Source organism: Dermacentor andersoni, chromosome 2, assembly GCF_023375885.2.
Source record: "Dermacentor andersoni chromosome 2, qqDerAnde1_hic_scaffold, whole genome shotgun sequence".
NCBI classification, from domain to species: domain Eukaryota; kingdom Metazoa; phylum Arthropoda; class Arachnida; order Ixodida; family Ixodidae; genus Dermacentor; species Dermacentor andersoni.
The window spans coordinates 193,951,390-194,081,171 of NC_092815.1; the positions used below are offsets into that span (position 1 = coordinate 193,951,390).

The following is a 129,782-nucleotide window of genomic DNA, read 5'->3' on the forward strand; positions in this document are numbered from 1 at the left end:
AGTGATGCAGCAAATGATGAATGTGTATGAGATAATTGTGTCGTGTCTAGAGATATGAGGCCTCAAAAGAGGCCAGCAACGTGTTGCTGGTGCCATCGCACACCCCTCTACCTACACCTTGCCATCCCTCTGTTTTTATTACAAATGCACTCAAATAGGCATGGTGAAATACACTGCATACAACTATATTGCATTTTGAAGCAGTAGATATTAAGCATGACTTTCTCTACATGTCATGGCCTATGTCGCCAGTACTGTCATCATGTTTATTTTGGGAGAAATCACAAAAAACTCGTGGGATGCTTTTTCCTGTCTTATTTCTTCACATTGTCTTGCATCTTTTAGACTGTAACGAACTGACTTTGCTGCCTGTTAGTGATTGAAAGTTGCAATGTACTAGGCAGGCAACAATGGCAAGCATTTACACGAATAGCTTTCGTTGGCTCTTATACACATTTTCGTGGTCGGAAATAGGACTTTCACTGCCAATACAAATGCACCAATGCAAAAGACGTATGTAATCAAGCAAGCAAGTTGCAGGACATGTTTTTTGTCGAACTCCAACTATTAGAGCCTTTTGAGATGCATGTGCTGTATACCTATGCTACCATTACAGATGTGCTGGTTATCGGCTTTTTTTATCTATGGAATTACTCAATGAAACAACAAGCGCTACCTAAATATCCTTACTGCAACAAATATGCACCATCAAGTACACCATTCTTTTGATAAAGCAAATAGCTTTCATGAAGCATTCAGCTAATTGCTTACATTGATAATAATTGTCGATGGCCTCTGCACTACTTTTTACTGATCAATATGTGCGGAGAAATTCATGCTTGTGAAATTCTAGTGAATCCAAAACAATGATAAGTGCAAAATATTCTTTTAATTTTGTTGCAATATAAACCTGGGCCACTGTATTAGGCCGGGTAACTGACATGACTTTAAGACCCGTGCTCTAAATGAATGGGACACTGATACACGTGTTCTCCAGTGTGGTTCTTTTATTTTATGTCATTGTTTTATTGAAATCCTTATACATTTGAGATAGCCCTATGAGAGAGGTTTAAGTACACCCAAAAATATCAAGGCTGCAAGCTCATAAACAAAATTAAGGTGCTCTGCATGATATATCTTGTTAATGAGACTCGCTGATTTTGTGTGTGTGCCCATGTTTCATACTGCATATCACAATTTAAATGCCAATCACAAGGAAAATGAAGATGCTTTAAAAGAATCCACTGCAACCAGTACACAGTGTGCCAATATGAATGGGAACACCCAATTTTCATTTCCGTAATTTTCCGTGTGTGTGCTCGTGATTAGCAAAAGTTGCATGAGTGGGATTTTTGAACAGGTGAACAGCATGCCAAATACAGTAGTGAGTGAGGTTCTGACTTTCACAGTTTCAAGAATCATTGCTTCAATGCAGATGAAGCATTCCCTTTCATATTGGCAGAGTGCGTACATTAAAGGCAATGCATACACATTCCTTAAAAATTGCAAAAAACAAATGCTATGAGAAAAAAAAAAGAATGACAACACTGCATTACCTACATAAATCTGCACCGTAGAGAACATTTAAAAAGAAAGTATGCAGTTGCAAAATCTTGCCTTACATCGAATTTACAGTTCAGCCATTTGGAAGCTGTTCTTGAGCAAATTTAAATATGTAACCTGAAACAACAACTAGGCAGTATATTGCACATCATTTGGCTGGCTTTGTTCATACATGTTGAAATATAAAATAATGCACAGCCTTTGTCAAAAGCAATGAAGCCACTATGGACATCACCACAGTCAACTGTGAGATAGTTAGTAGAGCTCCCATTGCGTACACACTGCTTTAAAGTTTGGGGAAGACAGGTGAATCTTCACGCTCACCCTCCAGAGCTTCCCATCACGAGCTGTTTCATGCGCACAGCATGATGCAGCTACGATTCAGCAACAATGACACTCACAGTGGCTTCATTTCTTTTGACAAAGACTGTACGTGACCACATCAATGCAGGCAGCATATTTGTAGGGGTATTTGATTAGGAGATGGGACAAGCTGAACACAAACGCTTAAAAAATCTCGGCCTTAAATTCTGTATGCCAAATATTTTTCAACTTCTAAGGAGAAACACAGGAGTGGAAAGGTGGCTAAAGAAACCTTGACCTTTTCTCTTAACTTGGCTAGGCAGCCTGTGAGGAAACAAGAAGCAAAGAGTCATCATAGTCGCTAGTTGGCTTACAACAGCACCTGAAGTGGCTAGTGGACTACATGCAGGGCTGTTATTCTTGGCAGGTGCCTACAATTAGCCATACTAACCTAGTATGTCGGCAAAAATTCAACATTTGGAGTTATTCACTATGAAGTTCTTGAACTGAGTAGTACTCCGATTTAAAACAAAGGTATTCAATCTGAATTTAAAGTTTCAGATAACTTTATTTAAAGCCTTAATCGTTTAAAGTCTTAATTGGACATCTGTATGAATTGTTTCATACACATTCAAGCATAAACTCTAAAACAATGTGCTGTACACAATGTCAAAGCAGTCACTATACACACATTTGCCCTAACTAGGTATTTTTGGATGCGTAATAGATCAGAGCACTCTTAAAGTCTTACAGATTGCAGCATATCTCTAGAAGGCTGAAATGTTGACAGCTAGTGTTTCTGGACTAAAACACCCTTTTTTTGGCAATGTTTGTGCAGAGAATACAAACACCTCATATTCACATCTCCTTGCTTCGGCGAACTCCTCTTATCAAAAAACAATAATAAAATTAAAATAGCCCGCACATGCCATTAAAGTAACAGACTGTGTCAAGCCACCTTCCTTCAAAAAACAAGGACAGCTTTTGAACATGGGGTTCTGAGTGTGCAGTGAAGTCAATTATGTATGTCATATTAAACACTGAGCAATAGCAGCATTCTGAAGGAAGCCGAGACAAAAGCAACGAAGAGGGCCTCCACACAGTGATGATTATGCTTCTATCACCGAGTCCCACCAGGTAGTGACTGGCCCCACTACAACTGAATGATATGATATGTTAGGTGTAGGAAAAAGGAACACAAAAGGAACACAAAAGGAACACAAAAGTGAGAGAAAGCCAGACGCTGTGACATTGTCTACCATCATGCAATGAACACTTCTAGCATGGACACCCTACATTGGTGTAAACAGTTTTTGCCATCCACCAATATTGTAACAAGGACCTAGGTAAGAAGCCAGGCTGCTCAATCAAAAACGAACTTGTCTAACTCCCTATCAGCACTGAAACCTAAGGCCGTCACGAGACTGCAAGAGTCACTGCACCAACAGCTTTCTGCTGTTGGTACAGAAACAACCGACCAACAGCTAGCTTCACCTGGCTAGCTCAACCAACAGTTGAGCTAGCCAGGTGAAGAGTGGGAAACTAAATCAGTCAGGAGATTGAAACAGCAGAACCTGGAAAATAATGTTTGCTAAAGGAGTTATGTGGGAATAGAAAAAGAAAAGATGATAGAGAAAGGCTTGTGATTGCAATTATTTAAATATATGTAAATATAGCTCATTTGCTTATAAGGCACATAAGTGGTTAGACCCACGAACACAAGGTGAGCTTCTAGGGAAAGTGGTTGCAAGTGATGCAATACGAGAAATCTTGTGTGCAACTGTAGAACACAATCTGCAAGGTCAAGTGAGCAATGTGAGACAAGGCTATGGCCAACATTCCACATTGAAAGCCAAGCGAGACAGACGATCACAGCAAGATGTAGACTTGAAGTGAACAGTGGTCGAACAAGGGCAGTCGTCGGAGCTTGCACAAGGGGACTTGTCGAAGACAAGACAAGCCCCAACAAAGACAAGACAAGCCTTCAAAAACGTTGCCTCCAGTGACAGCCCTTGTTTGAACATCGCTTATCATTCCACGGTGAAGTATCACAGAGGAGATGCACAGTCAGAACAGCTCCGAACTGATGCCCCTTCCGCAACAAAACTTAGCCTCAGGCTTGTTTATGCCATACAGCTGTGGTTGCTCAAGCGCTACACTCTTCAATGTTCCTGCACTTAATGCCCAGCCACATACTCCCTAAAGAGAAGGCAGTGCTGCCCATGATATGTTTCAGTTTTCGCAACATTCCTTGGCAGTTCCATCAGCAAGGAGCTGCTTTGGAAACACCCTTGTACTCCTTTGAGCACCGAGTTTCGCATCACATTAACAGAGGTGAATATAGCGCTACAACTCTTAAACAACTGCAGGAGCCAGGGGTAATATTAAAACATTTTGAATTGTTTGGGATGGATTCATTAAAAAAAAAAAGCACACCACAGTTTGTGTTATCGTTCATTGCAGTTCGACCTACTGAATGTTAGCCTTACAGCACTCCTTCAGAGCTGTTAAGTGTTGTATATTCGCAACTAGGAATTCATTCTGTCACCTAATTCACAGTGCATAAATAAATCTTAACCACCCCAAGTATGCATGCTTCCAAAACTAAGTTATATCCTGGCCGCAACATGCCCCATGGGAAATTAAGTGTTTTACGTTCTAAACCATCTTTATTGTTTATAATGCATTGAAAACGTATGAATGATAAAAATTAGGGATTAGATGAGATTAATGGTTGCTGTACAAAGAATTTGCAGTGATAAGACAGCTTCAAGAAAGTTGTTTGAAGTCCATATCAATTATTGCCTATCTTTTCATGCTTGCTTGGGTGCCACTCTGGCAGTGATACTACCACACTAGCACCACATTTTCCTGTAATATTCCTAGGATGAAACCCTGTGCCTTTCATCGCCATATTTAATCAATTCTAACACGCACTTTTTTAACAGAAAGATGAAGTACTAAAAAGTGACGTAGATGTTAGAGTTGAATACAGAACTGAAACTACAATACTGACAATCTGTGATCATTGGCGTTAACAATTTTCATTGTCCAATCCACTCTATACGTCGCTGCATCTATGGGACCTGCAGTAGCTTAGAGCCCCCTTTGTATGTTAGGCTGTGATGGTGCAAAGCATTGAAGAAATGTGGTACTATCTCAAATGCCATTGTTAGTACAGAAGGTGGTATGCCCTGGGCTGTGCTGATGATAGTGATAAGAAGGCTTCCGACAGCAAGAGTGAGTGATGCCTGGTTCGCTGTAGCTCAGATGCAATAAATTTTCTTTTTAAATGTAAGGACGTTACTCTCTCTTTTACGATGCAAATAAGGTTAGTGCACAATAGAGAGTGTTGCACTTATAACTTCGTGTGGTGCGAAAATCTGGGTACGTCACATTTGAGGGCAGTGCACTTCCTCATACCTGGATGTGAAAAGCTAGCAGGCATCACAATCGAGGGCATCACAATCACAATTGAAATTGCTGAAAGTGTCTAATAATGAAAAATTACAACTCACTCGCCACTGAGAGGCATTAGTGATGCACAGTGGTCACTTCACTTTAAAGGGCCCGTCACCAGGTCTGGCCATTTTAAGCTTACACGCACAGAGCATATGATGCACGCAAACGTTTGTCATGGTTACCAGCACACGAGACATGAATCCGGACCGACACACCAAACACATTTATAATGTATCACACCGATAAGTCCCCATCAAATCTGCATACATCCGCAACAATGGTTACACCGAGTTTGACCTCTCTCCTTCCCGCTAATATCGTTCCCGAGTTCTTAAATCATTTCACAAGCTCTCACAACATCCTAATAAGTTATGTGCGGTGTGGCGCTTACATGTCTGAGTCGGTGTAGTTCTGTCACATTGCTCGGTGGACTACTGGCATCTCTGCTGAGGGTTGTGTCCGTAGAATAGGCCTGGCTTGTCGAGCATTGTCATCGGTGAGGGCGAGGTTGTCCCCATAGCATAGGACGGGGCCATTGTCCTCGGACCAAGCCTTTCCTGGCAACCACAGTGCACAGCCACAGGCGTGGAGGATCAAACCCGACTGGTGCAGAGCCACCGGTGTCCTCCTCCTGCACAACTTTTCAATCTCGACGTTCTTGGTTCAGCGCCTTCTTTGCTCAGTGTTCTAGCCGACTTCTTCCTTCTTCTCCTCTAGCGGTGTTCTGCCATTTCCCCCCTCGCTCCTTCCAGGCCATGTCAGCCTTCTTCCTCTTCCTTCTTCTCTCTTTTCTTTTTCTTCTTCTACTTCAGCTCATGACAACAATCGTGTTTGCAAAGAATTACATTGCTACACGCTGCGGAAAGGTCTGAAATTTCAATCCGAACATCGTTTTCCCTTTCTCTCGCAGCGACCGCACTCCAAGCCGGATAATGATGTCATCGTGTCTGCAGTGTGACGTCGCTCGTAGTGACATGTAACTTCGATAATTATTCAAGGTAACATTTGTTATTTGAGTGATCTGCTGCTTGAATTGACAAATTGAAATTTAGAGAAATAATAAAACACACAAATGGAATGTCTGCGTGTTCTTTGTTTTACTTTGCACCGAAGTAAGAGAGATGTACTTCCGCTTCATCTGCTTGTTCTCATGGTCGTGCAGTCACGTGCGAAGGTACCAAAACTATGCCATTTTCTACCGTGTTCCAGCGTGTGATCATGCTCTGCGATCTGCTTGTTCTGCCTCAGTATTCATGTAGAACTGAATTATACCACTAGTCATGTGTCCTCATGCACAGCGTCCAAAATAATGTGCTGCGCGAAACCAGACAATCAAAACAGCTCGTGCGCAGCACCGAAAAAAAATGAAGGCGGGGCCCGTGACGTATGCGTCACGCGATCCTCAAGGTCTGGTATGGGAAAACACAGGGAAGGAATTTCGCTTGCAGAGGCTAGACGGGATGAGTGCAGAGAGTGTCTCGCTTGTAGTGGAGTTTGCCTCCTGAACTCATGTGTTCGTGGCATTGAAATATTTCTATCTCGGCTATTAATGAGCCGATTCGAAATTTTTTTTTCTGCAGAACGCTCCCTAGAGGACATGTAACAACTTTCAGTGTATAACCAAAATTTGCTACGGGGCCTGGTGAGGGGCCCTTTAAGTGTGGCGTGCTGTCTTATGTCAAGGTGGTGTGTCACGTTAAGTAACACTTGAGAGCAAGGGTGGGGCAAGTCCCCTTCCTCGAGCACTCTTTTCGTGAATACTCTCAACATCAACACAGCAGTAAGACAAGACAGCACGCATACTACTGAGCACATATGATGACATCTGAGGAGCATATTGGAGGACAACGACAATGGCAATCGCTGTTGACATACCAGCGATGTGCTGCACCCGAACGAATGCAAGTGCCACAGTAAGTCTCCAAGTGCAGCATACATACACGTACAGCAAGTGTCTTTCCCATGTGCGGTGATCATCCTAAGGAGGCTTCCAAAATGCAACCTTGAGAATGTATTGGTGTTAAAAGTAGCATTTCACAGCTTTTTTTTTTCTCCCCTTGAGTTAGTTCATGGCTGTTGGCAGGAAGCATAGCAATGCATTGTCCATATCACTGTAGTTGCAAGTTGCAGCAACTGAACTTGGGCTGTGACAATAACAGTGGTTATTTCTGTGCCCCAGGTTAAAAGATAAATAGAAATGGCAACACAACTTTGAGTATATGCATGTCAAAGTCTTGCTTTTCTGAAAGGTAAAAGCATTGTTCCCTCACAACAGAAAGAGGAGACCAGCAACACTAATATTGCACAGAATACTGTAAGAGGCACGCTGTGGCCGTGTGGTCCTTGTGGCAAGCCACCAAGTGTGGTCCAGGAAGAAGCAGCAACGTTGGTCAGCTGTTATCTGGGGCATCCACATCCAGGCTATTGACTGAACGCAAGCTCTCAGAATCGGCTGAAAGAACAATGAAACAGTGATGGGCAGGAATCACATGAACAATGCAATGAAGCGACACGGTGGGCAGTGCACTGGATCGTGCTATAACATCATGCAAATGTCAATACAAGCGGAATGCATTTGAAGTTAGGCCGTAACCTTCGACAACGTGCCACCATTTTCAGCAGTCAAATATTGCAAAACCGTCAGAAACACCTCGTGTGCCCTAATGACTTAAGGCTTTAAGCTAAACTCCACGAACACCTAACATCATTTCACATCAAGAAAAAATTGAACAGCTAATTCAACAAGTTGTTTCATTTTGATTTCTAGCCATGAATAGTACATTCGTACAGAAAAAAAGGCATATGAATAAAAAATTAATTAGTATAGTGTATAAAATTTTATTAATAGGTTTTCTGACCTATCCACATCCGAAAAGTCGCTCCAGCATAGCAAAAATGCTACAGTGGGCTTTGCATTGATTTCCTGTGCTTAAAATCAGGTTTTTGAGGTACCAAACCTGGCATACCAAAATTTATATGTTGGGCTTTGTTTTCAATAGATTAAGCGCTAAAAGTGACGGCACACAAGAAGAAATACAAACAGGACAAGGCGCTACTTGCAACTGTTTATTGAAATGACAGGTGGCTGATTATATAGCCATGAGGAGAGGGGAACGAAAAAAGGAGGGACACTAAATATGTGAATGCGCACGTGCGAGAACACTGAAGATAAAGGGAATCACGCTTAATCTAAATCTAAAACTTATCTAAAAACATACTTTCATTCGAGTATATATTCAAAGACGGGGTACTGATACAGTTGTCCCCTCTTTTCTTAATCTCGTTGGCCTCCAACAATTTCTGCGCAACAGAATCTTTACTTTTATACATGATTGTCGTATCATGAAGCCTCGCTTCACATGAAATATGAAAGTATGTTTTCACATGAAAAATGAAAGTATGTTTTTAGATAAGTTTTAGATTTAGATTAAGCGTGATTCCCTTTATCTTCAGTGTTCTCGCACGTGCGCATTCACATATTTAGTGTCCCTCCTTTTTTCGTTCCCCTCTCCTCATGGCTACATAATCAGCCACCTGTCATTTCAATAAACAGTTGCAAGTAGCGCCTTGTCCTGTCTGTATTTCTTCTTGTGTGCCATCACTTTTGGCGCTTAATCTATTGAAAGCTATGCACCAACTAGCCCCACAACGTGTTTTATTGGGCTTTGTGAAGGTAAGAATAGTGCAAAAACAACACGGATGAGAAGGACAGGCCAGGTGCTAACACAAATATTTAAGTTTGGTTGATGGACATCTGAAAATCTTTTTTGACCTGTTCTTTACCATAAACCATAAACCAACTGGTGCTGTAGCACGTGTTGGACTGAAGACTTTCTGGACACAATGGACAGCCATTGTATATGCATCTGGAACATATGCTGGCTAAATATCCCAGCACCTTCTAAACTACAGAGCTTGTCCATGTGCCAATTCTATTCGAATGCTACTCCTCTTTATGCTTTGCCAGTGGCCAGAGCAGAACTCCACCCCCATTATCACCAGGATCAGCCAGCCATGGGCAGTGGACAATAAGGAGGGAAAAGAACCAATTGAACGGAACACTTACATTATACCTATCCTGGTTTCCTTGACCAGGGAAAAATAGTGAACGCAGACAGATGGAATGCATTGCAGGTTCAATGTCTAGGTTAGATTCCAAGCCTAGTTTAATTTTGTCTTCCCACAGAAAGCCGCTGCTTTATTTTGCTTCGTTTGTGATACTCGCAGGGCAAACACATGTTACAGAGGGGAGCTATCATGTACAAAAAGAATGTTAAGAATAAAGCATATTCTGTCACTAATACTGTCGCTAATAATCCAGTGTTTGTCAGGAGTACATACAGCAAACAAAACTGTACTTGTGCAACACAAAATTTTACAAAATATGAACTAATATGACCTGAAATTTGTTATGATCTATGATCTTGGATTGTTGCTGTCAGTTCAAAAAGGCAATTTTAATGTTTAAATGCATGCACTATGTACAAATTGCAGGACTTAAGTGGTTGTGCACATCGAAATGCAAACATACAAACATGGTTCCAATGACATGAAATATATGGTTGTAAAAACTGCGTGACTGCGCAGGTAAAGGAAAACAGCATTATATTCTGGAAAAACGTTCTGATGGATCATTTCACATTGAGAAGCGAGGAGATTTCTAATATGAACATTATAAATTATCCTTTAGAAATGGCCCTAAGCTATCCTAATTATCCTAAGCTATCCAGGGAAAAAGAAGAGTAGGGAGAATTGCGGCACTCACCCTCAGCTCTGTGACGAAGATTCTTGGACTGGAAGAGGCGCTCCAGCTCGCTCTGCTCTTCCCGGCTACTGGAAGAGCTGCTAGCCAGGGAGTCCAGCGAGTCGCACAGACGCACCCCTCGGGAGTTCTTCCGACCCTTAATCTCACCCTGCATGGCGGGTATGCACGACTCAAGTACAGATCTTCCACAACACTTAGTCTCATGCTTCAGTGCACCTTGGAAAGTTTCAATGTTATCTTTGTGCAATAAAATTGATCGAACCTTCCCCGACAGTTTCAAACACTCCTTATTGGTAGGCGGCCACTGGGTGCTCAGATGGAGGGTGTGGAGGTTGCGCTGTTATCTACTAGTGCTGTGCTTTCCTGTGTTCTTGCAGCTCTGCATTTGTCTTAGCTGCAATGCCCTCACCACAGCCTCTAGTCGGCCTGCCAACAGGTAGCCTTCGTGCTAGTGCATCATTCACAGCCCTATGCTGTACACTAGTATTGTTATGTTATTGTGCATCCACACTTCACTGCCGAATATATGATAGTGGCATGCAGTTGCCGTGCTGCATAATGCACAGCATATTATAAAATTAAAAGAAAGACAACAAAAGCCCAACACCAAGACGTCGCAAAGATGCAAGCTGTGAAAACGTGCACTGACGCACCCTCTCGCCAAAACAGGCTTCCACGGGAGAGTGCGGGGCTGTACGTTTCTGAAAAGGTCCATTCATACATTAGGAATACCTTTTTCAAGTTAACGATAAGAAACTTGAAGCTTTCCTTGGTCATCCTTTTTGCAATGAATCGTGACACATTTTAATAGTTCCTGGGATGCTCATGCTAAGTATTTTTATTATTATAAACCCTGATGAATTGGCTATTACAAGCAACTCCCATTCACGTTATTGCGAAGAGGCATTGAAAGTCTGCTTGTCTCATGCAAACTTTGTATTCAATAGGGGCACATTGTTATGCCATCATCATCAGCAGCAGCCTTTCTCTTTGTCTCCTGCAGGATGAAGGTCTCTCCCAGTTATCTCCAATTACCCTGTCTCATGCTAGCCGATTATGCCTGCAAATTTCCTAATTTGAATACCCACCCAATTTTCTGTTGTCCTTGACTGCACTTCCCTTCCCTTAGCATCCATTCTATAACTTTGATGAACCCCTCATTATCTGCCCAGCTTCATTTTTTGAGTGCAGTTCTTAGGCGGCCATTCCTGGGTGGAGTGTCGGTGTTTCTCGGCATAACTGCACGAACACACTCGTGCCACTGCTCATGCATTCGTCATCTTCTTCCACAGCTGTCTCCAATGCCACTCATCGTGCCAGCGTTCGCATGCTGCCTCTCCCTCTGCAAAGGCGCTGAAAGCACTGGCCCACTGCCAGTTGGTGTGGTGATTTCAGTCTCAAATCCTTTGCCTCAATATATCGCAAAATGAAAATACGTATACAGCTGCACTCAAATTTCGCATTAGAGAGTATCGTAATCGTTGGACATTTTTTTTCCCCTCTTTATGTAAACTAGAATATCAGCTACCCTCGTTTGCTCTCTTGTCTATACCACTCTCTCCCTGTCTATTAAAGTTTAGGCACTGCTATGTGCAGAAAATTAAACAAGCATGCCTGGACTGTACAGTTTATAAGTTTGAGTAATAGTTCTGTGGAAACCCGCAAGGTGGAGAGAAGTAATTAATAAAGGGAAAATGAGACATCCACCCAAACGTAGCTAAGTGCTACAAAGGAAACCCATACGGGTTCCTCGAAGGAAAAGCTTCGCAGTTGAAGAAAAAGTCAAACTCTTGCTTTTGCTTCTGACTTGTTGATAAATTCGACTTCAACTGCCATCTGCTAGCCACCTGGTTAGCTCAGATGGTAGAGCGGCTGCCCCGGAAAAGCGGTGGTCCCGGGTTCGAGTCCCCGACCACGACAAATTTTTCTTCAACTGCAAAGCTTTTCTTTTGCGGAACCCGTATGGGTTTCCTTTGTAGCACTTACCTACGTTTTGGTGGATGTCTCATTTTCCCTTTATTAGCTTATAAGTTATCAGGAATATACGACTCAACAGACACAGTATGCCTTAAAGGACAACTGTTGTACTGCGGCTATTAGAGTTTGTCGGTATGACATCACAGAATATCAGAACACAGGGACGCTAGGACAGACATATGAAAAACATGACCCACAAGCACCATCCTTTAACTGTCAGTCTTTCACCAAAAAAAAAAAAAGGCGGCAGCATCTAATCTGTTTAGAAAGAATGCCTACACAAAATTGACCAAGCTGTACTTGAGAGCACAGCTCACGCCTTTCAAAGCTACGAAATCTGTCACTTCGAAAACTAGTTCAAAGTTTGGCAAATGAACCCTTTCAATGTCAGGTTTTTTTTGTAGGTGATGTACAACCAGATTTTTTTTTTCTTGGATATTGTAAAACAAACACAATTTATTTTTGGTTAGGCAGGAAAGATAAATATAACACTGATAATGGCAAAGGCACTCTTGGTATGGTCCCCACATTCCTATTCATTATCTCTCACCTATTTTTGTTTTGACGCACACACTTCCACGTAATGCCGCCATGTCAGGGTCAAAATTTGAGGCGGTCGAAGTTGTCTCTTCCTCAAATGACAAGCTGTAATTTTCCGAGACCAAGCTTGGCTCGCATTTACAGTTGAAAGAGCCACCACTCCAATCAACAGTTGATGGTCCCGAACTAGCAGTAGTCTCAAAGCAATCATGCGGCCACACTCAAGAGAGGAGCGCTTTCATTTATTGGAACTTGACCAGACAAAGCAAAGAGATCAACAAATGAAACAGAGAGCAAGAGGAAAGAGATATGATAGAGCGCAAAGCAATCCTAGAGAAAGCACACTGATGAAAGGAGCACCCTCGTTGCTGGAAAGGAAGCATGCCGTAGCAAAGACAGAGCGAGAGAAAAAAAGCAGCCTTGTCTAAACGTACGACAGATAGTTGAAACATGCAAGAGTGGTGGCCTTTGCGCTGTGACGTGAATATTTGAATGGAAAATCGCTGCCATCTGTGGATGTGTGCACCCGCGAAGCACGACCTTGGCCGTGAAGGGGCACATTCCACAGCGTGCTAACACAAACTGAAAATGTGCTTCTATAAATATATGACACGTGGCGGAACTACCTTGGAGCTAACCAGCTTCGTGTTACTGTGCACATCCGAGTGGAGAAAGTGGAGAACATGCACTTACATCAGTGACATGGCGGGACAGAAAGCGGAAACGTACCAGTACATCAGTGACACTGAAAGGATTAAACATTCATGGCATCTTGGGCTGGTCATTTCAAAGTGCTCGAGACTGCCCTAACAGGCAGCGTTGTCTTCGACTGGTCGAAAGAAAGCACACACCTTGTGTTTGACTATTCTTTTTTTCGATTGCTCTCCTCCCTCGTCAAGCATTCTCAGGTGTTGAGCCATGCCGCTGAAGCAATTGTCGAGATTGAGAGCATTTTCTGCCACGTCGTCACAACACAGCATTGCTGCAGTTGGCGATGGTTCCCCGTAACCATGACATTGATGTAGGCCACTGCATGCTGGCATCTCAGCAAACACTTGTCCCACCGGCACATCCACCGTCTTTCTTATGTGGTGCCGGGAGCTTGGGATAGGTGAAGTCACACGTTTGCTGTAATCACATGGTTTTGCCTCTGGGATTTCCTTCTCCAAGAGCAAGTCACAAGTTCGGAATGCCTGCTTGTCCTCTGCCTCTAAATTTGAGGAATGGCGGATTTACCCAACTCTGTGATGGAGGATGCTGGCGTCCACTCGAAGATATCATTAACAAAAAGAGAACATACTAAAAGTAGATGTTTCGAGGCAAATATGAGTCCATTATCATATTGCTTCATGTCTACTGCAGTATAAAGGCCCTTGCCCAGCGATCTTCAATTAACGCTTCCTTGTGTCGTGTAACTTCATACTATGCCTTCAAACTCCCTAACCTCATCGTACCCCCTGTTTTTGTCTCCGACTACATTTCTCTTCTGTTTGTTACATGTGCATTACATGACCTGCTCAACTCCACTTGTGCCTGGATTCCTGTATTCACAGGGACAGACTTGACATTCCAATTTCAGGATCCACACAAGTTCCCTATACAGTATCTTGTGTTCTCGTCTGTTTATTTTTTATTGCGAAGCAATACTACTTTAGGTCGCACTTCAGCACGTTCCGTGGCGAGGCGGTGGTAGGCACCATTGACCTTTAGCGTGACCTCTCTGCGTGACGTCACACCACGTGACCTAGAGTGACGTCACACCAGCTGTGTAAAAACGGGGCTCCATCTCACGCCGTCGCGAGGCGAGGCGGTAGCCACCAACGGCGGCCTAACTCCCGCTCCTCTCACCAGGGGTGCTACGGTCGGTGTGACACCACACCAGCTGTGTAAAAACGGGGTCCCATCTCACGCCATCGCGAAGCGAGGCGGTAGCCACCAACCGCCTCGCAATCCTCGCACTATTGCTTTGCAATCACCAGGCTTAACCAAGCTAAGCCACGGCCGTTTTTTCTATTTTTGGCAAGAGCTTGCTTTAGTTTGGCATGTATCCCTCTCACTAGACAGGTTAAACACTATAACACTTCAAAGTTTATGACACAGAATGGTCACATTAACTGCTCAGAATTGTGAGAAACAAGACACACAATGTTCTGAGGGCCGAGGGTGTAGACAGATTTGCCAAGGCATACGGCTGTGAAATCTCCCGTGAAGTGGTAACGAGGCCCCCCCCCCCCCCATGGCCGCCAATGCGGGGAAAAAAAGACAGTTCTTGTTACAGATGGACCCACAGCTACTTTGTGACTGTTGCTATGAGCTTGATATCTGATGTCCTGTCACTCACACAACATCTTTCGCACAGCTGTAGAATCATGCAAATGAACGAAGCTATCTCGAATGAAACGTTACAGGCAGCATGTTTTTGTACATTCTTGCAATAGCAAGTTATACTCAGTGGTTGTACTGGATAGTGTCATCTTGTCTGAAGCCTCTCGTGCATTCATGTGTATTCATGCAAAGAAGAAGAAGAAGATGAAGCAAAAAAAAAGAAGACACAAGAGTTGGCATCCAAATCTTGGAGGCAACAGCCTTCGCTCATCAAGTGCATGCTAGATGGCGCCACAATACTGCACTGGAGCAAGTACAGAGCCTTTACCAAGGCAGAATTTCAGAATTTCAGAACACAGGCCCTGGTTGTAGCTCTGAACAACATATCACGGAACTATCAGAGTGCACCAATCACAGTGCAATACGTGAGCTGTAACCATGAGACTCCAAGACTACACGCAGTTTATCTTGCAACACTGAGCTACCTCCTTGCTTCAGGAATATGCACCTGCCTCACGAAAGCATGTTCAGCAGTATAATCCACACTAATGTGATTGAGCAGTGCCGCTCACCAGTATGCTGAGGACTTCATTGACGGCTGGCTCCGAAGAGGACCTCTCTTCCAGCTCCTGATTGGTGAGCAACAATGCCAGTGTGAACAGCATGTAATAAACATGACAAAATTAACAATGTGACATGGAACAAGTTTTCTCATGGACGTCAAGATATATATGTAGCACCGAATGCTCAGACAAAGAAAGCACAAAGTACTGAAATAGTGCATTATCCAAAACAAATGCACTAACATGCTTATTTCAATGTCAGTTATTGCAATGCACATCCTAAACAAAAAAAAATAGAAAACAGTAAATCCTGCTTAATTTGTTCTCTTACCACTGTTTCAATGTTGCATTAGGAAGAATGCCACCATGCACATGTCATGAATGCACATGTCATGTGCAAAGGAGATTTGCATATCATATATTAATCAAAGCAACAAGGACTGCAGGCACGGAGCTGTATGTGTGCACACACTCTTCAAGGATAATTACTCGGTCACAACCATTAAACAAACAAATAAACTTGTAGGCTACAAGCAACAGCACAGGTGATAAGAAACACATTTTGGTAACTGACAAAAGAGACTTCCTTTCACAGTTGCTTGTTCACAGCTGTATTTCAGAAAACGCAGATCAGTGAACTAGACTCAAATAAATGTGAATAAAGATCAAAGGCTGGTTCAGGTAAGCATCCTGTTTACTTGACTGATGCAAGGCAGTAAAATAAAGAGAAATGTTTGACTGAAAACGAGATTTCAAAAGCACAGGAAGTAAAAGTACAACAAGAGAAGGGTACTTCAGACAATTTTGGTGGCCTCAGTTACAGCTATTATGATTACATTTCACTGCTATCACAAGCTTATTTGTTTATAATACCAGCTATTTCACTGCAAAGCTCTGTTTAGACCCACCTATAAAACTGGATCTGTGATATAAATGAGCCATCATGCCATCATTGGTGGTTTTGTACTATCATCATCATAAAAAATTCGGTGGCTACTTAGCAGTGAACGCGAGAGAAATGCGTTAGAATTTTGTCGCACCTCTTTGAGGATCTGGATCCATGATTTAAACAAAGTTCACAACATTGCAAAGTGTTGTTCAGGAGCTCAATCAACACACATCCTGCCTCTTTAAGGAGTGAAGTGCAACTGACGGTGGTCCGGAGCAGACGACTGTCAGTTACACTACATAGTATATACCTCTACCATGTGACCAGCTTCCCACACTTCACATACACTTTTTTCCATTTTGACACTTCTAATGCTAACCCATTAATGATGTCATGGTGCAGTCATTCGTACTGCTGCAGTATCATCATCATTGTGCTATTTTCATAATGATGTTATGGTGCTATCATTGTTCGTGTGATGTCATTGTTTTTGTCGTCATTACCATTAGCCTTCTCAGTTTCCATCAGTGAACCAGCAATCAATGCATCAGGAGGCCACTTAGGGCTTTCTATTGGATACAGTGTTTTACAAAAACCACGGGCGAGTCAAAGGGACCGTGGTCCATTCGACTCGCCTGTTTCTTAGAGTTTCTCGTAGTTTCTTGGAGGATCATGCCTGAATGTTGACAACTTGTCCTTCAACGCAAGAACTTCCTAAAGAAAAGTGCATAGCATACACTAGGAACTAAAGGAAAGCATGTGAAATGCTAGTGCGCATCACTGCCAAGAATGCTTTATTTCACATTTTCAAAATAATATGCCTGCTGGTATGCATGCAAGAGCACAGCTTTGAAGTGGCTTTGAAGGGGAACAGTCAGCACTGCTATAGCAGCACATGTCCCACCCTCTTTTGGCCTGCTAAAGCATACTTGGAACATGTCTTGTGCAATAGCGCAAGTGGCTATCAAATGTTCAAAAACGACCCACCTTGGTTCTAGAACCTCTGTGCAAAATCCTTGACACTACTGAAGTGCCTGCTTGTCCTCCTCAAATTATTGCCATCATTACACTTAGGAGAATAGCGAAGTGGGCAAGTTGGTAATGGTTCGTCCTCAATAACAATGTGATAAACTGCGATGGAGATAGACACTGAAATGTGCCTCATTCTTGTCGTTCCTGTGTCTATCTCCATCCTAATTCATTGTGATGCTGTTAAGAATAACCCATCATCACCTTTCTCTCTGGAATGGTAAACTGCTGTCATTGCCATTTCTTCCTACATTTGGCAGGTCCAGTTCTTCCTTCTGCCATCGTCACTGATGCCTTCCTGACTGCTTAACGAATCTAGTCAAGTTAACCACCAGATAACACTTCCTTGTAGTGATCTGGGTAATTCATCCTTCAACGTGTGCCACGCTTCCTGCCGTATGCAATTTCCTCCATAACACGATAACACTGCTGATCTGATCTGGTTGTTGCTCTGATAGTGTCTCGTTCAAGTTCCCGTATGAGTTACAACTGATGCACTTTCAGAGTAATTTCAGTTTGTCTCTTTTTCTTCAAGTTCACTTTGTTTTTCATATCATGATCTGACCACTCAACTAAACATGTGCTTCTTATTCCTCCATTCATTTATTTCTTACATAACCTTGGAATTTCCTTTTTTTAATCATTATTTTCCCTCCTCCTACTGCAAGCTTTCTGGTCTATCCACCATGGCAGGTACATGCTGCCAATGTTGGAGGTCAGCAGCAGCAGCGGCCGCAACATTTTTCTCTGTGCATGCCAATAACGTCCTCTGAACGACATTATCCCATAGAACAAGGGCTTCAACACATGGATTGTTGAGGCCCTATAGTGCGGCACATTTGACCCACACTGAAAAGGAACCAACCTCTTCCTGGACAGGTCGTGCCGTGGGCCGCAAGTGAACGCCCTTCTTGATCTGCTCAATCATCTCCTCCATCAGCTTCGCCTGCAGCTGATCTTCCTCTGCATATGGAAATGTGTCAGAGTCTATGTGAGATGCCATTCACATATACTAATAGGTACAGACTTCCTCCTCCTCACCATGGTGTCACAGAGGTGTAAGACCCTTTTAGCAGGAACTCTGTGGGCATTTGGATAGTGCACTTTGGCCGCTGTGACTTGCTCAAAAGCGCTTGCTCAAAAGTTTTAGGTACAGTGGTTGCATGGGTGCTTAATGTTCACGCTCAACAGCTGTTCACTTGTCCTGATGGAAAGGTCTACAGGTGCGTCATATTTAACCTAATCTAAGGCACACTTTTTTCCGTGAAAATGGGTCCCGAAAATTGTCTGCATGTTATAATCAGATACGAAACCACAACCGCATTCCCTGCATTGGCAAAAGCCTACTGTCAAAGCTATCAGACTTAGAGTCATCGCCACCACAAGATGGCGACAGAGCACGTTTTCGTATAAATTGTGGGTTCATTTTGTGCTCGACTACAATCTGGAGCAGTATTCTCGGTCAACAACTTTCGGAGATACCATCACTTTTGCGAGACTTTACGCGACTTGGCACTGGATGTCCCGGTGTATATGGCCGCCAATGTTTCTGGTGCAGTGCCAAGTTCGCTATTTTTGCACAGTGCAAGGGCTGCATACTTCAACAATTCCAATGCAGAGTCTTGCAAAAGTGACAGTAGCATCTCTAAAAGAGATCACTCGAGAATACCGCCCCTGTGTGCTTGGTATCAGTGGCCAATGAAGTGAAAATGGGGACAACGATGCATCATTTTTATTATGAAAGGTCATAAAGAAAGATCCTTCTGGGAAGATAAATTCTGCATGTCTCGTTTTTTAATATTTTATTGTGAACATGGGGGGCATAACAAATTTTTCTTTAATAAGTCAGTGGCACGTTACACTTAAGTGCACTTTTATTGTCTTACTTTAAACCCGCAAAAATTGGGAGCGTGTTAATTCAAGGGGGAGAGGGTTCGAATCAGACGAATGCAGTGTGGCTTAACCCTTTCGCTGTCACAGACGTACCGGTACGTCATCGCGCTTCGCCCCCACGGTGTCACTGACGTACCGGTACGTTCTCTATCGTGCGTTCAAAATTTCGCGCCTGAGCGCAAAGCAGGCGCTCCTGGATTGGCCACGCCATCTGTTGACTCTTTCTACAAGTTCGTATATTCGCTCCGACCTGTGTTAGTCCATGCATTGAAGAGTACGGTGCGACTGCCACTCCCCACTTTCTCTTTGCTGAGTGGTGCGGTGGCTCCGCGTTCGCTGGATCATGCGTCGCGCGCGTGTGGTTATGGGTTCAAGGGTTGTTCTGTAATCTCCGCTGGTTTGAAGGTTTTTATTTTTCTTCTGTTGGTGTGCCTGCTACAGCGCGTCAAGTTCAGGCGCATGTGCCGTTGCCTCTCCAAAAAGGGTGACTCGATTGCTGCTTTCGCTCTCTCGCCGCACCCTCGCTTCCGACTTGCAGCAGTAAACGTAAAGCCCTTCGAACTTTGTTTAGCCTTTTTCCATCTCCCTCTGTCTTCTTGATCACGCAACGTCCCATTTCTCTCCATTGCGCGGGCGACTGAAAGCGCATCCTCCCTGCGCGCGGTTACTTTCGGATGGCTCGGCGCGCGGGACCTTCGTCTGCTCATGGGAGCGGTGGCTGAATTCCGATTTAGAATACGAGCCGAGCTCGGATTCGGACTCGGACAAAGTCGCATGAGAGGAAGAGGGTTCCGCATCGTCAGATTCGGATGTTGAACGGATCTTATAGTCAGGCTGATGATGATGATGATGTTTACTAACAACAGCTGCAGAACACTGAAATGTGCATATTGCATTGACTATGTTATTTGTATACCAATCATAATCAAAAATAAATTGCTATGTTCATTCCCTGTTATGCTCGTTCCCTGAAACCAAGCCGACACTGGGGGTGCGGCACGGCCAGAAACGTCCGACAGCGAAAGGGTTAACAGAGCTGGCATGTCACCAAACAGGTTCCTACAGGCGCATAAAACCTTCCTAGCTGTCTTAGATGACTGAAGCTGACAACTCTGGTGATAGTGGTCAGCAAGGCATGTTTCTAGAGCCAACATTTTGACAAGGAGACTTGTCCTCATCCTGTTGTCTAGCTTCAGCAACATCCCGTGCTTTAACCACTGTTGACTGCATCGAGCCACCACCTTCCTGTGATCCTTTGCCTTGCTTGGTTTAAGGTGGGCTTTTCAATGTTTTACGTGCTGCACACCAGCACTGTCATTGTGTCCTTGGTTAGGATCATGAGGGATCTCTATGGTGCAAGGGCTTCTTAAACTGTGGGAAGTGTGCCAACAGACTAGAACAGTTGTTACTTCACACATTATTAAACTGTAATGGCCCACAACTGACCTAAACTGGCAGATTAACGCTATGTAAGTCACACATTTACGCTCAAAGTAATGACAGCGCAAGATAAACAAGGGCACTCAAGGAAATGGGACTGAATTTAAGTGTCCCATGTCCTGGAATGTGCAACAAATTGTCTTTGTTTGGTTCTGCTGTTATTACAATAAGTAATTGCCAGACAGCCAGACTATCCATTCTTGCAACATAATTACACCACTGGGCTTTTACACTTTTAAACAAATGTACACCCTTTGAGGTGTGTATTTGCCACACAACAATAATCACCAACCGCCTTGCTTACGTTTCCTTTCTTGAAAACGCTGCCCTCGCTACTTTACTTGCCGAGAATGCTCTGTCATGCTGATAACGCGCATCCGGTTCATGACTTGGAAGTACCGGGCTCACGGAATTAAAGGAAGGAAATGCTGACAAGACAGATGACGATTATTGTTGTGTGGCAAGATACGACCCAAAGGGTGTAACTTTGTCTAAGAGTGTACAACCTATCCCTCATCAGAAGCTTCTTGACTAACGAAACCAAGCGAGTGACTCACTTGCTTTTACAGTGGCTGCAGCTGGTGCAGCTGTCTTTCTGCCGCTGGCAATGAGCGCCATGAGGGACCTGCAGGGCCAAGGAAGAGGCACACATCACCCGGCAGCCATGGGCTAAGTGACAAGCACAGCCACATACGGCATAGTTCATTTTACACTGGTGCCCAGTCTTGACAATGAAATGGGGTGGAGGCAGAAGGAGCAGTGCCTGAAGTTTTCCTGCAGTTCTCAGCTTGCTCTATGTATTCATGTATCTTATGTAGTTACAAAACAACCCCATTTATCTCCCCCCCTCCCCATATAAGATCCTCCTGACTGTAATGCTGGAGTTAAGGAACCAGTTACCTTAAATTCTGCTTGTATGGCTTCTCTATGATAATCATTTCCCTCTCCTAGTCAGACTTAAGCATTAGGCGACTGCTGATCTTTGTGTGGGAGGTGATATACCAAAATCTTCAAAGGTGACTTTCTATTAAGTTCAACAAGCTTGTTGACACATTCTCCTCTACAGAATAGTGTTTACCTGAGCTAATTGGTTGCACATACTGTATCACAATTGGTTTCCAGCAGAATATACTGACATGGACACAGAGGGACGACGACATGCACTTGAGCACGCATGGTCATGTTTGGGCTACTGGGCAGGTTTTATACCCCAAAGTCAAACAGCAGGCTATGAGGGTCACCAAAATGGAGGGTTCCAGGTCGATTGCGGCCACCTGAAGTCGTTTAATGTGCCTGAAGCTAGGTGCACAAGTGCTTTTTTGCCTTCTGCCTCCATCGAAATGTGGTGGCTACAGCTGGCAACTGAACCTGCTATCTCATGCTATCTCATATAGAATTGTCGAAACCCACTGATTCAATCACACAGAAGCAATGCTTTAAAGATGGTAAGGGCACCGCAACACCTGACAGTACATCAGCAACAAATTGACTAATCTGCCTGTCTAGCACCACTCTTGGTAACAGACAAGTACTAACAGTGCACAGTTATAGCTGAATTTTGCATGCATTTGGATCGGCTCCACTCAACATTTCATGCACTAAGTGTGCCTGCCAGAGATGTGAGTGACGTGCAGTCAGCTTGGCTGCAAGACAACAAAGAAACCATGCAAGCGCACCCTCACACTTTACTCAATTGGCTGTGTAGAGGAGCAAGGGCAGCATTCTGCGTTCCGCTACTGCCATGAGCATTCTGCACACGTGCACCAGCATAACTGCCATGGCACACTCTATGTTTTAGTTTTCCCTGAGCACATACGTTCTATGGGGTACATACACACTTTATTAACAATATTATTTACCTTTAGCACCCCTTGTGAAGCGTCGGAGCAGTAGGAGAGGAGAATAACAAAAGAGGTTGGATGACCACTCCGGTGCCATCTTGAAAAGAATTTACAGGAGGCTATGCTTCGCATATATGGCATCTTGTGCTGCCACAAGAGGGAAGTGCAGGTGTCACTGGAAATAGCTTTCTTTTTGCATGTATCTTTTGCAATTTTGCGGCAAAATATGCTTCAACATTTTTAAAGAGGCCCTATGACCAAACTATACCCACAACATTCTGCATAACACCGCATTTCTTGTGTTATACCGAGGTGAATGCAAACAGAGTTTGGAGAATTGACACAACAAAATAAAAGTTATTCAACTTGTAAATTTAATATTACAGCAGGTGACATAAAGAAGCTTACCCTTTCGCATTTCGCTCACCCAGTGAGGACTTAAGCTGCTTCCAATCAAACGCAGCTTGCACTACGCACTACAGAAAGCCTCCTTGTTTCGGTTTTCACAGGTCCGAGAAAAATGGCCAAATTAATCGAATGTGAAATTACAGAGGGAATCGAGGAAACAATAAATAAGTGCTTGCTACGCCAATCCACCTTCATTTACTGAATAAATTCGCAACCCTTGCTTCTATTTTGCACAATATCAGCGCACAAGCGACATTTCTCGTAATGTTGTGACTGATTAGCGCTCCCAGTGCCACAGGCCTCTTGACTTCCTTTGCAGTGTGGCCCATTTGGTCAACCCACGTTTCCGTCCGAGTAGACGTGCTTTTCACTGCCATGCACACATCCCGATTATTTCTTTACCAATGAGCTGGTCGGCAGAAGATCGTCCGTCCATCTTGATGTAGCTGCGGTAGAGTCAGTCTTCACCCTCAACAGCTTCCGCCGTGTTTCTAACATTGCACAAGCAGTGCACTGAGTCAGAACGGAGCTACTATTAGCCACAATCGCTGCAGACGAAAGAGCAGTCGCTATTGGCACGATCATGCATCGTGACTGCACAGTTCTGAACTAAGGTACGTGCAGCCAACATGGTGTGATGTGAGGCAATAAACGCATAGACACGCAAATAGACACGAAGCGTTCTGCATTTTTGTCGTTACAGTACAGTTTCTGCTGATGGCTACGACGATGCAGACTTCGCTGCTTTGTTTCTATTGGCTGCTAGCACTGCTTTCACTCTTTTGCGTCCCTCACTTGTGGCACTTACACTCTGGGAGTTGTCCAAATTAATTGCCGTGCAGCCAAACATGTCCGAATTAACAAAGGTTTGATGTCATTAAATAATGCATACACCTGTGAGAGGCAAAGGACAAGTCCGAATTATCCGGTTTTCCAAGTTAATGAGGTTTGAATTAACGAGGTCTCCCCACCACATGTCTACCATGCCAGCACTGGATATGGTGGCGCCATCTAGTTAAGATGCCTGTAAACACGCCCTCTCACACACAGTAAACTTTATAAATACGCGTTGTGTGTTTTAATTCCGTGTGTGACACGGAATTAAATTTACACGCCGTTAATGTCTACAGGCTACGTGCAAGTGCCTTTCAGTGTAGACTGCTGGACAGCACACCTAGTGTCAGTTGCAAATAAAATTTATTTATATATTGTTACGTTGCAGTGATGGGGACAAATGCAGTAGAAAAAAAATTGTGAATCATGAAACTAACTATTTATTGGGCAAACCTGTGCCTACAAAAGCAAGTGACACTCAAAGCAAAACGATAGTGGCGAGCACAGTTGGCAATCGTCAAAATCTGATCATTGGGTCAAGCACATCAGTTTTTATACATGACTTGTCGAAGGCTCCAGCATAATCGCTGCTGCTTGCGTTCCTTCCAGAAAGTACTACACTACTATTTGCTTCACACATAGAGTAGGTTTACACACGGTTTGGTGGCAACAGACAATGAATAGAACTATCGATAATATTTGAGAAACTTCCAATACATGCAGGCGTGTCCTGTGCTGAGCAACTATGTTTAACATTTGTTAGCTGGCGAAAAGCAGTCACCAGAGAAAAATAAGTACACGTGTCAGTACCCCCCTCTTAAAAAGCATCGTCCCGATGCTGCAAACAAACCAAAGAGTGAAAAACAATACGTGTGTCTCCTTTGCAGATTTAAAAAGCATAAAAACCTGTTTTTATTTTTAATGTCATCATTGTACATATAGCATAAATATTAACAATACAGTACGTTCTTCATGCCCAAGCAATCAAAACGAACAGCATAGGTCACGTGCCGCTGCTTCATATCTGCTGCTGAAAGTTGTTGATTTATGATGCTGCAGTAGATTCGGAAACTGATTTCAGGAGCAAATTAAAATGCTCCAACTTCAGCACTTTCATTTGCACTGGAGGCATCGTCAAGTCCTATAGTTAGCAAAAGTGTAATAAAAATAACATACATAACTTGGAGTGCAAGGGCACTTTAAAACATTTTCGCAGAAAAACAAATATTTTTAACGCAACATTCACAAAATTGTAGAATAAGCTCAAATTTGTAAACATTACAGAAAACTTGGGAGATCTGGCAGGCACGCATTAGCTTTTGTATGCACGGCAATACGACACCCTTGCCTGAGTCAAACAGACTGTAAACACTGAACTAAAGCTCCCTACTAGCTCACTAAGCAATGAGATGTGTGGGGAATATGGGGATCTTTGATCCATTTTATCGCACACATCTCTCCTACAGACAGGAAGTCAATTGAGACTTCCTGACATGAGACATACCGTACTTTGCACTATCCTTCTATAAGACTCGAGGTCAACCCTGTAAATAAAGATGTTTTCACCACCATCAATCTTGCACTCGCATCAATAAGGTTCCAGCAGTGCTCACCTGAGTGGGTTGAATGGCACAGGCGGTGGTGGGGGCGGGGGCGGAGGAGGCGGCGGCACGCTGACGATGCTGGGTGCTGAGGTCTTCTGGTCCAGTTCTGTGATTAGCTCTCGCACTGTGGCAATGAATGCGAGGAGAAAGATGGAAAAGGGAGAGGAGGTTATTATAAGAAATGTGTCCCATTTACATATCATAATGCAAATGTAGTGTTCCCATAGCTAAAGCTGCACCACTAGACCCACCATGCATGCAGCAAAGAAAGCTTGCGGCAACAAAATAAAGTGCACGCTAAGGTGGGCAGGAAGAAAGTGGAGGGAAGGTTGGTGTGCGTCTCCTTTTTTAGTGCTGCCGTGGCTGTCAACACAGCTCAGTGCATACGAAGCCCGTGCACCCTTTTTTAGAGGTTATCTGCCACGTGTGCGAAAAGTGGGTGTGCCAAGATGGTATGGCATCGTGTACACTGTTTCCGCACACATTTAGTGCTGGAAAATGCATAATCTCGAGTTTCGGAGACACATCGAAGTGAGAGTAAGATAGAGCATTTGCTCCCCGCAGCTGGTGCTCTTCATGATACAGAACAAAAATACAAGTGCCACGAAAATTCCATTGTTATAACCAATAATTGTTATAACTGGGTTGCATGAAAACATCAAAACAGGGACATGGCAGAGGTTATGTAAAAAAACTATAATGGCGGGGAGGCCAGTGCCCCTCCCACCTTCCTCCATCTGGTTGCTGATTGTGTTCACTCGTTTAACTACTTCCTGGGCGCTCCAATTGCGTATAACAAGCCGTGGCTGTCAGCGTTAAAGAATGGCACTGCTATAACAACTGCAAAGAGGTGTCACGGGTGGCAAGCGATATGCGAGTACCGCCGAGGCATCACTTTGGTGGCCCCAAAAGGGGCCTTTTAAAAATTGCAAGAACGTTGCCCCGGCAGCCTGTCAGCTTGAGAAATCCAGAGGAAACGCTCAGGTGAGATCGCCACAAGCATCTCGACACATGTTTCTCACTGGCTTGAATGAGAAAACTGTATGTCCGTCAGCCTTGCGTGCTTTAAGCGAAGCTTGCTGACATCCTTCTCCAAGGCATCCAGGTACTCCACGTAGTGCAGCGGAAAGTTCCTCGCAATAACGAAGCCCCAGAAGGACTGAATCATCTGCCAGGTCTCCTGTGAGGACAACGTTGAGGCAGCCTTTCCTACTGCGTCATCGCTGCCATCATCACTGTCACTATCCGATGCAAGCACATTCGCAACCATCACCTCATCGGTTGGTTTCTTTCCACCGCCAATGTGGTACATTGCCGATGATCAGCAGGCGGATCGGCCATCTTCCGTTTCGGCGGCGAGTCAAACGAGCCTGAGAAGCTACGTAGCCAGGAGCGATTTCGACGCAACCAACAAAGACGAATGCAAGCGATTAAGCTGCTTGCAGAACTGGGCTGAATGAGGAGGCAGCCATAGAATAAAGAACCAATTTTATGCAACATGCGAGAAATCTGGGAGCAGCGCAGTACGCGCGGTCCATTCGTGTTCAGAGGGGCGGAAGGGCAACTGGAGAGAGGCGCGCGGAGATTGCTGGAAAATGAGCGCACGGCAGCTGTTGGAGCAGTAGGCCATTGCGCAGCAGCTCAAACTTCTTGTTTTCTTGTTTTCTTTTCAAGGATTTCGAATTTCACTACCTTTCAGCTTGGACACCCAGCAGCCAGACTTCATCATTATAACTGGTAATGGAGCATCGGGGAATTGTAGTAAGCTGGTTATTTCAACATTGAAAAGTTGACGGTGCAGCGGCGTCTCATTGTTATAACCGATATATTGTTAAAACCGGTATCATTATAAGTGGGTTCGACTGTAGTCGCACTGTGGGCAATACTATCAGCCGCGGGGGCAGAGTGGACATGAAGTAGTTGCTGGCTTCACTTTGTACCGCCAATGTGAAGATATCACCGACATGCCATGAAATTGTATTTTTCGTCGCCGACTATCAAATTCAACAAAATTATTTCTTTTCTCATTGAAATTTGCTTTTAGTGATTGCCCAATAATTTGAACAATTTTTCAGCACCATACATGTAAGAAGAATCCATCGGCGACTGTACTTATCTGCATAAAAGATTGAATTTCAATGTAACGAAATTTCGATATCAATTTACAGACTTTCTTATATCGAGGTTCAATTGTACATATAAATCTGTGCATCATGTACAGTTGAACCCACTTATAAGAACACACAAGTTCCACAAAAATTCCATAGCTACAACTGATAATCTTATAACTGGGCCGCACGAAAAAAAGAAGGAGGGGACATACATAAACACTAGGGGTGTGCGAATGTTGAACAGTAAACTTAAAATCAAATATCAAATCAAATCAAGAAAATTTAACGCAAACCTTAATGCTTACAAATTTTGTGCAAAAAGCACAGTGCTACATATACTCAGGAGGCTGCTCAAATTACATAACAAGAATCTTGCCACATATAAGTAACTTAGATACCTAGGAATTGAGATGTATAGTATTCCAGCACTGATAGCAACTTAGTTTATAAACGAAAGTCTGGAAAACATTTTTTTATCAATAGAATGGCTGTTGAATAGAATCAAGCGTTTTTTTTTTCCCTCTGAAGCTGAAGTTTAATAGTGGGCCATACTGTGCTTGATGGTAGTCTTCTATTGCTTAGAAAGTTTTGCTTTCCAGTTTTCGTGCAGAAAACGCAAGGGTGTTTCCATCTCAATGGTAAGTGGTTTCAGTGTGCTATCATCAGCTCCTTAAGGCCTATCTGAGTTATAGACAAAAGCAAGGAATGCACGTCACCCGATTTGGCACTACTCTGCACAGACATCGTTGCCACACGGTTTGACCGAAGTCGGCACTGACGTTAAACAGTTCTCAAAGATCAGGAGGCCCACGGCAAATTTACGCGATGGCTTCCCCTCACTTATTTTTTTTTACATGTACTTTCATCTGCCTTCTGCGTAAATGTGTCTACAGCCAGAGGTCAGTACGTTCATCAAGCATGCTCGTCACATAATATTTTAGAGCCTGCCATGCAAATCCAAAGGTAGTCCTCAAAGCTACAAAAAGAGACCAATGTGTGCCCATATGGCGTTTCACAAAGATGGCGGCCATGAATAGCAGTCAATCAGTGCACTCGCTTTCATCGGCGAGACGGGTTGTCACTTTTCCGAGGGCTGTGAAAGAGTTGTAAAAAAATCTGTGCTGATTTGGCAACCGTAAATTTAGTCGCCGACACCCAACAATGCGGATCCAATCAGGCCTAACAGGCTAGACAGTGCGGCCAACGGTGCGGCTGTGACAAAAATTTGGCGTTAGCAGATGTGTTAATGGGTTGCAAACCGTTGCAGAAAGCTTGTTCCTAATATTTTCCTATGGGTGGCTCATCAGTGATCAGTTTCAAGATCGCGTGTACAGTACGTTAGATGGACGGCCATTGAAGCGGCATTAGAGTCCACAGTTGACCAGCAGGCAACCCATGCCAAGTTCATCTCTGTGCATGCATGTTGGCAGAAAGCTCCAAACTGCTGTACACTGAACACACGTATCCAATGTGATCAGCGTGCCCTATGGTGGCTACTTGGCCCGATCTTCACACATGCTTCCGTGCTTTCCACATGCATTGCTTTTGTTGTTCCCTCTGTCCATGTACCATTAATCATTTTGATTGGTCCAGTCAACCTGATCGAACTTTGTACTGATAACGATAGCGCACCATGAGAACACTGCATGCGTCAAGGCACTGACAACAGCCAGGTCATTCACCAATTATACCGAATATCAGAAAAACCACATATTTGAGAAATTGAATGCAGTCGAAACCAGCGATAACAAAATCCTGTGACAATGAAATTCTCATGAAAACAAAATATTTTAATTTGCCCGGTGAATGCCAATAGAATTCAATGCATGTTGTACCTCTAAATAATGAAATGTCACTATAGAAAAATGCAGCAAAAACAAAAACAAAACAAAATCCACAACCCACCAACGTGAAATTGTTTATGATGCTTGAAATGGCAGCCACACCATGGAGTGCTATACATCTGGCCGTGATTAAGCGATCACCTGGGAATACGCATCTCTTGCTTCAAGAACACTAATTTTGATGCCACAAAACAGGCATCATGTATGGATTCAGTGCCGGGCATAGATTTACATGAAGGGGTCACAATCTCTCTATCAATTGCCATCAGGTATGCGAGATATGATCACTTTCGCGGTTGGCAGCAGACGTGTCAGTGTCTACGGGTGACAGCGTGCGCTGTAGAAATGCTGCAGCATGCGTGGAGCATTGTTACTCTGTTTCTGGTGCCAAATTACGCAAGATCTCACAAAAGTGATCGCATCTCCGAAAGCAATCGACCAAGAATACAGTTCTATGGCAGCGTTGCCACTGCTGATCGATGCATGCGGTGCACTTTATACTGTCAACAATGCGCTTCTTTATACTCAAGCAAGGCTTGCCAAAGTAGGCTAACACAATTTCAACAGTAAAGTTTCGTTCTGCAAAGCATTACCTATCTGTGCTGTCTCATTTTGCAACAACGAAATTCTCACAAAAGTCAAATTTTTCGCTTTATCCGCTGATTTCATTATTGCGAGGTTCAAATGTACTAGATATTCGATTATGAAATTGTTCGGACTCTCACTATTTGATTCGAAATCGAATATTTCAGCGTTCGCATGGCCCCAATCTAAATGTTTCAATTTGAAAAAAAGAAGCACAGTCAAACTGACTTAAAACATCACCAGTTTTAACAATATATCTGATATAGCTATGATCAGATGGGGCACTGTTACCATATTGTGTTCTATGGTTAAACATACTGCTTGCTACAATGTTCCGATCCCATGTTATGTTAAGATCCCATGTTAACCAAAAGCACTTTGTTGGAAGACTGTCGACTTTCCTTTGAGTGCAGCACTGAGCAGTTTTCACATATCGTGGCACTCTAGGGCAGCTTGCACAAAAGTGTAGTTGTGCCTGTCACAGGCAGCGCACTCAACTCGCAGGATGTGCTGCATTGACTCTCCCGTGGCCTCAACCAACAGTGCCCGGTGATGCTGTTTCTGGGAGATACCTGGTGGTGTCACGAAAAGACGGTCGCGCCGTTCGGCAAGAAAAGCCTTCACACCAGCCTTGAACTTCGAAAAAACTTCTTCGATTGGATTGAAGAATGGGCTGTAGGGTGGAAGCCGCTTCACTGAGTGCTCAGTAGTGGCCAAGAGAACCTCCTCAGCATGGCGGTGCGCTGGCGCGTTGTCAAACAACAACACAGCTTCAGTGCCGGGTTCCTGATGATGAACCTTCTTGGACAGATCATCGAGAAATTCGTTGAATACAGCCCAGTGGATCTTGTCCACTAAAGTCCAATGCAGAAGGCCATTTGCAGACATGCAAGCCAAAACACTTATATTCGCGCCCTTTGTGCTGGTTGCAAGACGAATAGCTGGGGCGTCTCGTTTCGCTCTGCCAAAACTTCTTGCACACCACACGTTGAAATTCATTTCGTCGATGTAGTACCGCATGACTATGGTACCCTTGTTTTGAAGCCATTGAGCGAACTTGCGGTGCTCTTCCTTGACATCAGGATGGTTACGGTCAACCAGCCTCTGAGTAACTAACTTAAGTGTATAACCATGGCCATCAAGAAGCCGATCGATGGTCGACTTGCTGATTTCGGTACCGGGTAACTTCTCTGTCAAAGACATCTGGATTTGCATAAGCGTGAAGGATGGATTCCTTTCTAGAATTTCACGCAGGGTATTGACCACATCTCGGTCAAACTTTTTTGACAAGCCACCACGTTTCTTGGCTGTTTCGCAATCTGTTGAGGTGATTGAGCGCACAGTCTATATTTATTCCCAGTGTTTGAACCAATTGCTTCAAGTCACCACCTCGTCGGTACGCATCAATGATGCGGGAACGATCCACGGCAGAAACGCGAGCGTACTTGGTCTTTTCTTCATCAGGCATCTTTCTTGGTCGTCCAGCAGCTCGCACCTTGCCTGCTTCCATGACACAAGTTTTCAAAATATTCACTTTACATTAAAGCTGAGGCACGCCTCTCACGATGATCTCACTACGCCTGACGCTGGTCATCTGCCTGTAGTCTGCATGGAAGTGCTGCACCCCTGATAGAATCGGCAGCATGTCGTCTGCTTTAGTTAGAATGGTAGTCTTTCCTCTCGAACATTAGTTCAAGAATTTATGTTTTGTACAAAGCTGCCATAATTCCCAGACGCAAGCTCTTACGGTCTTTATTAACCAATATAACGAAGTGTCTCATTTACAATATCCAGACAATCGTGGTAACACCCCACAGACCACTGCAACTTCATTGATCGTCTGCTCGCGCCCTGCAAGAAATGGCTTTCACTATCTTGAACCTTCTGCGAAATTTGAGCGAGACTCATTCGACAAATATCAGTCAAGCTTCGTTTCGCCTCCTTGCGTTCACTGGTGCAACTTGACGCATTAGCACAAATTATTAGGCTGATGAATAAAAATTACTTTGAACTTTTTCTCTACGACATCAAAGCACTTTGATGCTCGGAAGTCTAGCTTTTCCAAAACCCACCTAGCTTCTTGCAAGCCCATAGTATATAGGGATGGTCTTTTGCCTAGCCAGTAGCATATGGCAAAGACCGGAAGCAAAACTGTGATACTCAAACGGGAAAATTAAGTTCATTGTGGCCATTTGAAGGGCTTGTTAATGTCGAAACACGAAAGTGGCAGGCTCATGGCGGTCGCGAGAGTAAGCTTTCCCGCAGTTCAAGATTCGCCACTTTTGTCAGCCATTGATGAAGCTCAGGAACGCCTAGTCTTTGCTTCACAAGCACGCATCCAGCGGACGCAGACAGTGAACAGAATTATACAGGAATATTGGCAAGATGAGAGCATCCCCTACGATGGACCTCACTAATGTCCACAAGCAATGACTGAGAAAGATGACGATAAGCAAGCCCATATATACAAATTAAGCTCTCCCTGAAAGGAATAATGTACACAGAAACATGTCAAAGCAAAACAAATGCCACCGTTCTCTGCATTTATCATTTACCCTGTTATTAGTACGGCCCTCTTTAAGTGAAGGAAAACAAAACACAAATTGTAGTGCATGCAGGTATGCTTGCTTCTCAGGAGGCGTGATGCTTTTTTTTTTAATTATTGTAAAGCCATTCTTGCCGATTGCATCTTGAGCAATTATGTGTCCATTCCAGTCGTTTTGGGCGTTTCATCGTTTGTTGCCGCCCTTTTTACTCGTTCACATCATTCGCCTTTTCAACAAATTTGTTAGAAAAGCAAACCGTCAAATGGGCCGCCTTTCTCTGAACATATCAGACCTGCGAAAACGTTCTGTACGCATCACAGCTACCATACGCATTGTAAAGCACCGTGAACGTCCTGTTCACTTCATAGCGTATTACCGCAGTTTACATATGTGCGACGTACGGGAAATGTGATCTTATCTGTCATCTCCAGGGACTAAACCATATGAGATCCTACATAGCATAATCTCATTACGCTGCTAACGACCTTTCATGAGATGCCCTTACAGTGAAGAATTGTATATACCCGGCAAACAGAACTGTGCAAAATCACTATTTATTGCTAATGACTCGCTGATGTTCTTTATATTCTTCAAATTATTGCTGGTTTATTGAAACTTTACTCAATTGCAGCGCGTACAAGTAGACGCTGTAATGGTAAAAAATTATTGATATTTACTACTGGCTCAAACTTCTCATTTCATAATTGTCATAGCTTAATCAACTTTTGAGCAACTTTTCATTTTATGTCCATGAAGCTATGATTTATGAGTAGTCGAGAAAATTAAAGTGAACGTAGTCACCATTGACCCCCAGTAATTCGATCACATCAGCAATCTCAGAGGAAAGTAATTAGGGAAACACATTCAATACCTGTGGCAAAATGAATGAATGGTGGCTACCGCTGTCATAACAAACAAAGTGATTCGTGATTACTAGTGACGAATTCTTATCATCTCCAAGTTATTAATCTTGAATCATCGTTTAAATTACTTACCATTTGACATGCATGACGCTATGCGGCATAAAAGTGCAAGAACACCGAACAGAACTTATCGCTGTGATCATTGATGGCTCTGCGATGTCAATTAGCAATGCTGACTGATTAAAACTCTCATTTATTGACACTTTCATTTATACCATTCACGGCATGCATGAATGATGGCTGTGACCATCAAACTACACAAAGTGATTCTTCATCACTAGAGTGAGTGAATCAATCTTAGTATTTCCTATAGTTATCAAATTATAGTTAGTGAATACCCATCTGAATTACATTCCATTTCATATCTATGACACTATTCTGCATGAAAATTCGAGAACATCGCAGTCAGCGCATCACTAGTGATGACTAAAGACTCGGCGGTATCAGTTGGCAGTGGCAACGCAAAAGTGTTCATCGTGCTACAGCTTAATTGATACTACTGACGGCACTCACGAGGGAAAGCTGCCTCAGGGATAGTAAAATAAGTGAATAATATTCACCAGTGACTTAAGTATACGAGTTTATAGTAGGCATAGTGAGTCACTCGTTTCATCGTATTTCATTGGATGTATATGACGTTATGTTGCGCAAAACACCAAGAACCCCAAACTGCGCATTGTATTTCACTTGTGATCACCAGTGACTCGACCATATCAGTTATGCAATTAAATGGTATTCATGACTGTTTTAGCGGTACCGATGACAAGGTCTTTGATTGGAGGCTGCGGATATCGCAGTAGAATAGTGAATCGTATTCGCTAGCGACCGAAGCCTCCCGGCGAGGGCCTAGTGATTATCATCGAATCAACCTTTATTGTTTCGTTAGATAGCCATGACCAAATCGCATGTGTACCATTAACTCGACATACTCATGCTGCCGTTTCCTCTTAAATAATTTGGAGAATGTTCATCTTCTGTGTCGCTCTCATAACGAAGTAGAAAATAAAAAAAAATTGGCTGGGGCTTAGCTAAGGTTAAGCCTGGATATCTCGAAGCGAAAAGGTTCAGTGGTTATTATGGTTTAGCTTATGGTTATGCTTTATGATTTAGCCTTGGATATGCTTACGGTTTAACTTATGGATATGCTTATGGTTTAAGTTATGGATATGCTTACGGTTCAGCTTACAGTTATGCTTTATGATTTAGCCTATGGTTATGCTTACACTTTCACTTGTGGATATGCTTTGGTTAGCTTATGGTTATGCTATACGTGTGCCTTGTGTAGTTATGCAAATTGCTTATCAATGATATATACCATAAGTTATGCAGGATTATTAAACTTCTTTATTCATCACTGTTGGGCACAGTGTCTTGCGATTTCTGTACAGCCATAAACACAGCTCTCTGTATCGGTAGTATCACTCTTCTCCTTCCATGTTGAATGCGCAAGCTTATTCTCTGGCAAGCGGTTATATAGTTGGCCTCTGCGATAAACACGCGCTTGCGGCGAACGTCAAACGATGACGCATAGCGCGCGGCAGTGGCCACCTGTGCCGACTCCGAACACGCTTATGGAGCCAATTCGACTCCGAACACGCTCACAGAGCCAATTCCGACATACGCTGGCTCGCGTGATGCACGGTGTTGACTAGCATAGTGAAACTTTTCGCTTCAAAACCTCCAAAAGTTGTCGTTAGTCCCGTGGCAGGATAGCTACTGGTCTACCACCTCGCTCTTTCATGTTCAAGGTGTTAACTCCTAATATGTTCGCAAATTTTCAGAAGTCTTGAAATCCAAAGGTTCTTGAATTCCATTGTGCCTGGATTAAATTCACTGGCGTTTGGATTATTTCGGCTGGCGTTTGGATTAAATTGAGTGGCGTTTGGATTAAATTGAGCTGCGCTCAGATTAAAATCAGTGGCACTTGGATTAAATTGACTGGCACTTAGATTAAATTGACTGGCAATTGGATTAAATTGAGCGGGAAAACCTGTAGTTGGTGCCAGCTGCTTCACGTGCACGTCGCCTGCGAACGTGCTCCACTCGTCAAAAGAAGAGAGAGAGACAGAGAATAATAATTTTTTAAAAACTCGATGTGTCCTCTGCCCTTTCTCTGCACTCTCAGTGAGCATGGAAATTCGCCACGGAAGCAGCCCAAAGAAGATGGCGCTGTATAGCAGAAAATGGTGCAGACGAAATGCAAAGCTGTGTCACTTGAGACGAAACTGCAAATTCTTATAGACCCAAAAAAGTACAAGCTGACGAAGGAGCTCTGCAATCATGACAGCTGCATCCAGGGGCCATACCGATCAACGGAAAAAGGCATGCTTTATGGGGCAGGGTGAAACCCCCCACGGTAGCGAGACCAACACGGTGGAAGCCACCGACATTACCAAGCTCTGGGAGCATGTCGCTACTGATGATGAAACAAGTGATGCTTCGGTGGAGGAATTTCTGAGTGCAGATAGTGCTGCCTCATTCTGCTAAGTGATATTCGATGGAGCGATAGTTGTCGCGACAGATGGCCGCATTGTGTAACAGAGGATACAACAGCAGTGGCAGTGACAATGAGATTGACAATGGCCCATCTTTGACACTGACCCGAATCGAGTCGCTCACTGATTTCATGCACACTAAATTATTGCCATCAGTGTTCGCGCAGCAGCTAGACACGATGCACACTGCGGCTGTGAACCTGAAATTCCTGCAAAAGCAAGTGCAGATTTCCGACTATTTCAGTGCGCCTAATGTTTCACACACTGTTTAGAGATAGAAATAGACATTTTATTTTTCACCGCCTACTTTTTACGTCTCTTATTAGCGTAAGTGGCAAATTGGTTTTGGAACAACAATGGTGTGTTCGGTAGGTCCTTTTTCTTATTTTTTACGGCAGTCCAGATATAGCGATGATCGAATTCCTTGTTCTTGATACCATTATAAGTGGACTACACAGTATTGCCAGGTCTCCTGTTTGGAGTGCTAAGCAAATCACAGTGTTAGCATGAAGTAACAACTGCAAGCATGAAACAAATGACGAATGAAATGGACTCCACAATTCCAGAGAAATCTGCAACCTAGAGGTTGGTTCATAAAAAAAGAAGACGGCATCCATACATTTAAGAATGCCAACCTTCCCTTACATCTGCTACAGCATCCAGTGAGCTTGCTCAACATTAACACTTCGCCTGCACAAAAGTACAAAGTTGGGCTAGTTGGGTGAGCATCATTTTGAGAAAAACAGTGTAGCAACAAGACTGAAGAAAGACAGTGCCTGTGTTTTCTCCTTCTTCATTCCTTTTGTTGCACTGTTTCTTCTTTTTTTTTTTTTGGAATGACTTCAACTGCACTTCTTGCAGTTTTTTCTGGGAATATCCAGCTGCACCGCATTGTGGGCTCAATGCTCACCCCTCTCCTCAAGCTGCTGGACCCTCTTCTGGGACTCGTAGAGCTTCTGCTCAGACTCTCCCAGACACTGCTTCAGTTCTTCCACTGTTTCCCCAGGGGCGCTGTGCGAGTCCAGCTGCTCACGTAGAGCCCGGACCTGAAGGGAGGGATGGAAGAGTGTTTGGATTGATTAGCTGATTGACTGATTGTTTGGTTTTCACATAGCGAGTGCCTGAGCTTACAAGCATAGGTTGGCTTAATCACTCATGAGTGCAGTGACTTTTTCTCGCTATACGTTCATTTCACAGGCATGAGAGGGAGCTTTAGTGAGCAACAAAGGATGCGAGTCAACAGGAGTATGAATTGGAGTGACAGCCAGTAAGTTTCAGTGAATGTGAGTGTGAACAGGCACGTGTGCCAGTTAACGTGAGCACGAACAAAAGTCAGAGGCAGTGATTTTGAGTGGGCGCGAGTGGCTGTTTGTGAGTGTGAGCAGATGTGAATATGTATGCGGGAGAGCGCCGGGGAGTGGGAGTAGACGCAAGTATGAGTGTGAGTGGATGCCAGCAAGTGTGAATGGGAGTAAGTATGAACATGAGTGAGTGTTGGTAAGTATGAAAGGGCATGTTTAGAAACATGAAGGAGTACCAATAAGTGTGAGTACACATGAATGCAAGTGAGTATATAGCATGTGAAAATATTGGTGAATGAGTATGAATACTAACTATCCGCTTATTCTGTCAACCTATGCTTACCAGGCATGAGCATACAGTAAACGCTCTTTAATTCACAGCTCATTCATTAAAAATTTCGGATCATTTGAAGTAGCTGCCGCGGTCCATCCAAAAATGTATTGAAAGCAATATGTAATGCATCCTGCTAATTCACACTGAAATCTGCACCGCCACCGATAATTCGAACTCTGTGCCATTGTGGACGGAGAGAGTGCTAGTGCGCGGGAGCACACTGGCGACGCTGGCGATGCCGCGCGGGCCGCGCCACTTTGCTCTTTCCATCTGCGGCCCTTGGTTTAGGCCTGACTGAAGAGAGACGCATTCACGCCTGGCCAGCCATAGCTAACGTCTCTGTTGCAGGTTGCTTCTCTCCCTCTCTCAGGACCTTAAAGATAAAAATTCGGAGACGGTGCTGCGTTGTATTGTTTTTTTTTATTTATTTTTCTTTCTTTGCACCTTTCTGTTACATCTTGGAGGCTATGCTCTTTCTCTACAAGGTGTCCTGCCATATAGTGGAACCAGGTAATGTCTGAAACATGGCAGCCGCGACATTTATCGGTGCTCACAGTACAATAAAGCACAGCCTTTGAGATTCGTGGCTATTACATGTATCCCAGCGTTGCTGGGATACATATGGTGCATTTCGCAGCAGGCTGTGGTGCGTTTCGCAAGTGCATTTTAGAGTGCAGTTCTTGTTCCTGCAGCGCAAAGACGCATTCATAGCCTGGCTTTTTCAGTGCACATCGCTTGCAGCCAGTCATGCTACACCATTTGCACTGCACCAGCCGAAATGCCGTCCCCTCTGCACTTCGATGCGCGCCGTTGGCTGCTCTCTTTGGAGCATGCGCAGAATGATCCCCAACCCGTGCGCCGCTTTGAAGACTTTCAATGGCTGTCTGCGACTGTCGACAAAGCGGCGTGGGCCCCTTTTTTCTTTGTGCCATGCATTGTGGGTCGGTACAGTCGGTGCAGTCGGTGTAACGTATGCGCGGATGGAGCAACAGCCATCTTGATGTCGGGCACATTGGACCGCGTTGGCCGCGTCCAGTTACGTTGGCTGCGCCAGTGCTTCCAACTATAGACATTGTTCTCACCAACGTGACCTAGAGAGTGTGCGCGTGCTCACGCTACGTCGAACTATATAGGCGCACCTTAACCGTGGGATTTTTTTCTCTGGCTTTCATTAGTTCGAATTATGTATAATTCGAATTTTCATAGCATCCCTGCAGAATTCGAATTAAACTTTGAATGTACACACCATACTATTTGGTTAAACATTGCATATATGGACAACTCCTTGCACCAACTGGAATTGATGAAAATGTGTTTGATGACATAAATCATGTTTTGTGTGTCTGCATGCACTTTGCAGCCACAGAAGCAGTCTTCAAAGCGGCTTTAAATTTACATGGCACTGCACCATATTCTTGGACAATGGAGCAACACTGCTAGTGCTTTGTCAGCAATGAAAGTGCTCTTAGACTTGTTCTGAGACACTTGCCACAAGCTGACACTCTAGTTGCTTGTTACCGTGTTTGCTCCTGCTCGTTACTTGAGTGTGTTGTGCGTACTATGCTATGTATGGGTGGATAATAGCATGCATCACCCATGTCATGTTGCATGCAAGGAGTATGTCTCTCTCTCATCTCAAAGCAACCTAGGGGCTGTAAGGAAGGCTTTAGTGAAGGGCTCTTGATTAATTCTGACAGCCAGTTGAAATTGTTGCAGCACACATGCAAGGAAACAGGCACAGGGACTGCACAAAGCAGGGTGTATGGTCTGTTGTACCTTCTGTTTCTTTGTGCATGCACTAAATAATTTCAAGATGACCTGCCAAAAAACATGCACTGTCACTATTAGTGACAAGGACTCAAACTATTTAATCTGTATTCGCAGATGCTTTACAACCTCAAGGGATGTTGTAGGTATTTCGCTAAATATGCAATACAACATGTGACCTGAGCTGCGGAACCTTCTCAGAACGTGGCAGCGTTGTGGCTCTGAACTGCAGTCTACTAAGGCACTTGCAGTATTCTTGCAAGATACAAGCCTCAATGAGGCTCTGTGAATAATGTGCGTGCTAGTACATTTAGTGCGCATGCTTTTTTCTCTCACTCCCTTTCTTTCATCCCTCACCATCTCACCTGGAGTAGCATGTCAAGCCTAACCTAACCTCTCAAGATAACACACACACTCACTCTCTATCTCTCTCTCCCTCTCAATGACCATGTCAGCCTGTGTTTAACATGCACTAAATGCTTGGTACACAAGCATTCTTCATTCTGCAAAAGGCATCCTTACAAATTAGTAGCAATTGCTCTCAAAAACTGTTTTCGTTGCGTATAAGTAGATTTTTATTAAATTTGCACTATTTGTGTATTTGCATGTGCTGAATTCATAGTAATAATTTTTTTTCATACGTCATGTGGTTTTTGTTTTTTTTTACGTCTCAATTGTGATGACTTGTCCACTTTGGAGGAGCAATATCTCTGGCTTAGTACAGATATCACGGTAACTCATTCTTTTCTTGCTGCTATTTGAACTCCTGTATAGAGCTATAATACAGAACAAGTACGTTCAGCTCGAGTGGATGAAGACGGAGCAATTGTGGAGCAACATGGGACGGAGAGCATCTTCTTTCACAATCTGCCATCATCTGCTTATGCCATACATACTTTTACTGCTGCACCAACGAGCCCGAAGAAGTGTGTTACCGATAAGACAGGGACGCTGCAACAAGGATCTTTCGGAATGAATTATTTTTCTAAGACGCCAAGAGAGGCGTGTACATACCATGCAAGAAACTTTCTGAGTATGTGCCACTGTGGCCATTAAAGTCAACGTGCACCGCACACCCACCTCAGCCTCGTGCTCTGCCTTGGCTGCAGCTGCCTGGAGCTCGACTGCCTTGACCTGGTCCAGTGCTGCCAGCAGCCGCACTTCGGGCACCATTTGACCCACGAGGAAGGCGCTCTGGCGGACGGCTGCATTGCGCTCTCCTTTCAGCTGCACGGGTTACGGGACAGAGGTGGAGGACACATGTGTCACGCAAACCATATGGCTGCTTTCAGCCGTTGGCAATACACAGACCGTTCCAACTAGTCGACAGCCATTATTTTGAAGCAAGCCCTTTTTGCTATGCAACCATTAGGGAGTGCACAGTTACTAGAGCAGTGGAAGAGTGGGTGCAGTATACACTCTGGCTCCTCTATCTCAGCTAGTGACAATACAACAGGCTGTTTCCACTAGCGAAGGCAATAATAAAGTTGTATATTGAGACAATTACTTCACGGATCATCACTTCAGACAATCAGACAATCACTTCAGTTGGCACTGATTGAATGTACTTTGCACAGCTGCTGAACGTGCCTCAAGTGTCACAGTCTCTCTCTAAAACTTGTTTCAAAACTGTTAAACAACCACCCGATTGTTGGTGGGCTGTCATACGAAATTAGCATTACATCACACAAATGTGGATAAAAGTGGCTGTTCCACAATGCATCCACCGAAGAGCTAAGATTTAACCTTAACACAGTGATGTCATATCTTCAGCCAAGAAACTTCATTAAACTGACAGTGTTGTTAAAATGAAGCTTCCGACTTTTGTTAAAATGAAGCTTACAAGTTTCTGCAGTAAAGGAAAAATTTATCCACAAGGTCACAACTGTCTTGGTGACTAATACCCTCTCAGGAGACAGGAGAGAATTGAGCTGCGCAAGATTCACTCACCCTGGCAGCCTCCTTCTCGTGTGCTCGGTTCCGTTCCGACTCATCCTCAAACTTCTTGCGCAGCTCAATGTATTCTCGGGCAGCCAACACCGACACTGCGTTTGGAGGAGAGAGCCATGAGTGAAAGGTCCACGACCGGCTACCAAATCACTCAAATATAAGCACAGGCACAGAAGTAGCAAATAACTTGTAAAGGAAAGTGCTTGTGCTAATACAGATATTTTTAAAATATTTTATTTGTGCTCGATTCAGGTTACCCAGAGGCGCAAAAGGAAGCGATTGCCACACAAAAGAGGCTTGAATTCCAGTAATGCAAGTATACTCATAGATGGATGGAAATATGGACTAACTGGTAAGTAATAATTGTAAAAATCAGTGACAAGCAACAAGGATGACAAATTGAAGAGGAAAACCAGACCAGCATGGGCATGCGGTGCAGTGGTGGATTAGGTCACTGGCAGAACCATTTAATTTTATATTTCTAGCAAAGTGAATAAAATATATGGGCAGTCTCTTCATATCCTTTACCTGTATAGTATACAGAATTGCCCTGCTTCGAATATTTGTAGAGGGCAGTGTGAAACCTAGTTTAATTCCAACTTTTCAAGCTTTTTTCCAGAAAATGCGAGGGGGGGGGAAAGGGGGAAGCATTTTTCTTTCAGGCCATTTGAAATGTCCAGAAATTTTGCCATCTCTAGACCAGTGGTTAACTGCCCTATGCATACGACTTGCTAAACTCCACTTCCTCTCGTGTGTACCTACATCCACGCTGCACCAAAACACTCAACTGCTGTACCAAGCAAGAGACACAACTGTAACAAAAAACCAAGGGTTGTCACTCACCCCTGTTGAGACGGCCCATGCCATCTTCCATCTCAGCTAGCCGCTTCTGGCAACGACTTCGCTCAGTCCGTTCAGCCTCCAACTGCAAAGTATAGACCACTGTTACGTGTACCTCCAGCTCATGGGCATCATATTTTGCACAGACCAGACTTAATATGAATGTTATATCTATGTTATGTATGTCATTACCGATGTCGACGACATTGGTACTAACACGTCTCTGGTACTGTGTGCAGACAACAGTAGTTTGTCTCTGGCTATTACTTGAAAGAAGTCATGACAAGAGTGAAACATTGCCTGCCTTTTGAAACTGTAGCAGTGGTAAAGTCAGAACAGACACTAGAGGTCAACACTAAAAAATTTGAAAACATTTTATTTCAACAAAGAATGATGGTAACTGGTACAAACACTGGAAATAACTGATTATGCGAGCTTTGATGTTGTTAACGACAATAAAGTTCCTGATGTTACTTTTTCACCCAATATGACATTAACTGTTCACGTTAAGACATTGGTGAAGTCACTGTCATCAGCAGCTGGTGCATTATTGTGATGTTGACCTGCTTTGCCTGTAAACGTGCACAAGTGCACACAAGTACAAGTGCACAAAACCCTTTTTTGTTTCTTATCTAAATCGCCGCACACAAGTTTGGGGAACTTTGACAAAAGGTCATCTTTCCTCCCTACATCAACTACAAAAAAATGCAAGTTGACATGTTGCTAATGTACAGTTAGGCACAAAAGTTTACGGACCGCACGAACATGTGTCAAACATCCCCTCCACGACACTTCCCATGCCGCTGAGAGCAACGCTAGGCTGAAAATGTGTCCTTTCGTTGTTTGCCAGTGCGTCAATTTTTTGCTCGGCATGAGGCTTGTCTAGTTTTCTCTTTCTGATGCAATGCGCTCTGTGACAGCCATGGCGATGGGCCTTTGTCTCACAAGCAGTATCGTTGGAACTGATAGTGCTGATACCAGCAGCCTTCTGCTGAACTGATATCACTGCGAGCCACTGGACTGTGCACATTGCGTGAGGACGAAGGAGAAAAAAGTTGTGCAGCACATGATAACTGACCCCCTGCCGAAAAACGAGGGGTCTCATTTCCAGCTTAGCGATGCTCTCGATGCCAGGTGTCGCACCACTAGGTGGGACACCATGACAGTTTGGCACAGGCTCGTGCGGTCCGTAAACTATTGCTGTCGTTTGTACTCATAGGCACAGCCCGCACAACTATTCATATAATATAAAACTGTAAGTGTAATGACACTGTGTAAATTTCATTTGCTTTACTCTTCCTTATTCCTGAATGAATGTGAGAAAATGGCATTACAAAACCTATCGAGGCTCACTAGACTGAGATACGATTTCCGGACACACAGTAGTGATCAATGGCTGATCCCACGACAACATGGTGGCTACATGATGTAGTCACTAAGATTTCATATGCCATTCCTTTTAAAGAAGTATGAAAAATAAGACATTTTTTCTAGCAGCTTTCGTCCTCATCAATTAAAGGAACTGTTCATTTCAAGTTGATGATAGAATATGTCATTTGTTTATATTCTGTTGTGCCAATCTGTGTGAAACACATAATCAAATTGTGCTTTTTTTTATGTTTACTGTAAGCTCTCATGTGTTGTAAGCTCTATGCTTTCCTTTACTTCTGTTGTACTACTAACTTCAATTGTTGTTTCACTGGGTATAATACATCACTTTTTTAATAATGCTAAATTCTGTTGTGTGAATGTCCGTGACACACACACAAAATATGAGCAGTGTAGCTATGTTAAGCTGGTATGAAAGCTATTGCATGTATACATGTAGTCCTACAGGCATCCCTCGAGCTGTTTGCGACAGCTTTCGTCACCTGGAGAACCCCCAACAATTTGTTAGAAAATAAATGACATTGAAACTAACATATCTGCTCGCTGGTGTACAAGATGGTGCTTGTGCAATACCAAAGCAGACGACACAAAGCAAACCCTACTTTAATGCTCGTAAAATAGCTGTAAAAACCAACACTGCATTTTGCTGGGGCTGACACATTCAGACATTCTTTCTATGCCTCTAACAAGGGGAGATGCGTAAGCTGAATTCATCAACCAAATTTGGAGATATTACGACAATATAACTTTCACTGACTACTGACACAGCTGTTCTGAAGTCTTGCCTCTTCAAGTTCTCTCCTGCTTGGAGCTGAAAAAGGTCCACGGTGTTTATTGAAATATAAACACACAACACACAGCTGTGCGCTGAGCACTACACTTTGAACTGCTAGGCCAAGGTAGTGACAGCAAAATCTTTGAGCTATAATTGTTTTTGAACAAGGGCAACACACAATAAAGTCAGGTAAAACACACTGTATAATTTGTTGACTAACACATGTCCATATTTGCTGGTTTGCTTCATAGATTATGCCACACTTTTGAATATATAGCTGGACAATTTTGTCGTAAGTTCCAGCCTAAAATATTTGGAATCATGTAACAAGTACGTATTTCTTTCTTTCTTTCAGCAAACTAGATTCACTAAGCTTACCGACCACAAAAATGAAAAAAAAGAAAGACATTTGCTAGACTTAGAAGGGCCCCTCACCAGGCAAGTTTTGCACATAGCACTAGGACACTGACAATTTTGGCTATACACAGAAAGCTGTTAACTTCCATCTAGGAAACGATGCACCAAAATAATTTTCCAAATCGGTTCATTATTGGAGGAGATCGAAGAAGTTGAAACACCCTGCTGCCATACTGCCAGGAGGCGAGCGCCAATTGATGACAGAGACACTCTACCTCCTTTGCCTTGACTAGCGTTTGCAAGTGGCATTCCTTCCTGACTTTCTCCCATACCGGAGCCAAGGGACCGCATCATGTGATGAGCCCAGCCTCATTTTTTCTTCTCTTCGTTTTTTGATGCGCAGCGTGCTTGCGGTGGTGGCATTCTTCAACACACTGCTATGGGGCTAAGTGGTGCAACATGGTTCCTGGCTGGTAAAGGCTTGGCTCCCTTGTCAGCTCTAATTTCTCCCAGTGACAAAGGCACTGTGCACGAACAATTCCATAAGAAACAGCTTACAGACACTCATTTTACAATGCCATAGTGTACTACTTCGATGTGCCCAAGCGTGTGAATGTAGCTGCTATGTGCAAAATTGGGTTACATTATGACCACATCAAGAGGTGCTTTTTATTTCCGAGACCTTGAAAAAGTCAGCTCCAACGTTGCCTCATCCATGGTCACTTTATATTTTTTGCCACTGAGACAGGTACAATCTGTTGCAAAGGTTCAGGCCAGTGCACTCCTAACCATACCACATATAAAAGCCAAGTGGCAATGCTCTGCTTATTGGCACTCGGAGGTTTCCATTAAACACAGTGCACAGAACCACCTCTGGAAATGCCCAATGCAGTAAGAAAAGCAGGAAGACAGGGGTCACAGTGACAATTGCTGTGACAAAAAAGAGAGTGGGCTCTCAGCTCCAATGAGGAAAGGGATCTCACTTGCAAACGCTGGTCGAGGCAAGAGCTACTCCTGCAGAAAGGGAAGTTCACCTCCTAACACTATTGCTTTATCTGCTTTTATTTTGGTTACAACTAACCCTCTCCAAGAATTCTTAAAGCTAGAACACTTCCTGGACAGTTCTTTATAACATCCAGTATGCAACCAAAATTCCTGCTGGGGCCTAGCAAGGGGCTCTTTAATCTCAACTACATATAGTCGATGACAACCTAGGAACGCGGAGGCAAATACACCCCTGCCATACATGAATAAGATGTACATGAGCTAATCAATTATGTTCACTCAATTCCTTGACATCACAGCCTAGCGCATAGTACTTCTTTCAGTATCTGTGCCTTTCAGGAACTATATTTTGGATTGCTGGAAGCCCAGAAGTCAGATGCAATGCAGTTTTGTGGTTTTGTGGGTGGAATTCTTAGGTTGTCAGTGAGCACAGAATATCAGCTACTTGCATGTGCACTCTAGAGAATCCATACCAGCATCTCGATATCTCTTATAGATAATACACCAATCATTTTCAGTTTCTCGACCCACTGTGAACGCTCTAACTTCAAGTTTCCGTACTGTCCTCCCAGGTTCAGGCCCATAAATTACTTATTGGTGCCTGTCATCAAAATCGAGAGCAAATTATGTACAGATGTCCAGCACCTGAAGCTAAATTCTACCCCTTATCCCCTCTGCTGGTATTTCTTCCTGGCAAAGGTGGCAATGTAGTACTGAATACTACCAGCATAAGTTCAAACATGATCAATTCCAAAGCTAGTCCAATGCCTTGTTCTGTTTCCAGGTTCACCTGCATTCCTAATAGTGGCTTAATTCAGACTCCAAAGTGTACACTTGGAACTACTCCATGCTTAGAAACCAGCTACAGAGTGGCTACACGTCACCCTTCTATGTAATTACGCCTTACAGACGTTCCCGTTAGTTATTTCCTGTTCCCGTATAAATATGTGCTGATGCTATACCATAGCTAGAACAAAAAACTTTGAGGAATGCACTGCAACTTGGGAAAAAGATTTTCATAATGAAAGGAGAGCGTACATTTTTATAACCAAGTTTAGCACGAGAAAAAGTTCCAGCACAATCATTCACATGAGGTTCTGAGGAACCAGAGTCAAACAAGCTGCTCACCTCGGCCAACAGCCGCTCATTCTTGGCAGCCAAGTCACGGCCAGTGCTCTCGCTCCGCTCCAGCTCGCCCCTGAGGCAGGCCACCTCTAGCCTCAGATCTGTATTCATGTGCATGCAATGTAAAGTAATGATGAACTCCCAAGATCAACCTAGAGGAGTTTTATTTTTTTAAACCTTAGGAAATTTGTTTTCCTTGAGTTGGTTCAGAAGTAGCTTGCAATTTCTAGAGGTTGCTTTGGAACAATGAGCTTCACAACAGATTGTTCCCTCTTCCTCTTATTCTACAAATTTTACCGGAATTTCTACAGCTCACAGAGTCACTTCTGCTGGTTACACCTTACAGCTTTTACTATGAACCAGAACAGAGCAAAATGTTTGCCTCTGTCGCATTTCGATTTGCAATATCAAAGTATGATCCCTGTATTTGCTCAAGGTTTCCAAATCTTCTACAAAGCAACCGTTGTAATTCATCATCACCTTCCGAGCATGATTCGAGTGGACTGGCATGCTTGACATTGTTACGGTACAACCAAGAGCAGCACCAGTTAGAAGATTTCACGTGTAGAGGTAGAATCGGTCTCGACACAATCTTGTTTATGTATCATTGCCTCTCTTGTAAGTATTGTAAATACATCTTTATATGTGACTTCCACGACGTATATACCTGACAGTAGACTGATTTCATGCCAAGTTTCTCAACGGCATCTTTGGCATAGAGGGTGCCAGTTGTGGTGGTCCTTAGCAGATGAATAGCAGCTATAGCTGGAAATGCATAGCTTTACATTTATTATGCTTAATTCAGCTTAACCTTTGCAATAGGGAACCAGGGGGGTGAGAAAATGAACATTAGGTGAGAATATGACTGTGCTATTAGAGTAGGAATCGCAAGATGCACCTATGCCAAAATAATCCCCCTACCCTCTTTTTCCTGTAATCTTCCGTACAAAATTCAGTCTTGTCTTAAGTTCAGGTGCAGTGGAAAAGTAATCAGGACTGGTGAGGCTAGTGAAATCGGTGGAGTTGGCCCTGATCTAGAGCATCCTCCAAAACTTTGTGCTCACTTATGTTTACTTTTGAATTAAATGCAAAAGTCTACACAATGGCACTTTTAAAGAAACTACTGTCACAGAAAGCCCTCATTTCTATTTATGGTAGATGTTTTTATCCTATTGTTTATGCCTGTCTTTGCAAGCTCAAGTAGCACATAAGCGCCATCTGAGGGAGACCATACATTGTAAGCCAGAAGGATTCAGCACGAGCTTCAAAGATCTCAGACTAAGTCCTGAGGGCAACTTGCGAGTCTTCTGGTGCTTCCTTTTGTGAGATTTGTGCGATGCAGGCCATAGATTGCACTTTTAAAAAAAATTCAGACAGAACCAATTATACGGTGGCTGATTAACCAGCAGAGCTGCCGATAGCAGACCAAGCAACTATGGCCAAACTCCGCGTCCCGAAACATTCTCTTTAATTTGGAATTCGCCCGGGTGAAACTCGAAGGAAGTGGCAACTCACACTTCTGCCGCTTGGAAGCAGACTCGAGTGGCCTCCAGTGCTTTATCGGTAGTGCTCGACGGCGACAATTAGTCTATCGCATCTGCTTTCACTGACGTTCTTCGGAGGGAAAGTGACTGACTGCATTCTCTGCTTTCACACGGGCACGTTGTCGTTGGCTATAGTTGCGTGTCTGCTGTCAATGCCTCTCCTTGTACTAGGCTTGTTCTTCAGCCGTGTGCACACAATGCGTGATCTTCCCACTTTTCCCATTTTTGTCGGAGTTGCAACTGTTGCAATGGTCTACCTCTGCAATGCACAATCCGGTTCTTACACACCGCGGTGGACATCCCGGTGTTTTCCTACCACAGCTGCCGCGCCGTTGTATTGAGGGCAGACGACAGCACACCCAGCCCGCAGCAACAGCGGCCAGCACGGGCGCTCTCCCTTACTGCGCAGGTGCGCTGTGCGGTGAAATCGCGTGTCCTTTCTTTCTTCTGCACCGTACTATCATTTGTTATCTTTTTTTGTTAACTTTACGGATGTTAGCCAACCCAGATAGCCCCCCCTCCCTACAAGACCACACAGTGCCGCCATCCTTTTTGTTCATTTCATGGACTTTAGCCAGCCCAGATAACCCACTATGAGACCCCCATACGGCTCATTCATACAGGTCCGTTAGGTAAACAGCTTCGCTGTAAGAAACACTTGACTTCTTTGAATAGCCCACAATGGTTATTGCTATAAAAGCAGTGCGTGCATACTGAATGGATAAAAATTAGAGGGCACTAGAATATTATGGCTAGCGATTAAGCTACAATGAATAAAACAAAACAAAAAAAGAGATTCGTGATCAAGTATATGACACTGAAAAAATAAACATCTACAGACAGCGTAATGATTGAGCGTAGCCAATCCTACAGTTTGGTGAACAAGGCTGTTTGCGTAATTTTTGTTTGAACAAAAAGACCCTGACTTGCATAAATTTTTAACAAATTTCCGATGCATTACATGCAAAATTTGGCTATACTGAACTAACTCACGACCTTCGCACTCTTCATCATATCAAGATTGTTATAGCCCACAGCTATGGCCATCAAATGCTAAGGCCAGCAAGACCACTCACCCGTCACTGTCTGCCTGAGCTGCTCGACCTCTTCGTCGTGAGCAGCAGTACCATTACTCGTCAGGTCGGATGACACGGACGATGCCGCCGAGAGCGCAGGAACTGGCAGGTCGGACAGGTCTTCACCCGATGCGGCCACCTTCTCCCAGAGTATCTGGGATGTGCGTCGCAGGTCCTGGTTCTCCACATACCACTGCGCAAGAGAATGTGCATCAGACCGATGCCAGAGATTTGAGAAGGACCTGCAAAAGCTCCCACGTTACGCACCAATAAAAACAACCTTTGAAACAATAAAAAAAAGACTTCTCACATTTAAGAGCTTCGTTATGGGAAAGTGGCTGTACTTCACATTGCTGGTGCTAAATATGAAAGTATGTTTGAGTCCATTTGATTATCATACACTTCTCCCAGTTTTCTTACCATAGCTAGCTAACAAGCAAATAAAAACAAGGCATTTATAATGCCAAATTGTGGAGCAGGTTAATACATGAGCACAGCTCCTCAATATAAACGAAACTTATCTTGATTCACTAACAAAATATACATTTAACATATGAAAAACATGGGAAAGGCCGGAGATGGAAATTCAAGACAATAAGCAAAACGAGAACAAGGTAAAAGCGAGAGCCAACATTTCGACAAGTGGACTTGTCTTTTTCAAGGCGACATATGCTTTCCTCGGCACAGTATATATGGGTAGGGTTCTTCTAAAGGGGAAAAGGGTAAGGCGGGTAGGTGAGGCAACGACCGAAGGTGTGTTAGTGGCGGTTGTTAGAATTGAAAAGAAAAGAAAGAGGTGCTATTGACACGGCCGTCAGCTAGCTGTGTGTTTTTTCGTGGAAGGGGCCTGGACGATGGCGGGGGTGGGGGTAGGGGGGGGGGAATTATCTGCTTCGCTGGAGGTCATTCAGTCATTCAGACCAAGATTCATGCCTGCTAAGCTCGCATGGACTCATTCAGACACACCTCAACTCATCTGAACAATTGCTATTTCCACTATACACGAGAATGCCTATCTAAATTTGTGTCAGAACATATAGGCAAACTCCACAAGGGACAAGCATAATTGAAAAACCAATATGACAGTTAAAGGGCGGGCACCCCTGGCTTTGGACAGGCAAACAAGAACAGGGCCTTTAAGACGTAAGACAAATAGTGAAAACAAGAAAACACTCATCCAGTTAAGCGAAGCATTAGATTTAAGTCATGTTATGCTATAAAAATATAGTAATGAGGCTCTAAGCACCTTCCTAAGTGTACTGCATAAATTTTATGACAAGCACTCACCTTAAAACTACTTGTTCACAACACATGAACATGTTGCATACCAAGAGTCAAATGTTTACAAAGACAATAAATTTTTTTAAGAATAAGAAATGAAAGGCCCTGAGCATGACCTCTCAAGCTGGAAAGTCACAGGTGCTCTCCAAAGCACAAGATAGTACATAGTACATAGACATCACATTTGCAGAAAGCAAAACATAAATTGCTACATTCATGAAAGTACATACATACTATATCAAAATAAGAAAAATAAAAGTTTTATGAAACTGTTGATGTAGTCACAAGTGGTACAAGAGAGATGCATAGCCACACTATGGCAAAAAAATGGCATTGTGTTTTGGAATAAAGAATTGGCAATTGCCCCAATTTAAATATAATTCTAATAATTTTCACATGAAAACTACAATAAATAAGCATTTTGTAAATGCAAGGAGATGTTGCATTAGCTCAGAAAGTGAAGGAAGGATGCTGTTCTAACCACTCCAGCAAAATGGAATTCCACATTTGTATATGCCACAACAGTGTTGAATTAGCTTTTTGGCAGCACTACTGTAATGGCCTAAGGTGGTTTGAGTTGTTCCTCTGTTTTTTGGCTATGATTCAGCAGCAGCAGGGGAAGCGCTTTTTCCAGATGTTAAGCGCGGCAACCACATGCATGTGATATTCAAGCAACAGTAAAAAGCGACGCAACTCACATGCTGTCAAATTGCAGCATGGTGCAACAACATGGACAAAACATGAAGAAAAAGAAATTCTCAATAAATTTACACTGTTGTCCAAATAAACACAGTAGTGCACCCATAAAGACATTGCAAACATACCACGAGGTCGATGTTTTAACCAAGGTGCAATAGACCTAGCTTTAATATGCTGTCATTGCCAGTGAAAATCTGTTCTGTGCCACCAGTACGAAATGCTGTCGCACCATCTGGTGAGCAAAGGTCAAAACACTTTTGCGGCTCTCAGTGGTGTCTCAAGCCTAACAGCGTCATAGCAAACAACTGATCTCAATAATAAAGACAAGACAATGCCAATACTTTGACCTCAGCTTGAGATGAGAGGGAGCGATGGCCAATTTTACTATATATTTTCTGCTGCCAGAAAGCAAGTTGCAAGATGATGATGATGATGATCATCATCATCATCAGCCTGGTTACGCCCACTGCAGGGCAAAGGCCTCTCCCATACTTCTCCAACTACCCCGGTCATGTACTAATTGTGGCCATGTTGTCCCTGCAAACTTCTTAATCTCATCCGCCAACCTAACTTTCTGCCGCCCCCTGCTGCGCTTCCCTTCTCTTGGAATCCAGTCCGTAACCCTTAATGACCATCGGTTATCTTCCCTTCTTATTACATGTCCTGCCCATGCCCATTTCTTTTTCTTGACTTCAACTAAGCTGTCATTAACTCGCGTTTGTTCCCTCACCCAATCTGCTCTTTTCTTATCCCTTAACGTTAGACCCATCATTCTTCTTTCCATAGCTCGTTGCGTCGTCCTCAACTTAAGTAGAACCCTTTTCGTAAGCCTCCAGGTTTCTGCCCCGCAAGAAAAGGCAGGCTAGAAAAGCACAGTTACCACAGGATGAAGTAGCCAGTAAATGGAAAATGTACCAGGAGAAAAAATCTATGGTTCAAATACTGGTGCAGGCAAAGATAAAAAGTGAAAGTGGACACTGGTTGTCAGAAATACGTGAGAAAAAGAAGGCCGCAATTAGAATATTTTGGAACAAAAAGTTATTAGGCAGGAAGTCAACAATGATACAACAACATATCTTAGATGAAGATGAAAACAAACTGATGATATGTGGTTGTTTAATGGTGCAAGGGCTAAGTCTGGCCAAGGTGCACCATTCAAGTGATCATGGGTTTTTCCCTGGAACGGTGAAGCGCAAAGCACAGATTGGGCACAACTTCATATGGGCCTAAAAATAGATTTGCTGTAGAGTGCATAAAATATATATGCATTAAAATTATGACAATGTCTTGTGAAGCGTACTGTGAACATAAAAGATGAGCTTTGAAAGGATGCTGTACTAAAATGCGCAAGTTCCAGTAGCACTGCTGCCTCATCAGAAAACTTGGGCACAAGGCTTTGGAGGCATGCGCCATACAAAATGCTACTAACGCAGCAGTAGCTTCTGTTGAGAGGTCGTGTTATAAATTCATCAAGCTCACAACTTGCAATAAATCCACATCATTTAAATAGTTTAAGAGTGATTTACTACAAAAAAATGAGCCCACATGAAGGAACATTGCCGGATGGGGAAGAATATTTTGTCTGTAAGCTAGAGGAAAGTGCTTTTTTTCTTTTGGCTTCTGATTAGCAGCACTCCAGCAGGACATGGAGGACGGTCAGTGTCTCTCCACACTTAGCACAGACGGGAAGTTTACCACCAGACAGCCAGTAAGAGTGGGTGCCGTAGGTATGGCCTATCCTAAGTATAGACACAGAATTACTTCAGTTCGTCACATTTTTGCTGTTCGTTGCCGATTGTCCAATTGAGGCTAATTAAGTTAAGCTTATGCAATGTTTCAGTGTCCCACGTTCCCTGCCAGTATGTCCTAATTTTTCTGTACAGAAAAGGCTTCAAGTCCGTCACAGGGACAGATATCACAGTGTTACTTGCTTTCGCTGTAACAGATGTGGCCATCTGGTCTGCCAGCATGTTCCCTTCAATACCTCTGTGGCCAAGCACCCAGGTCACAGCAAGCTGGTTTGACATGTATGCAGTGCACAGAAGTGAATAAGGCTCGTTAAGTACAGGAGCCCTGTGTTTCGGGAACAACATTGGAGACCTTACTAAACTCAAAGAGTCTGTGATTATGATGGCATTGGGAAGGCTGGTTTTCCTGATACATTTAACAGCCGACATTACTGCATATGCCTCTGCAGAAAAGATACTTGTTTCCAGGTGCAAAACATCAGATACTGAGAATGATGGACTAACCCCTGCATAAGACATGCCAGCATGGGACTTTGATGTGTCAGCATAAATTTCCGGCCATGAGTACCTTAACTGAGGTTCTATGAACTGCATTCGGATGGTGTGCCTCTGCAGCATGCTTTGTAACATGAACAAATGATGTGTCACATTACTGAGTTGTCATTGCTACGATGGTAAGAGGTTTTCTGGGGCCTTTAGATGACATTCTAAAAAGGGAAACCCATTTCATCACTAAGCTTCCTCACATGCAGTGAGAAGGGCTCCTCTGCTGTGGGTCAGCTAGGACACAGTGTGGTACATGTCACATCGTTTACAGTAGTGTAATACGGATGTTACACTACTTACTTTTACATTACATTAGTTACTGTTACTTATTTTTGCACCTTCCGAAAATATGTAAAGCTAGAATATGACCTTTGCAAGTTTAGTGACCACTCATTCGATTTCGCATAGAGGACGGGACTTGTCCTGAACACACCTGTGGCCAAGCGGATGACTAAATGATGAACCAGCTCCAACATCCTCAATGTGCTCGTTGCAGCAGAGTGATAACACCACGGCCCCATAGTCAAAATGTGTATGTATAAGGCTTTTGTACAGGTCCAATAGGCACTTCCTGTCGTTGCCCCATGTGGCAGAAGATTTAGGAGGTTCAATGTTTTTCGTGCACTTCATTCTGAGATATTTAATGTGGGGGATAAACGCTGGTTTTGAGTCCAAAACACTATCTAAAATTTATGTTCACTGCTGACAGTGAGTTCCTCTCCATTGACAAAAATACTAGGGGTTGGTGTTATGCCTCTCTTCTTGGAGAAGAGCGAGTAATTACTTTTCTGCATGTTCATTTTAAACCCATTTTCATCTGCCCATCTAGATAATTTGTTTAAATCAGGTATGGACCTGGCATTCGCAGATAGCAATATTGCACGAATTAAAACCTACATAATAAAACATGGTGCATGAAATGATTATATGACGTGAATTAATGTTTATGACAAAGAGCGTGCAACTAAGCACACCTCCTTACTGCACACAGATCTTTTGGGTGAATGTTCAAGACAAGCTATCACCCATTCTTACATGAAACATAGGGTTAGAGAGAGCTTTCGATGGTGTTCAACATGTTACCACTAACAGCCATTAGGTCCCGAAGAATACCGAAATGCCATGTTGTATCATATGCCTTCTCAAGGTCAAGACATACGGAAAGAAAGAACTGTTTATGTATAAATGCATCCCTGAAGTTGGCCTCAATGCGAACGAGGCAGTCTGTTGCTGACCTGCCTTCTCTAAAACTGTACAGAAGGAAGTCTAGTATTTTGTTCATTTCTAGAAAACTAATTAGGCTTCGGTTTACTGCTTTTTCATACAGCTTGCTAGAGCTATTGGTCTGTAACTGTTGGCTAGAGATGGGTCCTTTGCTTGTATGGGTATAACAATAGCTTCTCTCCAGGCAGATGGAATGTACACAGCTATGCACATAGCATTGAAAAGACATGGAAGTGTTCCAAAGGTTTTTTAATGTAAGTACTTGATAATTTAATAAATGATGTGATCACTACTTGGAGCCAAGTTTTTGCTAGAATTCAGAGATGCCTGAAACTCAGCTGAACTTAATGGGCGATTGTAAGCTCAATTTTTGCACATCTGCATTGAAGGTGCTGTTGCACTGTGTGTTCCTTGAACGTCAGAAAAGTATGCATCCAGTGCAATGCGCTAGAGATCTGTGTTCTCACCTAGAAAATCTGCCCAACTTCGTAAGCTGTCGCCTTGGGTATTTACTAAGGGCAGAGGGTGAGACTGTCGGCCTTTTAATTTATCCACAATGTTCGACACCTTTCTTTCATCACTGTATGAATTAATACGGGATATATACTCTTCCCAACTATCTCTCTTAGCATGTCGACATGTTCTTCTAACCTGTGACTTTGCTTATTTAAAATTAATCAGGTTTTCAGCAGTTGGAAAGTCACGAAGCAACCCTCAAGCTTTGTTTTGTTCTTTTCCTTGCCTTTTTACATTCATGATTCCACCACAAGATGGGGGGTTCATTAGTCAGTCCATTAGTTTTCTGCATGCATTTTGTGGCAGCATCTATTATAAAGCCACAGCATCACCTATATTAAAACCAGCAATGTCATCCCTGTCTAAAGACGCAAGTTCTTGGATCAGTTGCCAGTTGACCGAGTCAACTTTCAAGTGCAGAAGATGTGGGGAGCACTCATCAGAAGGGTTCTTAATAATGCTCCACTCAAGGTATAACACGAGAGTACTGAATACTATGCTTAGGTTAACTGAAGAATAGATTTTGTGTGCAACGCCGCAGTACATTGGCTCTTTCTTAATGAGTAAGCATGCACCAGAGGAAATGAGGAAGCTTTCTATTAAATCCCTATTCCATCACAACAGGAGTCTCCCCACAAAGTGTTAGTCACATTTAAATCTCTAACTATATGTTTGGCTCAGGAATTTCATCAATGTAGTTTTGAAATGCAGTTTTATGAATTTGATAATTGGGAGGGATGTATATAGAGCTGATAGCGACTAGCTCATTAAACAACACCGCTAGGATACCAACTGCCTCTAGGGGTGTACAGTAAAAGCCTGTTAATTCGAATTCCGCGGGGATGCTAAAAAAATTCGAATTATACAAAATTCGAGCTAATGAAAGTCAGAGAAAAAACTTGCTCAATTAAGGCGCATATATTGTCCGACGTAGCGACAGTGCATGCGCGCACATGCTACATCACGTTGGCGAGAACAACGTCTATAGTTCGAAGCACTGGCGCAGCCAACATAACTGGACGCGGATGACGTGACCCGATGTGCCCAATGTCGAGATGGCTCCATGGCTCTTGCTCCATTCGCGCCCTCGCGCACTCGTCATGCTGACTGCGCCAACCCACAATGCATGGCGTGGAAAAAAAAGGTGCCCACGCCGCTTCGCGAACGGTCGCAGGCAGCCATTCAAAGCGGTGCACAGGTTGGGGTTCGTTCTGCGCATGCTCCAAATCCAAAGAGAACAGCCAACGGTGCGTGCATCGAAGGACGGCATTTTGGCTGGCGCAGAGCAAGGGCCCTAGCGTGACTGACAGCAGACGACGCATGCCGACGCAAGCCGCAGGAACAAGAGTTGCTGCTCTCAAAAAATGCACTCTCAAAACGCATCACAACCTGCTGCGACGTTGCTCTCCATTGTACTTTCCTAGATGCACCGGCTGCATGCTGCTGAGTTCCACTGTACGCATAGGTGGCATCCAAACACGCATCCCAGCGTGTTTATGTATTGAGCATCTAAGTGTAATAATCACAGAAATATGGAAAGAGAAACAACATGTTTGTTGGAAAGGAAAAAAGAAACCAGAAAGCTGGTGGAACAGGGAGATATGAGAAGTGATCACCGAACGACAGAAAGCATCACGAGAGCACGGGCAGGCAAGAAAAGCGCAGTTGCCGCAGGATGAAGTAGCCAGTAAATGGGAAGTGTACCGGGAGAAAAAATATATGGTTCGAATACTGGTGCAAGCAAAGATAAAAGGTGAAAGTGAACGTTGGTTGTCAGAAATACGTGAAAAAAAGAAGGCCGCACCTAGAACATTTTGGAACAACATAATATTATTAGGCAGGAAAAAGTCAACAACAATTCAACAACATATCCTAGACAAAGATGAAAACAACCTGGAAGGAAAAGCAGCATTAAATTACACCTGAAAAACAACAGCCGCATCTTTCCATGGCAATGACGAGGTCGTATTTGAAGAAAAAAAGAGCATGAAATAGAACCAGATGGAAAAGGAGCTGGTGCTAACAAATTTCGAATGGAAGAAAGCCGAAGAGGAACATCCTAAGCGCACAGCCACAAGGCTAGACGAGGTTCCTGTAAGGCTGATTAATGAACTAGGACCAAAATGTAAGGGAGCTCTGGTGAAAGCAGTGGAAAGAACTTTAAAAGATAGATGAATACCAGACAGCTGGCGACAAAGCGGAATGAATTTAATTTATAAAGGTAAGGGGGAGAAAGATAGAATTCACTCATATTGAGCATTACATCGTTAGTATACAGGTTAGCAATGCAGGCAATTAAGTTAAAGCTGCAAGCATGGGCAGAGAATAATGGTGTTTTTAGGGAACTTCAGAATGGCTTCACAATAGGTAGGCATTGGGATGATAACTTATTTGTCCTTACTCAGTGTACTGAAATATCAAGAGTAGAAAGCAGACCGTTATGTGTGTCCTTTTTAGACATTACTGGAGGGTATGACAACATAGACCGCAACATTTTGTGGGGTATTCTGGAAGGGGAAGGCTTAGGTGACAACTGTCTACAGCTTTTGAGAAATATTTACCTAGAAAATACGGTTTGCGTTGAATGGAAAGGGATGAGGGGTGAGGAGAAAGTTCATATCAACAAGGGACTGAGGCAGGGGTGCCCTAAATCCCCACTGCTGTTTAGAATGCACATGGTGAGGATGGAGAGGGCGCTAGAAGGAAGTAATATCGGGTTTAATCTCTCATACAAACAGGCGGGTACAGTAGTTGAGCAGCAGCTCCCAGGTTTATTTTATGCAGACCACATTGTGTTGCTAGCTAACAACCAAAGTGATTTGCAACGTCTGGTTAATATCTGTGGACAGGAAGGCGATAATTTAGGTTTGAAATTTAGCATTAAAAAATCAGGTGTTATGTTATTCAACGAAAACGGAGAACAGACAGTGACAATACAGGAACTGGAAACACCTCGCGTAAGAGAATATAAATACCTTGGTATATGGATAAAGGAAGGCAATAGATATATTAAAACACAGGAAAAAACAATAACAGTGAAGGGGAAGAGAAATGCAGCCATAAATAAGCACCGAGTGCTGCAGGGATACAATAGGTACGAGGTGCTCCGGGGTATGTGGAAAGGTGCAATGGTTCCAGGACTTACTTTTGGAAATGCGCTTGTTTGCTTGAAATCAGGGGTACAATCATGACTCGACAGGAACCAAAGGTCAGTGGGTCGCCTCGCATTGGGCGCTCACGGGAAGACTACAAATGAAGCTGTGCAGGGTGATATGGGCTCGACTAGTTTTGAAGTGAGGGAAGCTCGCAGTAAAATTGAGTATGAAGAACGACTGAAGAATATGGAAGAAAGTAAATGGGCTGGGAAAGTATTAAGGTATTTCTACAGCAAAAACATTGATTCAGAGTAGAGGAAAAGAACTAGGAAGCTTACCAGCAAGTATGCGGCCTGTAGGGTGAGCAACACAGCAACAAAGAACGTCAAGCGAAAAGTCAGGGAGGCTGAAATAATCTCATGGGTGGTGGCAATCGAAAAGAAACCTGTCATGAGTAACTACTTAAGAGGAAACAATGAAATCAGGAAAGAAACAATTTATAACTCAAAAGAAGCTCACCGTTTTTCGAAGGGAGATCAGGTTGCCTTAGAACATGCACCTATAAAGCGAGATATAAGAAGGAAGAAGAAGCATGTGCCTGCTGTGGTAAATCTAGGGAAATGATGGAGCATGTTTCATTAGAATGTGAAGATATCTGCCCAGCAGACGATTTAGGAACCACTGGCCTCCTTGAAGCGAGAGCAGGGGGAAAGTAAACATGTCCATGTCCAGAGGTGATTGGAAGATTGGTGGAAAAAAAGTATGGAAACTACAAAAAACGAAGACATACAAAGACAAAGTTCCCAATAGGGGGCTCAGAAAACTTGGTTATGGGAATTCATCGTGGAGTTTTTTGTTTCTTTTTCTTTTTTTTCTTCTTTTTTCTCTTTTTAACCTAGGTAGCACATTAAGCAGTATAATAGCATGAGCTTGGTGGCGCAGCCCACAGCCATATTCCAAAGGGGATGCTCATAACATCCATCCATGCATCCAGCGATGCTTTCCTTTGAGTAGTGCTCCCACAAATCTCAAAGGCTATGCTTTTTGGTAATGCGAACGCCGATAAACGTCATGGCCACCGTGTTATAGATGCTACCCGGTGCCACTTCTCGACAGAACACCTCGTAGATAAAGAGCATTGCCTCCAAGATGTAGCATGAAAGAAAAATAAAGAACAAGAGATGCAGTTTCACCCGAAAGGCGAAGCATCGGTTGAGAGAGCAAATTAGCAGACAGCCGCATGCAGTAAGGATAGTACATTTATCAGCCGTATCAACTTGTAAACATTCGCCTGCTAACTAAAATACTAAGCATGGTGTCAGCGCGCACAGCTAACATGAACATCTAACACCCGATGACTACAGACACCCGCTGTCAAAACGTTGGGTGAGGAAACGTGGCAACAGCAGTGAGCGAAGGGACATTCGTGCTGTCTATCGCTTAAGCGCAAAGTGAGCACCGAGAACACATGGCCGCACAACCGCGCGCAGCCACCACATGCGCAGTTGCAACCGGAGAGAATACCCCCCTCCCCTCCCTGGCACCTCGCAACGGTGGGCGCCTCCCGCGCGAGAGAAGATGGAGCGCTTCCCCTTTGCATTCGTCCCTTTCGGGTAGGTGAGATTGAGCCGCGATCATCGGCTCCCCTCGCACGCTTTCACTCGCACATTAGCATAGGGCGCGTGGCGACGGTGTTATTGACCTTGGACCTTATACGGATCATCGTGGTAACGCCGATGCCCATGCTGACAGCAGAAATGTGCTTGGACTGTCCATATAATTGCTATCGCAATAAATAGGTAAATAAATAAAAAACACGCAGCACCGTGTCCCCTTTTTTATCTTGAAGATATTGAGAGAGGGGGAGAACCGACCTGCAACAGACGGCCACAGATGGAAAGAGCAAAGCTGCGTGGCGACGATCATTGCCAACGTGCTCCCACGCACTAGCACTCTCCTCATCGACGATGGCACGGAGTTCGAATTATCGGTGGGGGTGCGGATTTCAGTGTGAATTAGCAGGATGCGTCACATATTGTTTTCAATATATTGGTGGACGAACCGCGGCGGCTACTTCGAATTATCTGAAATTTAGAATTAACGAGTTGTGAATTAACTAGCTTTTACTGTACAGTGTTTTAATTCGCAGCAGGCTACGCCTCTATTGACTATAATAACCTCACCGCCAGATGACGCAACCGGATCATCACGGTGTTAACGAAAAATGGCTTACTGCCAAAGAAAGTTTGTTTGCATGTGTTTGTTTTACATTGATAACATTTTGTCCTTTCCATTCTTCCAAAAGGTCAGTCTCAGTCAGGTCCATCAAATCATCATCGGAGATGGCACTACAGATGATGCTCATGGTGCGGTGGGGTGTCACTGAAATTGGCATGTCCCCAAAAGACACTAGGTTATGTAGTTTTCCCTATTGCTTCTTGACATGAAGCTCTAAGAGGAGGTCACCACTTGCCAGTTTCGATGCCTTATAGTCTGGGCCAATAGGTTGAATTAGACATATGGAAACAAGGAAAGGCAAGATCGTTCTATTTGTCTTTCCTGGTATCTTAGAGTGAATTACTTGACAGTGGGAAAATATTGCAGTGCTTAGGCCAAAAAATTTTAATACTTCTTCGGTGAACCCTTGTCTCTGTGGTTTCACAGAGGGAAAAGAACTATTGATAGGAAATCTTGAATTTTCGACAGTACTGCCAGCCACCCACTGCAGAGCCCAGCAAGGGAGCATCGCAGGACTTACAAAAAAGAGCCCTGCGGACGCCAACTGTGCAGTCGCGTTCATAAATTTGGAGACCATGCGAGCCCGTGGCCGTGTGCATGCATACGCTGTCTGGCGGCTCGGTGCCTGCTGTCGAGATTGTCGCAGTGCGCATGCGGGTCCATCCTATCTCGCTGGCCTGCGTGCTCGCTCGCTCGCTGCGCACCGGCCGATTATCGTAATGTGCGTTCGTTGCCACCAGGGGCGCAATCGGAGGTCTTTGTTTGTTTCGCATTCTGTCCAGCTGCTGCAAAGTTACAAACTGGCAGTATGTAAAATTTCTGACAAGGAAGGGAGAGAGCTGCCAATCGGCAAGCAGTGAACTCCCCGGACAACAAATGTCTGGGGAGGTTGTCGTTGTTTTTGGTGATGTCAAAATGACGACAGGCTCTTGACCATCATTTTGATTAGGAGCATGTCATCTGCTAGGAGCAGAACGCGACTAGAGAAGTGAAGTTCGAGCGGTAATCAGCTCGGCTACGAGACCGGCTTCGCATAGCACGAATGGTTCACTGCCTGATTGGCTGCACTCTCACTCCCGTTCTCACAAATTTTGCATACTGCCACTTTGTGACGTTGCAGCAACTGAACAGAGCGTATCGAGATCGCCGAAAACAGCGCCGAGATCGAGCGCGTCGAGAGCGTCGAAAACAGCGCCGAGATCGGATCAAGGGGATCGAAGATGCCGCGCCACTGCTTCGTGAACAACACTACTGGCGGCGGCCGCCGCAAATTCCTGTGAACGGTGTGCTCGTGGGTGCGCAACGAGCAAGCGAGCAGGCCAGCGAGATAGGATGGACGCGCAAGCGCACTGCGACACTCTCGACAGCAGGCTCCGAGCCGCCAGACGGCGCGCATGCACACGACCACGGGCTCGCATGGTCTCCAAATTTATGAGCATGACTGTACATTTCCGCTTTAACAAAATACGTACAACCAAGGTTGGTTGTTCCACACAAGGTTAACCCTCACTGTCGGGAAGATCGGAAGTAAAAAGAAGAGAAGACCAGAAAAATTGAAAGTGAGAGAGAAAGATGAAGATTGGGAGGGAGGGTAGGAAAAGGCAACTACTGATTTCCCCGGGTGGGTCAGTCCGAGGGTGCCGTCTACGTGAAGCCGAGGCCAAACAGGTGTGTTGCCTCCACCAAGGAGCCATAAAGGTCTAAACTTTCAGCATCAGTTCAAACCCTTTTCCGCAAACATGGCTTAGACATGCCCAGTTAAGCACTGGAGGGTCCAAACCCTATGTGCTCAAGTCCCTGGTGTCGCAACACACCAAACGCCTGCTTACACACATGCCCCTGTAGGGAAGTTGCGAGAGTGAATTCAGTTGAAGCGGGTGGACTAGTTGCTGCCATGCCGTTGTGCAATCACGCTGTCCCTGGCGGAAGTCACTGCACAGGCTTCCAGGCAACAAACAAAATTTTCTGGCTGGAGAAAAAAACCAGCGACATGACATGCAATGGGTCTCCCTCCACGACCGCTAACCCTGTCACTCATTGCTGTCACTAGAAAATTGGATGCATTGGGTGCCCCTTTGCAGTATACCCGAAATGCAAGCAGCACTTTCATAGTAAAAATTTAGTCACTTAAGCATCCTTACAAGATTTGAATGCGAAAGCATTAGAGCTTATCTAAGTTATCACATCAAATTAAAACTCCACCTTAATCCTCCTTGTTCTAATTTGTACCAACCTTAACCCACTTTAATCAGCCATAATCCACCTTAATGCACCTAAACCCAATTTTGGGAGTGGGCCACAGTGTCCGTTCAATGCCGTGATTGTTCACAGTGGGATTTTGCAATGCGAGCCACAGCAGGTCCAACGCTGGGAATGTGATGACATCACTTGGTCACGTGGATTTTGGTACCATCAAATGAGAACAATGAACGCCGGATTTCCTGCTTCATGGGACATATAATGCTTTACATTAATAAGTTAGCCCAAATAGGTAGAAGCGGGCAATCTCAAAGTAATGGGACTCAAAAAAAAATTTTTTAAATAAATTGAAAAAAATATATATATTGTTAAAAAGTCAATACTCTTTTAACTAATGACTTTTTGTGTTGCATCCTTGTTTTATTAAAATGCTGCAGGCTCTGTAAATTAATGAAAACATCACTTCTAAAGAATACATTATCAGTCTAAACTACAGCTGAAAGTTCCTATTTAGTGCCCTTTCAAAAGCACAGGCTACCTCTCCAGCTGGCTTCAAGCCATAATAATGGGCTGTAAAAACAAATTACTGCAATATTTACGAGGGGGAAGAACTACTGCTGTTAACTGTGTCACTAATGTTCTGCTTTGATGACCCTCTATCACTTTTTATTTCCATGCCGATTCATGTGCAATGCAAAGAATTCACCCTAGCTCAATATTTTTAAGGCGAAAGCCTTATATGCCCCATGAAGCAAAACATCCAGTGTCTGGCATTAACATCAGATGGCAAGAAAACTCATGTGACCAAGTGATGATGTCTCGTTCCCGGTGCTGGATCTGCTATGGCTCCCACTGCGAAATACCATGGTGAACAGCCACAGCAGCAGCCGAACGCCGTGGCCCAGACCCGCTCACTCCCAAAATTGGATTAAGGTGGATTAAAGTGGATTAAGGTTGTTACAAATTATAGAAAAGTGGATTGTGGAGTTTTAATTTAAGGCGATAGCTTGAAGGAGTCCTCATGCTTTCGCGTTCAAATCACCTAAGCATACTGAAGTACTGTCAACTTTTCTAAACACACCTTCGAAAACCACCAAACAATCACCAAGCAAGCACAAGAAGATGCAACCGACCTGAGAGGCCTTTTTGAACACCTTGGAGGCAGCCTTTGTCTCGGCATTGTAGCGACTCCTGAGCATGCCGTACTCCTCGCATACAGCTTCCGAGGCTGCAACAAGGCACAACACCAACCACACATCTGAGCACCCTCGCCTGTCATGAAGCCAGTCTCTGCACTTCCCCGCTCAACGCCAGATATGAATAAGCTGCACACCAGCAAATAGAGGCTCCCTCAAATCCCATGATTCCGAAGGATGTGAGTCAATAGCTGTGTACGTGTGTGCCATGTAAAACTGATCGGGAAGTTGTGACAAAGCTTGTTATATTGCTGTTGCCTCAGTTCTATAACGTGCTGCGGATATGTCACTTCCTTTTGAAGGCACAAAAAAAGAAGGAAGTTCCATTATGCTTGCGCTGTGCCAGTGATAGCAGCACGGTGAATGCGCTTCAGGCCCCTTATCACTGGCACAATGCCCACACAAAAACAAATTTTCAACCAGGAGCACTAGCAGCTGATAACAATATTGCCAGACGGCACAAGAGGTGCAATGCTGATGTATAATCTGAACCATGAGATATTCTGCAAGAAGTCATGAGCGGACAAAAAAGTGCATTTCTTGTAGACCTCCAAGTGTCATGCGTGAACACTGCGAAGATATTAGGATGAATGGAAGTTACTGACTCGCTCCTAACAGTGAGGCAGTAAATTCCTGGCATGTATGGTATTGCACAGGCTTCCTTAAGCACAATGAAAAAGCAAAAGTGCAATACTTCAATTTCTTACTTCACAAAGTCCCTACAGAGTGTCATTCAGCCTCACAATATTGTTACATATTCTGCAACAGCGTTGTGACATTACAATACAGTATTCGAGATATATCACATGCGTGCCTTGTGTGAAACTCATGATAATAAATGGGCAGATGAAGCCAGCATGAGCAAATTCCACTGGAACAACAAAATCTAAAGACTGTGCTTGAGGTCAGGGAACGCATAATATAATAATTAGAACTTCAACATATGGTAAGCCCTATTCTTAATAAGGCAACCAAATGCTATTCTTATACGAAATCTACCAATGAGATTCTATTTTCTTCTACATTTCATCAATACATTGTACCTTATGTGTTTGATATGGTCAGGATAACGTAACTCTGTAGTAGCTACACAGTGTAACATCAATATATTGTACTCGTATTTCTTGAATTTCACTGTACACTGAACAAATTCATGACGCAGTAATGATGTGATGCACAAATATGGGGAAGTAATTCAGACAAGCGAAACAAAGTGTTTGAGTGTGAATATGAATGTTCCGAGGGTTAAACAGAACTCAGTAGCAACCGGCAGTTCATATGGCATGGCTTCAAGCCATTCTCCTTGGTGAAAAATGTAACAGCTTTCATAAACAGGGAACTGGGTCCCAGTGTCAGAAACTTCAAGTTCACCAGAAAGCAGGCAACCATAAAAGTCGTTTACTCATACTTGAGGCAAAATTGCAATTCGAACTAACTAATCCCTGTGACCAACTTTTGAAAGCTTTCAAATGAAAGCTTCACTGCTACATGCATGCGGTGTGAAAGAAAAGAAAAAAAAATGTGATTATATAGCAGCACTAGTCTTTTACAGAGCGCTATTTGGCTGTCATACCTGTCTTAACTTTGTTTATTAGAGATGCTGAAAGGATTTGAAGCCACGAAGAGAACACCATCCCGGTTTCCCTAACTTGAAAGAAGGTTTTTGCTACTGATTACTACAGTATTTCATCCTGGCGCAGGGCTTGAAAAAACCGCTCTCAACCTTTCTGGGCCAGTCTTTATATTTCACACAAGGCCATGAGTCGGTAGTTGGTAGAGCAGCTACCCCAGAATAACAGTCGTACCAGTTTCGATCCTTAGACTAGGATTAATTTTTCAATTGAGAAGTAAAATTTTTTGTATTCTTTCTTTTTAAGAATCGTGAGCAGTTCCTCTGCAGCCTTGTGCCATTTTCATTTGATGGTCCACATTTTCTCTGAAATTATACTTGACCCCTTAAATGTTTTATTATTCTGACCAAAAGTAACCATATCTTGCTTTTTTTTTATATGGCTTATTTTCAAACTTCTCTCTATTGAAAACTCTTTTAAAGCATTTTCAATCAATTTACTTCATGTATTAAGCGTGAGAACCTCATTTTACCTCCTCACTATGCAACATATATGTACTTGTCATTGCCACAAACGGTACAGTTAGAAACATGAAAAAATGCTTTATTTTACACTGTTTTTGTACTAGTTTACTCATCAATAAATTGAACTGAATTGAACTGAAACTGTCCTGTGAAGCAAAGTTCTTGACCAAAGAAAGTTTCTCGCATGTTCTAGCCCTTCTTAGGAAGGTCAGAGCTGAGCAGCAGCTTTCTTTTACATGCACAATGCACATGTGAGCTGTTAGTCGCAGGCGCCATCATTCAAATCTGTCAAAAGGCACAAAAACCACGCAATAACAAAAACACGGTCTTTGAGTAATGGCAAAGTGCTGCCATCTATGTATTAGAAAGCAAAGACCGCGTTAAACACGCCCCTCCATTGTTGACATAATGGCTGCCATCTATGTTGTAGAACATGAAGACGACCAACACGGCAATGCTGAAAAAGTGCTGACATTTATGCAGTAAAACAAAAAAGATCGAAATAACTGCACACTTCAAATTGCGCCACTGCAACCGTCTTTGTAACACAAGAAAAAACAAAGTGGACATGCCGAGCTCATCCAGATTGCTTTGAATATAGGATTATTGCCGTTGACAAGCTGAGCTCGTCCAAAACCTTCGTTTTCGGGTATTATGTTTCTTGAAATTCGGGGGGTGAAAATCGAGTGTTATTTTCAAAGAGACAAATTCGCAAGAAATTACAGTTTCATTGTTCTTTGGCCCAAAAAACCAGGAGACATGGGAGGTTTTGTTGTCTGGCAGCCCAAAGTTTGGCATTTTTCTGGTAACTTTTAGAAACAACAGAAGCTATGGTGTCTTTTTGGACACAAATGTTCTATGTAATCAAGCGAAATAATTCACAGGAAGAGAGCTGCTCAAAAACCATGAGACGAGCTCATCTCTTCAAATGTTTGTTAGGCCTTATTATTACATTTAAAGGAAACCAAATTAACGAAAACAACAAATTGTGACTGTTCCTTGCACTTTCTTAACAAAGGAATAAAGTACAAAAATTAGTGCACACGGACATGCTTCGCTGGAGGTGTAATGCTTTTCCTTATCTTACAAACCCTAGTTGACGTATAGTAGTCGACCACAAAACTTTACAGACCACGAAATCCGAGAAAAACCTGATTATCTCCACAAACTCATTATGCAACCCAGAATTCCCATTTATAGCCTCTACTAGTATATGCGAAAAACACTGTGATGAGCGGTGTGCCTGGATACTGTTGCAGGCAGCTCGCAAATTTTAGTGCTTTCCGAGATCCCGTGATTTGTAAACTTTGGTGGTCGACTGTACATTATCATACGCTTTGGCGACATTTCTGCATTCATGCTAGACGTGCCAGGCCTTTCATCTTGGACTGCTACAGTCCTATTTTACTGTTTCCTAATAAATACTCTTGCTGCAAAATTAATGGAATACCGACCAGCCGCATCACCCACCCTTCTTTGAACGTGACGCAGTTGGGTAGACATCCTATAAACGTCAGAGCTACCGCTCGCAAGGCAAAGCAACGTCAACACTGCGTCAATTCGCATCCAAGCACATTACCACTGTTTACGTGTATGCAACACACGGAAAGTGCAATGCAATGCACCATGGTCACTAGAACTACACTGCTACTAAAACAAATAAGCTTTCATTCACTCAATGCAGACAGGCACTGACTATATCTTATTTTTATAATAGTAGATTTCGCTTGAATGTTAAGCAAAAACAAGACATATATCATGTTTACATATTACTAATGTTAATAACATGATATATCTTGACCACTTATTCACAAAAGATGGGCAGTGTTAGTTTTGCAACACTTGCATTTACTGTTATCATTTACGAAAGGGCAAACTTCAGGGAGAAAGTGAGTGTCACTTGATTTTTATATCGGGAATTACAGGGTTTTACCCAAAAATGAAGGTCTCCAATTACAATTGAGTATTTGGACACTTTATATCTGTGGCCGTACACATATCAATCGGCCTGTTCGACAGTATTCATTGTAATAATGAGCACAGCATTTCTCAAGAAATATTATGATTGGTGGTCAATGCCCTTATGTCTGTTGTCTCAGTGCTCATGAAATGGGTCAAATGTTTCTTGGTGCTCAGTACTGTACACTGATTTTAATTAGCCAGTAAACACTCAACACAAAAAAGAACTTGCATTCATCAAAATGCCAAATAAAAATGTCATCGTAAAGTGGATTGAACTATAGGGTTTTTTTTTTGCAATGTTATTGAATTAATAAACTTATCTAAGGACTGAATAGAATCTGTGTACACAGCTGCGAGTTTTGCTACATAGAACATCAAAAGAGATTGACACAAAGTACATTCCAGTCAAGCATACCATGCACAATGTGACCGCATACAATGCACAAGCTTCCTGTCCGACAAGCCCAAGGTCTATCAAAATACAATTGTACCTGCAAAGCAGTTGGTACCTGATAATTCTGTTGTATGCAAAATGATTTTTCCTTTTTCTCATTTTTTTTTTCATTGAGGTTATCACAGGAAAACAGACAGCAACCTTCCTAATAAGGATGCAAATGCAAGAGCGGAGTGCACAAGTGCGCAGTAGAGAACCAGAAACTAGTGCAACGCGCCTAATTTCTGTTAAGTATGAAATTACATGCACGATGCTCTGGGCAATTGCGGGGACTCACCATTTTGCAGTCTGTTCAGTGTTTCCTGCTGCTCTTGTACTTTCAGCTGTAGTGAGGCATTCTGAGAAAGAAGGGAAAAGTTCACATGACCGATTTTGTTGTGGTCATCAGTCGCTTAGCAAGCCTACATGGCTTGCTAAGCCACATACCATCATGCACTAGTCACTGTCACTACGTAAATATTTCCTAAAGTTGCTGTTTGATTCACTCATTATCAAAGGAAATGATTGAAGATACAGCTTGCCAATTCCACCGGAATTTCTGCATTCAAAACTGCCACTGAAAAATACCATGCATAGTGATGACAAGGCATTTCAACATTTTTTTTTTACTTCCATGACGACATTGCATAATGGCCTCAAGCCCTGAACATATAAAAGCAAATAATTAACGAATTCCACCTGCTTGAGTGCAGCAGATGAGCATCTCTTACTTAGTGTCTGAAAATATGTGCAGAGTGTCTTAATGAGAGGACAAAAGCTATTCAATTTTAGCCAGTCAATGCAATATTACCACAAACCCATCTAATCCATGCACAAAAAGGATGATCATATAGTTTTCTGCCCACAACAGGCGGCCCTTTTTTTGTTGTCAACAGCACATTTCACAGCTAGGGAGATGCACACAGCATTCCAATCGTTTGCACTGTGACAAGCTTCCATGTCTTTTTTTCTTCCTATGTAAAATTAACGTTGCAGCAACATTGCATTTGATTTCACTTTTACCCATATAAATAGCTTCTATGTAACACAAAAATGAGTTTGTGGGGAAAAGAGCTTGCGGCAAACCAGCCGAGCAGCCTTTCTGCAGACTGCACGTGGAAATGCAATAAAGCGGGTGTTGCAACAGACAGAAAACGTAAGTAGACAAAACAAATACAGAAATAAAACACAGTAATGAATTCCATTTGGCCTTAAAGGATATTTCGTAACCGTTATTAAATTTACCTCCCTGTGTTTGAAATTTGAAAACTAGAAACAAAAGTGACTTTTCAGTATGTAGCAATGTTGTACTACTACAGAAACTATATTTCAATCTTATGTCATTGTTAAGTTCACTTGTTAGTTTTGTTGGGACCTCTTTTGTTGTAATTTTCACTAGTGTTATGTACTGCTTTTGTGCTCCATTTATCGTGTACAGTTTCTCGTTTTATCCCACGAACTGAGCTCTCCGTGTCAGTATAAAACAACAAACTAAACTAAGCAGCAGTGAGGCACGCTACCTTCATTAGGATGTGCTACAACAGAGTGTTTTAGCTGACTTGTATCAAATGTTAAGAAAAGTTTGTGCACAGTACACATATACAATCAACTTAGGATCGTTCTGTACCCACTTGAACAACTAAACATATTTTTTATGATGAGCCTAAGTTGAACAGACTTTTTATTTTTTTCATTAAATGAAGCTTTGAAACTTTACAAAAATATGGGTGAAGAAAAAAAACTAGTGTGAGTTCGTATTTAACCATCTTTTAGTAGATTTCAGTGGGCACAATCGACAAAGCCAGAGAAGAAAGGTACACGTGAACAAAAGTGCTGACTCACAACTCAATGTTTATTAAAAAGAAACTACAACTATTGTGCGCACTGAAACCTACTAGAAAATTATCATAATGTTCTGTTCCCACATGAGTACATTTCGCGTCATGACAAATACACCTCCTGCGAAACTGATTTGCCGAAAGGCTACCACGGTAAGTTATTTAGGGTGCTCTGAGGTCTGTGAGCATTTTTTTCTTTAAGACTTCAAGGCCAAGGACCTGTATGTATTGAATAAAGAAAGAAAAGCAAAATATGTCATGTCAGTAGGCAGTGATCCGAAGAATTTATTTAAATTCAAAATTTCCAATGGAAATATTTTAGAATACCCGATTGATTTCTCCACAAAAATAACCACTGTGGTTTCAAATTTTACGAGTTCCACAGAAAGTGTGCGAGGTCTGAAAAAGTGCTGCGTCACAAAGTAATTGCATGCAGCACTGTTTGGGTGCTCGTACAAGTGTCGTATAAACAATCCCTATTGCATGCAGACCAAATGTGTGAGTGTGCCACAAGCCGAACTTACATTTCTTTACTGATGGCCACAGCTATCTTCTCGTGTCGCCCTTTATGCAGTCTGTCAACAGGAAGAATGCTGACAAAGCTTCCAGAGTTGCCATGTGGTACTTATCGCCATATTATGAGGCTTCATTTTCTGCATTGCTTTAGCAGACGAGCTAGCGCAGCTCGTGTGACAGCCAAAGTAATTGTCCTCTATCCATCATTGTTCCTTACGGTCTATCCATACATCCTGCCTGTGTGCAGCACCGATTATTTGTTCAAGACATGTTTGAGAGAATTAATGTCACAGAGAATGAACATCTCATCGTGTGGTACTTTTTCGTTTCTCTAAACTTTCTATGAAGCACCAAGAAGTTGAAGCCACAATAGCTATCGTTATGGAAAGAAATTATTTGGATTATGCTCAATATGCTCTACAACTTCCCAATTGAATGTGTTGCCCTTAAGTCAATACTTTAAAAGCTAGTTAATTAATTTTTGTCAAATGAATGACCTACGACTTAATGTCAAGAGATACTTTAGCTGAGTGTGTTGCATTCACAAAGAGCACACCTGTCTTTTTTTTTTTTACACTTGGCAGAAGTTAGCTGAGACATCTTCTATCTTTTATTTAAAGGCCTGGCAGAAGTTAGCTGAGACATCCTGCATACATATATACAGCCCTGCAGGAAGTCAGTCAAAGTCCAGTAAGTGTTCATTGTTGACTATTGCCTTAATTACGCCTACCAACACTTTCCTTGCTCACAAGCTCAAGCCTTTTTTTTTCAGTCTTTAGAAAATGAATGCACACTTTGTCATTATGAATTAAGCGTAGCACATCAGGTGAGAACAAAGAAAGAAACACAGCACAAGTGTTTACTCACAAACGAAATTTTCTTTCAAAAGATACATATACAAACACAGACAGTACTAAATGTGTAAGTTACTGTGTAGCTGTGTGTAAGAGCTTAAGTTGGATAACTTGCAATGGTAAATCTCAGCAAAGAGAAATAAAAAGACAAAGGAGAGGAGAGAGAAACAATGCAGGCAGAGCACAGTTAAGCATGCTTCCAGGAATTCCTTTAACTTCTCCATGTGATTTATGAGGTTTGAAAGTGTCAGCAAAAAACATTGCATTCAACCTCTGTCATAATCAAGTTGCACTCAACATGAAAATTATTTCATTATATGCAATATTCGTTACAAGCGTATATTCATTACATGCTAATATGTACAAGCAATGTTATACATTTACTTAATTATGTTCAGTATTCATTATTGGCAGGAATTAATTACATACTAATACTGACGATAAATGTTTTGACATTTACTTCCTTATGTTCAATAATTTGGTATATCTGTGTTTGTTATGTCGAGGTTAGACTGTACGTACCAATGCCGATCAAGTGATCCACTTTGGAAACAATTTTGGAACATGCACAATTACTACCGTCTGCCTTTGTAGATGTGTTTCATAAAAGAAAATTTCAGGTGTAAGTGAGCAATTGTGGTGTCTTCTTTCTTTGTTCTCACCTATCGTACAACGCTTCATTCGCAATGTATCAGTACCAACTCGCCTAAGTGTCAACCTAGTTACAATTTGTCAAGCACAAGGTTGATCTGTGGACACTGATGGCGACTCCAGACAAAGGTGAAGTCAGCACTGTACATGAGTCTTTTACTCTGTCACTGCTTTTCCTAAGCCAACTTCCAAAATATGCGCAAGAAAAAATGTGTCTCGGTAGGTCTAACGCCTCCAACAAATCATAGAAGTGGAATGACCCATAATTCAACACAGTTGCTGTGCTGCATGCTGAATGGACTTATTGCACCTCACAAAACAGCCAAGGCAGGTTTACAGTGTGCAGCGACACGGTGAAAAGCGACAAAGTCAAGCAATGAACACGAATTCATTACCTCATTGCGGTACTTCTTGGCTAGCCTCTGCTGCTCTTCGTAATGTTGCTTGAGTTCTTCGTAACATGATCGCAGGTCCTCGTAGTCTCTCACCGCTGGAATGACAGTGCACATGCGTTATTACATGTCGCTCATCCAAGTTTGAAAATGTACAGGTCCTTCTTTGTGATTCACAATACTTCTAGGTAGTGTTGCCACAGATCATAAAAGAAATAGTAATAGACTACTGCATAAAAAATATATTTTTTTAATGCTGGGAAAAGAGGCATTTTAAACAAATTTTTTCCAGCATGGATGCAATGCTTATTGTTAGCTGTACAGTGTGCTTTCTGAAAAGCAGTAACACAGTACAATAACTGCCAACATTCTTGGCATGGTGCACGTTTTTGAAAAATCATATGGCGTACAGGGAATCTTACATAACTACTAAACATAAAAAGATGCCTTGATGCACCCTGTTTTGAAGATGCCCCATATGACATCTGGCATACTTGAAGTCTGAAGAGTTCAGTGTGCTTTAGGCTAAGCTTAAACCTATAAAAAAAAAAAAAACATTGATTATTGCTTGCTTGAAGTAAAAGTTAATCATGCTTTAGCAATGACCTGCTGAAAAACTTGCACATTTCATAGAAAGTGTCCAAAAAAAGTTGAACATTTTGAAAAAGTTGTAAAACTTAGCTATCATTTTCCTGAAAGATGCCAAAAATCGGTAGATTTCAAAGCTCTACTACAATCACTGCAAATTTGAAAAATCACTAGCTTAGCTGTGACAACATTGCATAAAGGGGCACTACAACACTTTTTGAACATGATAAGGGAAAGTTCACAATGCGTGGACAATGCTGCCATATGCAAACGTGTGACCAAAATGTTACTCCACCACATGGAGCAGGGCCCACAATCTCACACAAAAGATTGCTTGCTCGTTCCTGCACCTTTTGAGGCCCCCTCTATTCCTTGTTTATGACACGATGGACTAGCGCAACAGCCCATAGACGCCAGTCATTGGGTGATTGTTCATGGTCACTGGTTACTCCGGAGTAACAGCTCGCACGCGGATGCATGCCCCTTCACTCTCCTAGCAAATGGGGAAGCGGAGGTTGTAAGCACTCCCTGTCATCTCTTCTTCGTCAGACGCCAACCTTGAAGGGCTACCACGAGTGTACTGCAGAAATAAGTAAAAGTAAGAAAAGAGCAAAAGAGCACAGCTACTGGTGCTGCCTCGGCTGAGAGAAAATGCTGTATTGAAAAGGAATGGGGAAAGCAAACATTGCTCTCTCTATATCTCCATTATTATTAGACCCTTCTAAATGGCGCTTCCAAGAATATATTCATTGAAAGGGACTACACTCGCTCAAGTGCAGCGTTGCCATTTTAACAATCTTGGCACTAGATTTAGCGACTTCTTGGTCTGTTTAGCAACAAGTGACCTTTTCTAGCAACATAACAGAACAAATGGTGACAATTTAGTGATTTCAAGGTTCAGAAAGTTGCTTCAGTAATAGGTTTCTAGAATGTGCTTTATTTTTCGAAAGCTACGAAAAGGAGACTTCGGCTGTACTGCACACAGACTCTGTGACTAAGGTGAAGCAATACTGGTTTGCACTCACAGAGGCTACACGTTGCGGTTGATTGCGCCAAGGGAAACGGGCTTCACATTGCCTCACAATGTGCATGATGTTGGCAAGCGTAGCACTCAGTTAAATCAGCAAAGCTTGTTGCAGTAAACTGTAAGGTGAGATTTAGAATACAGCAGGTGAATTACAGGATAAATCAACTGCAGAAAGGTGTACAAATCAATGGGGCTGGGTTTGCTGATGAAAATCTGAATGCATCGTCTTTGTTTCTTGCAGATTTAGGATAAATCAATACTGCATGACACTTCCAGGTGAGTCAAGGGGCAGCAACATAGTATTTGACCTGCATAAAGGTGCCGTAATTGTCCATGCCCTCCATGTTAACAAAATGATCAAATTCATCTCACATAATTCAGTTCTGCTTTCACATGCACTGTCAACTCGAAAATTTGCAGTCATAACGAGGACCAAATGCATCATTGTGCTACAAAAGTCAGGTAACCCGAGTTCTTTTGAACCACGCTGCAATCATGCAGTTTTCTAAATAAATTAGTAAAGTAAGAGTCCTCTACACACAGCTGGTAAACTCACTGTTTATATTTGTCACCTGCAGGACACTAGACAAACGTGAAATGTTTCAGGAGATGCAGTCATGCCATGTTAGCCTACATCAAAGTGTGCCCCAGGAACGCCTATATCAGTAGGATTGAGCCGAGAGACTTAGCGACAATTTTAGTGACTTAGGTGCAATACTCAGCAAAAATCTAGCAACTTTTTGTCTCACTTTGATGAAAAGACTTCGCAGGGCCTCTTTAAAGCACCCCTTATATATTTAGGCCAGCGCCATTTTTTCAGCTAGGTTACTTTGCTGGGCAGATGTTAAAAACAAGGAACATTTCAAGTGATTTGGCTTGCTGCCTAAATTGTGCTAGTTAACTTTTCAATTATTCAATTTAGGGCACATGATGCAATTGAGAAAATTTTAGCTTAGCATTAATGCAATCATGTCTACATAGCAGCAATCCTAAGACCAGCACCACTTGTGAGATGTATTTGTCCCAGAAAGTACATTTGAGTTCTACTAAAGATTGTCCCTAGCTGTTTTAGGAACACTTCTGACAAACTGTTAAGTGGAAGCCCAATGTACTTCATGTAACATCAAAACATCACACTTTGTTTTGTATTTTTAAGTGTTTCATAAGAAAAACACTCTCTGTATCCTTTAGCATATTTCTCACCCCAATCATTGAATGTATTTAAAGCCCATACCAATATGAAAACTCCATAGATCTTACAACAATAAATATAGGTCGTTCTCATTTTATTCTTAAACCAATGTGGTGGACTCTGGCTGACGAATGCAGTCAAACTGCCCTCGCCCACTTTGAGTTATTGCGTTGTGTGCAGGAGAGGGAATAGCGAGGCCGGGGAGGCCTTAACGAGCTGCTGAGGCAACCGACGTTTCAGGTACACTGAAATAAACTGACTAGCTTGTTGTGTCTCTGGGCACACACATTGCTCATGTCTCTATTCTCCAGTCGTCGTGCTCTTGCATACCTTGCAACACCAACTTTTCTATCTATCTGTTTTTTTAACCGATCTTTAGGAAGGCCACCTTGGGCAAACAAAAGATCAATTTCATGAGTTACATGCAGAGATTACTAACACTGTGAATAATGCTATGAACAAATGAATAAACTGGACAGTATAATAAGGGCATGTGTGGTTGAAACAAAACTCTTGAGAATAGTAAAATGTGTGAAAGGATACACTGATGTCCCATTTCTATATTTTCCCCAAAAAAAGCACTGACTACGTAGAATGTCAGTGCGTATGTCACTGGCCACTTTTAGGATAAATGGATAGCTCAAATTATATAGGTAGCATTAGCTGGTATTCCTGCCAAAGGAATATGACAATCTATAACTGTACAGCATCGATTGCACAACTGCAACACATATGCCATAAAGCAGGCAATGAAAAATTCGGTTGTTGATGCTTCATTGTAATGTGATGGTCTGAACACTGTGATTTGTCGTAAAGTCGCCTTCCCAATTGAAAGTACAAAAAAAGAGAAAGAAAAGAAAGCACAAGAAATCAATAGGTAAATAAAAAAAGGGGGTTGATCCTTTTTTTTTATATTCGAATTATCTGATAAACAACTATAGTGTAGATTTTATATTTTCATTAATTTTTTTCCGGCTTCATACTCCATTGTCATTCATTTGCAGTGGCAAGGCCTCCCTATATATGTACTGCAGCGTCTGCTGCATGCAATGAAAACGCTCTGCGCGATTGACACACCTACACAGCTGCCGCGCCATGATGTAGTATGTATGAGTCAAGCACGCGCGCACACCTCGCATGTTCGCACTGGCCCAGAATCTACAGCGTCCACTTAAACAAGCGTATACACGTGTCTCCGTCACGTACGGAGCCGGTGACGCATGCAAAGCGCGGCGGTTGTACGAAAATAAAACACACACGCATCGCGCGCAGAACTGAAGCAACAGAAAATGTGACAGCGCGCGCTCGCTTCCTGCGGCCGTCAAAAAGAAAATCGGACAGAGGAGATACGCGCACATTGTGGTGGTGTCGCGGCGTGGCGCTTCGGTTGCGAAATAACTAGGGGAGAAATAACCGGACGTCCGCGCCGATAAGCTGGCTAAACTTGGAGATCAATAAGTTGGGACGGTATAGACACGCGCGCCAATCTAGATGATCGTATCAAGCGTGTCGTTTACCTTGCCTCGACAGCTGCGTCAGTCGAACGAACTTTGGCCTCTCCACCTCGTAGTCGGCGCAAGTGGCACACCGCCCCTCCGCTTGCGTGGTCATCTTCCCAGTGCACGACGGCGTCAATACCGCAGAGAGATTTGTCGAAGCGATCGCTCCTCGAGACGGTCACATTGGCTCGTGAATAAGCTCCAAGATCACCTGCGCTTCTGCGCGCTCCACACATCCACGCAGGTACCGGTCGACGGGAGGAGAGTGTAACGATCCCGGAACAGGCCGAAATATGACCGGCCGTGCCAAGTAAAAAGCGTGAGGAAACGAGGTGCAGCGCGTCGTCGAGGCGAAGTGAAAAAAACAAAAACAAAAATCGAGTAAGCGCAAAACCTCTTCTGGGCACGAGCGTCACCCCCCTCGACGCCGCACGACGAAACCAAGAGCGCGCACAACGCAGAGCCTGGAAGAGCGGTAGCGGATGTTGGCCCGTTGGAGATGGCGAGATTAAACCGCGGAGTCGGGCACACAAGCTGCACTTGAACCCTGCGTTGGGCCGCCGCGCTTACTTAGGGCGGCACGCAGCCTTGGCTGGGAGGAGTCTTTCGCGGGGCAGATGAGAAACCGGCTTGCCTCGCCGCGGTGGATCTCCTCCGCAGGGTCAGCTCTATCAGAAGCGCAACTACGCGGCATGCCGCGCACGTGTGTTCGCCACGTTCAGTGATGTAACACGGTTCGCTGCACAAGTTAGTTTCGGTTTCGCTGTCTTGCTATAAATGCACTTTGGATATTTTTTCTCTTTTGAGTGAGCGTTGAATACACTGAACTTCTTTTCCATCGCCAAAACGTTATTAGTACTTAAATATGAACAATACTCAAAGTAAGCTACGCGATAAAAATGAAATACTTCTCAGCAAGGTTTGGTTTCGTTTCTGTATTATTCGTGTTTTCTTTTCTTATTCTTTGCGCGTGCTGCCAAAACTGCTGCTCTATGAGGATAAAATAAACGTAACTGATAAGATGAGTAACAAAGCTACGATGTCTTTGTTGGATATTCATTCTGTCGCGACCAGTACCACCACTACTATAATTGCATGTTGAGTGTTCTTGAAGTGGTTCGTCTGTTTGGCAGAATGCTGTTGGAGAAGAAAATTTCCTCTCCCGTGAATTTACGATTGCGCCATGCATGCAAACCGCTAGCAGCTTCCACCGAGGCCAAGGTCGTGAACATAGTTATGAACAACAACAAGATTAATAACTCTGCTGATAAGACGGTCTCGTCGCGTTGCGCAGTCTACACCGGCATCTTTGCCGACGTTCGCCCAAATCCAGCCTGTTGTTGCCAAAGGACCAGCTATGCAATGATAACGGGAACACACGGGTGTTTTCTCGGCGGCTGATATATTTATGGCTGCCACAATTTGTCGCATATATATGTTATTACAGAGCCTGGTTGTAACAAGTAGCTCGAGGACTGAGTTGACTGAGTCGCCGCGCACTTCACTTGCGCTGCTACAACGGCGTGAGGAAACACGGAATTATCAAGAAAAAGCAAGTCCAAAACCTTCCACTCGCGGTAAGGCCTACAGAGCGCGCACTTTATCTCGCGCACAGTAATCATGTGTTTTTTACGACTAACGTGCAGATAACTTTAACTAAAACACTCAAGCGTCATTAGGCTTCGCTCTAACGGCTCGAGCCTCACGCGCGATCAAACAAAAAACTAGAAACGGTGTTTCGGACGCGGGGACAGTCTGCTGGTCTGCCTACACTGCGCTGCTCGCCTCGCGCGCCCCCACCTTTCTCTTCTTCTCGTCCAAGATGGCGGCCGCCTCGCGGACAGAGCTCGTAGCCCGAGCCTGCGCTTCGATTAGCGATGAATGGTGACGCCCGGACCGCCCCGCCGGTCCGCGCCGCCACGGCCTCGGCCGTAAAGAGGCCCTTCGTTGTTGATGGCGGCTGCAGCGACGAGGAAGAACGCCAGCCCTCGTCGGCGAGCGGCAGCGGCGGCCCGGCCGCCAACAAGCGTCGCGCGGCCGCAACGATCGAGGTGAGCCGCTTCTGGAACGAGCCGATCGGCGCCTCGACGCCTCGACTCAGCCGTCGCTTCTACGGCGTCGACTGCCAGCTGCTAGCGAGGCGCCTCCTGGGCAAGATCCTCGTGCGGCGACTGGCCGATGGCACGGTGCTCAAGTGCCGCGTTGTCGAGACCGAGTGCTACTTGGGCTGCGATGACCAGGCTTCGCATTCGTTCAACGGCCGGCGCACCGAGCGCAACGAGCCCATGTTCATGGACCCAGGCACGGCGTACGTGTACATCGCGTACGGCATGTACCACTGCTTCAACATCTCGAGCGAGGGCGACGGCGCCGCGGTGTTGCTGCGCAGCGCCGTTCCCCTTCAAGGCGTCGACCTGATGCGGCGCCTGCGCGGCGCTCGCCGCAAGGACGCCGGCCGCAAGCTCAAGCTGTTCGAGCTCTGCAATGGGCCCTCCAAGCTGTGCCTCGCCATGAACATCACCAAGGAGACGCTCAACAAGGAGTTCCTGCCCGACAGCCAGGCGCTGTGGCTGGAGCGAGACAGCGAGGGCGACGTGCCGGCCGAGGAGATCGTCGTCTCGCGCCGTGTGGGCATCGAGGGAGCGGGTCGCGAGTCGGCGGCCAAGCCGCTGCGCTTCTACCTGAGAGACTGCGACTGCGTCAGTGTCAGGGACAGGGTCGCCGAGACCCGGTCCACTGCACAGCAGGTCGTCGCGGCGGCGCTACAGCTGCCCGTCCCCTAGCTGGCGCACATTTAGGAATGTTTTTTTCACTACGGACTCACGGCGACAAAAAAATGTGTGGCCGGCGCGAGCAGTGATCACCCCCTTACCGCCACGCCCCAATTCACTTCGCCCCACCTAGACGCTGATACTTTGACGTGAGTTTATGTATGTACTGGGTCGTTGATCGACTGGGCACCGAAGAGTTCGACGTCGCCGAGATCGACCGCCGAGTGAACAGATTGACCCCTCTTCCGACCTCCGTTCAGAGGACCACGCTTCAAGCGCTGCTTTACCCGGTTACGTTCACTTTTAGTGAAGTTTGTTACGATTCCCACGCCAACTGGTGCATCTGTATGCTCGTGGAGCACAGCTCGAAAACACACCACCAGTACCTCTACCTCCCTTTTAACCAAACGCCAAGGCATGCGGGGATTTTTCTCCATTTTGTTACACATAGGCTACGTCCCACAACCCCTCCCCCACAACCGCCCCTGCAAGAGTGGACCTTGTTTTGTTTTTTTTCTTTTTTTCTTGTTTGGTTTTTATTTTATTTTTGGCGCCTTGTTGTTTCTTTTACAGACATGTTGTGTTTGTTGACATTCGAGATTTGCGCGTGACCCGTCATCGACCGAAGACGCTGGTGTCGCGCGCATACGCTCGTATTATAAAATAAAGTGACTTTGCATTGTCGCCGTTTTGCTGAAGGGCTCGTTGCGGAGTATGTGTTATTTACCGAATATGCATTGAAGCGCCACGCCCGTATGTTTTGTGATCCTCTTCTCGCAAACCTCATTCTGCCGTCTTGTGCGCGATTGTTTGGTTGTTTGGCGACATCAGCTGACCGTCGCTGCCTATCGGTCACTGTTTCTTAGTTGTTTACTGACCAAACAGCCGTTACCCGAAAGGCATGCGCTGAAACAGACGTCGTCGCCGACGTGCTAACCAACGCAACCCGCAAAGCTTTCCTTCCGGTACCCGAAAGCGAAAAACAAGCGCGTATGCGTCGGAATGCTGCTTCGTTGGCATCACGCTCGGCGGATGGCGCCACGTGCGCGGGAAAAGGTCGATTCTTGCAGTGTGGCGCGTATTCAAACCGCTCATTTCTTCGTTTTGAGCGCGCTACTTATGTGGGAGACTTTGTATCGCTTCGCTAGTAAACAAGACTAATCAAGTTCGCAATCGCTTGCAGGATTTTCGCTCTGATAGCGATCCCTGAGCCTGTTCAGGTGTAGCGGACCTCTTTGTCAACAATGAAAAAAGAAGAGTCGCGCTCTCGCATTCTTTGCCAATAGTTACGAAGCCACTGCATTCGTGACCGTATCTGTCGTCGGAAGGACTCTACTGAAACCTAACAGCTCTAAATACCAAAGATTGAGAGCTCAGTGTGATTGCTCTTACTCTTTTGAGCATCGGAGCCCAGGCCTGCAAAATCAGCTGGTCGCTTGCGGAGTTGACTCGAATATTTTGGCGAGGATTGTACGTGTTGTCAAGAACCGCGAAGCAGCCTCATGCGAGGAAGCTCGAAATACAAATCGATAAGTTTGCGCTCATCGCACACACTTTGTACAGCTCCACTCTCGTTTATTCGACCCGGGACCGCAAGGCTTGATCGAATTATCCGGAATGTCCAAATAAACGGCGCCAAAATGAACGATTTCGAATATATTTTTTTCATTGGTTTAGGTAGCCTGTACTCTCTTTTTGTTTCTTGCTCTTGATGCACGGCTCAACCAGCATGAGTCGAAGAGCGCCGACGTGTTTAAACATTGGCTCAACGTGATGCAATACAGAACAAGTGACAACGGATTGCTTCACTGGCGGAAGCAGCATCGGGCTCTAAAAGATAACTATATGTCTATATAAGACAGCTGCATGGCCCAGGGAAGCAGTAACACTGTCTGCTGAATTTGATGTTTTTGCAACTGTAGGTAACCGCTGCGAGCCTGACGGAACGCCTATGTGCGTCAGGTGGGATGGAATCAACGAAAGCGGCATACTTTCGAGTTCGAACTAAACGAATTTTTCTTTCGTGACAATGGTTTCTCGCTGGGACTTTTTCGGTGCTTTCGAATTAAGCGAGAAATCGAATTAACCGAGTTTGAATTTACGGCGTCGGCTGTAATTTGCTCGAAATAGCCGATGCCGAAAATCATTTAAATATTTTTAATATTCTCCGTGTGTACTTGTGCCACAGTTTGTTGCGTATACCTCTTCCTGAAGCTGAGTCGGGAGCCTCCACGCCAGCGACATGGTCTGAAATGGGAATGCAGCTTCCTTCGTGTCACCGAACAAAACATTGAAACAAGGATTACTGTGCAAGCACATACGTGCAAGTCCAAGACTGCACGTAACATTCCCATTAAGCGACTGGTCACGTGAACAGCATCGGGTGTATGATATGAGAGCCTACGCTGAATTCCTCTACTCTGAAAGGTGAGCCTTGGGGTTCCAAACACCTTGGTTCCTGCATTGTTCTTAGAGTAAGTTCCTTATCTCGTTCTCATTACGCGTTATATATATATATATATATATATATATATATATATATATATATATATATATATATATATATATATATATGGTGTCCCAACTGTCATATGCACAAGCCACGTAGCTGGACAGAACCAAGGTAATACTGTTTGGCGTTGCATAAAGATACTCAAATTGTTTTTCATTCCTACTAAATACATAACTAGTCTTAATGAATAAACTTCTCGATTATTATGACTAGATGAAAAGTGTCAATGAGAAAATTGTAGAGCAACACGAACAACTCCCGATACAGCTAGCTTTCTGTTGCTCAATATGGGCTACATAAAAGTGTTTTTCCGAGCGTGAAAGGAGCCTGCGAATACACGCAAAATTGCCGCGCGACTGGCCGCTTCACGCGTAATGCGAAGACGTGGGATCGTTCCCCACTTGCGGCAAATGGTTTCTTCATCCACTTTCATTGCCATTAATTTCTCATTCCTTTAATTCAATTCGTAAGTGCAAGCAATTTCCCCTATGTTGTCCTTAGTGTCTTTCTTGGCTTCTCATGGCATGATTATATGTATACACATACATATACAAGGGTACTTGCATTCGTCATGACCATTTAATTGTCTCGTTTGCATATATGATAATTATTTCGAATGAAACCGGTAAGCACGGGGGACAGTTTGCCGTACGTATACATGTGGCGTGCCCTTGGGCAACGGAGCTCGGCTCCGAGGAGTTATCGCTGTGTTTAGACGTGGCGCGTAGCCATTGTAAAAGAAACATCACAAAGAGAACACCCCCGGCAATCCCGAAGCCGCGCCGCTCAACCCGCCCACGCCAGCGCCGCGCCCCAGCAGCGACGGATGGTGCTGCCACCTCTGCCGGGTGGGCGCTGTGCCAGCCCAAGCTTCGTTGCCCTCTCCCGTTTCATTCGCGTTTCCTTTCTTTGTGTTGCCGACGCGCTTTCCTGCTTTCTCAGCACCCTAGCCCGGCTGCGCGATCGTCTCGCAAGCAACGGCTTTCCTTTCCAGCGAGGTTTCTGGTTACCCGAGTGGTTCTGTCTGCGCCGATGTTTTGCTTGGCACGAGCTGATTAGTTCCTTCCGCCCTCTCCCATTCCGCCCTGCGGGAGCGCCGTTTGCCCTCTGTTCGCTCCTCGGGTTTCCTTTTATTATTATTATTATTATTATTATTATTATTATTATTATTTTCGGTCCTTGCATCGCGCGGCCTCCGCGTACCGTGCTCTTGCGTCTCCGCATCGGAAACGTGGGATGAGCGCGGTAAGGTTTCGCCTCGACGAAGGTGACGAAACTCCAGCTATAGAAGAACATAGGGAACAAAACGTGTGCTGAAGGCGGCGAAAGAGCGCGCCGGGTTTGCTATACTAGGAAAAGCAAACAGCGTAGACAGCAAAGCAAACGTCGGGCAAGAGGAGTAACAAGAAAAATAATAAATTACGCCCGTACGCCTTCGACAGCTGCGTCGCCTGTCGGATAATAGCCAAACTACTTCCGTTTGTGTCAACATTACATAGGTGATACGTAAACAAAAGTCAGCGTGAGACGAACCCAATGCGCGTCTAATTGCGAAGGTAGGAGGAACACACACGAAGACGGCAGTAAGCTGCGTCATCCGCAGTTTCGGTTTCGGCGCGCCGAGGGCGTCGACCGACGCGCCATCTGTGTGCGCGCGGAGAAGGCCGCTCGTCTGCTCCCCTCCTCCGCGCGTCCTCCTCCCCGCGCGGCTTCTCGGCGTCGACCGACGCGCCATCTGTGTGCGCGCGGAGAAGGCCGCTCGTCTGCTCCCCTCCTCCGCGCGTCCTCCTCCCCGCGCGGCTCCGCCCGCCCAAGACAAAACGTCCCAAACGCGGAGAGTTTGGCGGAGGCCCACCACGACCAGTAGAGCACTCCACGTCAGCTCGTCTTGGGAGCTTCGCAGAGGCCCTCGGCGCAGACGACACGCTCGCGCACTTTTGCCAGTTCTAGTCCAGACAGACGGCGTGAGCGGTCACTGCGAGAGCGAACACCAACGATGTCGAGGATCGCGCATCCCACCGTCCTGCTGCTGCTGCTGGTTGCGGCGGCCGCGCTGCAAACGTCGGCGGCGGCGCGCCGCGAGTGCGGGCCCTGCGACCAGGACCGGTGCGAGCCCCCGCGGGGTCAGTGCCTGTCCGGCATCGTGCAGGACGCGTGCGGCTGCTGCATGGTGTGCGGCCAGCGCGAGGGCCAGCGCTGCTACCACCGTTCGGTGAAAGGCAGCCTGGCCGACGGGCCCTGCGGCGAGGACCTCGACTGCCGGCTGCGGCGCGACCTGGCGCCGGGAGACCCCGCCGAGGCCCTGTGCGTCTGCTCGCGGCCGGAGCCCGTGTGCGGCTCGGACGGCGTCACCTACGACAACGTGTGCCAGCTGACCGAGCAGCGATACAGGCAGAGGAACGGACTCGAGGCAGCCTCGCGGGGACCCTGCTACACCGGTGCGTATACAGCACTGGGCGATATGAATCGGTCTCGGGGACCGCGTCGCGTTTGCCGCGGGTCTTCTGGCGCCATCGCGGTCTTCTCGTTCCCGCAACGGCGCTGATAGATAGAAGCACACCTTGGCGCTCCTAGCAAACGCGTTTCTAAAAGGCGTACATCGACGAATAAATTAATTGTCTTCGCTGCAGTCGGCGGGCGTAGCTGCTGGAGAAGCCGCACTTTCCATCGTTAGGCGTTTTTTTTTTTTTTTTTTTAAAGGGAAGCTTTCTTTTTAGCTCTTGCCCCCGCTTTATTTGGATATATCTGTCTGGCCGAGTAAACTGGGGCGACGGCGGAGATCGCTTTTGTTTAAAGGTGCGTGATAACTTGGCGGGTCAATCCTCATGCTGTTGTACGATATACGTAACCTGGCTACGGTTTAAATGTGGTTTGTAACGCGCAGGCCAAACCTGGAAGTAGTGGAACTTCGCAGTATCCACACACCTCACACCGTTAACCATTTAGCATCCCCTCGGCAGTTGTATGCAGGTCAAGCCATCGCCAGTGGACTTTGACAATCATCCTCCGATCGTTTCGGCCTTTGTGTGTGAGCGTGAATACGCGGAGCAGTAGAACAGATGTGCCTTAAGCACTACGTCAGGACCGGTTACGTGTGTTGAGCTCCTGAACTGATCGGCCACCCGCGTAAGTACGTAGCATCAACGAGCAGGGGATGTGTTGTCGCAGTCACACTGAATATTAACCCTTTAATTAAGAGGAAGATTTACCTCAGGGGATCTTATTTAAATACATAGGGGAAATCGGGAAACTGTTTTGCTTGGCATCCAATGCACCGAATTCAATATGGCCTGTTACCTTTGGCGTAAAATGTGTAGACTGCGGGGAGCACACCTTTTTATTTAGGTCATCGTTTGTCTTTTTTTTTTTTTTGCGAGAGCTGTTGAAAATCGCAAAATTCTTAAGTTTTGGGATTTTGAAGAATGAAGATTTTGAAAAATTGCAGTACCAAGTTATCGGGTCTGGAATCAGAAATTAAATTTTTGAAAATGGTATCGCGATTGCGCTAATCTGCACCTACTCAGACATCCAAAGTGGACAAAACTGATGTATATTATTCTCCGCTATGACATGTGCCACTAACTCGCGAGCAGGACTTTTGCGAAACCCTCGTAAATATTGGAACTACTTCGCGTGAGCTGTATATAAGCTCACAAAACAAATTTAATTCTGGGGTTCTACGTGCTAAAAAAAAATGTAACGCCGTAGCGGGACTCCGGATCAATTTTGACCACCTGGGGTTCCTTCACGTGCTTCTAGTGCATGGTGCACGGGTGTTGTTGCGTTCCGCCCCCCAGTGAACCACCGATATTCTATGAACATCCAGGTATGATCCGCTCGACCACGTCTCTAATAACGTCTAAAGGACGTCCTACTAACATGTACTCTGCAAAGATCAAGTATCCGATGTCTTATTGACGTTCATATTCCATCTACTTTAGAATTAGTCTCTTTATGGACATTACATACTGACGTCGTAGAGATGTACGCGCTACGTCACATCGAGTGGTTGTATTTTAGGTTTTCTTGAAGATTTTCCTAAGATACCGTATCGGTTGGGGGGTGTAATTAAAGCTTTGTAGTCAAAGTTTTATGCGGCACGACCTCAGAAAACGCTAAATTCCCCGAGCTTTATCGCGCATGAAATGACATTCACATCGAATGTGGTACCTAAACATCGCAGAAGTAAAAGGTGGAGCCAGGAGCTCAGCTTAGCGAAGGCTCGTCGAGAATTTTCGGACAATTTTCGTTCCGCTACGCGGTATAGCCCAGCGTCTCTGCTGGTCACACGACGTCTAATGGACGTTGTAGCAACGTGACAAAAAGAACGCTTTCTCAGACCACACGTGAGTAGTTGCTGCGCCCCATAGACCTTTTTTTTTCGTTTCCCTACGACAGAATCGTGTTTTCTCATTTGTTCAAATTATAGCTCGAAACCTATCATGGCTGCATCCCCATATGTATTTATCTACTCTGCCTATTTACTGATACAATGTAATTTTGAAATTTTCGTTAATTTCATGTACTCAGTGTGCCGTCCAGGAGGATGAGTGTGCGCGGCGTTTTCTCGTCGCGGGCATGTGTGCCACATATGTGTGCCCGCAGTGTAACGCGATCTTGGTGTGTGGGCGTCTTCCGCGAACGTTCTACAGAATTTGTCTTTTATGGTGCATGTGCTGTGGCACCTGCAAGTATGGCCCGCTAGCGTGAACTGAAAAAAATATGCACTAGATGTTCTATAGACCTCTGCTTGTCTAAAGTGACAAATCATTAGAGCTCAAATACGTGTAGCGGCGATATCCTTACAACGTTACAGCAATGTACGTGACCTAGGTGGGACTTAGATTACCCGTGGTATATGTATTTGTAATGTTGTTTAGATAAACCTAGATATCTACAGGATGTGTGCAATGTCTGAAGCATCATGTCCTATGGACATCTATGGAACATAGACGGTTCTGGTAGATCTGAGGATTCCATCCAGCGCCCTCGGGCTTTGTAGCGCTACACCAGAGCCACTACGCCACCGCGGCAGGTCTGCAAGCTCATGCGTCCCATTTGCCCGCTTCAGGTTATCTGTTCATGTGTTCACAGATAACTGCAATACCTGTCTTTTGCCGCTCGCAGAAAAAAAAAAAACGAAAAGAAAACAAAGTAATGAGACGATGAACCGCCTTGACGCCATGATCAAATGAAACGGATCTGACGAAAGTTCGGGGGCGAAAATGCCAGTTTCCACAAATATTCATGCATACGATTAACGAAATTGGGAGTAATTTGGTTTCTGTGTTCAACTCGCATGGCGGCACATAAGGCATCAACGTGGGCCGAATTTCGCTCACAAGGGCACGCACAAACACACGCGCGCACGCACACACATCCATCGCAGACGTATTCAAATCCGAGCAACTTATACATGAAAGACAGCGAAGCTGTTTAGGACAGTTCTCACGACCTGCGGGAGTCCTACATATGGTTGCGGCTTGCTGCTTCCCTAAATTTATCCAAGGAGTTGCAAGTGCCTTCTCCGCATCGAGTACAATTCTTTCGCAATTATAGTATACGCTAGTCTTTCCAGACGCTTCATTATATCCGAGTTTAGTGCTTCTATCGTGCCTCCTGTGTGAGCTTAGCGCACTTCTATATAGTGCTCGCTACAAACGATGCATGTTCCTTGTATTCCGCACCGGCTCTATAGCGACCCCGACTGTGCGTTTAGCAGGCCCGGATTCCGAGCTGTGATCCAATCTGCGTCCCTGGCTGTTCACCAGCTCACACGCGACGTCGGCTGTCACTGTAAAACAATTTACACCCTCTGTAATAAAATTGTGAGCCCATGCCACAAGTCGGGCACCGAGCTATTTTTCCTCGCCCTCCCAACTCCCTTTTCTTTTGGCGCAGTCCTAGCCTGCGCACGCTTATTCTCCTTTTTCTACACCCTTAAAAGCGAGAAAGAGTGTAAGTGTGCCTGCAACTCGCACCCTAGCTTACACCCTTCTCTGGTGAATAATTCCTCCGAGTAGAGTGGCGCACTATTTCTTATAGTTCGCCTGCCCATTTTGGGGTGTTAGAGTGTGAGTTACAGACATATTTAGACCATTTTTATGGCATAAATAATTTTACAGTGTACGCCACCACACGAAAACCGTCGCGCAACTCCCCTTAACATCCTCGCTGTAAAGAAAACGAGAACAGCCTCTACGCTCGTGGCCTCGCTGCCAAAGTGATATATGGTTAAAGCCAGGGTCCCTCACCAGGTTTTTTTAACAAGCAAGAGTAGCGTGTTCATGACGGCCGTGACAGTCGTGTGTGCGAAGTAGTACAGAGCTGCGCCCCCCCCCCCCCCCCTACCGCGCGCGAGAACAGCTGGCATTTAAAACCAAACGCCGCGTTCCTTCCCTCTCGAGCACGCCCGATCCCGGCCAGAGAGCCACGGTCGCCAGCACACATGCATCGTCGCAGTGCGTGTTTCGTCACTCACCGCGGCCAATCGAGGAAGGCGCAACGCCGAAAAAAAAAAAGGAGGTGGCGCTCGACGCCGTGGTACGCCCCTCGGCTCCGGTATGGGAGAAGGCAGGGAAGAAACACCGCCTGTTAGCGCTACTAAAGAGGGAGAGAGTGTCGCCGTTGGCAGCGAGGACAGTTTACCCTCATGGGTTGCAGAGTCAAGCGTTTTTCCCTTCTTTAGATCACTACCAGTTCATTTCTTCCATCTCCTCCAATAATGAACCGATCCGAAAAAAACATTGCCGTGGTTGAACGCGGTTAGACCAAGTTTGTCGAGCGATATAGCACGGTTTTGCTTCCTTTGGGAAATGACAGAGACGCTGCTCGGCGCCGTCAGCGACTACCGCATCTACGATTGTACCACAAAACAACAGGCAGCAGCAGCAGCGAGCGAATTGACCTTCATGCTGCGTCTCGCTTCAACGCGAACTAAGCGTCGAAAGCACAGCGCATACGAAGCTAAAAGCACTTGACGCACTTCGTCCACATCGCGGATCGCTCTCAAGATATGGGCGCTCACGCGGCGTACGCTGCAGCGGCAGGCTAAGTGCCAGTTTGACCTTGGCTGGGCTTCAAGGTCAGATTTACGGAACCAGGCGGTTTTTGGTTTTGCGCCTATAGAGTATAGTAGAGCTATCGGGCTAAGATTATTTTGCTAAAAGTGTTTCTTAGACGGCGTTTTACAGATTCCATTCTATAACCAAAGCTTGCAATGGGGCATCGTGAGGGGCGCGGTTTATATGTTGACAGAGAAATGGGCCGCTCTCTCCGCCAGCGAGGGGAATCGCTGCCATTCTTTGACGGCCAACAATTGCGACGCAGGTGCGGCTTCGCAGTCGCCAATAAACTCGTTTCGCTGGTTTCGACTCGAACCGTTGGTGGAACATGGCCGCGTCCCGCGCAAGTCGACCTCCCTTAGGCAGACCTTTTTAAAATAAAAAAAAATAAATATTGCCTGTTGCAGATACCACAATTATTTATTATTATTTATTTATTTGTACATACTGCAGCCATATTGGGCTATTGCAGGAGTAGGTGTGAAAAGCAGGACAATGACAAACAATAAAAAGCAATAGGAACAATACAGACCAAATGGAAATATTAACTACCTATTCAGCAGTCGCTAAATATAAGGTCAAGGAAGAGAACGAGCAGGACTGGGCAAAATAATTCCAATAATAAAATACGCGCGGAAAGAAACTGCATTTAAAGGTGTCCCTACGGGCAAAATAAGGCGCGGTGTTTAGGTGATGGTGGCTTCTAGTATTAGAGGGTTTAGGAGGAGTCAGGTAACTACCGGAAAAAATCCGGCAAGAGGAGTTAATAATGCAATGCAGAAACTTTAGCGATTCCGTGCGTCGGCGATCTGAAAGTGGTTGCAAGCCTATAAGGATGAAGCAGCTGTGGAAAAAATCCCTGTCGAACGTGCAACATATGAAGCGAATCGCTCTCTCTTGGATGGCCTCGATTTGATTAATGTCGCATCAATTGTTTGTACGGATTGCAAACAGGAGAAGCTTATTCTAATTGCGGCCGGATAAGTTATTTATACATCAGTAGTTCAGGATCCCTTGGGGCCGTAGTCAATGCGCGACGCAGATAGCCTAACTTTTTTCAGTGCCTTTGAGGTTATTAAATCTGTGTGTTTGGACCAAGACATACAGGGTGTGAAACGAAGACCAGTGTATTTATATTCACTAACGCTCTGAACGGGAGTATTGTTAATTTCGCAAGTAATAACGGGAGACGTCGTTTTATTAGCGAAAGTCATAACGACGGTTTTACGGATGTTAATTGTCATATGCCGGGTAGCGCATTAAGAGCTAAAATTAGAAAGTGACTTTTGAAGCTGTAAGTGGTCATAAAGGAAGGAAATGTTGTCATATAAAACGCAATTATCAGTATACAGGAGCAATTTTGAGGTTATATGACGAGGCAAATAATTCATAAAGGTCAAGAAAAGCAACGGACCCAGCACGGAAACTTGTCGCACTCCTGAGGGCACTTCTGCTACCCTGGAATTAGCTCTGTTAAAGGACACAAATTGGTATCGATGGGTAAGAAAGAAAAAAAAAAAAAAACCACCAGAAATCCAGCTGAGAAGGCGGGGATTATTAAGGATGGCGTCAAGTTTATACATCAATTTCGTATGGATCACGCTATCGAATGCCTTTGAAAAGTCAGTGAATATTCCGTCAGTTTGGTTATCCGCGTCGAGGTTAATACAAATGTCATTTGTAAGTTCACTTAGCTGCGTTAATGTGCTCAATCCGCGTCTGAAGCCCCGCTGGACATTAGTTATTAATTTATGTGACTCAAGGTATTCCATAATGTGTTTGCAAACAATGTCCTCTAATGTTTTACAGGAATGAAAAGTTAAAGAATTCGGTCTATAATTAGATATAATATTGTCAATATGTCAAACAATATGTTTGTCACCAGTTTTTGATAAAGAGAGAATTTGCGCAACTTTCCAGGATGAGGGTACTGTAGAGAATGCCAGGGAGTTGCGAAATATGGCAGTAAGGTAACGACAGTTGCATAATGGGTATCGTACCAGAAAGAAGTCCGGAATGCCGTCAGGCCCAGTAGACTTCTTAATATCGGGTTTCAATATAAAGTTCTAAACACGTTCTTCGGTAACGTTAATGTCACTACGAGCAATGGTGTCTGCTTGGATGACGTTGTTGTCACGAGTAAAAACAGACTGAAAATACTCATTAAATGCATTTGATATATGGAATGGATCATTGGTAGAATCATTGTTAACCACCATAGAAGTAGGTGTCGTATCATGTCTCAAAACTGACGACCAAATTTACGCTGGTTAGTTTTCAGCAGATCCTGCATTTGCGCACGGAAGAAGAATTCCTTAGCGAAGTTAATTTTCAGTGAAAGCTCCTCTATGGCTTTAATGGACGTTTTCCAACTTTTCCAACCCTTGATCTAAATGACTCGATGAGGTGACAATTATTTCCACGAAAAATCAAAATAACTAATTGAATAATTATCATAATTACGCTAAATAACTTTTTAATTCATTGCATGACGGTACATATTTCGATCTACGAATTGTGGCTAGCAAGTGTGCAAGGCATATCGATTTAGAACGAATTTTGAACACCATGCGAGTTTCGAGATAATGATTTTCAAAGTGTCCGACGAAATGCACTGGCGTTCCAGTTACTTTTGTGCTTCAATGCATAAAGCGGCGTTTTCCTAAACAAGTAAGTGGAACAAAAGTGCATTATTACCGCAAGTTTGGCGGTGCGCATTTCGAAACCGGTGCCACCCTCAAAACTTATTCCAAGTCGATATGCCTTGCGCACTCACTAGCTACAATTCGTAGATTGAATTTTGTGCCGTAAGGTGATTACTTGAAAAGTTAATTCGCGTAGTTATGATAATAATTCATTAAGCATTTCGATTTCACGTGGACGTAATGGACGCCTCAATGATTAATTTACTCTAGATCAAGAGTTAGAATCGCGCTAGCTGTCACAAACAATAATAATAAAAAAAGACCACCCTGTGAATTCGTGACACCTCCCCTTGTAAATTATAATGCGCATTGCCTCCAATCCTTCTCCAAATTAAATCCCAGGTAAGGGTGTGCGAACAGCAGCTTTCGAGACCTAATTGAATACGAATCGGATAGGGCCATAAACGAATATCGAATATTTTTCAAATAGTCTACGAATATTGTACAGCCTTCTGACTAACAATTATCGCATCCTGGTGTTTACAACAATTGAAAGCTCCTATCATATTACCATGCACATTACAAAAAATGCTTTATCACACAAGGAGCATTAGGGAACAACTAAGCAGATCGTTCGCAAACTCATGGTTCTTAGGAGAGAGAATGCGGAGTCACGCACTATCTAACAAAGTTCACAAAGGCAATTAACCTTATGGAACAATGAACATCTGTGTTTACTTTCGCGACCAGACGTGCCTTTCGTCTGTGCATGGTGACGCTAGAGTATAAAAAAAAATTTCTAGTTCAAATTGTCGGCGCAGAAAGTTCCACTATTATATAAAGTATGTTGCAATGAAATATATTCTCATTTTATCCGATGGACGGACACATGTGCTGCATTTATAAAGGAGGAGGAGGAGATAAAGGTGAGGAAAGGCAGGGAGGTTAGCCAGTGTAAGTACCGGCTGGCTACCCTGTGCTGGGGAAAGGGGTAAAGGGAATAAAAGGAGAAAGAAGAAGAAGAGGAGAAAAAAAAGGAGTCCGGAAAATTCACACAGTAACGCGATACTACGCGCTACAACACTCAAAGACGGTCGCACAATTCGCATGTCCTTAAAAACTTCAACGAAGCCCTTAAGGTCTTGACTGCCGAAGCCCATCTGGACCAGTGTCTTAGAGCTTTTGCCTCTGTAAAGGGGCGATTGTCCAGTTTTTCGAGCGCGGTCACTAGCACTTTTCTTGACACTTTGTAACGGGGGCAGTCACAAAGGAGGTGCTCAATTGTCTCCTCGCAGCTGCAGGTGTTCGTACCAATTAAACCATGCCGAATGCCGTGTCTAAGCAACATTGTTTTTTTTTTTTTTTTTGCGAGTGATCTTGTTTAGCCAGAAAACTCAAGCTGTCTGAGCGATGCAGGGTTCTCTAGTACCTTACGTGGATTGGATGAAAGCTATCGCATTTTTACGTCGTTTGCATGCTTGGTCGTGTACAAAGCACTGGGAGAAGTATCGAAAATTATTCGAATTTCTGAATGGTGGCTATTGGATTCGATGACCTAATCGATAGTGATTATTCGATTTGAGGACCGAATCGAATAGACCAATATAGTCGATTCAATATTCGAACGTTTCGAACATTCGCACAGCCCTACAAATAGGAAGCGATTACGTAAATCGTTAGTGTTGGATACCAAATGAGGTGTGCACGGAACTGTGTAGAAATGGTTAATTAAATCGTGCTCTTGCCGTGAGCGTTCTGGAAGGTCGACACTGACTTGATCGAAACCGTTACGTGGAGTGAATTTCGAATACCGCGAATTGACATGAAGATATAGAATGCATGTAGCATCAACTCGTCGACCTACCACACGATGTTACATCTTGATCGCCATGTTTAGCCGTAGAAAAGCGGTTCCTTACCATTAAAAAAAAATTGACGAGCCATTTCACTCTGTGCAGGTGGCTGACCAGCGAAGCCGTAGCACATTGCACAGGGTTAGGCAGGGGCACGTGTATTAATTTTCATCATTTGGTAATGGCAGTGACGATATATAGATTTGTGTTTACTGTGATATACATTGATTGGTTCGGTTACAACCTTAGACAGATCCTTGGCCAAAGTTAAATCTATACACGAATGTTGTTGAGTTGTTGAGTGACTTAGACTGGTGTGGCACTTCAAAACAAACTATTCTAGCACAAACTGAGTGAACCATTTCTTGTCTGGTTATGAAATGTCCACATTAAAGTCTCTAACGATGATCACAGGAGTAGTGTCATCACGGCTAACCCATGCAAAGTGCGTGGTCATTAACTTCTCGATGTCAGACTTGGGTGTTCCTAGGGAAATATATGCACAGTGGATACGACAATTCTGTCTTTAATTTGTACGGCACAGACATCCTCCCACTCGGTGGCATTGTCCTCTTGTCAGTCGAGTGTATATGGTTGCACAGGCATTTTGTCCTTTGCGTCTATGGCAACGCCTCCTGCTCGCAAGTCACGAACGATAGCATACCCATCTACTTGAAGCAATGCATCTTCGTTGATTTATTCCATTTATTATTATTGTCACGTGGAATGACGTATGAAGAACACAGTAGCAATACTGTGAAACACGAAACTAACTTTTATTGGGCGAACCTGTGCCTCCAAGAAACAGGCTACACTTAAAGAACGGCGACAACGGCGAACACAGTCGGCGATCGTCAAAACCTGATCAGCGGGTCGAGCGCGTCCGCTTTTAAACATCAGTCGTTGAATGTTCCAGAGTAATCGCTGGGACCCGCGTGCCTTCCACAAAGTTCGACATTATTCCCGTCGCGCACACATGCAATCAGATTACACAAGGTTCGGTCACAGACAACGGATGGAAGCATCGATAACATTCCAGAAACATCCGATACATGCAGGCGCGTCCTGCGCTGTTTGACAACATTTGTTAGACGGTGAAACGTGTCGCCCGATAGAGAAACAAGTACACATATTATTATTATTATTATTATTATTATTATTATTATTATTATTATTATTATTATTATTATTATTATTGGTTTGTGCTTCAAGCCTGCTTCACCTCTACCGCGGATTGGCCCGGTATTTGACTCCCTTCGGGATCGGCGTACACTTACCTTTTATTATTGTTGACGCACAAACACGAAAAATATATGGAACCCTAGTCATATAGAGCTTCGCCGTAATAAAAGAGAAGAAACCGGTGAGGCAGTCTCCTTGTTAACGAATACAGAGATGCTGCTTTAAATAAAATTTGGGGTTTTACGTGCCAAAACCACTTTCTGATTATGAGGCACGCCGTAGCGGGAGACTCCGGAAATTTTGACCACCTGCGGTTCTTTAATGTGCACCTAATTCTAAGTATACGGGTGTTTTCGCATTTCGCCCCCATCGAAATGCGGCCGCCGTGGCCGGGATGCGATCCCGCGACCTCGTGCTCAGCAGCCCAACACATAGCCACTGAGCAACCACGGCGGGTGGAGATGCTGCTTTCAGCACATAGCCTGAGTACTTAAAAAAAAAAAGTACGTCTTTTTTTTCCTTCACGTTCGGAACGAATACCAGTCGGTAACAAGAACCGACTTGGAAAAGTGAGTTGTTTCCGTGAGTGAAGTGGATATATATATAGGAAAGTAAACTGGTTGAAATGCATTGATGGACTTATTCGGTTTACCGTGGCTTGCAAGGGCACCAGGAAACACATGTAGGAGAGAGGACACGTCGAGGCGATCAGGAGACACGCTAACAAATGAAAGGTTATTTCTTGATTGCGATGAATAAATGTGGGCTTACAAGCGATATAACTTGAAATGCACTTCTATCTCGTAGCTCTATCCTAGAGAGAGAAAGAGAGCGAGAGAGAAGAATTAATTTAAATGATGGCTGTAGATCTATTTAGGCAAGTGGGTAAGGGAAGAGAGTTAACTGTGGGGCTCACTACGGAGGCTTCGCACGCTAAACTATGCGTAGCGAGTCAAGTGTCTCTTTGATGTCAGCCCCAATTGGTCGGACATTGTCATGAAACGACTGTACCTCCTTAAACCGGTACACGTCCCGGAATGTCTTGAGTACTTCACATTCTCGCACGAGGCGATGCACATTGTAAGTTAGTTCCAGATGTGACAGGGGGCAGTCGGGGTCCTTGCGCTTCCACTGCCAGCAGGCGATCATGTCGTCTGTCACGGCGTACTCTGCGTTTGCCTTGTTTACGACGACTACTGGTGGTCCTCTAGATAGTCCTCTGGCAACAGGGTCGTCCTGATCAGGTATCGCAGCCAGAAGGTGTTCACTGTGGCGTTTCTGGACGCCGCGCCGTTCTGTCAACCGCGCCGCTGGTTGTCAGGGTCTTGCGTCACCAGCAGAGCCTCCCACTGGTCTTCCGATTCTTCCTCTGAATCCGCTTTTTCCTGCGTGTTATCGCCTGGTGGTGATGATGACGGTGGTACTTCTCGGTTATTCCTGCACCCTAGCACAGTATGGCGCAAAGTGTTGAGTGTGTCCGCGGCGGGCAGAACTTGCAGTCTCGCCGATAGGTGCCCGGATATATGGCGTGCAGCAGTGTACCATGCGGGTAGGTTCCAGCCTGGAGTGTTCTCCAGGTTACCGCTTGTTCCCTACTCATCGTCTTATGCGCGGGCGGGTAGCGACGCCTCTGCTTCCTGTAGTGCGCCAAGATATCCGAGTACTTCTTGGATATCCGTTCATCATCCTCGTCACAGTCGTTGGTCCGTGTTCTCTGCGTGTCAGAGATGGCTCGGCGTGCATGATATCGAGCCGCGGCGTGCGCCGCCTGGTTCCCCGCGAGAGACTCGTGTCCCGGCGTCCAGAGGATTTGTGCTGCTTCTATCTCGGTGTTGTTCAAGACCCGGAGTGCTGCCTTTCCGATCCTTCCGTTCACATACCTTCTGCATGCTTCTTGCGAGTCCGTCACCACGGTAACCAGGGTCTTCTTGCCCGTTGCGATGGCCAGGGCTATGCCCAGCTCTTCCGCTGTGCTCGCGTCCTTGGCACGTATGGATGTGGCTGTAAGTTGTTCGCCCTTCTCGTCGACCACGCTGATTGCAAATCGTTCGTTTGTTCCGTACGCAGCTGCGTCCGTGTATCTCACATTTTCTTTTTTGCTGTTGGTGTGTTCGAGTATGTGCTTGAGCGCTTGTATTCTCGCCTGCCTCCTTTACTTGTCGTACTAGGGATGCATGTTTCTGGGAATGGTACTTATGTGTAGCTTGTATCAGACCTCGTGTGGGATACGCTGAGGTAGGTGCCTCTCATCCTCGACTTTGTAGCTCAGATCTTGGAGCAGGGCTCTTCCCATCTTTGTCAGCTTTAGTCTCTCCAGTTGGTTGACGTTGTGCGCTTCCACGAGCTCTTACCACGTGTTGTGGACTCCCATTTTGAGTAGTTTCGCTGTGGACGTGGAGGGGGACCGGCCCAACGCAATTTTGTAGGATTTTCAGATGAGGGCGTTTACTTTGTCTCGTTGACTGTTCTTCATGTCAACGCAGGGGGTCCCGCGTACGTGACGATGCTCGTGAGCAGCGCTTGTATCATTCTCGTGCAGTCTTCTTCCTTGAGTCCGTGACTTTTGCTCGTCACTCTTTCGGTAAGGTGGGTTATTTGTTGCACTGTTCTCTGAATTTTTTCCAACTATGCTCCCCCGGCCCCATCACTTTGAATCAGGAGTCCGAGGATGCGGAGCGTCGTAACCTGCAGAATCATGATTCCTCCTACCTTTACTTCCGGGTGTTGTACCTGCTGCGGTTGTCGGCCTCTTGTGCGCTTTCTTAGCACCAAGAGCTCCGACTTTTCTGGTGCGCACGTGAGCCCACATGCTTCCAGGTACTTTTCCGTTGTGTCAACCGCTTCTTGCAGAGCGTCTGGCTGTTTACCTGTCGACCCTCTCGCAGTCCAGATGGTGAGGTCGTCAGCATATATTGCGTGACCAATCTATTTGCTTCCGTTGTTTTGGTAGCGAGCTCATCGCCAGATTGAATATTATCGGCGAAATGACGGAGCCTTGTGGCGTTCCCTTTCGCGGTATGTCAAATTTCTCAGAGCGTAAGTTGACTGTTCCCACTGTGGCTGTCCGTTCTTTCAGAAAAGCTTTGATGTAATTATACATATTTTTACCGCAGTTATATACATTGAGGTGTTGCAGTATGGCTTCGTGTGACACGTTGTCGAAAGCCCCTTTCACGTCAAGTGCGAGGATAACTCTTTTGCTGTGCGTGTCCAGTTTGTCGATGACTTTTTCCTTGATCTGCAGTAACACGTCTTGCGTGGACAGGTGAGCTCTAAATCCGAACATGGTGTTTGGGACGTGTCCGTTGTCTTCGAGATGTTCGATCATGCGGTTGTGCACCATGTGCTCGTAGAGGCTTCCAGCACACGAGGTGAGGGATATAGGTCTAAGGTTCTGCACGCTGATGGGCTTGTTGGGTTTAGGTATCATGGTTACCTCGGCATGTTTCCATTCCCGTGGTAATTTACCGTGTTCCCAGCACTCGTTGATGTATTTTAAGAGTGCGTCTACAGAGGGTCCGTCAAAGTTCCGGAGTGTCATGTTGTTTATTCTGTCGTACCCCGGCGCCGTGTTGCGGGTGAGCTTGCTCAAGGCCCTCTCGATTTCTGCTTCTGTGAAGGGCCCATCCCGTTCTATATTTGGGTTGCCTCGATGCTCGTTGAAGTGCGAGTATACAGTTATGTGCCGCTCCGTACCGAGGCACTTCTCCTTCACTTCTTTGATAATGTCTTCCTCTTAGGGTAATATTTTTGCTTTCCACTAGGAACTTGGCCGCTGTCAATAATTGACCGACCCAGGTGAGTGGCCCTCTAGAATAGCATGAAGGTCCAGTTCTGTCGTCCCTGGTCCAAGGTTTCAATCCTTAATTCACTGTGGTGCAATGCGTTTGCGTGTTTTCACACTGTGCCGCGACCGCTGCCGTTCAGGTCGTCTGGCCGTCTGAAAAAAAAAAAAAGGCGCCAACCTTAGGAAAGAAATTCTAAAGGCCAGTATTTTAAACTGCTTTATTGGGACCTCTTTCGGCGCGTCTTTTTATTGCTGAATAAATAATATGAAAATAAAGTTGTTCATTAGTTAAGAAAATTTGTGTCTAACGGATGTTACGCTACCACCAACACGCATATTATTGCGATAACAGTTATGCATGTACATTCCAAGCGCATTTCCGCCGCCGTAAGCGTCGCCGTGATGTTTCGTGTAAAAACCAAGTGCGATTGCATCGCGGCCGTGCGCCGCACGCTGAGGGTGCGAGTGAAAGCATGCGAGGGTGAGCCGAGGATGGTTGCTCCATCTCGAGCGCGCAAGGGAGGAAGGCAGGGAGAAAGCGCGCCGTCTTCCATCGTGCGCAAGGCGGCAGGGAAGAGGGGGGGGGTCGTTCTACGGCGGCGGCGAAAGCGTATGGCGCGGCCGCGCGGACCCTATCTTGAAAGCAATCTGCGATAGGTACAGGTCTATGCGCACGACGAGGACTGACACCTTTGTGTGCTCTGAGTTATCGCCGCTTAGTTCGCGTTGAAGCGAGAGGCAGCACGAAGGTCACTGCGCTCGCTGCTGCTGCCGCTCTTCCTCGGGCCGCCGTTTTGACAGCGAGTGTTCGCCGTCGCAGAGTGAGATGTGTGTTCATGTTTTGCCTGTGCATGTGTGACACCGATGTTGTTAATTTACGTAGTAAGCGAATGCCGACAATCTTATGCAGCCGAAAAAACCACTATCCTTACTTCGTATAACTGTCTAACAATTCGCTCTCGCAATCGCGGCTTCGCCTTTCGGGCGAAACTGCGACTTTTTTCATTATTTTCTGCTCTTATACCGGTGCAATCGAAAATACCTGAATTAAGTTCTCCTGCAAGTATTTATGAGGCACGTGGCTTATGTGCTAAGTGTAGTTTTATTTCCAAATCAATCGTGTGCAACCCAAGTAAAGAGAAATAATAAACAAACGTAAACACTATTTTTGCATGCAGGATACAAACCGCAAGGAATAGACAACTACGGCACTGTACTAACATACGTTTTCAACTAATTCTTTTTTTTTTCAATTTATCCGCGTGCTTCGTTCTCTCGTGAACCCTTTTGAAGTTTTTGGCTTCGACGTGAAATTGCAGTAGACGCTCTACGGCATTTTCCTTCCATGGTCGCAACTTTCAATGTGCGAAGCTTGTATTTAACTCGGGAGTAGGATTGAGACGCTTGGTTGCTTCAAAGGACAGGGAATTGGTCAAGTTGCGATATATACGTGCATGGCTGCTAAAGCAGGAATCATAAGACAAGGACCAAGAGAAACGTTGAAAAGGAATCTTTCTTTTCTTTGTCCTTGTTTAAGGACACCCTTCTTTTTCTTGGGTTTTTGTTCTAAGTCGCACTGTCGGTCGATGAGGAAGTTTGAAGGATTCAGAAAGCTGCGCAAGCAGCCACAATATATAACTCAGTAGGATACTCAAAAAAAAAGAAAAGATGAACACGGAAGCCTAGGCCGTCGACCTAAACGGCTACTGTACGCAGTGTCTCTTTCACCCGGTGTGTCGAACCGAACCCGAACCAAAAACCGTACCGGAACTGCAATTCTGGGCAGAACTGAACCCGAACAGACATTTTACGAACGTGCATAAACGCAAACCAAACTTGGACAGGAAAATATAATGAATGCCGTCACTTCCGTGTGCAGTAACCGTGGTTGTGTAAACCGCGCTCGAAATATGCTCTTGGTACGTGGCACGGTTCAACGCGCGTTTATTGCTCAGCGAAGCAGAGTACAGCGCTCTTCGGGTTGTAGAAATTATTTGCGGGACACGATGTGCGTGTTCCTTGCTTCTTTGTCCGCCCTTAACCAGTGCAAGATTATACGTGCATGTGCAAGTGCGCAAGAGAGGTCGACGCATGACTCAGCGCAAAACGCCATCGTACATCGTCCAGAAGCATCAATGCCCTCATCTGCTTCTAAAAAAAAAAAAAAAAAAGCAGCAAACTGCACGAAATTTCAAGCGCTGGCAAATGCTGGCACCCGTTTGTCCTTTGCTACAGACTGGAAGGTATAAGTTGTAGTTCATGTAATACAACGTGAATTCGCGCTGTCCTCGGCACCATAGATCACGTGCCACAGTTCCCTCACCACCAATCCTGTATAGTTAAGACCTGAAGCAAAACAAAAATTAACTGACTCTGCTGCTGTCAAACTAACGAGCGTGGAAGCTACGCACACCTAACGCTGACTCAGGGATTATCAGGGATTTTCTGTTTTTAATATGAAGTGAAAATTGTCCCGTATCTGCGTTATTAATTCGCAAATTTCTGCCTCCTCTTGATAAAACTTGCAGTGCAAGCGCTATGCGGACTACCCGATAATACTAGGCAGATTATTGCCAGGGAGCTGGGGCGCCATAACGTAAAACTATTCCAAACTTTTCTATTCCAGTTCTGCTATCAGCCCTCCACGATTGGTCACTTTTTTTCGACCACCCCCCACTTCACCTGTCTGTCACGCAACGTCACGAAAACCGCGATACCTCCCCATATGATGTGTACACACTGATTATGCATGATTTGACAGAAAAAAGAAAAACGGTTATTTCTGATTTGACCCCTTTTCGCCATTAGCCCTCGGCTATTGGTAAAAAGTTTTCGGGCTGCACCAACTTCACCTGCCTGTCACGCGACGTCACAAAACCGCACAAACTCACCGCGTCAAATTGACGTGTACGCGATAAAGATGCATTAATATGCCGAACAAAACTGAATTTTTTTCGGAATAGCCGTAGGCTGCCCCGTTCCGAAAGGAATAAAAGATGGCTGCCGCCGTTCGCTGAGACGCTGGCTACTCGCACCTGCCAGAGAGCATGGGTGTATTTGCGTGTAATAAAACTTCTTGCATGGCCGTGTGACGTTTTCAAACACTTTCGGCACGTTTAGTACCTCATTCTGCCCACTCTTCTTTGCTGAGGGTCAGTTTTAGCGTCATTCTTAAGCTTGCGTTGCATGCCGCCGCGATTTTCGACCAAGCACCACAAGCTAAGTAAGGGAAAGCCGACCAGTCGCAGACGCCGGCACCACCCTCTTCATCCGGTTATCGATTTTCAGTGCACTGGCTCTGCCTCAGTGAATCCCTCTCCACTTGAGCGTTCTCCTTGCCTCTTGTCAGCCAATTAGATACGACAAGCCGTTAAGTGTAGGCAATGTTATTCGTTTTTCAAGCAAACAAAAGTGACCTCCTATGAACGAGGAGAGCGTTTGATTGGTCTGTTCAGACAACCCTGCGGGTGACCGCCTGGTGCTTGCGTCGGTGGTTACGCAATTTTGACGTCAGGAAATTGGAATAAAAACATATTGGAATAGGTTTACGTTATAGGGCCCCTGGATAAAAATGGATTCCGCCGAACCGGTTTGCGAACCGGTTCACTGTTTCAAACCGATTCCCGAACCGTTATAGATTTTTATTTCTCCGAACCGAAACGAAATCGGAGCACGTTGAGCCCGAACGTGAACCCAGTACCGAACCGAATCGGTACATTTTTTTTCGGTTCGACATCCTGGTTCCATCCACTGTCACGTATGCGCGGGCAGTATGTTTTAATTCTCTCTTTCTCCCTCTCTCCATGTTCCACTTAATTAAGTGAAAACTTTATCTTACGAGAGAGAGGAAGAGAGAGAGATAAAAGGAAAGGAAAGACAGAGAGGTTAACAACAGGATATCTCCGGTTGGCTACCCTGTATACTGGGGAAGGTGGTACACGGAAAAGGAGAGAATAGAAAAAAGAAGAAGAAGGAAATAACGAACGAGAGAGATATATATACTTGAGAAGAAACGTGGCGCACGTTTCCGTGCGAACAAACATCGTTGGCCTCGCCTGGGAACAGAGGCCCGCGTTGTGTGCTGTACCCACTGTACACGCACCACCACTCACGGAATGACAATGACTGATGGTCGCCGAACTTGAGGACACGCCCCCTGTGCCCCGTCGACGCGAGTACACACACACACACACACACACACACACACACACACACACACACACACACACACACACACACACACACACACACACACACACACACACACACATATATATATATATATATATATATATATATATATATATATATATATATATATATATATATATATATATAGGAAAGGAGGCGGGCGAACCACCCGAGTCGAGTTGAGTGTGTGTGATCCCTTGTCGACGAGCTCACAAAGCGCACATGCTTGCGCTTGTCCTGCGAGCTGCATTACGCGACATCAACCCCGCCGACCGGGCAGCCGGGCACGCGGAAGGAACGCGGGCTCGAGGGGACGTGGCACTAGTGAGCGACGGAGAGCTGTCGTCGTCTTTAGAGTTCGCCTAATCTGCCGCCGTCCTAGTTTTCTTTCTTTTTTTTTTCGCGCTTTCGAGAGAAACTCTGCGGTGTAGTCTTACCGATCGGCCGATGAATCCGAAGAACTATTATGTCTCTGTAGAATCTATATACCATACATATAACTTGTGGAATAAAGCGCCGTACTTGTCACACTACTTGCTTTGCGTGAGACAAAATCCGCAGCAACTCGCGCTTCGACGTTGGTCGAAATTAATAAGGACTAAAGGTGTAACTGAGTAGCCTGAGACATCCACATCCAACAAGTAATATTCACACCCAGCGAGTGACTTGCAACCAAGTTGAAATTCGCAATACGTATTATTATACTACTACATTTCTTCCTTTTAATTCGCTTGGGTAGCCAAGCCACAGGACTTCAGATGCACTGCAGGACGAAATATGCACGCATGGCTCGCACCGAAATATGTGTTAAAAATTCTGAATTACAACAGCATTACTGCGGCAATTCAGAATCCGGAACAAAACTGGGTTCGAAACGCGCTGCCCAAAGAAAAGCACCCCCTGAAATGGCACGTAGCCTCTGCATAGCTCATTGGGTGCAGAGCCCACTATGTTCACATGACGGCGCATCGCAATTTCTTTGCAGTTTCGGAAACGCGGTGAATACGCTCGACGATACGTCTTAACTTCGCTCGCCACTGCGTCTGGCAAGACGATCTCGGTGCGAACGCCACCTGGGTATGGCTGAAAAGGCTGCACAGCTGAATCGCGATGATGGGAACGTGCTCGAAGGGACACCAACGCGGAATCTCGAATCAATTTGACATTTTAAGCGAGCGCAAGCAAGCACACCACAGAAGAGACACGTGGTATGCGGCATGTCGCTTCGCGTCTCGACACGTGCGACTCGCTTTTCCGTCGGCCGGCCGGGTTCCCGTATAGCCATAAAAACTACACGTATACTGAATGCATATGCTGGGGGTCACGACGATGATTGTGAGGCACGCCGTAGGCAGGGAACTCCGGACGAATATTGTCCACCTGGGCTTCTTTAACGTGCACCTAAAGCTAGGTATACACACGAGCGTTTTTTTTTTATCTTTTTTTTTCGTCGACATCGAAATGCGGCCGCCGCGGCCGGGATTGAACCGGCGACCTCGAGATCGGCGGGGAATACGCCATAGCCACATGAGCTAGCGCGGCAGCTTTGTGTGTTATTCGTTCAACTAAGCAATTTCCACGGAGCGTAACTCGTGGCATTCGGAACATGTCTGAGTACACTGGCGCGCACCGGCGCACAGTATAGCCATCCTGGTCGGGTATATTCTGCGTTGAAATATTTTTTTTTCTAAACAATTTTTTTTCGAAGCCGCGAGTCCTCTTGTCTGCGTCTCTCGTTGATGTCGCAAGAACAGGGCGAATCCGGTTGCAAGGACTAAAGATACCGCGAGGACACCCATAAGGCATGCTGATAGGGATTAGCAGAAAAAAGTAAGAAATTCGCTTCCACCCGTTTTGCATGCGTCTCTCGTTTATGCTGCGACGACTGCGGGAACGGAAAGTAAACTCGGTTGTTCAGCAGCTCCGCTTAAGACCTCTAGAAGAGGCAATTTACGCCCAGTTCCTCGGCGCAAGATACTATATCGCGTTCTAAACTTTTATCGAGAAACTGAGAAGATATGTCACCCGCGTTCGAGATTCGCTGCTCCGGGGTAACGCGAAACCTGCCCTTCGGGGTAGCACAGCTGACGCCGACCGGACTCCTCCGTTACACCTCACTACTGACCTCAGAAACTGACTCTGCAGCCCCGCTCTCTCGACGACCGCTTTGGCAACGTCGTTGGCAACGTCGAGGTGTCGATAAACAAACCAGGAGCCGATGCTGTACAGAGTTCCGCGGCGCTCGTTTCGAGTTTTAGGCGAGAGACACACGAGAAAGTTGGCATCGTCCTTTTGGACGCTATCCCTTCTGGCACCGGTTAATCTTTTCTTGAAAGAGACAGGATAAGGTCTCTCGGCTCTCTTAGAATATTGAGTTAACACCGGCTTACATTCAAGGCCGTGAACATGCCTTTCGAACACGAACGCGTGTATTAGACTCATCCTACATGCCTATCCTCATCATCCCTCCGCCATACGCCCTTCTTTCTCTTCTCTAGAGAGAAAGCTGGCTAGAGGACTATTGCACCAGGCCGACCTCTCTGCATTTACTCAATGGATTCTCCTCTCTCTCTTTCTCCCGGAGCTAGTCTTCAATCTGGGTTGACCGGCCGTTTAAAGGGAAAGAAAAATTTTGCTGTATTAGGAAAAATTAAATTAAAATTAAATTATGGGGCTTTACGTGCCAAAACCGCTTTCTGATTATGAGGCACGCCGTAGTGGAGGACTACGGAAATATTGAGAACCTGGGGTTCTTTAAGGTGCACTTAAATCTAAGTACCACGGGTGTTCTCGCGTTTCGCCCCCATCGAAATGCGGTTGCCGTTGCCGGGATTCGATCCCGCGACCTGGTACTCCGCAGCCCAAATCCATAGCCACTGAGCAACCACGGCGGGTATGCTGTATTAGTAAATTACACTTTTCTGCAGTACCGGAAAAATACGCAAGAACGAAATGCGTGTGGCGACGCCACGTTGAACTTCCCGAAGCAGCTTTTCTGGGGACATCGATTTTGACGGCGTATGCCGCGGTACTGCTAGTTAGTTGGGATAAGGTGCATTTGCAAGTAACAGAGACAGGAACGAACCACGCTTGATCGTCTAAGTACTTGTCTGTGTTCTCTAAAGCATACATAAGCGTGTGTAACAATTACACCACACCCACGTGTAGCGTTTTATGGCTACGAACGCGAAAGCTACGGAACCAAAGCGCGCGTCTGGCACTGCTGCAGGAATGGTAGTCCCGTAATTTCGTTCGCATTTTCGAACACGAGAAATAGAATACGTACTTATTTTATTCGCTGTATGTATACTATAGCACGTAATTTGAAAAGAGATGCAATGCTTGCTAGTCGGGAATGAAAATGTTGCTTCTCTTTTAAATGATTCAGCCTTAGGAGTGTCAAAGTCGAAAAAAGTCTGTGTGTGCGTGAAGTACGGGAAGCCGGTCACGTGGCAGATGTTAGCGAGGGGATAGCACACCTTAGAAGAGCGTTTATGTGTGTAAATATGTAGTCAGCTCTGGACCACCGTCAGTTGCACTTCGCTCCTCGAAGAGGCAGGTCGTGTGTCGACTGAGCTTCTGAACAACGCTTTGCGATGTGGCGAACACGGTTTAAATCGTGGATCTGACACCTCGGAGAGGTGCGACGTAATGCAGACGCATTTCTCTCTCATTTACCGTTAAATTTACCGCCGAATCAAAAAAAAAAAAAAAAAAATCTTGACATCTGAGGTCGTCGCAGGTTTTATGCACCTCTCAAAAGCAGAATGGTGTCTGCGCCTTCATTGACCGGCCGTCGTCTGCTGACCGGCGCGCTTAGCTCGCCCTAACGTTGTTTGATGACGAAGCTTCAGCAGCGAATAGCTATCGAAGCAGACGAATTCGTATGGTGCGCAACGTGCAGTCAACCGCAAAAGTTCACGAACCACGAGATCTGAAGAAACGTTGAATGTCTGAGCGCTTTGTGGAATGGAACCAACAAAATCGCACACAGTATGGTGTTCGCATATGCTGTACATATAGTACGGGCTGGGAACCAGGACATCAGGCTTCGTGCCCAGGCTGCGGCAATATTTAGCTTTTCACTCGACGCCGCCGGTTCGATCCCGGTGGCGCTGGCTGCATTTAGATGACGACGAAATGCAAAAAATGTTCGTATGTTAGTTTAAGGTGCACGTTAAAGAACCCCAAGTGGTTAGAATTAATCCGCGGACTGCCTCATTAGGGCGTGCCTCATAATCAGATTCTGGTTTTGGCACGTAAAACCCCAGAATTTAAATTAACTTTATTTATAGTTTCAGCTCTTTAGGGGATCGCGCAGTCGGCAAGCTTTTGTGGTTGACTGTATATGTTCCTGTCAACGGGTAGAACGCAGATGCCGTTGAGTGACCGCGACGGGTCCAATTTGCAAACCAATGCAAACCATACCTCGAGAAACGGGATTACGAAGGCGGGCTTCTCCTGACAAAGATTCTCATAGCCGTGAAGCCAGCTTTGACGGCCGCTGCTCAGGAAGCGACACTCGAGCCGACATTCTTGTACATACAACGCTCGCAATTTTATTCAGGTGGTCGTTTCAGTGGCGGCCCGTTGAGAGAATGGTAGTAGTGCGTCACTTTATTAAGAGGTAAGGAATCGGGTGACGGTCTTGCTTCTTTCTCCGTCGGCGAGTAAACTCCTCAGTCCAGAAGGGCAGCTATGCGTTTCCCGTGCATGTGCGTGGACAGGCTAACGTCAGCTTCTCCAAGTGCTCCGCCGTATAGGAGTGAAAATGTGCTCCGTGGCCCACCGTCCTTCAGTGGGGCGCTGCCAGCAGTGGTAATCGTTCCTTAAGGGCCGTTTATAGTCCGACGTAACGCACGCGCGCGCGCACGCTACGTCACGTCGGCGAAAACGACCCCTCCATAGTCGGGCGCACCGGCGCAGCCAACGTAACCGGCGGCTTCCGACGCGCCCCGACGGGCCCGGCGCCGATATGGCTCCTGAGCCATTCGCGCGTAGGAGTCGGCGGAACTCTCGCACCACAATGCATTGCGCGCGAAGAAAAAGGCACCAACACAACTCCGCAGACGGATTTTGCGGACGGCGCGCGACTTGGCGAACGTTCTGCGCATGCTCCGAAGATAGCAGCCGGCGGCGCGCGCGTTGAAGTATAGAGGGGGTCGGCTGGCGCAACGCAACCGATGTAGCGTGACTGACCGCGAACGACGCTCGCCCACCTATCTGGGCCACCTATCTGTGGACCACCTATCTTTCTCTCTATCGCAGTCGTCCAGTTCGCCAAGTGTCGAGCTCTCCTACGTGCGGAAAAGCCTCGCGTTTTAGCCGGGGAAATTAGGCGGGAAAGATAGCGGCGGCGATCGCCTCGCGTTACACTTTTGCATGGCCGTGCGGCCTCAACCGCTGAATATATCGGCTGTCCCGATTAACTCCACCTAGCGCAACGCCACGACCTGTCTCCTTGCTTTCAGGACATACCCTGTATTAACAGGTATCCAGGTTCCCCCCCACTTGTAAACACTGCGGAACCTATCCATAAAGCAAACACACCTTGTGGGAACTGCCCCGGCAACTTTAGCTCGTCCAGCTTCTATTCCTTTGTTATATCATCAACGGTTATTTTCCACCGGCGATGATGCGGGCAGAGCGCCGCTCGGACCGCTGACGACATGTGAGAATGTATACATTATGAGCATCGGAATAGAATTATTACGTTATCCCGGTCCAGGTTTCATTTACCTTGGTAACAGAGAATCTAGCGACCATACATCGATGCCCCTCCGTCAAAGAAGGCGGGCACTTTGTGCGCTTCGGTGAACAGCTTGTCGATTTACAATGAGCCAACTCTGCGGCACGAATCTTGCGTGTGCAACAGTTCGATCCTCAAACATTTCCGTTTTTAGGGAACCTTTGTCATTGTCCAAGTATGCGTCGTCAATGTACGGTTCACCTGTAGCCGTTATTTCGAACCGTTCGTCCATATACGACTGCTGCGGGCTTGTAAAGGGGAGTCCCTCTTCGATACTGTGTTGTGAAATATGGCTCAAAATTACACAGTACGTGAGGAGAGAACCAAACCGAACGAATCTGACGCATACAGCACTCCCTTCGTCTTTGGTGCCGCGGTGTCGGCCTACGTGTCACTGACACGTCTTCGTCGCCACGACGTGGACACCCGGCGCATAGAATTCGGAACGTCAAGTATAAGCATCGCCTGTATTGAATGCATTGTTCGAAACGAGAGAGACAAACGAAACACATTCTCAACCCGTTAGTGGCAAGAAACGTTTGCCCAGAAGAAAAGTTTCGGTACGGACGCGTTGGTGTGAGCCCTGTATCAAGCTGGAAATGTTTGGCATAGCCAGTTGCGACGGCGATATTACATTTCCCTCGGACTCCCCGTGTTCTCTTTGGCATGACACATTTTTTTAACAAAAGCGTTAGATGTTCCGCTCAAACCTCTAGAAGGACTTCGCTGGCCACATCGTGTATGCACATGGCGTTACCACATTTATTTATTTATTTGGGGGGAGAGAGAGAGAGAGAGAGAGAGATGGGCACGCACTTGACCGGGGAGCAAAGGGCAGGTTCATAAGGGGGGGTGCCCGGTGTGCCACCCCCTCGCTACGCCACTGTGCAAAATTCATTCACTTAGGTTTCCGAACACGCATGACGGTTAAAGCGTACGCCTAATCAGCAAACTCGGAGCATCGCGAATGTAAGTGGCTCCACTAGCACAAGACACCGAGGCCAAACCTCAACAAGCCGTGGTTACGATAACGCGTTCGTAATTGCGAACGTGCCCTCGATGCGGCTTGTCGGCCGACCCTGCCAATTAATTAACGCGAAGGGCCGCGCATGCGCGCGCCTCGACGTGTCACCCTCGGCGTGGGCTTCGTCGTCCAAGGCTCGTTATCTCCGAAGGGAGTCGCATGGCGGCGGCGTCTTGTGTCCTTGGCCACGAAGGCCTGCCTCGCCAGCGTCGCCTCGTAACGCGATCCTGAGCCGCTGCCTCCTCCTCCTCGCCGCTCCCCTTACACGTCGGCAGCGCAGGGCGCCGCCCGACCCACGCAAGAACGCACGTACCGAACGGCCGAACCCGTGCAGACGGCGCCCCAGCTAGACCCGCCGTGCAGCGCCAAGAACAAGGCGCCCTAACGCCGCCATCTGGTCGGAAACTGCTCCGCTCCCCGCATGCCGTGTTCGCGTCAGTTGGGTGCATTGAGGTGCAAGCATAGCAGGGTTCCGCGCGGCGGGTGAAAAGACTGACGTACTACCGAGAGCTCCGTGTTAGTAACAGCGGGTGCACGAGCTTTGTGCTGTGCTATCACCTGATAAGGACCTAAGCTACCACGTAAAAAGAAATAAATAAAGAAATTCGAGAGTGCTCCGGAAAGACAACGAGCTTCGTGCGAACAATGACGCGGATGACGCCAAGAACGCAGTATGCCACATCGCGATTTCTCGGCGTAGCTCCTCACGAGACCAGGATGCCAGTGACCCCCAGGTTACTGCGAGTTCCACCCTGGCTGCTGCTAATGGGGCTGGTGGCGACGCCACCTTCAAGTTCCCAGACCAGCTCACTGTGACGTCATGGATTTCTGACGGCGTTTGTTCGGGCCTTTCGTCGTTTTGTGTCGGCAAGGATGGACTACGCTGTATCCTAAAAGAGCCGAAGAGTGAACTTGGCAAGTTTCCGTAACATTTACTGCGCCACAAAAGCTCGCGAATACGGGAAGATACTTTGAAATCCGTGACGTCACAATGACGTATGCCGACGCTGGCGTTTCGGCGTGGAATTCATGAAATGGAAGTCTGGCGTTATTTTCCCTTCTTTTAGTCAACCCATATTACATCGAAATGATCGAAAATAACGTTTTGAAAGAATGCTTTATCAACCCAAATTGATCTCGTGTTGATTTAGTGACCCTTTCAGTGGAGAAAGAAAAGAAGAGTACAGTGAACTGCCGGGTCACAAATAACGATGGCCGTACAAGACATGCGCTATGCACACAATACGATATGAGCGGAGTCTTCAACAGGAGACGGTCCTCAACAGGTGCCACGCCTGAGATGCGTCCGCAAGGAAGGCGGACACTTGCACAGCGGACCAGCATAGGTTGGCGAAACGTGTTATCGCGGTATTTCGTTATTCCAAACGGAAAGAGCGAAGCTCGTGCAGCTACAGAAGTATCCCTATAGAGCTGCTGGAGCGGACTACGTATACTGTTATAAGCCGTGAAGCGTGTGAATCAGTGAAGCAGCAGCGGAAGGGTGCACGAAAATGGGACATATATGTCGCAAGTGATGGTAGTAAACGGCGCGCAATTGTCACTCAATTTTGTTATCTGTAACCGCTGGAGTGAAGGGTTTATTCAACGGCGAGGCATTAGTCGCGCCGCCACGCCGAAGAAATGGAGCACTCCGTTCCCATCCGTCCACGCCCGACGCATCCCACACGGGTGCCCGCGTGCAGTCGACGATTCCTTGATGAAATTGTCAGCTGCGATCAAGTATATGCCTCCCCCCCACCTACAACGTCTATTTCATCTGGCTAAATCTCTTGCTCTTCCCAACTTGTTTACGTCACAAGACTACCGTGTACTAGTCCCAATCAGTCAATCAACGCCAATTCATAGCGGTTCTCCTTTTTCGTACTCCGAAGCCATGCCCACAATTTTGCCCAGCCAGTGCAACAGCTCGTTCCGTGTTCCTTTCTTTCTCTGCATCCGCCTGCCGAATCTCCGCTCCCGGAATAGACGCGTGCAGCGGCGGCTGTGTGTTTATCGTGGAGAAGAAACGACGGCGGAAGAGCGCGGGGCGAAGGGCCTCGGTCGGCGTGCCCGCCTGCAGGCTGCCCTTCGCGCGCAGTTCTCTGCCACTCGCAAGAAATATACACGCAAGCACTGCGCTCGCCGGCCACGCCGCAACACGAGCCGCTAAGAACCCTCAGACAGCGCGTGGTGCGGAATATTCCGCTCTGCGATGCCGCGCCCCTGCAGGCTCTGCGACTCGTCGCACGCAAAATCCAGAGGAGAAAGGGGCGCCGTTATTGCACGTCGAACACGGCGGTGGCATGTCTAGCATGGAATTGAGTTCTGGGGTTTTGCATGCCAAAACAACGATTTGATTATGAGGACGCCGTAGTGGGGGACTCCGGATTAATTTTGACCACCAGGGGATCTTTAACGTGCCCCCAATGCACGGGACACGGGCGTTTTTCTTTTTTTTTTTTTTTTCACTTCGTCTTCATCGAAATGGGGTCGCCGCGCCCGGGATTTGATCCCGGGACCTCGTGCTTAGCATCGCAAAATCATATATATTCGCTAAGCCACCTCGACGAGTCGACAGACTCGCTCGCTATCAGAAAACGCACGGTTCCAGGCCGGTGCTCCCCTCGGTAACTTCTGTGTATGCATGCCCTGATGAAGTTCCTGAGGTCCGTGGGCCAATATTAGTTATAGAATTTGATAACGCTGCCTGAGGCCGCTGGATTGCGCACGCGCTTTCTTGTGCTCCTGTCCTTTCTTTCTATCCCCTTATTTCCTCCTCTCGTGCAGACTATAGAAATACATCTGTATAGCTTTCCTATACGACCCTTCTCTATGATTAGCGCTCGTCCTGTCGTCTTCTCTGTCTGTGTCCCTGTTATTTTGCGCTAGTTTTTTTAACAATGATGACACACGAACTAGCCCAGCTTTCTGCCTTGATCTCTATGACTGCTCCGTGGAGAAATTCATGCCCATAATGGGGCTCTGAGATACCTGCAGGTGAAACCCTGCAGCACTCGTCTCAAGATGGAATCCCATTTTCGAAAAAAAAAAAGAAAAAGAACTCACGAACGGGTTAGATTGAAAGGGCCTGTTTGAGCACTTGCGCGCTTTTATTGGATAGGACCAAATATGCTACAAGTAGAATTGAACTTCGTTTACCCGTTTCTTTTTCCCAAGGAACGACGGAAAAATAACGTATGATCCGGAAAGACGTAACATCCGATAACACTTGCGGCAGCGTTACTGAAGAGAGAAGACTGCTATCAAACGAAACGCAATTAACATGAAGCCAACAAACCATTGAAAAAGCGCTCAGAAGAGTTTGTTATCGATTCCAGGCTGTCAGATTTGCGGCGATGTTCAGGTGTGTCTGCTACAGCGACGAAGATGACGAAGTAGCAGTGGGCGCGCTCGGTGCGGTGCCGTTCGCTCGGTCGCCATCCTTTTCGTTGGCGGCCCACGATTTGCGGGTGCCGACTGACCTGATTTCTCCTGAAATGATGTTACATTTTCTGAATATATATTTTATCTGTCTATGATGACCGATTGCATCGCTTATTCCCTACAAGTGGTGACCCCGGACGCTTCGCGAACCGCAACCTGCTGCAGCTCAGATACACCCGCCTCGATTCAGCTGCGACGCCTAAAGGGCCCTGCGACGCCTAAAGGGCCCTGCGACGCTTAAAGGGCCCCACACCAGGTCTGGCCATTTTGAGCTGACAAATGCAGAGCATACAATGTGCGCTAACGATGGTGTTTTCAAAGAATTACATCGCTACGCGCCGCGGAAATGTCTGAAATTTCAAAACGAACGCCGTTTTCCCTTTCCCTCGCGGCGACCGCGCTCCAAGCCGGACGGTGACGTCCTCGTGTCCCTGCGCTTACGTGCTCGTGTCCGCAGTGTGACGTCGCTCGTAGTGACACGTGACTTCGATCATTATTCAAGGCAACATCTGCTATTTGTGTGATCTGTTGCTTGAACTGACGAACTGAATTTTAGAGAAATAATGAAACACACAAACGGAATGTCTGCGTGTTTTTTATTTACTTCGCACATAAGGAAGAGAGATGTACTTCCGCTTCGTCTGCTTGTTCCCACGGTTGTGCAGTCACGTGCGTAGATACCGAAACTATGCCATTTTCTGTCGTGTTCCAGCGCGTCATCACGCTCTTGCGATCCGCTTGTTCTGCCTCAGTATTCGTGTAGCACTGAATTATACCGCTAGTCATGTGTCCTTGTGCACAGCGCGCAAAATCATGCGCTGCGCGAACGAAACAACAGCTCGCGCGCGGCGCCGTCATGCGCAGCGCCGAAAAAAAAAAAAAGCGAGGAGAAAGAAAAATGAAGGCGGTGCCTGTGACGTATGCGTCACGCGATCCTCGAGGTTCGGTATGGGAGAACGCAGGGAAGGAATTTCGCCTGCGGAGGCTAGACGGGGCGAGTGGAGAGAGCGTCTTGCCTGGCAGTGGAGCCCACCTGCTGAAATCATGGGTTCGCGGCACTGAAATATTTCTATTTCGGCTATTTAATGAGCCGATTTGACAAATTCTTGCGGCAGAACGCTCCCTAGAGGACATGTAACAACTTCCAGCGTATAACCAAATTTGTCATGGGCCTGGTGAGGGGCCCTTTAACACTTTTTTGGAGCAGTCGTAGCCGTAAATCACACGAGTGAAGCTTGTAACTTCCATTTGGCGCTTGAGTCGAAACTTCGACAATAACAGCATGTCTTCGAACACTCACAGCGATCTTTCAGTTTCCGCGCCGCCTCGTGTCCGGGCGAAGTAACAGCGCAAGAAGGTGTGGAAGGTCACGACAGAAGGTTTGTGAAGGTGGGTGCGAAAGCTTTAATTTCTTGTGTTCACCTTTGTTTTGTTTTTCTCAACACCCTGACCAGTGTTGTGATCGGCGACTGGCGACGGTCTAAGCAAGGCGACGGCGATCCTTTTGTGGCGCACGGTAGATTCTGCGAAGCTTTCGTAATGCGCGCGACTTCGCGACAATAGAGACTTTTAGCTTGTCCGCTATTCCGGTAAATGGGAGCGGTTTGGGCGGATTGCCGGATTTGCGGGGGCGTAAACGTGAGCAGCCAGATCGGTTCAGCCGCCTGGTAGCGTAGAGTTCAACCAGACAAACACAGAGCTAAAACTGCAGTAACCCACTATATCCTGCTTCGCTACTGATGCAAATTTTTGGCAGCGGCGTAATTGTGAACACGATTACGCCACTGTCGAAAATTTACATCAGTAGCTAAGCATAATATAGTAATTAGCTTTGTGTTTGTGTGGTTGAGCTTTGCGCCACCAGCTGGCGCCACCAATCTGGCCCCTCACGTTTACGCCCCCGCTAAACCGGCAAACCGCCCGCGCTTGCCGGAATACCGGACACGCTAAAAGTCTCTAATGAGTGCTCCTATAGATACGTTTCCAGTTCAAGAGAGGGCGTTGGCGCAGTTTCATCGGGCTGCCCATTTAGAGCGTAGCTCAATGTCGCCCCTCGTCAAATCGCAGGCAACTGTAGCGAATATTACTGCCCGTAATACGCGGCGCAGCATCAAGGAACGGTGACCTCCTGAATAACGACGCCATTAACCGATCAAGCCTATAAAACGACGAAGTCGTATATATATATATTCGTGGCAGGAAGCTCAATCGAAGGAATATCCTGCTTATTGGAACTTATGTGGAACGAGGTTAACAGCTAGGGCATAGAGTGTACACTACTTAAGTGTGCGCTGTCTACAGTACTACCCAGAGTGACAGTCTGTTTACGCTGACTGCTGTTAGCACCAAGCGTGAGTCAGACAATTCCCGACAGTGACCATCGGCAAACCGTGCGACTGAGTCACTGCAGCTGTTGCGCTACCGCGCAGAAAGATAGTTCGAAGCGAAAACTTGCCTGCTTAATCCCTCTCTGAGTTTGCGTGATCCATCTGCTTAAGGAGATGCTGCCTGTAGGCGGCGCCTGGGGGGGGGGGGGGGGGGATCGTCAGCTTTACAACGCGACGAGCTCAGTCGAGCAGGAGAAACGAGTGGGCATGCTTGACGGTGTACCCCTGTATCGTCGCTGAGCTACGGCAACAATGGAGCTAACGCTGGGACAGCTCTACTCGGTGAAGTTTTGCGTCAAACTGAGCAAGTCCCCTGATCGTGTTCCGTGACGGTAAGGGAATCGTCCACAAGGATTTTGTTCCCGCCGGGACGACGGTGAATGCGTGTTTCTATGCGAAAGTTCTCCAGTGACGGAGACAACGCGTCCCCGCGCGTGCGCCGAGAGATCGCGACATCATGGGTTCTGTACCGCGACAACGCGCTCCATCGCACACGTATACCCCGATATCAGAGAGTTTTAGACCGGGTACGTAAGGAATAACCACGCTTCGCCCAGCCACAATAAAGCCCCGACCCTCTCCCCGTGGCTTTTTCCTGCTTCCGAGAATGAAACGTGCGTTGAAAATGACACCGATACGACACCGCGGAAGACGTTCAAATGGCAGCAACGAAGGTGCTCAATGAGATTCAAGAACATGACTTCCAAGACGCCTACAAACAGCGGGACACCTGCTAGGCTAGCTGTGTCGATGTCCAAGGTTCTTAATCTGAACAATAGCAGGTGTATCGAAAGCTTTTGTCAAATACACTACATTTTCTATACTCTCTCTCCTTACTTTCATTACAGACCCTGTATAATGCGTATACTGTGGTGCGAGTACTCTATGTGTTTGTGTATAAATGAGACGTCCTCTCTCGAATGCGTCTACGATGGTGTGTTGAGAAGGTCCTGACGCTACCCTGCGAGACTTCAAAAGCTGCAGCCTTTCTTTCCGCTGCATATAACTTTTCCGGGCAGAAATGTGTCGAGAACTCGGGGCTCTTTGGACTGTTGTCTTAGGGCCATTGATCGCCCCCTATGAATCGCGTTTCTGTAGCGGCAGTAACATCCACACGTAGTTACACGAGCTCATATAGTCGTATAACTGTATGTTCCCAAGTCGTGGCACGCCTCCGCTGTAGCACTTTTTCTTTGCGACAGCCGATTGGAGCGTTTCCGTTTTCCTCTCATTTTACTGTGCGCAGCGCCCCGCGTGGTGACCGCTCCCGAGAACACCCGCAACCGGACGGGAGGCCGGGCCGCCATGACGTGTGAGGTGACTGGCTTCCCGGTGCCCACCATCGAGTGGCGCGTGGACCACGGTGACGGACCACTCAAGGCACTGCCCAGTGAGTATATACATTAGAGTGTGTGTTCACATAAAGTGGGAGGCGCTCGACCTTCGCGAAGCTTGTTAGTTGGAGTTGGAGCGTTTCGTCGACGAGGCGCGGTCTCGTCGACGAAACGCTCCAACTTCGCGATCGTGGGACTGGTGCAGGCGCGAATACTCGGCATATCAATGATGATATTTAGGTCTCACAATGCGCGTTCGGCTTTCCGCAAGTGCACTGATGACGTAAATTAGCACAAATTAGCACAAAAGTGACAATACGTTAGTACAGTGAAAAGAATTGACCGACGATTACGATACTTCCTAATGCGAAATTTGAGCGCAGCTCTATACATGTTTTCAATTCGCGATATATTGTCTGGAGCGCACAATCTGTCTCGTGCGACACGTTGCAAATGGAGCGAAGGGTGGCGCGACTACCGCGCTAATAGGGAGATAGCAAAAGGCAGCGCGTGGGTGACGCGTGGGCGCGATGCACAGCAGACGCCGCAGACAGACCGCTTTGTTTCCATATATGTTATCTGCGGCGTCATCGGTGAACCGACGACGCGCGCTACTTTGGCGCCATCTCGTAGCCATCGTTGCCGCAGAGCCTGTCCTGCGCGGCACCACGCTTTTCTTCTCGCGCTTTCAACGAGGTCGCCAACCACGTGGCTCGAGATTTGACCCACCGAGCCGACGCCGAGGAATCTGAAACCGAGCGCATGCACCCTCTAGTCTCGTACCAAGACATCACACAACACTACAAGCTAACCCGCAGAACATATGCACCCCCACACAAGTCACTACCTAGAGAGCAGGAGCGATTCCTCCGAGCTCTACAGGTTAATACATTCCCCCACCCAACCAGAAATCGCCTCATAGCCCCTACACAATTCTCTCCGCAATGCTGCTTCTGCGCAAAGCCCGGGTCCCTCAATCACATAGTAGGGGGTTGCAGAGCGGCACCATTAAATCCTCCGAACCCTTACCCCACCAACGAGCTTTGGGAGAGAGCCTTGGCCAGCTCCGACCTCGAGGATCAGCAACGGCTGATTGCGAGGGCCCAGGACGCGGCCCGAGCTCAAGGCATTCTGGAATGAGGACGCCTCTCCAAAGCTGCATTCAGCGGGTGATGAAAGACGGCGATAGCGAAGAGAGCGCAAGGAGGAAAGCGGAGGAGGAGAGTATGGCGAAGAGAGAGAGAGAAATTTTTTTATTCTCTCTCTCTCTCTTCGCCATACTCTCCTCCTCCGCTTTCCTCCTTGCGCTCTCTTTGCTATCGCCGTCTTTCATCACCCGCTGTTCTCCCTGTTGGTTCTTTCATCCTTTGCTGTGCTCGTTCGCTCGGTTTCGTCGAGGACGCCGACGCTCGCCGCATGAACGAGCGCCTATACAGCTGCGCTCTAATATAACGGATAAAAAAATTAAGTTATGGGGTTTTACGTGCCAAAACCACTTTCTGATTATGAGGCACGCCGTAGTGGGGGACTGCGGAAATTTGGACCACCTGGGGTTCTTTAACGTGCACCTAAATCTAAGTACACGGGTGTTTTCTCTAATGTAACGGATACAGTCATATGGAGTCAAACTGAAATCACCTATTTACCAGTGGCGTCGAAGACAGACCTTACCCAAATTTGTGAATGTCACTGCAGACATTCGCACCGGCACTGGCACAGTGGTGGGCACGTGACAGCTTCTTATACCCATCCCGCGAATCACGTGTCTCCGGCCCCTGTACAACGCTTAGCGTTCCGGAGCCCTGAAGACAGAGGAGCTGCGAGTATCGAGACTCTACAGAATCCCGACTATACACGCTCCAGCGACAGGCCCAGTTACGCGAGCGGCGGGCCCGGAACTTTGACAAAGACCATGCGCATGCCAACGTCGTCAGAACCGTCGCATACCGACGTCGCAGCCACTACTTGCGTGCTCTTGAACGGTACCTTCAAGGGACACTAAAGAGCGATTTGTTCAGTTAGACTGTATTGGTAAATTACATGCACCTCCGAAGTAGCGCACTTACCGTAAGAGGAAGCTCGGTATAAGCATTGAAAATACGGAAAAATGAAATAGGGTGGCGCCGCCTCCCCTGAGGTCACCTGCTATATAAAGCCCTTAGTTCCTGAAACACCTCGCAGTGACGGCATGTGTTTTGAGAGCGTCTACGCGTGAGCTTGTTAATTATTTATCACCATAGAAGGACTACAATGCATGCATTCTGAAAGAACCGAAGGCTTAACTTAATTATTTTAGCAAGTGATAGAAATGTTTTCATGCTCCAAGACGGCCTAAATAGCTAGAAAATACCTCGATAACTGTTACGTCACACTGATGTAGAGGAGCTGGCTTCGGCGCAAAAATTCGAGAAAGGCAAGCTTAGCCTTCATTTTCTCCGGTCATCCCTTCTTCCGCCAAATGAGAGAAAACTAGAATATTGTAATGGCCACCACTCGAGATTCACTTAGTGTTACTATAGCGCCCCTTTGCTTCTATTCGCTTTAATATTAGAGACCCCTTGTAAGGGATACTGCACAAGGACTGGGAATACATCAGCACGTAACTTGCATATTACATAACGGAGCGCACGAACAAAAATACATTAGGTAAGTGTAAAATGCATAAAACACAAATACATAGAGCCGAATAATAAAAACTAGAAGTGCGGAAGCTGTACACGTTAAGCATAACCCCCTTCCAAGGCACTCTGCCCCCGGCAGCTGCGATTAGCGGCGGGAAGGAGGAAGCCCGTCCGCGAAATATCGCACCAAGAAGACCCTCGACCAGCGCGCTCCTGTGGTATCGTCAACTGCGGTATCGATAAGGCACGCTGGTGCTATCTCGGGGGGGGGGGGGGGGGGGGGGCACGGTGTCCGTTCAAGTTTCCATTCACGCATGATGCGAGCGCCCGATGGTACACGCGCGCGCTCCTCTGCCCGAAGGAACCGCCGACTAAACGGAATCGAATAAAAATTAAAAAAAAAAGAAGAACAGTCCGTAAGTTCGGAGCCAACGACTCATTGGCTGCGATTCAAAGCCGCAGATTTCTCAGCTGCGACGAGAACGCCATAGTTGCAAACTCTGTCCTTCTCTCTCTCCTCGCAGCGGACAGCTCTCGCATCAGCGTGCAGAGCCGCGGCGGACCGGACAGCTTTGAGGTGACCAGCTGGCTGCAGCTGCTCGATCTGCGTCCCGAGGACACAGCCACCTACTGGTGCGTGGGGGCCAACGAGAACGGAGAGGCGTCGGCCGCCGCCAAGCTCAACGTGCTGCCGTAGAGAGGCTCTTTATTATTTTTTTTTTTTTGTTGACTCAGCTTTTTTGTTACGTATACACGATATTGCACAGTCGCGCCTCGTTCACTTCGTTCGTGTGTTTTCTTAAATTTGTTTTCGTTTCGTCTACGTAAAAGTGCCGCGTGTCTCGTTTCTCGAGGATATACTGTTCTGACACGGTTCACTGTCACAAATGCTTTCGGTGTCGTAATGTGACTGTATAGACTATACTTGAGAGACCAAAGCCGCTCATTCTTAATCTTCTTCACGCGTTGTAGCATGACATCGCGTGTCACCATCCATCCAAACAAACACACACACAGACACACAAAAAGGAAGAAGAAAAAAAAAGATACACATTGCCGCGGATCGCAGACAGGAGACACGATGATGCACTGCGAGATTGTTGCAGTGGTCACGTGAGACCGTTATAAGCAGACTACATTTGAGAAATTATGTACAATTTGCGAAAGGCCGACACTCACGCAAAAAAAAGAAAAAAAAAATAGAACTATTGCTGAAGTAGAGGGTGTACCAAGAGATAAAACTTGCCGCGCTAACGCGCTCGTGTAGTAAGCTGTGCAGCTTTCAACTTACGGCCGGTATCAATAGGGACCTTCTGGCGGAAACCGTCAAAGATGGAGATCGAAGAGAAACAGAGCTGACCACATTTCCCCACGACCTCTTACAACAGGCTCCTGCCATTTCAACGACCGATCCATTCTCTACTGCATTTGTACTATGCCAGCGCCAGTGACGACACGTATGGGCGCGCCAGCCGAGATTCTAGTCGCGTGTCAGTTCATTACTCACTGCCACCGTGCTTCGCCGTATGCTTGTAGGATGTAGAGGGCGACACGTACTTTTTTGCGCGCACAGACTCCTATAGATCCTGGCAGAGCCGCGCATTTATGCGAGCAACAAGCACTTTCTTTTTTATGGTGCTGCAAGTCCTGCCAGTCTGTTATTTTCGTTTTCAACCGTTGGCACTTAATCGTGTTCTGACATATACGACGTAATGCCTTTTTCTCCCCCTTGTTGTGGAAATCGGCATTCGCTTGCGCGGTCTACTTTCGCTTTTTTTAGAGAAAGGTATATTGCAATAAAGAACTTTACAAAAGTTGTTTCTTGACCATTTATTGCGTGAGCGAATGCTGAATGCGGCTCACGAAACGACGTCATCGGTGGATGCTCCTAAAAATCAATTTTCTGCTTGCAGCAGACAATTCTCAGATTGTGTTATTATGCATACATATATATGTATATTTGTACTCCATTCACACAAGATATATTTTTTTCGCATTCTCCGAGTTTCGTAATGATTACAAAATGTGGACTCCTGCGTGATACTTCTACGGGAACGTCACATATTAGAAAATCAACCACTCTACGCCTACCATACTTGGAATTCGCACCCATAGAGTGACTTGAGAGGTTAGTTTCACGTAATACAGTGTCAGAAAAAATGAAAGAAGTGACCCCGCTACGCGCCGACACTATAGCGCCGAGAGCAAACACCAGGACCTTCCAACCCCTTCCACTAAGACACTTATTATTGCGATAGCAATTATATGAACGCTCGAGGTAAAATTTTCGCCGTTGCCACGATGTTCCCTGTAATGTCCAAGAGCGATAGTCCTATCGCGCCCCGCGCGACGTATGCTGTGTGTGCGAGATAAAGCGTGCGAGATTGAGCCGAGGATGGTGGCTTGGTGCGCGCCGTACTCGTGCGCGTCTAGTGTTGCAGGTTACGTGATCTAGCGCGTGCTAAAGGAGGAGAGCGTGCATCTCCTCCCCTGACGCGACCCTGGCTGCGCATGCCTGTTCGCGCATCTATATCTTGGAGGTATAATGTGTGGTGAGCCGAGATGGCTGGTGGCTTAATTCACGCTGTATTCCCGCGCACTTAGTTTTGGAAATCGCGTAATCTCAAGCTTCGGAGACGCGGTGAAGACAGACGCATGGCGAAGCGTTCTCTCCCCTTCCATCTGCCGGCGCTCTTCATTAGGCCAGCGTTGCGACGGCTAGTGCTCGCGATCGTGCAGTAAGATCTGTTAAAGTTTGCCTGAGTGCGCGGGACAACAAGTTTCTTAATTAAATTAGTACGCAAATGTCTGCTGCAATTAACATAACCGATAAAATTACGAACCTTATTTCGCACAGTTGTCATCGCTATCAATGCGCCTTGCGGGCGGAACTACCACTTTTTATTCCCATATTCGTAGCAAAGGTCTATGTCAGAAGAGTCTCAAACGCATACTATAGGTTTCAAGTATCATTACTTTAAGCAGTGTTTAAACTTTTGAAGCGCTTTTCATTCATTCACTTTATTTTTTCGATTAATGCATGAAAGGCGAGCAAACACTTATAGGAACAATAGTCAAAAGTTAGTTAATAGTGCGAGATTGTCGTGCACAGTTGTTCATACAGCTTCTAAAGTGGGTGACCCAGTGACAGCTCTTCCCTTGCTGCTTAAGTACCACTATACCGTTTACGCCGCCAAGTGAACTTTTACGCATGCAGAGCGAGTTGGGAGGTGCAAGAAGTCGAGTGTCCGCAATTATTGGGAATATCGCCGGCATCGAAGGTATATAGCATACGAGCTTGCAAGAAGTCGAACGTTCGTAATTATTGGGAACATCGCCGCTTCGAAGGCACAGCACACTACGTAAGCGAGGGCAAGCAGTCGTGACTCGGTGGGTATGCCCGGCTCGGCTGTTGGACGTGCGTGGTTCGATTCCCACCGCCAGACACCCACCGGCTTTATAAGACGGGCACAAGCAGTACTCCCGGCCAGCCGTCCAGACTTCCAGGGATGCGTTGCTTGGTAGAGGTTAGTACAGGCCGCTATGCTTGCTGTGCGAGAACCAGGACAAACAAATATATAGGCGAGAAACTTATGCTCCGTTTGCAGAAAATGCCATAGCGTCTTGTTTTTCTTCCTCTTGTTTTAGTGAGTACCGGTGCTTCTTCGGCGCTTCTAAACTGTGGGTTAACGGCGAGCGTGAAGGGAAAATTTGGGGCGCATGCTTGGAGACCCTATCACCCGTCTTACATGCACCTCGTTGAAGAGATTGTGGGGTTCTCCTCCCGTGCTCTTGGGACAAAGGAACGACAACACAGTAGTGCAAACAATCACAAGGGCATTTATTGCACCTTTCATAGATCAATGCCTGCTAGCCGGGCTGCTATCCACAAAACATACCGATGGGCGCGCGACAAATCTAGAAGTCCGACTCACCGCGACCGGATAGCGAGCGAATATGTTCGCCCCATGCTGGATCCCAACGCCTGGTCGTTCGCGCGTACTGTCACGCGAACGGTGGCGCATTCCAAGGCGGCCACGCGAGACGGTCTCGCAGAAGCATGGGTCGGCGCACGCGCGGCACGTCCGTCCCGCTCGCTGTCCCGAATCCCAGAGCGAGCGCCTTGTCTTGCCCGCACCCAAGTAACCCCGCAGCGGCGCGACACTCGCGCCATCTCTCGCGCCGCGCTTGTACCACTCCGGCCGCCGCGGGCGCCAGGCCATGCGAGCCGTGCGGGAAAACAACATATCAAGGGATGCGTGAAAGTCGCGCATCCCCACAAGATCAAGCGGTCGAGTCCTGCCACTCGCGCTCGAACTGAGCTGACAGGAAGCAGTGGCAACGAATGTCCAAGCGACGGGTCAACTCAGCCCCTTCGAATTCGTGTAAGCATCGCTAAAGCAAACCTAACGGAATAGATGTTGCACATGTTACACATGTGCACAGGTCTAAAACATCGCTTGCTCGAGGAGTTTAACTTGACCCTGTAGGGGAGGGAATCAGGTGGAGTCTGCGAACTGCTCGCGAGAACATCTTATAGCTGCGAGAATGGCACATTACATTACATGGACGTTAAGGACACAGAAGAAGCCCCTCCCACAAAAATGCGCTACGCCTACTTTCCGTTCTTCCGCGCTTCAATAAAGTAGTAGATCATTTTGTAGACACGAGAAAGAGACGCGCTCTTCGAGGCTTGCCGCCCGCACAAACACGCACGCACGGCAGAGACGTTACTGTGACGTCACTTCGAAGCAAAACAGCACGGCCGCCGTTGCGAACGCGCACCGCACCCCACTCGAACTATGAGGACCTGTTTTGCACCGTCAACGAACAAGCGGGTCCACTCACCGCACCGCGTGACAATGGCCGGGGTAGACGCGCCACAAGAAGCAAAGGCAACTGAGTGACGTATGTATACATGCACGCGTGTCTTGCAAGTTGCACGTGACGTCGCATCTGCCGACAAGTACGTGCGGCGGCCATGTTGATGAACCAATGCGGCGGCCGCAACATGGCCGTGACCGCGCGACGTACGGCAGCGGTAAAGTGCATGCACGATGGTGTGACGCGAGCTTCCCAGCCTTTCGCTCAGAGTGCCGCCAACTTCGAGTAAACAGCGTTTGATGAAGCCGAGTGCTACTCGCAGCTGATCGGATCGACGCATTCACGACACGAGGGAAAAATGCGGCACCAATAGATTGATTCGTACGCGCCAATACCGGGAACAGAAACGACTACCGATGCCAGCGTATTCCCGGAGATAACTCACGATAACATCGTTAGCTATCTTGTGTTCTCAGCCAACACTGTTATCCCCGAACAAACTCAATGGAATCTCAGAACTACTCTGCGAGCGGATGGGTGAAAACTTTTGAAAAGACTATCGGCGAAACGGTTCCAGGAAGGTAAAATGCTGCTACTTGAAGACGTATGCTGAAGCTTTCCTTGAAGTCTAAACTTTATCAGTGCATTCAGTTGCAATGTGTTTTGTCAGCGACTGTTCCATCATCTATCGATGGAGCAGAATCTGCCATGGGTACACGGCTCTCTCTCCACATTCTCCACAAACGCCTCTGCCGCGGTAGTGCGCTTCGTCGCATGTCGCTTTCCCGGCGTTCGTGACACATGGAACTTTCGGGGTAGGTGTTGTAGCCCGATCGAAGGGTTAGATCCCACTCAGTATACGTATCCTCGAAAAGCTTCGACGGCCTCTTTGCAAATATGTCACTCAAAAAAAAAAAAAAGGGGGGGGGGGAGTATCTTGCGCTGTATCAAAATGAAAACCCGCCTCGTGTGTTCCCATGATTGACACGTCGCCTAGTTTGCAGGCACTTCTTACGGGCTTTGCCTGTTACGAAGTGTTCGTCACAAACTCGCACGCTGGGGCTCGCTGCGTCAAGATTCGCACGCTTTGTCCCAAACTGCTTCGTCTTGCGCTTAGAGAGTTTAATGCGCTCGAAACGTTCGTGTTGGTTAGCTGATAGCTGCTTTCTCCCTTTACTGTCACTGCGGTTGGAGCACCTTACACAGCAGTGCAGATGACCATCTTAAATCGAAAAATGCACGCACGACATCCACTGGCCATGCGGTGGTCACTGCATTCTTAGTTCTTAGCTTGTACGAAGGCAGCGGCAGGAAACGAGGACGATGGTGGAATATAACATGGCTCGACATGTAGTCTTGGACACAAATTAATGCACCCCCAAATAATAACGTCGCTGCCCTTCGGAAAGTGAGCTCAAGCGAGCCTGTAACGGAATTATACACGCGATGTCGCAAGATATTTGCGTTTGCTTGGGGGTGCAGGCGTCTCACTCGAAGCTGCGCTAAACGTACTCGGACAGCTTAAAAAAAAGAAAAAAAAAACGACGATACAATATTATTTTTCGTCCAATACTTGTAATGATCATTATCTGCCGCTGTGACTTGGTGGCGATTACGTTCGAGTAACGTAATTGTGACGCTCCTGAGTGCAAGGTTGTTGTTCGTTCAATTACAAGCCGTCGTGGCCGCGTTTCGACGGAGCGTGAAGGTCGGACGCTCGTATGCTGTGATTTAAAGGCGAGTTAACTAGGCGGTGAAAATGAATCTGGCGCCTCTCCGTACGGCGCTTTTTATAGCCCGTTTGGCAGCTTTCGTACATAAAAAAGAAAGCCAATCAAGCAGTGTGCAATGACACTCCAGCGATAGTAGCAGATAATGCATATTGATGGCAACTTGCACTAATCGTGCGCGCACAACGTGGACGCCAGACATCAATACAGGTAGAACAAAAATCACGCGTAGCACTTTGGCAAAGCAAAGCAACAAGTTACATGGCGCGCGTGCACACGAACACAGAGACCGAAACAAAGCGAGCTACCGAAACGCTGGCTTCTCCGCATACACGCGCCCGTTGTGGTGAAGCCAGCTGTAACGAGTGAGGAAGATGCACATTTCACGCACGCGCACATTGACAAATTTTCTTAGGTACGTCGCAAGAACTGGGTTGAGTTCAAGGCTGTCACATAAAAGGTCTTAAAAACGATAGGAGTGGCGGTCAGATAAGGCGCTTTCGCGTGGCGGATAGGTGGAAGGTGCCCTTCCAGAACCTAAGGCTTCGTTTGCTGTCGCCCATGCCGCCTTTTTGTAAAGCTAAGCATTTGCCAACATATTTTGCCACAGTGGTCCGACGACAACACAGTAGACGAGAGACACAGCGAATCGCACGCAGCTAAATATCGACTGAGCTGAACCATACATCCAATCACCCCCTGAATATATCGAGTGCCACATGCGCGCCCGAGGCGGTCGCACCCTGGTCGGGTTGCGTGAGCTGGAAGTGTCGGGGTCGGGCATGTCAAAAGGCTGGCCCATGCCATCGTCCGACTCATCCACGCTGAGGGCGTTGCTGAAAGAAGGAACAGGTTCTTATCGAAAACGAAGAGTACTGGGTTTATTTACAATATCTACCTGAGGCATAGAGAACGTTACGTCTCAACAGTCTAGCATGCCTGCATTGAAGCACCACTGAGGACGATGAGGATAGCTATAGGGCTTGTTGGTACGGCATATCTTATTTTGTTGTAGCGCAAGATGAACAAGGACAACAGATGCGTGACAGCTGTGCCTTTCTGTTGTTCTTGTTCAGCTTGCGCTACAACAAAATAAGACCACTGAGGAGCCGAAAAAGTCGTCTTAAATCCCCTCTGTCCTCCCTAGGTCCCTAGGACCGGGAAATCTGCCACCACGCCTTCGTCCAATCGGAGCGTCCAAAGTAGCCGAAGCCTTGAGGGCGAGGGTGAACACAATTACCCCGGCACCTTTGTTCACTGAACACAAGCGGAGAAATACCCCCAGGGAACCCTGGTCACTGCTCCAGAGAAAGGAGGGGAGGCGGGGGACGGGGACGACGCTCGTACGGGGGTTGTCACGCTTGACTTAATCGGCGCGCCTTGGTTCCTGTGATGGGCCCAGCAATTGGCTTTCGTGTCTGTCAAACGACCTTGGCAGCAAACCGGGGCCGTGAGGAAGCGGCTTAGAACGCCCTTTTCCAACAGTTTCTTGGTCCCACCATTAGTGTCCGCGGCACTGACGGTGAGAAGCGCCGGAGCGGAACAAGCGACGCAGACTGCCGACGCAGACTGCCACACGGTGCTGACTGACTCAAGACAGGCGGTGCGAAACTTCGCCAAAGGCCAAATCTGCAGGGAGGCTGAGCGCGTACTGCGAGCGGTCAAACTAGAAGAACGAAAAGTACGACTCAAGTGGTTCCCGGCGCACGCGGGCGACGCGTCGGAACGCAATGAGAACCATAATGAGACGGCACACGCAGCGGCGCGAGCGCTAACCAACCGCGCCCCAGCGACAGACCATCCGACGTGGTTCGGAACCAAGGACCGCATGACGGATTACAATGAAATCACGAAGGCCTACCGCCTGGCTCGCAGGACTCTCCCACCACCGCACCCAAGTATGAGTCGAGCGGAGGCGGTAGTACTGAGACAGCTCCAGACCGGATCGCTACCGAGCCCGAGACTGATAAATCGCATGTACCCCGAGACATATCCGACAGATATGTGCAGAGTCTGCCGGAGGGAGACCGCAGACTACACGCACATCTTGAGGGACTGCGTTAAATATCCAGAAGAAGCAAAATCAAGAACGCTCCCACCGCGGCTCGAGGCAGCCGCGAAGAGCTACGACCGAGACGATCAACTCCGGGCCGTCCAGCAGGTCCTCGAGGCGCTCGAAAGGCACGGACCCAGCGAGCCGGCAACGGCGACCGGAGACCCGCGACGAGTAACGGTGACTTCGAGGATGACGTAGGCCCTCGTCGGGGCGCGCGAGCGCCCAACTGCAGGCATAAATAAAGTTGGCTCCAATCCAATCCAATGTACGCAGCCCCCCCCCCCACCCCCCCCCCAGTGTGGCATCCATCAACACTTTATTCGCCAAACGTGTCTCGCTCGCCTTGGTGTCACCGCTGGTCTGTCCGAGAGGCCGCATTGTTAGCTTCACTAAGACATTCGTCGCAGTAGGGCAGGAGAGGATGGAAGGTCATTTTCACATGCTGGTCAATCGTAACAGAGCTTCTAGGCCTGTAGTTCCGACGTGAAAACAAAGGCCATCGTGTGGACTGAATACTACTTTACTGTGACGCTCTTATTCATATGCCTCCTTAATTCTCACTGGCACCCAAATGCGGTAGTCACGCGGTCACCGCCTACTTCCAGCGTTCATCGGTAGGCGTCATGCCGGCGGACGCTACATACCGGTATTATACATTGGTTATGCACCGATGTACATTTTCCGTTATACACAGGTATGCACCGTTCTACGCTTGTTGTGTGGCGGTGCTGCGGGTATACGTCCTAATAACTGAGTGGGCAGTGTGTACGAAGGGGCTGGTTGATTCATCGTCAGAATAAGAAACGGCGCGACACCGTACGAACGAGTAAAGAGCACAGGACAGAGCGCTTTGTCCTGTGCTCTTTGCTCGCTCGTCCTATGTCGCGCTGTTTGTTTTTATTCTGAATCGAGTGGGTGCGTATATCTGGCTCTGAAAAATCCGTCGGCGTCTGTATCTTTGAAGCGAAACTTTCTCAGCAAGCTATTCCTTTTCCCGACTGTGGCTGCCATTTGCTCGTGCGTTTTCGCCCAATAGCTCACACTCGGCTGCCATCTAGAAGGGAGTTGCCGTGCACAGTGATTCAGCCCCATTCTCACCCCATCGTCACTCAGGAAGACATCGTCTTTGATCGACTTAGACTGGTGGTTGAATCGCTTTGTAGCTTTAAAGTGAAGACGGCGGGGTCATCTAGAAGTGATGGCTCATACTACTTCGCCCACAGCCGTGGAAGGTAGAAGGCGGGAAGCCAGTCTGCGCATGCGGGGCGTTGGACGTTGATAGAGAGGGTGAGGGGCCCGCGACGCGGAGAGACGGCACCGGAGGAGATGGCCTCACGGCCTCAAGTCGCGCATGCTTTGCGCCGCCTGGCAACCGCGTGGACGGTCGCACTTGCGCCTCCCAGGGGAGGTAGGCTA

The 129,782-nt window shown here is 45.9% G+C and overlaps 3 protein-coding genes across 4 annotated transcripts; 2 read left to right on the forward strand and 1 right to left on the reverse strand.

Moving 5' to 3' along the window:
- Nucleotides 1-989: 989 nt before the first annotated feature.
- On the reverse strand, nt 990-78,183 carry LOC126540275 (shootin-1). Of its 2 annotated transcripts, XM_050187081.3 has the most exons (17): nt 77,211-78,183; nt 72,890-72,984; nt 68,934-68,994; nt 64,083-64,177; nt 49,404-49,596; nt 46,787-46,884; nt 42,136-42,217; nt 41,293-41,387; nt 40,423-40,569; nt 36,851-36,986; nt 25,446-25,560; nt 21,307-21,374; nt 18,282-18,379; nt 15,508-15,564; nt 10,747-10,794; nt 10,094-10,241; nt 990-7,780 (listed from the first exon to the last, which is right to left on the reverse strand). In XM_050187081.3, exons 1-17 carry the CDS (start codon nt 77,302-77,304, stop codon nt 7,719-7,721), a joined length of 1,692 nt encoding a protein of 563 aa, XP_050043038.1. In that variant the 5' UTR covers nt 77,305-78,183; the 3' UTR covers nt 990-7,718. The 2 variants fall into 2 exon arrangements, with proteins under 2 accessions (XP_050043038.1, XP_050043040.1); XM_050187083.3 differs by lacking the exon at nt 10,747-10,794 and having other exon boundaries at nt 77,211-78,182.
- Nucleotides 78,184-78,919: 736 nt separating this feature from the next.
- On the forward strand, nt 78,920-80,661 carry LOC126540278 (uncharacterized). Its single transcript, XM_050187086.3, has one exon. It carries the CDS (start codon nt 79,070-79,072, stop codon nt 79,973-79,975), a length of 906 nt encoding a protein of 301 aa, XP_050043043.1. The 5' UTR covers nt 78,920-79,069; the 3' UTR covers nt 79,976-80,661.
- Nucleotides 80,662-84,282: 3,621 nt separating this feature from the next.
- On the forward strand, nt 84,283-121,574 carry LOC126540280 (insulin-like growth factor-binding protein-related protein 1). Its single transcript, XM_050187088.3, has 3 exons — nt 84,283-84,913; nt 117,048-117,191; nt 120,281-121,574. Exons 1-3 carry the CDS (start codon nt 84,472-84,474, stop codon nt 120,451-120,453), a joined length of 759 nt encoding a protein of 252 aa, XP_050043045.1. The 5' UTR covers nt 84,283-84,471; the 3' UTR covers nt 120,454-121,574.
- The last annotated feature ends 8,208 nt before the right edge of the window (nt 121,575-129,782 follow it).

Coding starts and splice junctions, on each gene's coding strand:
- LOC126540275 (XM_050187081.3), bottom strand. CDS start 77,304: ATGACCACGCAAGCGGAGGGGCGGTGTGCCACTTGCGCCGACTACGAG. Junction 18,380..21,306: donor TGCAGCCACTGTAAAAGCAA/GTGAGTCACTCG, acceptor TTCCATATGCAG/AGGAAGATCAGCTGCAGGCG. Junction 10,795..15,507: donor ATGAAGTCCTCAGCATACTG/GTGAGCGGCACT, acceptor GGACCTTTTCAG/AAACGTACAGCCCCGCACTC.
- LOC126540278 (XM_050187086.3), top strand. CDS start 79,070: ATGAATGGTGACGCCCGGACCGCCCCGCCGGTCCGCGCCGCCACGGCC.
- LOC126540280 (XM_050187088.3), top strand. CDS start 84,472: ATGTCGAGGATCGCGCATCCCACCGTCCTGCTGCTGCTGCTGGTTGCG. Junction 84,914..117,047: donor GCGGGGACCCTGCTACACCG/GTGCGTATACAG, acceptor TACTGTGCGCAG/CGCCCCGCGTGGTGACCGCT. Junction 117,192..120,280: donor ACCACTCAAGGCACTGCCCA/GTGAGTATATAC, acceptor CTCTCCTCGCAG/CGGACAGCTCTCGCATCAGC.